Source organism: Cololabis saira, chromosome 2 (genome assembly GCF_033807715.1).
Source record: "Cololabis saira isolate AMF1-May2022 chromosome 2, fColSai1.1, whole genome shotgun sequence".
Taxonomy (NCBI): domain Eukaryota; kingdom Metazoa; phylum Chordata; class Actinopteri; order Beloniformes; family Belonidae; genus Cololabis; species Cololabis saira.
The window spans coordinates 566,926-711,104 of NC_084588.1; the positions used below are offsets into that span (position 1 = coordinate 566,926).

Consider the following 144,179-nt stretch of genomic DNA (forward strand, 5'->3'; position numbering starts at 1 on the left):
TTCAATCTTTGTCTCATCAGACCAGAGAATTTTTTTTCTCATGGTCTGAGAGTCCTCCAGGTGCCTTTTGGCAAACTCCAGTCGGGGTGCCATGTGCTTTTCAGTAAGGAGGGGCTTGCGCCTGGCCACTCTACCATACAAGCCTGATTGGTGGATTGCTGCAGAGATGGTTGTCCTTCTTGAAGTTTCTCCTCTCTCCACAGAGGAACGCTGGAGTTCTGACAGAGTGACCGTCGGGTCCTTGGTCACCTCTCTGACTAAGGCCCTTCGCCCCCGATTGCTCAGCTTAGGCGGGCGGCCAGCTCTAGGGAGATTCCTGGTGGTTCCAAACTTCTTCCATTTAAGGATGATGCAGACCACAGTGCTCACTGGGACCTTCAAAGCAGCAGAATTTTTTCTGTACCCTTCCCCAGATTTGTGCCTCGAAACAATCCTGTTTCGGAGGTCTGAAGACAATTCTTTTGACTTCATGTTTGGTTTGTGTTGCAACATGCACTGCCAACTGTGAGAGCTTATATAGACAGGTGTGTGTCTTTCCAAATCAAGTCCAATCAACTGAATTCACCACAGGTGGACTCCGATTAAGCTGTAGAAACAACTTGAGAGAGATCAGTGGAAACAGAATGAACCAGAGCTCAATTTTGAGCTTCATGGCAAACGTTCTGAATACTTATGCACAGGTGATATTTATAGTTTTTTATTTTTTATACATTTACAAAAATCATAACAAAACTTCTTTCATGTTGTCATTATGGGGTATTTTGTGTAGAATTCTGAGGAAAAAAATGAATTTGTTCCTATTATCAATAGGGCTGTAACATAAAAGAATGTGGGAAAAGTGAAGCGTTCTGAATACTTTCCGGACTGACTGTAGATCGTGACGCATCAAGGATTAAATATAAATTCATGCTGGTGATCGTGGACACGTATTCTCAGACTTGTAAGTCTCAAAACACACATATATTGGGTTAAATCTGTGTGTTAATGACACAACAGCAAACTGGAACAAGGAGAACAGTTTTTCATCCACCAATTTAAGTTATGGTCTCGATTCTTAAAAGACAAACATCCATCCATCCATTATCTTACCCGCTTTATCCCTTGCGGGGTCACGGGGGTCTGCTGGAGCCTATCCCAGCTCATTTTAGGTGAGAGGCAGGGGTTACACCCTGGACAGGTCACCAGTCCATCACAGGGCCACACATAAACACACAAACCATGCTCACAATCACACTCACGCTCACACCTACGGGCAATTTTAGAATCATCAATTAACCTAATATGCATGTTTTTGGACTGTGAGAGGAAGCCGGAGTACCCGGAGAAAACCCACGCAAGCACGGGGAGAACATGCAAACTCCACACAGAAAGGCCCCTGCCGGGCCTGGGAGTCGAACCGGGGACCTTCTTGCTGTGAGGCAACAGTGCTAACCACTAAGCCACCGTGCTGCCCTCAAACAAACAAACAAACAAAAGACAAACAATACAAAAAAAAAAAAAAGAGTATATACCCTGAACATAAACATTCACAAAACCGTTCATGGAACGCAACACAAAGCAAGGAACGATACCCATAATGCAATGCTGTCAACACAACCACTGCACGCTACTCTTTAACAGTTTTCTTTTACAGCTTAAATCGGAGGAAATGCCACAAAATAAATGATTTTTCCAGCCTCAACTTCTGCTGGGAGCCTATCGAGCTCACGGTCAAAGTTTTTTTTTAAATATCCTTGTTTGGATGAGTGTTTTTTCATGGATATTTATCCTCCTCATCATATTCAAATAGTTCTACTTGAGGGAGGAGACAGGGAGGATTGTCGTGCTCCTGCTTCCATGTTCAATTTCACATTGGTTGTGATATCCACATGAAACGTGCGTGGATTTGGGATTACATACAGTTTTGAACATCTGAATTTTTTTTTTGCGTACGCAAGATTTCCACGCAAGGATTCACGATGAAATCCATGCACCCTTTCTACATGAAGCCCGATGAATTGTAATTAATTGCAAAGTCCCTCTTTGCCATGAAAACAAACATAATCCCATAAAAGGGCATTTCAACCCTGCCACAAAAAGACCATGCCAGCTGACATAATGTCAGTGACTCGCTCCTTAACAAGGTGAGTAAGAGGTGATTGTTGCAGAGGACAAAGCTGGAGATCCTTCTATCATGGTGAGGGTATGGGGCTGCTTTTCATCCAAGGGAGTGGGCTCACTCACTATTTTACCTAAATCTTCAGCATCTTTAAATACAATCAATTGTCCACACTTTGCATGTCTTTACTTTGTCTGAACTGGACATCAGTAATGTTACAGACATGTTTCTCATTTAACTCTCCTTACTATTTATGGGCATGCCAAGTAGTGGCATGACCATATTGCAATCGTCCAGAATGGCCCAAAGGGCATTGTTGCTAGCATTTTGCTAACAAGCTAAAGTCGCAAAAGTCCCACGTCACACCAGCGGGTGTACAGCATGACCCCGCTCTGATGTGGAAAAAAAAAATCCCCAAAAAATAAAACACGCCCGTAGAAATGAGGAAAAACATGAAAATTAAGGCGATATATTAATATACAGAAAAGGTTTCCCTTTTCTTATTAGTGCCACGGCTGCGCCACGTGGCACTCCTCCTCCATTGAGCTTCGCAATGGAGGAGGAGTGCCTCGTGCGTAGCACGAGGCACTCTTAATATTGCTCAGGCTTATTTCTTTATTTATTTATTCTTCCGTATAAACTTCGTCCCGTAACTAGTCCCACAGCTTTGAGAAAACGCGAAAAGTAAAAACGTAGAAACGTGCGCCTTAATCGGGAATCGATGGGTATGACTTTTATTAGCGATTGGCGTGCACGTTTTTGCGCAACGTGCACAAACGTGCGCTTTTTGCCCCATCCGGAACGCATTGCGAGAACTTTGGGGCCTCACCACTCGCACACTGTTACTCGAAAAATTCTGAACCGATTTAGAAAGTTGTAGGCCCTGAATTTAAAAAGGTATTGTGACATGAAAAACACATTTTTCTTGTTTTTTTGTGTTTTGTTGGGTGTCTTGACATCAATTACACCCAAAAAACAACAAACTTTTAACATTCAGTGTATTGTGTGCTTTCTGGGATTTTCCGCATAACTATGAAAAACGGCTCATCTGGTTTGGTGGCGGGCCGTGACGTCAAGGCCCGCTAAATCACCGCCCCCTGCACCCAGCTCCCTGCCTCCTCTCCTCTCCAGCGCACCATAAAGGCTGATTTATGGTTCCGCGTTACACCGACGCAGAGCCTACGGCGTAGGGTTACGCGGCGACGCGCACCGTACGCTGAACCCTACGGCGTAGGCTCTGCGTCGATTTAACGCGGACCATAAATCAGGCTTAACACGGAGCTGTTTAGAGCCTCTTTTGTTCTAATCACCGGAGGAAAACTGCTAAGAAGACCCGCGGCCACTGACTGGACTTAAGACAAGGGGACACTGCTGCTTACATGGCTTTATTTTTATGATTGTTTGCTGTGGTTCTCCCTGCTGCTTTTCCGTGCATGCTTCGCCTGTCGCTCCCGGCTTAACTCTCCGACGCCGCTGTGAGCGTATGGCTGGGCTGCAGGAGGTTTGGAGGAGGAGCGGCGCAATGATTGACAGGAAAGGGAGAAAAGGAAGCATTTTTCACGGCGCAAAAAAACACTGTAATAAAAAGCCAGGAATGGAGTTCTGGAGTGAAGTTTTTCTTGTTACACTCTTTTAGACACATTTGAGGGATGTTGGCCAAGACTTTTAATAGTGTTAAAAGCATGTTAAAAATGATGTCACAATACCTTTAACTACAGTCCTGTGGATTTTCAGAGCGATGGCACAAATAGTTTTTGCACGAAGTGCAAAAACATTTCCAAATTTTCAAACTAATGGGGAGATTTTCCCATGTATTTGTATGGGGCAGCATTTCACACTGTGGGTGGGAGGAGGTTAAAAAAAAAAAAATCACCTTTTTTCCTGAGTCACCTATCTTTCTCATACTTGCACGTAGAAACGTCATTCAAACTTCAAAACGGAGGAAAACTTCTCTTCTCTCTCTAAACCCCGGACTGTTTTTTCCTAAAATGTACACTTTTCAAGATATGAGCCCTCAAGCGAGGACTGAAAATCACTTTTTTTCAAATCTAGAGTGGAGGTTCTAATTGATCAGAGTGAGCAGAACCTTGAAAAAATGACCATAATTTTTATTTGTAACTCGACCTCGCGGCCGAACCGTAAAAGCTGGACAGATAATTTTTGGTCAGAATGTAGACATACATTTTGGTATTCTTAAAATGTGACTTTGACAGGCGTGGTGTGCACAAAATTTGAACGGGGGGGCCAACAGACACGCCAATTCCTGTCTCGCTCTCCATTGACTCCAATGTTAAAAAAACTTTTCTTCAAAAAAATCTCACTTTTGTTTTTGAACTGCCGTTACTAACACATTTTAAGGAATATCTGAATAAAACTAAGATTGTCAGAATCTTCCGGGTTCTGTCTCTCTCACGATGTCTTTGTTTTTCTGCTAGGAGCTACGGTTTTCTCACAAATCTGAGTTCTTTGAGAACTTGTCATAAGGCAAAACTCCGGGTTTTTCTCAATGCGAACCTTCCTCAGGTTCGAGGTTCTTGTTTCCCTGGCAACCGGAGCACAGCTGTTGACTGATTACACATAGCATGACTGGTCACATGACCCAGTCAGTAAAGACTTAATATACTTTAACCTGGAAAAAATATACTTTAACCGGTTCATGGGATATATATACATATATATATATATATACATATATATATATATATATATATATATATATATATATATATATATTAGGGGTGTAACGGTATTTGTATTCGTCCCGTCCCGTCACGGTACGGCCGTCACGGTTCGGTGCACGCAGTCTTACGGCGAATACATCTGACTGAGTTAAAAAAAAAAAATCGTTTTTTTTCCCCTTATAAAAATCAACAGTAACGTTCCATTACAGACCTAAATGTGTGCTAGTGTGTGCATATCAATAAATATATGTGCAATTCATATATCATCATAAATTGTAGGCTATAATAACGATAAAATGTTCTAATCCTTAATTTACAACTGTCCTGAACGCATCAGGGCCGTGAGCCAACGCGGGTTGGGTGTAAAGACTGATTTATGGTTCTGCGTTAAATCGACGCAGGGCACACACTATAGGGTACGGCGCACTCTACGGCGAGTTTATGTGGCGACGCACAACCTTCGCCGTAGGCGCTGCGTTGGTGTAACGCGGTACCATAAATCAGCCTTAACAGTCACAGCAAATTTGCTGTGAAGGAGATTAGCGCTAAAGTTTAAAAGAGGACTAAATTTGTACAAAGTTTTGAATGTTACCCCGTTTTCCACGTTACCTGGATTATTTTGGGTTATGGAAGAGTCAACTGCCATTGGTGAGTCAGTGTAACCTTCTTAAATAATTTCTTTATAATGTTGTAGCTTTGACCAGCTGCCTATTTTAATGAGCTTTGTGTTGTTGTTAACGAGACCGCCGGGTCTATTCTCTGTTATAGAGCTCAGAAATGATGTTATAGACCGCTGTGTCTATCTATCTAAATAGATTGTGTAATTTTAGACCAGTTATGTTTTTTTTGTATTCAAGCTGTATCAAAGATGGAACTGAGTCAGTCTGTGACTATCTGAGTTTTCAGCGCCATGTGATTGACAGCTGTCAGGCCTGTGTGTGTGTGTGTGTGTGTGTGTGTGTTCTTCTGAACAAGTTTGTGACTTTACTCTGCTTTCTGCAGCATAGGCCTATAGGCTTGCTTGGCTCAATAAAAGTGAGAATAGTTTGATGGGTAGGATGATGTTGTTGAACGTTAAAATGACTATCATAAGGGCCCATGGAGAATGCTCCGCCCCCAGACGGCTCCGCCCATATGCAGCAGTAGAGGAGCCCGGGTTCAAGTATTTATTAAAAGTGCTCGAGCCTCGTTACAATGTCCCATCCCGCGCTCACATAAACCAGTCCGTGGTAAAATTAAAAACACTAATGCAAAAGTTAAATGTTTTATTCTATTTATTTTACATTTTAATAAGATATGCTTTTTAGTTTTGTAGCCAATTGAACAAACTTTAACTTTCAAATGCTATGATCAAAATAAAGGAAGAAAAAACTCGTCTTATACATTTGGGACTTTTTGTATTTTATTTCCCGTTGTACCGAACCCGTACTGAACCGTGACCCCTAAACCGAGGTACGTACAGAACCGTGACTTGTGTGTACCGTGACACCCCTGATATATATATATATATATATATATATATATATATATATATATATATATAAGCTGGTAATGCATGAATGAATGATTGATGCTGAAGCTGGTAATGAATGAATGGATGAATGGATGAATGCCAAAGCTGGTAATGAATGAATGAATGCTGAAGCTAGTAATGAATGAATGAATGAATGAATGCTGAAGCTGGTAATGAATGGATGAATGAATGAATGAATGCTGAAGCTCGTAATGAATGAATGAATGCTGAAGCTGTTTGGATTTGAACATTTTGAACTTTTGCAGTGTTTGAATAACTTTGAAACATTATTTCCAATGTTTTTAAATGACAAAGATATGCTAAAAAGTATTCACACAATTATGTACATTAATAATGAAGACAAGAAAAACATTTTCACACACAAAAGTTCTTTCACACATCATTTACTGCTGAATGTTGGGAGGTACTTTTTGTGGCTGTTCTTTTAGGCTTCAGAAGAACAGGAAAAGTGGAAAAATGCAGACTTATAACAATTAATATAATTTCTGCAACACCCTTTATAAAGAATTATTTGAAAGCACAGTGAAAACTGCATAGGGACATTTTCTTGACACCAAGAACTTGTATTTCCTCTACTTCTTCTTGCCTAGTGTTCTTTGCTTTTCTGCATGTTCCACTGTCTTCTCTTCCACATAAAGACCTTTCCGTCGGCGGACGCCATTCATGTATTTATGGGCCTGGTTGACGGAGTCTGCTTTCTCCCCAAAATGCAGATATTCTTCCTCCGTGGTAGGAATCCAGTATGGATCACAGCTGATCACCTGGTACAGACAACAAAGGAGGAGAATCATTGGTTGCACAACTCTGACTGCAAAACTCGCAAGGTAAACAGCAGGGGATTAAAGAAGGGTGGAGTGAGAGCGAGACTCAAACGGGAGACGCACAAACAAAGAGCGCTCCCGTCCATTATCCTGGCCAATGTGCGGTCTCTCCGCAACAAACTGGACGAGCTGCAGGCTTGTGTGAACCATCTGCACGAGTTCAGAACTGCTTCTGTTCTGGCTTTCACGGTATCATGGCTAAATAACAGCGATCACGACGGCATGCTGCACATAGACGGCTTTTCAGCACCCGTTCGTCTGGACAGAGACAGTGAACGCACCGGGAAACAACATGGCGGCGGCGTGTGTCTGTATGTAAACAACAACTGGTGCTCTACAGTCACTGTGAGAGAGAAGCTGTGCACCGCAGACATTGAGCTTCCGGCTGTTTCCCTGCGCCCCTACTACCTCCCCAGAGATCAGCAACATCAGCAAAGAGTCCCGTTTAAATGGTCTCCAAGTGGGATAAGATACCTTGGAATTATGGTAGATAACAATCTTAAGAATGTGTACAAGCTGAATTACTTACCACTAGCTAGTCGAATAATGGAGGATTTACAGAAATGGATACATTTACCTATAACTTTGATTGGCCGAATAAATTGCATTAAGATGAATGTATTACCGAGGCTGCAGTACCTCTTTCAGTCTTTACCGACTCCAGTGCCAACCAGTTTCTTTAAAAACCTTAATAAACATATTAGACAATTCATATGGAATGGTAAGACTCCAAGTTTCTCAATAGAAAAACTTACATGGGACTATAAACTGGGGGGTCTTCGACTGCCTAACTTTGAAAAACATTATTTGGCTGTGCCCAAATGCGACTCGTTTCTTTTCTTTTTGAAAGGGATAATGTCCCACCTTGGGTTTCAATTGGAATGTTTGCTCTTAAAGAAAATATACCTGCAGACTTTATCTATAAATGGACACCTAAAACTATCTCCAGAAGAACTGACAACCCTGTCCTGATTAATATCATCAAGATGTGGCATGAAGTCCGGAAAAATATTGGACTAAAAAATATATTTTCACCCAAAACACCATTGAAGCAGAATGAACTCATACCGATGTCAGTGGATAATAAGACCTTGGAAATGTGGCACCAGAAGGGGATTCGTAATTTGGAGGACTGCTATGAGGAGGGATCCCTGATGTCTTTTGAGGACCTAAGGAGGAAGTATGATCTGTCCAGCAGAAACTTTTTTTGTTATTTACAGTTAAGATCATTTCTTAAATCTGTTTAGGGATCTGAAATGTCTTTACCCATGCTCAATGATCTGGAAGGACTGCTTCATGAGGGTAATGCACCACGTCTTATCTCAAAAGTGTACTCTCTCTTGATGGAGGATGCTCCAAAACCAGGTTTACATAAATCAAGGCAGAAATGGGAGTTGGACTTGGGTGTGACGATGGGTACAGGGCTCTGGTCTGAATTGTGTCGAAAAAGTCTAACTGCCACTATTAACTCCAGATACAGGCTGACCTATTATAACTTTCTCCATCAGTCCTATCTTACGCCACTGAAATTGCATAAATATAAACCTGAGATATCTAGCCTGTGTTTTAGATGTGGGATAGAAGAGGGCTCATTCCTGCACTGCACTTGGTTATGCACAAAACTAAACACATTCTGGCATGATTTTTCTGACATCTTGACAAAACTTCTAGGAGTGCGTCTCCCATTAGATCCTCAAACATGCTTATTAGGAGATACTACAAAAATTGATGCTCAATTAAGAAAAGCTCAAAAGAAGTTTCTCGCACTGGCCTTGTGTGTTGCCAGGAAGTGTATTGCCATCACATGGAAGTCAGACTCCCATCTTTCTATAGGAAGATGGGTTTCAGAAATGAATAGCTGTGTTCCACTTGAAAAAATTACATATACACTCAGGAAAGACTATCAAACGTTTACAGAGATGTGGCAACCCTATTTGGCATATATGGACACATTGTCAGCCTCTATGATGGACGGGTCGTAGATTTATAAGCTTTTTTGCTGTCAGCGCTTACTGTTGTCTATCTTGCCTCTCTACCTCATTTATTTGTTATTTATGTTTTCTCTCTCTCTTTTATTTATTTTTTTTTTGGGGCGGGTTGGGGAGGGTTTTGAAGTTTTGTGTTTGTGTGTTCATGTATATACCTTGAAAAAATGCTGAAAATAAAATAATCTAAAAAAAAGAAAGGCTGAAGAAGAGGTATGATTTTTGCACATTTTTTTTGTTATATTGGGGTATCTCAGTTTATTGATCATATGTTGTTGTTTTTATTGTTGTTTTTTTCCTTTTATATGGGTAGGCTGAATATTAGAAATGATGGTCGTTCATATTGGCAATTGGAATAATTCCTTGGGAAAATGTTAGAGATGATATATACTTTGTTTTAAGGACTTACGAAAGGGAGTCTTATTTGAACATACTTTTCTCTATATTTAGGACGTGGTTTATTAATACAGGGCGCTGGAGCGGTGCTTCCCGACCCTGGTCCTGGTGGCCCGCTGCCCTGCGTGGTTTTGGTGTTTCCCTCCTCCGGTGCGCCTGATTCAGTAGGACGGCTTGTCATCAGGCTCAGTAGAAGCCTGGTGGCGACCCGTTCGCTTGGGTCGGGTGTGCTGGGGGGGTGGGACGTCGGGGGTGTGCGGGGCGGTGGATCGCTGGGGTTGAGAGGCACCCACAGCACGAAAAGATGAGTTTATGGGAATATGCTGACATAGCATTTAACCGGTAATGTTTGTGTTTGCTGGGTGTATGTGGATGTTATTGGGAATTTACTGGTGAAAGAAGTTTACTGTGAAATACGGCCATTTCTGGGCTGTAATCGGGAGTTTACTGACCCCACTTTTTTGCCACGGGTAGAGGAACAGCAGGGGACCTTTAGACCTTTGTTCAAAAAATGCAGCCATCGAGAGCCATCAAACGGCCATCAACACTTCTGTGAGTTACCATTCAAACTCCCCCAACCTGTTTATGCCCAATTGGCCCACGTGAATAGCAAATGGAGATAGGGCCTATCACTGGAATGTGTATACCATCATGAACAGATCACAAACTTGACCTCATTTACTTCAGTGTTCTTTTTACAAAAACAGGGAGGGGGGGGGGGTGAAGTTACCCCACCCCCGCACCCCCCTCAAGTCTGGAATGTCACACCTTTGTGTGACAATAGCCAGCATGGCACCCTGCTGAGCTGGCTACTCCAAACACAGCAGGAGGTCCCAGTACAATACGGGTGTTTCCGGACCAGGGAAATTTTTAGTTTTCGGCTGGTTTACCTTACATAAATTCCCGTGCTAGCACCTGAAATACCGGGGGTATACACAGCCGTAAACCCTGGTTTTTTTGCTGTGCGCGATAGAGGGCACTGTTTTGTTTGGTTATTTACTATAAGATATATTCCACTTTTTGAGTGTTGCTTACCTCCGGAGCAAGGTGAGCTGTGTCTGAGTTAGGACTGTTTAGTGAACAGTGAAGCTAGTAGAATTTTTCTTTTCTACGGGTAAAACTTCAATGTTAGTTTTCTATTATTTTTTTATTTTTATTTTTTATTTGTGTGTGTTTGTAGTATATGGGGTATAGATGGGGATCTCCTGGGGGACCAGCCAGGTTCTATATATGTTACTTCACTAAGCTTCTTAATGTAAGGGGAGCAAATATACTACACAAGCAAGTCGGTATTTTGAGTTTTTTGCGATCTAAAGCAATCGATTTTGCTTTCATTCAAGAGTCTCATCTTCTGGAACAACATAATAACCGGCTAGCGAATAAATATTACCGGGTTCTGGCTTCATCAACTGCAACCTCCCAGACTAAGGGTGTGGCAATTTTAGCCAAACGGAGGCTTCGGTTTGATCTCCTGGGTGAATGGTGTGACAAAGCTGGCAGAATAGCTATTGCAAAAATCAGGTTGGAAGGTAAAATGATAGCATTAATTTCAATTTATGCTCCAAACAATTTAGATAAAGATTTTTACAGGCTATTAACTGAAACCATACTTGATTTAACAGATTTTAATATCATAGTGGGTGTTGATTTTAACGCAGTATGGGATTACACACTGGACAGATCCACAGCTACTCAAAGTAGGGAACAAGCTCTAGCTTCAGCAGAGCTCCGCGCATGGGCTGGCCATCTAGGACTACCGTAGTTGATTTGTGGCGAATGGTTAAACCATCGGCCAGGGATTATTCCTTTTTTTCAGGACAACATTCCTCGTTTTCAAGAATTGATTTCATTTTTGTTTCTGTTGATCTGTTCCATAAAATTAGGAAAGCTGAATTACTCCCAATGACATTGTCGGACCATAAAGCCATACTAGTAAAAAGTTCTTTACGTCCTTTGGTACATATAGCTCCCAGATGGAGATTTAATACGTCACTATTACGTGACTCAAAATATATTGTACAATTTCGTTCTGGACTACAGGAGTTTATTGACATCAATTCAGGCTCAGTTGAGGATACTAAGACTGTATGGGATGCGATTAAAGGATACATTAGGAATAAAACCATTCTTTATTCCTCCACTTTACGAAAATTGAGGTCTGCAAAACTGGAAAAATCGGAGGCTCAGTATGCAACATTAGATGCATCTTTACAAAGCAGCTTCAGTGACAACCTAGCGATTCAGAAGGAGTTATTCAAAAAATAAATTAATTCAATTCTTAAGCGGCGTTCAGAGTTTCTCATGAAGCATACGAGACAAAATTATTATTTTAATGGTGCGAGGCCTAGCCATCTTTTGGCCTTAAGACTCAAACATACTGAACAGTTTGCAGATATTGTTAGCGTTAAATCAACAGAGGGGACCATACTTACGGAACCAAAACAGGTCAATACAACATTTCGTTCATTCTATGCAGATCTTTATTCCTCTGAGATTATACATAATGCAGACAAGTGCAATGAGTTTTTGGCTATGACTCAGCTACCAAAATTGACTGATTCTGACGCTCGCAACCTTGATGCTCCTTTCTCCCTAGAAGAGATTAAAGAGGCAATAGACCAGATGCGTAAAGAGCGATCTCCTGGATTTGACGGGATCCCACCTGAATTTTATGCTATATTTTGGAGTGAATTAGGACCAATATTATCTGATATGTTTCAATATGCCATTGAAAAGGGAGCCTTTTCCAGAGATGTTAATTTAGCTATTACCTCCTTATTATTGAAAAAGAATAAAGATCCTACAGAGTGTTCAAATTACAGACCGCTTTCACTGCTTAATTCTGACCTCAAAATATTTGCTAAGGTACTTGCACGCCGTTTACAAGGTCATATGACTAAGTTAGTTCATTGTGACCAAACAGGTTTCATTGGGACAAGATTGGCCTCTGATAATGTTAGGAGATTACTACACATTATAGACAAGGCCTCCACCACAGGCTCACCTGCCGCTGTGTTGTCACTGGATGCAATGAAGGCATTTGATCGCCTTGAATGGAATTATCTATGGTCAGTGCTGGAAAAGATGGGGTTTGGTACCACATTCATTAATTATATTAAAGTTTTATACTCTAACCCAACAGCAATGGTGTTGACGGGAAAGAGTTGTTCATCACCATTTAAGGTTTGTAGGTCTTCCCGACAAGGATGCCCTCTGAGCCCACTACTGTTTGCGCTCTCACTTGAACCGTTGGCTGAGATGGTCCGTCAATCCTCCAACATCACTCCAATCTCGATTAATGGTACTAACCACCATATTTCATTGTATGCTGATGATATTCTTTTGTTCATAAATCAGGCACCCCAGTCAATCTCTCATATTTTACATATTTTTAATCAATTGGTGACATTTCAGGTTACAAAATAAACTGGACAAAATCAGCTCTTCTACCCCTAAATGATACAGCAAGATCTGCCACTCTGCCACCCATAATCCCAGTGGTCAGTCAATTTAAATACCTAGGTATTGCTATATTTTCATCAATTCAGACTATTGTGAAGAACAATTAAGGTGATACATTGAATAACATTTATCTTGATTTAGATAGATGGTCGTCATTGCCTAACTCTTTACAAGCTAGAATATCGATTATAAAGATGAATATTCTACCTCGTGTTAATTTTATTAGCTCCATGCTCCCGTTACCAGCATCACCATAGTTCTGGACAAAACTTAATTCTGCAGTCTTCAAATTTTTATGGCACGGGAAACGCCCCCGAATCAAATTTTTATTATTACAACGAGCTAGGGCTGATGGGGGCCTATCGTTACCTAATTTTAAATTGTATTATTGGGCTTTCACCCTTTGCCCTCTTTTGAAATGGTTTGATCCGACCCTTAAGGTGTCATGGCGAGAGCTTGAAGAGAGTTTGGTTCACCCCTTTGAGTTGAGAGATCTTTTATTTTCTAACATCACTACTAGTCAATGCAAAGCACAGTTTGGGCCAATTGTTGCTCACCTTGTAATGGTATGGAGATCTGTGGAAAAGATGTGTAAGATTGATGGAAAATGGAATAGGTTTTCCCCGATATTTAATAATCTCGGTCTTCTAATAGACGGATGTCCCCTCAGTTTCCCTGGGTGGAAGACAAAAGGTGTTCATACATTGGGGGATGTGTTTGACGAAAACGGACTGTGCTCGTTTCAGAAACTTTGTGAAATTTTTAAGTTACCTGGTACTTTTCTAATTTTTTTTTCTATTTACAACTGAGATCATCTATGAAAGCCTACGGGGTCCCGTGGCAGTCTGCCCTTACAATACACCCTATACATGAGCGCATCTGCAAAGCAAGTAGATCTAAAGGTCTGGTTTCTTTGTTATATGAATTTGTTTTAAAATCCGGCTATATGCCCCTAACTGTGGATGCTTGGTGGAGGAGCGATATTCCAGACTTGGATTTAGATTTTAATTCGAATAACATCTGGTCAAATATTTTACTCACCTCTAGGAACCCCGACCATCAATTAATTCATTTCAATTATGTACATAGAACTTATCTAACTCCCCGACGGTTATGTGCGATGAAATTATTAAATACTTCATACTCTACTTTGTTTACCTCCAATGAAATTGGTACTTTTTAATCATATGATTTGGGAATGCCAAGGAGTTTTTGAGTTTTGGAGGATGGTTGCTTCTAAACTTTCATTCATTTTTACTATTAATATTACACCATCCCCAACCATATTTTTATTAAATGATATATCCCAGTTACATTTGGAACGTACACAAGAACGCATCTTTCTTGCGGGATTAACAGCAGCAAAGAAAATTGTGGCTATGAGATGGAAAACTCCTCATATTTTAACATTCCAACAATGGGCTCTCAATTTTTTAGATATTGTGTATATGGAACTCTCGACAGCCCGGCTACATGGTGCAAGAGAGAAGAATATTAATATATGGTCTCAATTCGCAGAGGTGCTCCAAAACATGTTTTAAAAATTGTACTTGACCCTATAAGGTGTTCTTCTTTGGCTTGCTGTATTGAAGTGTATTTATATGTGGTATATTTGCATAAAATATAGGTACTTTGTCTGCGTATATACTGATACAAGGCAAATGTGATAAAAAAAATAAATAAAATATGCATTACGTAATTTGGTTGGTCCGAGGGGAGGAGGGAGGGGGTGATGGTTGATTTGTATTTAGGGCCCGAGCACCTTCAGTGCGAAGGCCCTATTGTATCTGTAGGAATTTTCTTTCTTTCTTTCTTTCTTTCTTTCTTTCTTTCTTTCTTTCTTTCTTTCTTTCTTTCTTTCTTTCTTTCTTTCTTTCTTTCTTTCTTTCTTTCTTTCTTTCTTTCTTTCTTTCTTTCTTTCTCTTTCTTTCTTTCTTTCTTTCTTTCTTTCTTTCTTTCTTTCTTTCTTTCTTTCTTTCTTTCTTCTGACGAAAGGAGGGCCTTTTTGCCCCCCTAAACGTGCCCAAAAAGTCACCAAATTTTTTTTGTTTTGTTTTTTTTGAAATTCTGATTGGTTGTCCCTTTTTTCTGCTATAACTTTTGAATGGTTTGACATAGAGAGTCGTGGGTGGTGTCATCAGATTCTGTATGGAGTCCTTGACCTTCATTGGCCTGAATTAGCCCCGCCCCTTCTTCTGATTGGTTTTCCCTTTTTTCTGCTATAACTTTTGAATGGTTTGACATAGGAAGTCGTGGGTGGTGTCATTTCTGATATGCTTATGGGGGGCGGTGGCCGTGAGTGCGAGGGCCCGTTCATCGCTGCTTGCAGCTTTAATTTATTTTGTTTTTCTGTGTCATACAAAAATATTATGTATGGTAAAAGACTATTATGGCTATCGGTTTTCAACTACTAAATGCCACTGGCTCCCCCCAGGGCTGTGTCTCTCCCCCCAGGGCTGTGTGCTCTCCCCCCTGCTCTTCATCCTCTACACTGATGACTGCAGAGCCACACAGCCCAACCGCCATCTGGTCAAGTACGCTGACGACCAGGGGTGGAAAGTAACTAATTACATTTACTCACGTTACTGTAATTGAGTACTTTTTATGAGTAATTTGTAATTTTCTGAGTAGTTTTTGAAATATGTAATTTGTACATTTTGACCCAAGTATTTTACTTCGCTACATTTGAACCCCCTCACGTTACTGAGTACAAAATTTATGGTGAAAAAATTAAATGCGGGCGGAAACCCCTGTGTCCCGGAAGTGAACGTGATTTGCGCCTTGATGCGTCGAAACTGCCGGAAACAAAAGAAGAACAACAATATATATAAGAAGTGCCCCTTGCCTTCTGCGCACCCTTTTGGATCTAAGCGTTTGAAGATGGATGTTGCTGATATGGAGATCAAGGATGAGGAAGGGCCCGACGAAGATAGAAATTCTGGAGCGGAAAGCCACAAAAACCCGTGGCCAAACTTGGCAGACTTATTCGCGTTCAAACGCACAAAAGGCAACAACATTGTAATGCAGTGTAAAATGTGCCTGCCCGGCAGAACGGAACTTTGAGCATTCAAGACATCAACATCTAATACGAAAGCATGTGGTGGTAAGTGAGCGCATGTGTTTTTGTTTCTTACATCCCAAACGGTTTATTTGTTGTTTGGTTTTAAAATCCCAGATAACACAGAGCTGCCAACTTTCCCAGAAACGTAGGCGTGAGATTTGGCGGGGACGGGTGGGCTGTTTTATTAATCTGTCTATTAATTGTTTATTCATTTCATTAATACTTCGTTGAGCATTGTCGCGCATAACGGGACACGTCACAGACGTCATGCTCATCAAACCGCTGCTTCACCAGCTGACCGAGAGGTCCGCACCGAGTTAACGAGAACCGAGCCGTGGCTTCACAAGGCTCAGCCAGCCGCTGTAGCATGACTGGTAGCTGTTAGCACAGAGCTCAGAGCTTCTGTGAGCTAAGATGCTTTCACCACACGTGACAATGATCCGTCATTTGATTTTTCAGCTCGCGTTAGTTTTCATTCAGGTCCAAACAGTTGATCAGTGACTGCGTTTACATGCAGTCAGTTCTGATTCAACAGTTTAAAATATACAATATATGATATAATACAATTTTATATGATGTAAATGTTATTTTGTTGTTTATGGTTACAAAGTCCAAATCCTTCTATGTTAATAAACAAAACTTAATTATAGTTTTTTTCATTTATTTATCTCGTGCAGGTTGAGTCCAAACTGAGAAGGCAGGAAGCGTCGGTCAAGATGTGCCTTCCACTCATCTCGGCACTACAGCAAGGGGTACAGAGGCGCTTCAGAGTCATGATGGAGGACCGAGAGCTTATCTCAGCAGCAATCCTCCTACCCAAATTTAAGACGGGCTGGACTGACAAATCTGAAGTCACCGAAGCAGGTATGACTCCATTGTTCAATATCACAGCAATCAGGAATTTATTTTAGTCTTGTGTATATGTATTTGTTTTTTATCAACAAATACATATTAACAACATTTCAATACAGAATACAAGGAGTTTTATTTGCCACATGCATAGAAATTCTAAAAAAGCATAACATGAGGTGAAATTACAGTTAACCATCTGTACTGTGCAGGCGTGTTTGTTAGTGGGAGCTGGGGTATTAAAGTGCAATAGTGTCAACGTGCATACTGCAATATGTCATCTGACTTAGCTGTCCATAGTACTCTTTAAGAACAAATAGCTCAGTACTTAATTTCCCTACGCTGTCTGTCATTAAACAGGACTACTATATTTGAGGCATCACCTTGACCAGATGGCTGAGGCTGAGGTGAAGCAAGGCACGCTCAAGGAGCATTCGTCAGACGAAGACGACTACTTCTCCACGATGAATTCCCGCAGGTCAGAGGATTCTGGGGAATTGGAGGAGTACCTCGCCTGTGTTTCAGAGAACATGGACCTGCTGAACTCCTTCCCAAACATTAAGAAACTGTCTCTGAAACTCAACACAGGCCTTCCAGCCTCAGCCGCCTGTGAGAGACTTTTTAGTTCTGCCGGGTTGCTCTTCACAGCAAAGAGAGCAAGACTTACAGCAAAAAACTTCCAAAATCAGCTGCTGCTGAAATTAAACAAGAGCTTTTCCAGTCTAAAGTTGTAGATTGTGGGCAGTATTGTGGGATCTTGTGGGCATTTTATTTTGGTTTATTGTGAATAGCAGGATCCTGCGGACATTGGGCACTTTATTTTGTGTTTGAATACTTTGATTCTGGTTTTAGTGTTGTCGGTTGGACAATATGTTTGCACTTTACAATACAGGTTGTGACTGTCCTTTTTGTCCTGTTCTGCGGAGGTAAGAGGATCATGTTACTGAGCTCAGCTGAGCTTTTACAAGTGTGAATGTGTACTTTAATATGCCTCAAAGGTGATTGAAACAACTTGTGCTGGATTTGATTCGTGACTCATCCTTTTTTTGCATTAAATAACTGAAGTAACTTTTACTCAAATTACATTTTAAATGAAGTACTTTTGTACTTTTACTCGAGTAAATGTTTTGATGAGTACTTTTACTTTGAGTAGGATTTAAGCAAAGTAAAGATACTTTTACTCAATTACAATTTTTCAGTAATTTTTCCACCTCTGCTGACGACACAGTTCTCCTGTCGCTGCTGTCAGGCCCCTCACAACACCACGGACCCGTTCTGCAGCAGTTCGTGGAGTGGTGTGACAGCTCCAAACTGGAACTAAACCCCAGCAAGACCAAAGAGATGGTGGTGACCTTCTCCAGTAGACAGAGGGATCTGGCTGCTGCAGTCACCACCACCACATGTGGTCGTGGGTGGCTTGTAGCTTGCATTACGGAGCACAAGTCTTTCCCTGACCCTGCACCCCAACCTGGGACTTGCTGATTGGGCCGGAGCTTCGGGAGCTGCGTGCTGGCCTGCGGTCCCCACCCCTGGTCATCCCGTTGCTGCTTCCACCTGCCTGCTGTGCTGTTGCCGTCCCTGACCCACCAGTCTGGCCCTCGGCAGGAGGGTCCCCCCTTATGAGCCTGGTCCTGCTCAAGGTTTCTTCCCTCCTAAAGGGGAGTTTTTCCTTGCCACTGTTTGGCTTAAGGTTTTTCTCCCACTAGGGGAGTTTTTACCTGCCATTGTTTATGTAATAACTGCTCGGGGGTCATGTTCTGGGTATGGGTCTCTGGAAAGCGTCTAGAGACAACTCTGTTGTATTAGACACTATATAAATACAATTGAATTGAATTGAACCATCCACGGGAAGCCAGTGGAGACAGTCGTGGAATACAAATACCTGGGCACCATCTTTGACAACCTCCTGAAATTCTCTGCCAACACAGAGGAGATTCTCAGGAAGTGTCACCAACGGCTGTACCTCCTCAGGAAACTCAACTCCTGTGGAGTCAGCACTCACATCATGATGACTTTCTACTACGCCTTCCTGAAAAGCATCATGACCTTCTCTATGACCTGCTGGTTCCACTCCCTCAGCACCCAGAACAGGAACAGACTGCACAGCATCATTATGCTCAAAAATCATCGGCCTGCCGGTCAGAACTCTGTCTCAGGTTTATAACCAGCAGGCCCTGAGCCAGGCAGCCAAAATCATTAATGACCCCTCCCACATACTTCACCCCACATTCCAGTGGCTCCCCTCCAGGCGGCGCCTCCGCTGCATCGCCTGCAGGACTGAGAGGAGGAGAGCTACTATTGTCCCCAAAGCTACCCTGCTTTTTAATTCCAGCTGCTAAACTCCATCGCCCACATCCCCATCCACCCCCCAACCCCCCCCCCCCCACTACTCTATACTCCTGTTTGACTGTTTACTCCATTGTCGACACTTTACACTGACACTTTATACTTTATATTTTATTTATACCACTACAGTCACTCTATTGTAAATTTTTTTTACATTCTTTTATTTATATATTTTATTTGTACATAACGAGACATGCCCCATCTATTTATCTGTTCATTTTATTCTATTTTATTTCTTATTCTATTTGATTTTTTCAACGTCTTGCTGCTCAGTTGTCTTGCAATTGCCCCTCGGGGATAAATAAAGTTTTCTGAATCTGAATCTGAATCTTGGTTATTGGTGCATGCTCCTTGCTTTCAATATTTTACTTTTCATGTTATAATTGTCAAAAGGCAGCACCAAATATCTTGGTACTTGGTACTGTTATTGATAACCATTTGAGCTTCACTGGCAAACACAGATTTTATCTTTAAAAAATGTCAGCTTTCTTAGACGACTTAGCTGATACTTAGCTGGTGTTAATGGGGAGATTTTAGATGCTGTATACTCAGCTCAGTGTTTTAACCTTCCATCTGTCTAACTGGTTTGGTCACCTGACCTGCCACTGCAAGAGCAAACTAAATACAATTGTAAAAATGGGTAGTAAAATAGTGGAGAAAGTCCAGAAACCTTTGGCCAACATATACACTCACTGGCCACTTTTGCCTTCAGAGTTTCCTCAATCCTTCGTGGCGTAGATTTAACAAGGTTTTGGAAACATTTCTCAGAGAGTTTGGTCCATATTGACATGACAGCATCACGCAGTTGGTGCAGATTTGTGGGCTGCACATCCATGATGAGAATCTCCCGTTCCACCACGTCCCAGAGGTGATCTAGTGGATTGAGATCTGGTGACTGTGGAGGTCGTTTGAGTAGTGAACTCATCGTCATGTTCAAGAAACCAGTCTGAGATTATTCTTTATGACCTGTTATCCTGCTGGAAGTAGCATCAGAAGATGGTCCACTGTGGTCATAAAGGGATGGACATGGTCAGCAGCAACACTCAGGTAAGCTGTGGTGTTGACACGATGCTCAGTTGGTACTAATGGGTCCAAAGTGTTCCACGAAAATATCCCCCACACCATTACACCCCCCCACCAGCCTGAACCGTTGATACGAGGCAGGATGATCCATGCTTTCATGTTGACTCCAAATTCTGACCCCACTATCTGAATGTCACAGCAATCGTATTGATTATTGTAACGCCCTGCTTTCTGGTCTTCCCAAAAAGAGCATTTCTAGTCTCCAATTATTACAAAACTCAGCTGCACGTGTGCCGATGAAGACCAGAAGGCGGGCTCACATTACACCAGTTTTAGAATCGCTGCATTGGCTCCCTGTGTGCTTCAGGATCGATTTTAAGGTTCTCTTATTAGTTTTTAAACTAATAAGCACCTCCGGTACCTCCGACCAGCACCTCCGGTACCTCCGACCAGCACCTCCGGTACTGGCAACCGCAGCAGAAACCGTGGTGTGTGCATCCCTGGCACCCGCTCACGTCAAACTTACTTAAGATTAAACTTAAACTTAAGCTTTTCCAACGCAGCAGGCCCAGTATTTGGGCCTCTGCCGGTAAGTTTTGATACAACTTTTAACTTCTACTGTGTGTACACCGCAACTCTGAGTCTTCTCTCCGCTGTGGGCTCCTCTTGGAGCCCTCGCGAGTAAGTTTTGCTCTGCACCACCTGGCTAACCGCCGGCTAAAGCAACAACTAGCTAGCTGCTCACTCTACCATTACTCCTTTACTGGTCACCGCTGTTTTCTGTCCTCAGCCACCACCACCTCCACCTCAACAAGCTTACCTGCTGGATGTAGCATGCTGTGGCTAATCCTGTGGATATTCCTGGGGTGCTCATCACTCCACTCTACCCGGACACTCGGCGCCATGACGCCAGCTAACGTTAGCCTCCTGCTACCGCTCTCCACCCGGACCATGCCGCCGCTCCACTCCGCCTCGGCCCACCACTACCACCTGCGTCCGACATCTGGTCCACTCCGGCAAAACCATCCTCAACACAGTCGCTCGGGCCGCATGTTTTCATACAACTTCACGTCGCCAAACTCCATTCCTTCCTTCTGGTCCTCCTGCCGTCCCGCAACTTTTACATTACGTCATTAAAATCTCTATTAATGGCTTACCCTCCTGTCTCCGTTGCATTAAATGTAAGAAGTAGGCCATGTTTTGATTTGTAACATTGTTCAAAAAGAACGTACTGATTTTTGTTCTGAATCTGTGTTGAGTTGCAGCTAGAAAATAGGTATTTGACCAGTCGACTCCACCCAACTACATCCAGGAAACAAACCCATGTCAGTACAAAGGTGTTACCAATAAGCACACTTGGAAACCCAGATGCACTCATGGACATGATGCATGCTTACAGGTCCGGACTCTGTTTTATGTTGGAGGGATTTAGCCACCTTTATCCTGACCCTGTTCGGCCGAGAATTCTACCAAAGTCACTATTGCACCTTCACAACCCAGAGACAGATGGTTGTGAATTGTCAGTCCTACTAAAGCACTGTGAAGGCTCTTGTAGTCGTGACAGACAGAAGCGACATTGTAAATTGACCACTTTGGAAAGGCAAACCAGAGACAAACACTTCTGTGATCTCTGGTATAAGTAGGAAATATAACTGCCTCTAACATCCATGCTGTTGTGTCCACCCCTCTATCCATTGCAGCTATGTATTCTGTGAACAAGGTGTGCTATCCCCCAAAATACATTTTTAAGACAGAAAAAAAGATGAAGAGCAGCTCTCGCCTATACAATGGGGTACAGCAAGGAGAACACAGCAAGGGAGTCATACTACATGCAGTCTGAGCTTGCGACACAGGGAACTGACAGTGAAGACACGTGGTTTCACAATCAATCCATCTTTCCCAAAACTTGGAGCAAATTCTGGAGGGCCGTTGTGCTCAGCCACACTTTATCATGGAGACATCATTCAAACTTTCAAAGAGGCTGAACACTTTGGACTACAACATATTGAAGCCTCATTAGGATGGGGTTTACCGTTTTTGAGAATGTGTACTTGAACTTTTATGAGATTTTTGATGCTAACATATTAACATGCTACATTTGGAGGCCTATTGCTCAGCCATACCTTATAGTAGAGACATCATTCAAACTTTCAAAGAGGCTGAACACTTTGGACTACATATATTGAGGTCTTATTTTGATAGGGTTTACAATCTTTCGGTGTCCGCTTTAATTTTATGATAAGTTTGGCAATTTTATTTGCTTTTTCCACTGAGTGCACACACATACTACTTTTACTGTACTATTGTCTACCACATCGGCAGTGCCACTGACAATTGTGAAAGGGAAATTAACTCTCACTCTACATGATATATAGGGAATGCGCATGATGTCACAGATGCGACTTTACGGCAGGTTACGCCCACTGAGTGTCAGAAAGACTGAGTGTCAGAAAGACTGAGTGTCAGAAAGACTGAGTGACAGAAAGACTGAGTGTCAGAAAGACTGAGTGTCAGAAAGACTTTCTTTCTCACTAACTGGTAATTAGGTTAGATATAGTTTCATAAAACATTCTCGGTATATATTAATGTATTAATAATTCTTGCTCTGCTAGTCTCGGTAAGTTATAGGCTCACACTGGTGATTGCCTTTCTCTCTCTTTTTTTAATTTCTTTTATTATTTTCTCTATTTTTTTTCTATTATGTTTAGAATTATCTCCCTCCCCCCACCTCACTCCCTTTCCCCTTTTTTTTTCTTTTATCCCTCTATGTCCCACTCTGCTGCACTTTCTTTCTCGGTTTGGTAAATTGGTACGAACATACATTTCACACATTTAGAATAACATGGCACACACACATACAACAGCTTCTCATGCAACATTACCACTTACATATAATGTTACTTTCAATGATTGGATTATGGATAAATTAAAGTTTGTCACCTGGAATGTAAACGGAGCCGGGAACACTTTAAAGAGATTAAAACTTCTTAACCAGATACAAACTATGCAAGCAGACATTGTCCTACTGCAAGAAACTCATTTAGTTAAAGCTTCAGCAGATACATTGGCCACGGCACAAATTCCGCATGTTTTCTCCGCCTGTTAAAACTCCAGACAAAGAGGGGTAGCAATTCTCATTAATAAAAGAGTAAATTTCACTGTAAAGGACACACACATTGACTCAGAGGGTAGATATTTAATTTTAGTCTTGCAAAATTCAAAGCTTGAATTTATGTATTTCTAATGTATATGGTCCAAATGTTGATGACTCCTTGTTTTTTCACTCTTTTTTCACCTCACTTTCTGCTCACCTAGACAACACAGTCATCATCGGAGGAGACCTCAACATGGTTCTGGACCCTGGAGTGGACAGGCTCAGTAATGCAGGCGGACACAGGAGTTGGCAGTCAGCAAGTATTGTTAAGCAATACATGAATGATCTGGGTCTTTGCGATACATGGCGCTCTTTACACCCAACCCTTAGGAACTACACTTTTTTCTCAGCCGTTCATCACTCATACTCTAGGTTAGATTATTTTTTAGTCAGTAGCTCTCTGATGAGAGATATCTCAGAATCACAAATTCACCCAATCATTATTAGCGATCACGCACCTGTTTCTTTCACTCTGGGGAAGAGGGGGAGCGTATCATCCTCCAAAATTTGGAGATTTAATACATCATTGCTCAAAGACCCCGACTTTACTAATTTTTTTAAGAAAGAATGGGATATATTTTTACAAAATAACGACCAGCCGGAAATATCAGCGAGCGTTCTATGGGAAGCAGGAAAAGCAGTAATGCGAGGCAAAATAATTTCCTTTTCCTCAAATAAGAAAAAAAAAGACAACTTAAAAACAAAAGAATTAGAATGTGAAATAAAGACGCTAGAGGAGGCCTTCCAGACCTCTGCAGACGAACGTATCCTTAACAGAATAAGGAAAACTAAAATAGAATTAAATAAAATAATTGACGCAAAAACACAGTTTCTAGTACAAAGGCTTCGCCTGGAAAACTTTGCACATGCTAACAGATCGGGAAAATACTTAGCCAATCAATTAAAAATAAACAAAGAAAAAACAACCATAACATCCATTAAGGACCAGTCAGGGGAAGTTACACATGATCCCTGTTTAATAAATTCAGTCTTTAGAGACTTTTACTATAAATTATACTCGTCACAAATTGAACCATCTGATCAATCCATTAATGAGTTTCTTGGAGACATTAATCTGCCGAAGTTACATCAGGAATGAATTTAGACTCACCGCACTCAATAGGAGAACTCCATGAAGCTCTTCAACATATGCCCAATATTAAAGCTCCGGGCCCAGATGGTTTCCCAGCTGAATTTTATAAGGAATTCTGGAGCATATTAGCACCAACATTTTATAAAATGATTCTAAATGCTAGGGAGAATAAAAGCTTACCCTTAAATATGAACTCTGCTAATATTAGTATTTTATTAAAACCGGACAAAGATCCCTTGCTCCCATCGAGCTACCGCCCAATTTCATTGATAAATGTAGACCTTAAAATAATTAGCAAGGCCCTTACTGAACGTCTGAAAAGAGTCACCCCTTCTATTATACATCCGGATCAAACAGGCTTCATTAAAAGGTAGACATTCCTCTACTAATATTCGCAGATTATTAAATATTATAGACTATTCGAGTATCAATAAACAGGAGACTACTATTATATCCTTAGACGCGGAAAAAGCATTTGATAAGGTAAATTGAAAGTTTCTATTGGCAACTTTGCATAAATTTGGATTTGGCGAATCTTTCATTGACTGGATAAAAATATTATACAGCTCTCCCAAGGCACGTGTAAGGACAAATGATCAAATCTCTACAAGTTTTACCTTGCAAAGAGGTACTAGACAGGGTTGCCCTCTCTCTCCCTCATTATTTGCAATATTTATTGAACCTTTAGCAGCAGCTATTAGACAAAATCAAAATATTAAAAGGTATACAATGCAAAATATTAGAGCACAAAATAAGTCTTTATGCGGATGACGTACTCCTCTTCCTCCAGAACCCACGATCTTCACTATCACAGACAATTGCACTTATAGAGGGATTTTCATCTCTGTCTGATTATTCTATTAATTGGTCTAAATCCACTGTTTTGTGTGTTAACTGCAATTTTAGGAATATAACCAATACTCAATTACAATCAGGAAACATTAGATATTTAGGCATAAACATATCCCCTAGGCTGTCAGAGTTAATAAAATTAAATCATGTTCAGCTTATAAAGAAAATAGAAGATGATCTTTCCAGATGGAGCTCTCTCCCCATTTCGCTCATGGGTAGAATAGCCACCATTAAAATGATGGTTTTACCAAAAGTAAATTATTTTTTCTCAATGATACCATGCAAACCCCCTCTTTCCTGGTTTAAATCGTTGGACTCATATGTTTCAAAATTTCTGTGGAAAAATAAAACTCCACGTATTAGTTTAAAGACATTGCAAAAATCCAAAGAATATGGAGGTTTAGAGTTACCTAATTTTCAGTATTACTTCATAGCCAATAAATTACAGTATATTGTAAAATGGTCAAAAGATCATCCTTTAGATAGTCAATGGCTGGACTCAGAGCAAGTGTTTTGTAATCAACTAGAAATCTCAGAGTTACCATTCATTAGTCAAAGTATCAAACATCATCAATGTTTCAAAAGCATTAATATTAGCACAACTTTATCAGCTTGGTGGGAATGTCTTAAAGTAGCTAAAATTTCACTTTTTCCATGTGACCGTACACCCATATGGAACAACCCAGACATCGTGAAAAATGATAAAAAGATGGTTAATTTTGTTCAATGGAGAGATCAAGGAATACGGTATTTACAGCACGTAATTGTAGGAGGACAGTTTGTACCTTTCAATACACTTATTGTTCAATACGGAGTTAGCAGGAATACATTTTTAGAGTATCAACAACTTAAGGCCATAATAAATAAAACATATAAAATTAGCCAATTAGATTTACAACTTCCCGCTAAGATAATAGATTTATTGAATCTAAGCACTTTAAAGTTGTTATCAAAACTCTACAGATTAATATCTAAACTGGACGATTCAGTCTCTCTCCCGATCTCCAAGTGGGAGGCGGATCTCTCTCTGAATACCGACCAGTTCTCTTGGTCACAAATATGCTTAAATATGTTTACTATGACCAAAAACCCAAACTTACAACTTATACAGTACAAAGTTCTTCATAGAATACATTATAATGGACAAAGGATGTTCCAGATGGGCTTTGTCACCTCTAATATCTGTTCACAGTACACAGAGAACACCCCAGATAATTATATGCATGCTTTATGGTTCTGTACACCGGTACAGAGGTTCTGGAAGGAGATTTGTGAGGATTTATCCACATGGATCAACCACAGAATCCCAGTGTGCCCCACGGTATGTATATTAGGTCACCTGGGAGACACTCAAATAGAACCTAATTGGACACACCGGGTTCTCACTGCCTTATGTATCGCAAAGGCCGCGGGGCCCTGTCCCTGGCCGGTGGGGGCCTTGGGGGCCTATGGGGGGGGTAGCCTCATGGCGGTGGGGGGGGGCGGCTGGGGGGGCTCGGGCGGGGGGCTGTGGCTTTCGGCGTCTCCGGGTCTCCCGGGGGGGGCTGGGCCGTGGACATGGGGGTCCCACTCGGAGGGCCCGGCCCTGCCTGGGTGGGGGGTGGCTGTCTGTGCTGGGGGGCATTGCTGCCTTGGTCCTCCGTCGCTGGGCGGGGGTCGAGTGCCCCTGCGGAGGTGGGGACTCCGTGACCCTTGGGGTGTCCGCCGGGGTGGCCTCGGGGGGGGTGGGGCCGGGTCCGGGGATCGGGCCTCCCCTGACCGGGGGGTGCACGGGCGGGCGCGGCGGCGGGGTGGCACCATTCCCAGGTGTCTATGTCTTATGTTGTCAGTATGAATGGGAGGATGTTGGACCGTTTCCCCCTCCGTCTGGGGGCTCCGGCGGCGCCGGGGGCGCCCGTGGAGGTACGGTGGGGCCCTGGCCCGGCTCGGAGGGCCGGCCCCCGTCTACTGGATGGCCGGTGGGGGGACGCGGGTGTCTTATCAGGGCCGGCTTTGCTGGTCCTGCCTCCTGGCTTCGGCCTCCGCTCCCCCTCCTTCCCCCCCTACACGATTCATACGCACATAGGCGAAGGGCGGGGGGTCCGGGTCATGGGGGGCACTGTCCCGCGTGGCCCGGCACTCCCCGCCTCACGGTTTTAACAGCAAAATAGACACTGCACATTCAACACTTAATAAATACATTTGACAAGGACACGTAGTTCGGGAGGGGGGGGGGGTCGGTGTCAAATCGATACTTGGCACTCCCCCCTCCCTGTTTTTATGGCATTAATCACATGCACTCAACACCAGGGGTGGGAGGGGGTCCCACATGACCCGCGTTCCCTCGCCGGCCTGGGATAGGTGGGTCGGGATACCCGGGCCTGGCGGGGCTCGCCGTGCAGCCTGGGGTGCCTTCTGGCGGTGCTGGACCCCCCCGGGGAGGGGGAAACGGTGCGTGATTGTGTGTCTGTGTCGGTGAGAATGCGGTATGGAAGGGTCCTGCCATGGAGGATTTGAGCCTCCATTGGCAGGACAACAAAACTTGGGGGCCTATGGGGGGGGTAGCCTCATGGCGGTGGGGGGGGCGGCTGGGGGGGCTCGGGCGGGGGGCTGTGGCTTGGGCGTCTCCGGGTCTCCCGGGGGGGGCTGGGCCGTGGACATGGGGGTCCCACTCGGAGGGCCCGGCCCTGCCTGGGTGGGGGGTGGCTGTCTGTGCTGGGGGGCTCGCCGTGCAGCCTGGGGTGCCTTCTGGCGGTGCTGGACCCCCCCGGGGAGGGGGAAACGGTGCGTGATTGTGTGTCTGTGTCGGTGAGAATGCGGTATGGAAGGGTCCTGCCATGGAGGATTTGAGCCTCCATTGGCAGGACAACAAAACTTAATAATTTATCAATATTATATTATACAAAGATGGTTATTATTATGATTATTATTATTATTATGTATAGTATATCATTATTATTAGTATAGATATCGGATAGGTGAATGGATGAATGAATGGGATGCCTGGGTCTGGGGCCCTCCGTTGTCGGGCCTGCGCGGGTGTCGCCTTGTTGGGGGGTTCCCTCTCTCCGGGCCCGTCTCCGGTCCCCCCCGCTGCCTCTGTGGCGGGGCGCCCCTCTGGTCTTGGGGGGCCACTTTCGTGGGGGGCGGGTGCGCCTGCCCGCGTCGGCGGCCGGGGCGGCTCTGTCTTTCCGGGCAGGCTGGCCCCCTGCCGGGTGGGGGTCGTTGGCCTGAAGGGTGAGGGCCTCCTGGCCGCGTGTCCGGCCCGGACCGGGTGGCCGGGGATTGCCTGGGTCGCGGTCTGCCGCCGCGGGATCCCTGGCTGCTTCTTCCGGCGCCGTGGGCCCCCTCGGCCGCCGCCAGGGGGGGGAGGGGGCCTCGCAGGCGGTGGGTTGCCTCCCTCCCACTTCTCCCCCTCTGTGGGGCTGCTGGTGGCCTGGGTTCCGGGCTCTTCCGTGTCGGCCTCTGGTCTCGCGGGTGGCGGGGTGGCGGGGTTGCTCCCCCCCCTCCCCCACTATAGATACACTCCAGGTGGAACTTTGTTTGGTTTATTACACACACACACACACACACACACACACACACACACACACACACACACACACACACACACACACACACACACACACACACACACACACACACACACACACACACACACACACACACACACACACACACACACACAGTCACTTAGTCACATGCATATACACACACACACACACACACACACACACAAGATCATATACATACACACACACACACACACACATAGACATACACACTGGCTTGTTCACCTGCATGCTGGCTCTCTAGTTTTTGGGTTTAGCTGGCGGTAGCGGTAGCTTAGCTCAGACTGCGATCAGATCTCAAGATTTAGGTCGATTGCTGTTATTGTTTTGGTTGGCTCCGTGCCGGTTTCGTGCTTTGTTTGTGGTTTTTTGTTGCAGATTTCCAGTGCTTGACGTGTGTTTCCGTGTGTTCCTGCTTCCTGGATTGGCAGTGGATGTCGTCACCCCCCAATGTGTACGCATATGTATGCGTATATATATGTATATATATTAAATATAGTAATAATGCACATATATATACTTTTGGTTTCTACCGTCATGGTATCAATCATTAATATGTGTGCAGACAAGGGAGGGGAAAAAAAAAAAAAAAAAAGAAAGACTGAGTGGCAGAAAGACTGAGTGGCAGAAAGACGGAGTGGCAGAAAGACGGAGTGGCAGAAAGACGGAGTGGCAGCATAAACTTTCTGTTTGAGCAATTGGAAAACATCTAAAATGGGAAAGAGCTGTTGTGCGATCGACTGTACTCATAGTTATCGTTTTACAGACTGCCGAAAAATAAGCATAAAGGACACCTATTATGAAAAACAAGTTTTCTCTTGCTTTAACATATATAAAGTGGTCTCCCCTCAGCCTGCCAACTCAGAGAAGGAGGAAAGCAACCAAATTCTGCAGTGTCTGTACAGCCGCCCAGATGATCCATCCAGTGTGATGTGGCTTCTATGAGCCGTTCAGATTCTGCTCCCGTCGTTACGTAACGAAAATGCGATTTACATAGGTTGACCTCCGATGCCGAAGCCGGCTGGAGCTTCCGCCATTTTTTCGAAGGGGTGTATTGCGTCATTCAGGCAGCCAATCAGCACAGAGCATCATTATCATAGCCCCGCCCACTCAGAATCCCTCATAGAGACGGAGGTTAGAAACGGGGAAGATAAAGACATGGCTTAGAGACTGAATTTCTAATTTATTTAGCAAAAACAATCAAATGTAGTGCTGGGCGGTATACCAGTTCATACCGAATATCGGTGTTTATTTTTTCTTATGATATTAATTTTTCATATACCGTAATACCGGTGAGTGTACAGTAGCGTACACAACGTTGGGAACGCCGCGCGGCGCGATGTTCCGCCGCGCCGCTGGACACTGTTTGTGAGGGGACTGTTTAGCAGTAGTGATGCACCGATTGTTCGGTAACAGAAATTGTTCGGCCGAAAATGGCAACAAAACACTTTCGGTGTTCGGTGGAATAAGTGGGGAAAAAAACGAACAATTAATAACGGCGTTGTAATATAAGGAAATAGACTGGCCGCTCCCGTACCGGTTGCACCACAAACATTAATTGTTGGCCAACCATAAAGTAACCACATAAGAATTTGACCTAACATTCACCAGGAGGTGGAACCAAAACAACATAATGCTGGGAAATTAAAAAATGTTCAGTTTTTTATGTTCAATAAATATTTTCTACCTTGTAATTTTGTAAAAGATCAGTCAGACAACACTTAAAGTCCTTAAGTGTTGTCTGAATGATTCTCTCACTTCATTAGAATCATAAGTGCCGCCACCTCATTGTAAACGGCATCATTTTGTGAGGCCATGCAAACCTGTATTTATACTAGTGTGGACATTAATGTTTTTCTACAATATTTCCTCCTCAAGACAGTAAAATAGGCCATTCTAAGCCAATTTACTGCAGCAATTCCTTTCCAAATCATTAGAAAATGTGGTTAACACCCAGTTGTGCATGAAAAAAAAAATACTGTGATATACCGTGAAACCGATATAATTTTGAAAAATACCGTGATATACATTTTTGGTCATACCGCCCAGCACTAATCAAAAGCTTGATTGTAAGACATTCAAGGCCTGTTTAAAATAGGTATTAGATGCCATAATAGGTCCCCTTTAAGAGAGACAAATGGATCGCTGCAATTCACAGAAACAACTGGATTCCAGGCACCGAAACGTGGATTTGAGGTTTCTATTTTGTATCAGGTAATGTTGGATTTTTGGGTAGCTAACGTTAAACGGTCAAATCATAAAGTTCGGTGTCCTCATCACTTTAATTTCGCCAACAAATCCTGCCTTGAAGTCGGACCAAGCGTCAAGACTTTTGTAAGCCTTCGTGTATTTCCCCGGCGTAGAAATTAAGTACGGGTCACTGTCAAGTCCAACTGCCTTTAATTTAAGCCGATAATCGCTCTCACTTTTTGATGTGGCCAGGCACTCAAATAAGCAGTAACATTGGCACCACTTCAAAATTTCTTCAGAAATATTCTAGTATTTTTTCTTATTTTGTAAACTTTACAAAGTAAAATTGTGATTTCAGCATACCATCAAAACAATCAATCAGTAATAGAAAAGAGCATTATGACTAAGCACTGACCTCCCAGTGGGTGAAGACGAGTTGTGGACTGGCCAAGCCACTGGTCTTTTTGCGGATCTCATCAGCAAACCCAAAGCTCTCAGCAACAGGAAGAACTGCTTTGATGTTAAATATATCCGTCCCTTCCTTCATCTCTTCTTGGAGGACACGGCCCTCTCGTTTTCCCAGGACACTATAAACCCTGCCTGATGGATGATAAACAGCATTCACATCAATCCATTTCTTAACATTTTTTCTGTTTTGTTTGGGAAGAATTGATGTTAGTGCAAAAACTCAAAATCACCTTATAAGTAAAGTCCATAATTCTTTTTGGGCTGTGAAAAAGTTATTTTATACAATGGAGATTGTTATGTATAAACTATATCATGCCTTAAGAGACTTTTGCTTTGCTTTATGTATGATTTTATTTTCACATGGTTTACAACGAGGGAGCAGCCAAATTATACCCAGACTGAAACCCAAAATCCCCCCTTGAGTTGAAGAGACATTGTTGATGTAGCAGGAGCAAAAAAAGACAGAGCAAGTCTGAGTTAAAACCAGCTCCTCCCACCAGCAGAATGGTGAATGATTTCAAGTCTCTGGCAAATAAGATGAACAAGCTTCAAGAGCTGACGAGGACAAATATACATGTACATGTACGTACATACGTACATGTATATTTGTCCTCGTCAGCTCTTGAAGCTTGAAGCATGCATGCATGCATGCATATATATATGTATATATTTTTTATATATACATATACATTCTGTATGTATACATACATATATATATATATATATATACATATATATATATACATATATATATATATATATATATATATATACACATACATACATACATACACACACACACACACACACATATATATACACATACATATATATACACATACATACATACATACATACATACATACATACATACATACATACATACATACATGTATGTATGAATGTATGCATGCATGTACAGTGGGGCAAAAGGGTATTTAGTCAGACACCAATTGTGCAAGTTCTCCAACTTAATTCAATTCAATTCAATTTTATTTATATAGCGTCTAATACAACAGAGTTGTCTCTAGACGCTTAACAGAGACCCATACCCAGAACATGTCCCCCGAGCAGTTATTACATAAACAATGGCAGGTAAAAACTCCCCTAGTGGGAGAAAAACCTTAAGCCAAACAGTGGCAAGGAAAAACTCCCCTTTAGGAGGGAAGAAACCTTGAGCAGGACCAGGCTCATCAGGGGGGACCCTCCTGCCGAGGGCAGCTTAAAAAGATGAGAGGTCTGTAATTTCCATCATTGGTAACTTCAACTATGGGAGACAGAATGGGGGGAAAGAATCCAGGAAATCACATTGTAGGACTGTTGCTGAATTAATTGGTAAATTCCTCAGTAAAATTAGTACATTAGTAAAAGTATTTGGTCTTTTGGTATTTGGTCACCTACAAACAAGCAAGATTTTTGGCTTTCACAGACCTGTAACTTCTTCTTTAAGAGGCTCCTCTGTCCTCCACTCATTACCTGTATTAATGGCACCTGTTTTAACTGGTTATCAGTATACAAGACACCTGTTTTAACTGGTTACCAGTATAAAAGACTCCTGTCCACAACCTCAAACAGTCACACTCCACACTCCACTATGGCCAAGACCAAAGAGCTGTCAAAGGACGTGATAAACTAAATTGTAGACCTGCACCAGCTGGGAAGACTGAATCTGCAATAGGTAACAGCTTGGAGTGAAGAAATCAACTGTGGGAGCCATTATTAGAAAATGGAAGACATACAAGACACTGATAATCTCCCTCCATCTGGGGCTCCAAGATCTCACCCCGGGGGGTAAAAATGATCACAAGAACGGTGAGTAAAGATCCCAGAACCACACGGGGAGCTAGTGAAGGACCTGCAGAGAGCTGGGACCAGAGTAACCATGACTACCATCAGTAACACTACTGCCACCAGGGACTCAGATCCTGCAGGGCCGTTGCCCAGCCGAAGACAGGACATGTCCAGGTCTGAAGTTTGCTAGAGAGCATTTGGATGATGCAGAAGAGGGTTGGGAGAATGTTATACGGTCAGATGAAACCAAAATAGAACTTTTTGGTAGAAACACAACTTGTCGTGTTTGGAGGAGAAAGAAAGCTGAGTTGCATCCAAAGAACACCGTACCTACTGTGAAGCACGGGGGAAATAATGAATGGGGCCATGTATGGTGAGATTTAGAGTGAAAACCTCCTTCCATCAGCAGGGCATTGAAGATGAAACATGGCTGGGTCTTTCAGCAGGACAATGATCCAAACACATCGCCCTGGCAACGAAGGAGAGGCTTCGTAAGAAACATTTTAAGGTCCTGGAGTGGCCTAGCCAGTCTCCAGATCTCAACCCCATAGAAAATCTTTGGAGGGAGTTGAAAGTCCGTGTTGCCCAGCGACAGCCCCAAAACATCACTGCTCTAGAGGAGATCATGGAGGAACGGACCAATCACTGCTCTAGAGGAGATCTGCATGGAGGAACGGACCAATCAGTGCTCTAGAGGAGATCATGGAGGAACGGATCAATCACTGCTCTAGGAGGAGATCTGCATGGAGGAACGGACCAATCAGTGCTCTAGAGGAGATCATGGAGGAACGGACCAATCTCTGCTCTAGAGGAGATCATGGAGGAACGGACCAATCAGTGCTCTAGAGGAGATCATGGAGGAACGGATCAATCACTGCTCTAGAGGAGATCATGGAGGAACGGATCAATCACTGCTCTAGAGGAGATCTGCATGGAGGAACGGACCAATCACTGCTCTAGAGGAGATCATGGAGTAACGGACCAATCACTGCTCTAGAGGAGATCATGGAGGAACGGATCAATCACTGCTCTAGAGGAGATCTGCATGGAGGAACGGACCAATCACTGCTCTAGAGGAGATCATGGAGTAACGGACCAATCACTGCTCTAGAGGAGATCATGGAGGAACGGACCAATCACTGCTCTAGAGAAGATCATGGAGGAACGGACCAATCACTGCTCTAGAGAAGATCATGGAGGAACGGACCAATCACTGCTCTAGAGGAGATCATGGAGGAACGGACCAGAATACCAGCAACAGTGTTAAAACCTTGTGAAGACTTACAGAAGAAGTTTGACCTCTGTCGATGCCAACAGAGGGTATAGAACAAGGTATTGAGATGAACTTTTATTATTGACCAAATACTTATTTTCCACTATAATATGCAAATAAATTCTTTAAAAAAATCAGACAATGTGATTTTCTGCATTTTTCTTTTAATTTTGTCTCTCATAGTTGAGATATAACTGTGATGAAAATTACAGGCCTCTCTCATCTTTTTAAGTGGGAGAACTTGCACAACTGGTGTCTGACTAAATACTTTTTTACCCCACTGTATGTGTGTGTTTGTAGTTGAAACCATAACTTTACATACTGTGCAAAAAGACACACAACACTTTTTATCTCACTGTCCGAAGTTAAATCAGACTAAACGTCAAACGTCTCCTGTTTCATGGTCAGTCAGAATTACAAAGATTTTAAAAATGTTTTCTACTGTCCACACACACAGACAGACAGACAGACAGACAGACAGACAGACAGACAGACAGACAGACAGACAGACAGACAGACAGACAGACAGACAGACAGACAGACACACACACACACCTATCCCATCTTCCGTCAGGAAGGGCACCTGGCGTAACATCAACAAAATCGACGTGCAGATTATGATCCACTGTGTGGCGACCCCTCTGCTCAGAGGGATTAAGTCAAAATGGTTGAGATACAGTTTATACCATATTTTGCTGACCATTAGGCGCACCAGGTTATAAGGTGCATGGTAAGACATATATAAGGCCAAACAAAACAGTCTGGTAAATTTAACTTATTCAACTCATTCACAATAACCCTGAATATTGTTCAGTTGTAACAAATACAGAAAAATACACACATCTTAAATCATTTGTCTTCCGCAAATCCACAAATAAACAGTGGAGAAGGTAAGCGTCGTTTTACAGTACTGTATTGTTCTCTGATGGGTTGGTGGCCAGCGATAGCAGACGCCTGAAGTTAGTGTGAGGTCAGAACAACGTTGTATTGCAACATTTGATTATAATTGGATTATGATATAAATTTGAAAATTGGGTTTACTCTAAAAACCGTCAAACGTTGGCTTGAGGTCTAATTATAGTAAGCTACAATGGACTAGATGTTGGATGATGGTTGTTTGCCGGCGCTACATAATTAGTTATCTAACGTTGTCTGACGTTGCAAGCCGTATCCAACCAAGGAGCGACGTTGATGTCTCAGCGGAACGGTCCGACCATCAATCAAACGGAGCGGCTTCATTGCTACCAAAGTTGCATTAATACTGCACTTTTTTTGAGCGCAGTGTGCCAGTAAGCACAACAAAATTCCTACACAAGGCGCACCTAATTATAGGGTGCACTGTAGGTTTTTGAGAAAATATATAGGAATATAATAGAGATATATGTGTATTTGTATATATTTGTCTTTGTAAATGTACAATTTGACATTTGTAAAACAAAAAACTATTCGTAAAACTGAACATTCTGTTTGTGAAGCGTGATCCCGCATTTGTTGATCACCAATCAAATGCTCGTATTTTTGAGACATTTTTTCCGCAAATCCACACATATCCCCACAGATCCCCACATATCCCCACAGATCCCCACATATCCCCACAGATCCACACATATCCACACATATCCCCACATATCCCCACATATCCACACAGATCCCCACAGATCCCCACATATCCACACAGATCCCCACATATCCCCACAGATCCCCACATATCCACACAGATCCACACATATCCCCACATATCCACACATATCCCCACAGATCCCCACATATCCACACAGATCCCCACATATCCCCACAGATCCCCACATATCCACACAGATCCACACATATCCCCACATATCCACACATATCCCCACAGATCCACACATATCCCCACATATCCACACATATCCCCACAGATCCCCACAGATCCACACAGATCCACACATATCCCCACAGATCCACACATATCCCCACAGACCCACACATATCCCCACAGATCCACACAGATCCACACATATCCCCACAGATCCCCACAGACCCACACAGATCCCCACAGATCCACACATATCCCCACAGATCCACACAGATCCCCACAGATCCCCACAGATCCACACAGATCCCCACAGATCCCCACAGATCCCCACAGATCCACACAGATCCCCACAGATCCACACAGACCCACACATATCCCCACAGATCCACACATATCCCCACAGATCCACACATATCCCCACACATATCCCCACAGATCCCCACAGATCCACACATATCCCCACAGATCCACACATATCCCCACAGATCCACACAGATCCCCACAGATCCACACATATCCCCACAGATCCACACAGATCCCCACATATCCCCACAGATCCACACATATCCCCACAGATCCACACAGATCCCCACGGATCCCCACAGATCCCCACAGATCCACACATATCCCCACAGATCCACACATATCCCCACAGATCCCCACAGATCCCCACGGATCCCCACAGATCCACACAGACCCACACATATCCCCACAGATCCACACATATCCCCACAGATCCACACAGACCCACACATATCCCCACAGATCCCCACAGATCCACACAGATCCCCACAGATCCCCACAGACCCACACATATCCCCACAGATCCACACATATCCCCACAGATCCACACATATCCCCACAGATCCACACAGATCCCCACAGATCCACACATATCCCCACAGATCCACACATATCCCCACAGATCCACACAGATCCCCACAGATCCACACATATCCCCACAGATCCCCACAGATCCACACATATCCCCACAGATCCACAGATCCACACATATCCCCACAGATCCACAGATCCACACATATCCCCACAGATCCACACATATCCCCACAGATCCACAGATCCACACATATCCCCACAGATCCACACAGATCCCCACAGATCCACACATATCCCCACAGATCCACACAGACCCACACATATCCCCACAGATCCACACATATCCCCACAGATCCACACAGATCCCCACGGATCCCCACAGATCCCCACAGATCCACACATATCCCCACAGATCCACACATATCCCCACAGATCCACACATATCCACGCAGACCAGAAAAATAGTTCACAATTTGCAAAGCACTCTTGTCTTGTCTGCACTGTTGTCCATTAATCCATCTATAGCTCGCCTTAAGAAGCTGACAATGAAGGAATAAGATTGCCTATTATGGAAGTGTCAGTTGGATGGGCATGTATGTGATCCAATCTATGGATGTTGGTGTTTGTTGTTGATTTGTAGCTATAAAAAACAGTTTTAACATCCCTGAGTCTGGTGAAATGTCCCCGGTTAAAGCTGTCTGCAATTTTGATATTGAAAGAGGGAGAAAAAAGTTGATCGCAGATTAAAGCTCCGATTATAACGGTAACAAATGAATCCACACATGCTGGATCAGACTTCACAAACAGAATGTTCAGTTTTACAAATTGCTTTTGGTTTTACAAATGTAAAATAGATACATTTACAAATACACATATATTTGTTAAAAACCAACGATACAAGGTACAAATGGGACATTTTAATTTGTGGATACCAAAACACGCGTGCAAGTGTACATATATTTGTAGATCACTCTTTATGCATTTAGAGTTATTTATGAGAGAAATCTAACTCCACATTAAAAACACAACAGAAATGTTGTTGTGACAATGCCTTTGAAAAACAGAAAAAAATAATGATCTTACCCAGAACATCTGCAGTGGCCATGATCTCACAGGTATACATGGCTGCCATGAGTCTCTGGGGCTGAGCCTGGAAAGCGTGACGACAGGCCTCCTTCATGGCAGCGATCAGCTGGCCCGACGCCGGCCCGTAACAGCCTGGCCCTGTTGCTACGTCCTTGCTAGTTCCCTCTACTCTACTGTCCGCTACAGATTCTTGGGTTTTAAGGTCTTCTGGCAGGTAGTCTTGATGTTGTCGTGGGGCTGATGATTCAATGTCCCAACTCTCAAGAGAGAAGCAAACTCCCATCAGGGGCTCTTCACAAACGGGCCCTGACAAAGTTGCTAGCTGGAAACCACTGATGATGCTGCTGTCCAGGTCTCGGAGAGCAGCCCCTGGAGCTCCATCCTCATCAGCTTTGCTTCCCCAACTCAGACACTGCCATATTGAAGGTCGCTTGTAGTCCTTTATGCTGTTTAACAGAATGTTGGGACCATACCTAAAAAAAGGAACATTTATTACCTTACATTATTTGTTGAATCAAAGTGCTATTAATATTCACCCTAACAGCACTTTTTGAGGGAGTGGGTACGCATTAATGGGGTCTATGTTGGGGATAACGGCATTAAGATAATACCCTACCTCAATAATAAAATGCAGTAAAAGCTGCTCAGCAAAATAAGTTGCCAACTTTATTATAGTCTAGTCTAGACAGTATTTTAATACACTGTGTTTGCATTGGAAAGGAAAAGCAAAAGCAAAGGAAAAGGGGTTGCCGGTGGCCTGGGTTCCGGGCTCTTCCGTGTCGGCCTCTGGTCTCGCGGGGTGGCGAGGTTTTGGTCAGCTCCGTTCCGGTTTCGTGCTTTGTTTGTGTTTTTTTTGTTGCAGATTTCCAGTGCTTGACGTGTGTTTCCGTGTGTTCCTGCTTCCTGGATTGGCAGTGGATGTCGTCATCCCCCCCCCCCCCCCCCCAAAAAAAAAAAAAAAAATCACTGGGTTTGTATGTGTATATTTATGTATGTGTACGCATATGTATGCGTGTATGCGTATATATATGTATATATATTAAATATAGTAATAATGCACATATATATACCTTTGGTTTCTACCGTCATGGTATCAATCATTAATATGTGTGCAGACAAGGTAAAAAAAAAAAAAAAAAAAAAGGAAAGGAAAAGCAACATAGGGGGGAACATTTGTAATACACATTTGACTTGAAACCATCATCCCCGCTTATTTCTGAAAGAAAATGAGAAAAGTATCTCTTGGCATCTACTTACAAATGAAAAAAAAAACATTTCACATTTTGTTTCTTTACTCATAACAAATCATATAATACAGGTCAACAGGTCTCAGTATGCTTAACTTTACTCTGGTATCTATCAGTAGAATTTCACCAGTCAGACCTGCGTGGTCCAAAGGCCCAGATACGTTCCACAGTGTTTCTCCATTTCCTCCCCTGGAAAAGGCTTTCCAGCCGGGCCTTTAGTCCAGCAATGGCGTCCAGACTTCTGCAGCTCATGTCCATATTCTTCCCCTCCTTCAAGGATGCGTTCAACTGCTCCAGAGTGCGAATCACATCAGCACTACCCTCCAACAGACAAGTCACTTCTGTCCAGAAGAAAAAGTTAAAGCCATGACTTTATTACATATTTCGAGGACGGTGTTACAGTATTGTTTTGATTGGATCCCGCTCTTATGGCTGGATGATGAACGCCACCCTGTTAGTTCTGTTTACAGTAGACCTTAAGTGTGCTTGTCACACCACCCTGCCTCGGTCCATGTAAAAAGGACAAGCTAGATCCACGTGTTAAAACCTAAAAGGGGCTAATAATTTACAACTGTGACTTACACATTATGCATCATTTTGTCTCCATGAAAAGGCATCAGGATGAGTAAGGGACTGGGTTAACAACTTAACTTTGCTAACCAACAGCATGTCAGCAAAAGCTATTCTACTGTTTGTCAAAGGAAATACAAGACAGAGAGGGGAGACAGTGAAAGATGTGGAAAGAGGGTAGCGTAAGAAGGAAAGTAGGAACTTAAATTAGATGGGCAAAAAGGAGCGATTTAGCTGATATGATGCACAAAATGATAAATATACTGTGTCCAGGTAACAAGTGAAAAAACTGTAAGACTAGAAGCACTGAAAGAGGATATCAATAAATAACGTTTCCTTATTTCCTCTTCTAGTTTGGTTGAGCACTCAGGAGTCATACACTGCATGCCACTTTCTCACGTCCATCCATTAACATTGTTGGTCTGCTCAGGGGGGAACCGGGTCAAACACCTCCCGAAGGGTCAGGTGGGCCATATGACAATATTAAATTGTGAAGGATTACAACGTGAACACGATCTTTCAAACTGCAGAGATCCTGGGATCATCAAGGTAGGACACATTCTACAAATTGAATCAGAATCAGAATCATGTTTTCTCGGCCAAGTCAGGTCAAACAAGACATGGAATTTGACTTGGTTATTTTCGCTCACTGTTCATTAAATATGCAAATGACAGCTCTTATTAACATACAATATTAAAAAGTGAAAAGTGCAACAGTATGAGGTAGATATGGTTATTGAAAGGTGCATTGTTACAGCATATGATTGTGGTAATTATTATTATTATTATTATTATGGCACAGTGGTTGATTCCTCTGAGACTCTGAGTGATGAGATTCATCAGAGAAACAGCTTGGAGGAAGAAACTGTCTCTGAGTCTGGAGGTTTGAGCTACAGGGCTCTGTAGACCTGGTCCTGGTCCTGGGGGGTCTGCAGAGATGCTACCTGCCTGGCATGGACACTAGCCTAAAACAAAGACTCGCTGCTCGTGAGCCTTTACTGTGGACAACTATGTCGTTGCCATGGGAACATGGTTCTACTACTCTGACTGGCGAGGGCGTTACTCTCCCCACCAGGATTCAGAACACGGAGGAGAACGTGACGACACGGCCCAGCAGAACGGACAGCAAGACAAATGAATGCAGGCAAAGAGTCCTCTCACTACAAACATCACAAAAGGTAAAAGTGGTACTATTTAGCAATAACATTGCACGCACGCACGCACGCACGCACGCACGCACGCACGCACGCACGCACGCACGCACGCACGCACGCACGCACGCACGCACGCACGCACGCACGCACGCACGCACGCACGCACGCACGCACGCACGCACGCACGCACGCACGCAGCAGCCCGCGGGGACACGTGAACAGCTGCAGCCGTGAAAAGCTGCAGCAGCTCGGCTCGGAAGCTGTATGGGGTCCGTGGGGATGTAGGCGTCTCACGGCGAGAGCGGAGAGCGCCGGTGCACGCGTAGACGCCGTAGGGTACGCCGTAGGGTACGCCGTAGGCTACGGCGTAGCCGTGGCTTTAGAGCCTGCAGCGCACCGCACCGCAGCGCTGCTGTGCCGTGCACCGGCGCTCTCCAGGATGGAGACAGGCAGGATGCACGTTTGGGTGGGCACAGCCCCCCCCTGCCCCCCCTAAAACCGGCCTCGCTTACAGGTGAATGAGACATGGGGTAGTTTTGCTGTAAATGTGCTGTCCAAAATGTTTAATAATCGTATGCGCGTTCGTGTTTGTGGGGGCGTGGCTTTGGACGGAGCGCTCGTGGGTGGGGGCGGGGGGGGCGGGGCTTAGAGGAAGCGCCACTTTCAAATCTTGCTAGCTCTAGGAAGTTGCATAGAATAACTTTAAACATACTGTTGGTGTATTGGAACCGTTATAACCTGCATTTGCAGTAGCATTTTCAGGCCTGTAGTGGGCATAGTTCCTTTATTTATCTGTTTTGGGATTTTCCCATAGTCCGTGAAGTTACATGAAGTGAGGTAACCGGAAGTGTTTTTTCTTCTTCTGCTCCATAATAAGAGAAACGCACAGACAGCGTGCAGATGCTCATTTTATCTCCAACCGTTTGTTTTAACCCTCCAAGTAGCAATATAAGTGAGTACACTTGTCATTGTTAGAGTGCAAGTGTAAACTGTTCCCTTTGACACTTTTATTTAGTTATGTGTTAATATAACGGTCGAGATCCGTTCGCGGACGCTAAACATGTCTGTTATTAACTGACACTGTTTTTGTATCGGCCATTAATTTGTATTTTCTGTACTTTGTGTTTCAGTTTCACAATTTGTGACATTAAACCTGTCCGACCACAACTTTGCCTGTTCCTTGGAGGTCGTAGTGTCATGAAGAGTTTAGCTGGCTGTGAATCCCAGTATATGATACACTGGTACCCCTTTTCCACCAAGCTGGTTCCAGGGCTGGTTCTGGGCTAGAGCCAGACTTAGCACCAGTTCTTTGGTTTTACACAGCCTAAGCACCGGCTCCTGGCTCTCAAAACTGGTGCTACACCAGCCCTCTTTGGTTGCTGGGCCAGGTCTAGAACCGCTTTACGTCGGGGGCTGGGGGCGGGGCTGGGGACGGTGTTACTGAACAACCAAGGCAGAGTAAACACGGAAGAGCGCCGTTTTTAAACAACGGAGCGTTGAAGACGGCGGTTAAGTTAGCAGACTCTTTTACTATTACATCCATTTATTTAATAATGGATGTAAAACAGAAGCAGCAGTGGTCTACGGTACAATCCATCAACAGTAACGTCGGCGGGCTCAGTGTGGAGCGGCAGCCTCGTCCGAGCCTGCGGGGAAGCGTTCCAGCCCTGGGACGCTTCCCCGGGGGCTCAGACGTGAGGCTGCCGATCGATCGGCGGGTTCCCGTCCCGCAGGGACGCCTCCCAGCCCGCGTCCCAGCCCGCAGTTCTGGTTCCGCGTTACACCAACGCAGAGCCTACGGCGTAGGTTACGTAACATACGCCGTAGGCTCTGCGTCGATGTACGCGGCGACGCGCGCCGTATGCCGCAATTTCTTAACAGGCGTAGCTACAACTGATATATTTCATCTATTAAACCAACATTTATCTTCCTAAATGATTTATTTCATCCAGCGTAATTCTCAACAAAGCTGCAGTCTTCTCCCCCGGGAAGACGGTGCAGGTTGAGCCGGCTGAGGAGCTGCTGTGCTCCTCAGCACAGCAGGGGCTGCCGGGGCTGCCGGGGCTGCCGGCTCTCGAGTCATTTCTTAACAGGCGTTATTTGGATAAACTAAGCCCAGGTTGGGGATCTTAAAGGTTAAAGGTTTTAAGCCTGAAAAAAATATTAAAACTTAATAAAGTGCCATATTAACAGCGCTACAGCTGAAATTAAAACAGCTTTTGGCTCTCAGCTTCCTGATCAGGGTAGGGATGGAAACGAGGGGGAGTGGTGGTGACGTATACAGTAACGTGATGACGTGGCTCTCTGGCCAGCTGCTGGCCAGCACCAGCTTGTGTAAAAGCAAACGGTTCTTACTTAGAACCAACCGCGAACCGGCTCTAGCACCAGCACTAGCACCAGCCCTGGAATCAGCTTGGTGTAAAAGGGGTATGGGTGGAACAGGACAGTTGGTATTTCAAGTCATTCATTTCCTCCATCAGTAAAACCAAGGAAACACAATGATCCAAGCGGTGTTGATTTATTGTCCTAACAATTATATGCCATTTTCACTCCCACAATCCCAACCAAAACTAGTTAAACAAATTAAATCCAGGGATGGAAACCAGTTCTGAGAATTCCACTGAAAATTATACATTTATTCAGATGTGGAGTTTATTCACTGTGGAGGTTTTTTTTCAGAATGTTATTTCAATGTTTTCAATGAATATGTAATCCCAGTAAAAAATACAATATGTTAACCTTTCCATACTTTACAATTCTGCTTATACTACAGAAATAACATTGTCATAACACACAACATAACACACTAAGGCCACAGTTACATGATGTTTTTTAATTCGGAATTAATTATTCCGAATTAAACTATTTTCCTTTGAGTTTACATGGAAATAGTAATTCTGAATTGAGGTTTACATGGAAAACGCGTTTGATGGTCTTTCTCCAATTCCTCTCCAGGTCTGGGGGTTGGGAAGGTTCTGATTGGATAGGGGGGCGGACCGGAAGTTAAACTACCGGAAGAAAAACTAGTTCTGGTGACAGACTGAACTGAACGTGTCTCTTGTTAATAGAGATTTTTATATTACATACATAGGCCCAAGACTATTTATTATTTTTCAATTCTTTTGTCTCTATTTTTTTTTACCTGCAGAGGCTCTGTGCTGATTGGCTGCCTGAATGACGCGATACACCGCTACGAAAATATGGCGGAAGCTCCGGCCGGTGGAGTTAGTTGTTAGTGGTTTCACGCATCGGAGGCCAACCGATGTAAATCACATTTTGGTTCTGTATAGACAGGACCAGAATCTTATTGGCTTGTAGATTCACATCACATTGGACGGATCATCCGAGCGGCTGTACAGACACTGCAGAATTTGGTTTCTTTCCTCCTTCTCTGAGTTGGCAGGCTGAGGGGAGACCACTTTATATATGTTAAAGCAAGAAAGAACCTGTTTTTCATAATAGGTCCCCTTTAAGTTTAATTCAGAATGGCCATTTTCATTTGGAATTAGGTGTTTACATGGTAATTTGTACTAATTTTAAATCGAATTTAATCTCAATTAAAGAGGAATTAAACTCCCCATGTAAACGCACTGTAAGACTTGCTTAATGGTCCTGGTCTTACCCGGTGGTAGCGGTGTTGCCCGGACACAGATGGTTGCCAGTCTGTTGGGAGTTGTGAGGGTAACCAGACCACTGGGGTGGATGTGCAGAGTGTCAGATGAATGAGAGACCTCTTCCTTCACCTAGCAAGACAACAGAAATGTTTTTGGAAACCAGTTATTTACAGTGTGGGATAACTCAATGTTTATGTGAAAGAATGTGTCAAACATGAAAACTTCTCCAATGCTCCACTACTCCTTTAAACTGTTTAGTTTGGGTTAGCTCTGTTACTGTTCAAATCCTCACATAGAAAATATGTTTGTAATACAACACACATTTGATAATTCATTTCCATTAATGAAAGCAAACCCCACAAGTTACTGAAATAACTTGAAACTTAAATATATATGTATATATATAATCTTGCTGTCAGTCTGACTATTAAAGGGGTAAAAATGTGGCACTCTGTTTAGTGCTGTGCACTCTGGTATGCGTCAGCACTAAACACAAATTAGAGGAAACAAGGGAAGGAATTGCCTGAGGAGGCCAGAACGAAAATTATAGACCAAACAAAAATAAAAATAAAAAATCTAGGGTCCATGGGACTGTAGTCAACGGCTCTGGGTGTGGCTGCAAGAGGAACATTGATCACAAAGCTTCTGGAGAAATGCCCTTTGGACAGATGAGACATTTTTTGAGCTTTTTGGGAAGTTACATCAGCTCTATGTTCAAAGATGCAGAAATAAAAACAAAACACTGGACCATTCTGGACCTAACTTCTGTTGAACATTTGTGATCAAAGACCAAAATCAAGCAGTCAGACCTTGGACATCTGGGGCAGTTTGTTCATAAGCAGCAGATCAGAATAACTGTCCACAGGTGCAGAAGTTGCACAAATATAAAGTTGTAGGTCTCATCATTTTTGTCTATGCCAGTTTTACGAGGCCAGTTTTTATTAATGAATGTGTTGTTGTGCAACAAATGCGTTTTTTGTCCCGGTCGTGGAACACTGGACCAGCTCTATACCCTCCGCAGGGTGCTCGAGGGTTCATGGGAATTTGCCCAACCAGTCTACATGTGTTTTGTGGATCTGGAGAAGGCATTTGACCGTGTCCCTCGTGCCATTCTGTGGGGGGTCAGTGAGTATGGAGTCCGGGGCCCTCTACTAAGGGCTGTCCGGTCTCTGTATGATCGGAGCAGGAGTCTGGTCCGCATTGCCGGCAGTAGATCAGACTTGTTCCCAGTGCATGTTGGACTCCGGCAGGGCTGCCCTTTGTCACCGGTCCTATTCATAATTTTTATGGACAGGATTTCTAGGCGCAGCCAGGGGCCGGAGGGGATCCGGTTTGGGAACCTCAGGATTTCATCTCTGCTTTTTGCAGATGACTTTGTCCTGTTATCTTCATCGGACCGGGACCTTCAGCATGTGCTGGGGCGGTTTGAGGCCGAGTGCGACGCGGCAGGGATGAGAATCAGCACCTCCAAAACCGAGGCCATGGTTCTCCACCGGGAAAGGGTGGCGTGCCTTCTCCGGGTGGGTGGAGAAGTCCTGCCTCAGGTGGAGGAGTTCAAGTATCTCGGGGTCTTGTTCACGAGTGAGGGACCGATGGAGCGGGAGATTGACAGACGGATCGGCGCAGAGTCCGCAGTTATGTGGTTGGTGTACCGGACCGTCGTGGTGAAGAAGGAGCTGAGTCGAAAGGAGAAGCTCTCGATTTACCGGTCAATCTACGCACATACCCTCCCCTATGGTCATGAACTTTGGGTAGTAACCGAAAGGACGAGATCGCGGATACAAGCGGCCGAGATGAGTTTCCTCCGCAGGGTGGCTGGACGCTCCCTTAGAGATGAGTTTCCTCTACAGGGTGGCTAGACGCTCCCTTAGAGATGAGTTTCATCCGCAAGGTGGCTGGACGCTCCCTTAGAGATAGGTTGAGGAGTTCGGTCACCCGGGAGGAGCTCGGAGTCGAGCCGCTGCTCCTTCACATTGAGAGGAGTCAGCTGAGGTGGCTTGGGCATCTGTACCGGATCCTCCTGGACGCCTCCCTAGGGGAGGTGTTCCAGGCATGTCCCTCCTCCGTAGGGAGGTGTTCCAGGCATGTCCCTCCTCCCTAGGGAGGTGTTCCAGGCATGTCCCTCCGGGAGGAGACCCCGGGGAAGACCCAGGACACGCTGGAGAGACTTTGTCTCTCGGCTGGCCTGGGAACGCCTCGGACTCCCCTCGGAAGAGCTGGAGGAAGAGCTGGAGGAAGAGCTGGAGGAAGAGCTGGAGGAAGAGCTGGAGGAAGAGCCGGAGGAAGAGCCGGAGGAAGAGCCGGAGGAAGAGCCGGAGGAAGAGCTGGAGGAAGAGCTGGAGGAAGTGTCTGGGGTGAAGGAAGTCTGGGCATCTCTGCTGAGGCTGCTGCCCCCGCGACCCGGGAACGGATAAGCGCGGACGATGGATGGATGGATGGATGGATGGATGGATGGATGGATGGATGGATGGATGGATGGATGGATGGATGGATGAATGGATGGATGGATGGATGGATGGATGGATGGATGGATGGATGGATGGATGGATGGATGAGCAACAAAAGATGCGTCTTTAGTTATTAAAGAGTTATTAATAATAGTCTGACAATTTTTAATTTGAATTTAGAATTTAATTTAATTTACAGATCAAACAATCTCAAAATAGCTGTCATTTTATGCTTTTCAGCCTGTGACCAGGGGTGGCACTATAGAGCAGAATAGCAGGAATTAGTCCAAGAACAGGTCTAGATACTACTGAAGAATAGAGGAGGAGAATTTTTTTTTTTTATTGTGCACTTCGAGAAAAAAGTCGTAATGTCAAGAAAAAAGTCGAAATGTCGAGATTAATGTTGAAATACAATTTCGAGAAAAAAAGTGGAAATGTTGAGAATAATGTTGAAATACATTTTCAAGAATAAAGTCGAAATTTCGTTTATAAAGTCGATATTTCGTGAATAAAGTTGAAATACATTTCGACTTTTTTCTCGAAATTGTACTTCAACATTATTCTCGACATTTTTTTTTTTTTTTTTTAAAGATTTTTTTGGGCTCTAGTGGCCCTTTATTCAAGCTGCAGATATGAAAGGGGTAGAGAGAGAGAATGGGGATGACATGCAGCAAAGGTGCGCAGGCCGGGATTCGAACCTGCGACCGCTGCAGGAGGACTGTAGCCTCAGTATATGAGCCGCTGCTTAACCCACTACGCCACCGAGCGGCCCTATTCTCGACATTTTGACTTTTTTCTCGAAGTGTATAATGAAAAAAAAATCTTCCTCCTGTAAAATATTATTTTTATTTTTCTCCTGCGTGGCCCTAATACTCTTCCATACAATACCAATGATACAAATATATGCAAAAAACCCACAAGCAACTTCTCTCAGAAAAATAAATCAGAATTTATTCACACATGTATTAAGACGGTCATCTGACATGTGCTTTTGGCTTTTTATTTTTACTTTTACTGTGCAATTTTTCATGAGAGAATATTCAGTACATTATTACTTTTTTAAGTTGCAAGTCATTTAAGTGACCATTGTGGATTTGTTTTTTTCTTTAATGGAAAGGTACCAACAAATCTGTAGACAGATTTTGAGACACAGAGACAGTTTCTTCCCCCAAGCTGTTGCTCTGATGAACTCTCATCACTCAGAGTCTCAGAGGAATCAATCACTGTGGAACAATAACAATACAGTAATTATAATAACACAATCATATGCTGTAACAATGCCCCTTCCAATAATCATATCTACCTCATTCTGCTGCATCTTTCACTTTTTAAAAATAGTATATATGTTATTAAGAGCTATCTTTACCATGTCTACCTCATACTGCTGCACCTTCCACTTTTTTTTAATTGTATACTGTATATGTTAATAAGTGCTTGTTTATTTACTGTTTGCTACTTTTTAAATCTGGGTACAGTGAGCGAAATAACCGGAGTCGAATTCCTTGTCGGGCAATGTTCAAACTTGGCCAATAAAGCTGATTTTGATTCTGATGTGTATTTGAAAAAGACAATTTAGCCTTTCCAGCACTTAAATTTACTGGTTAAGAGCACCTGAAAGCAAGTCTATATTTGAATATTAAAACAAGAAAAATTCCAGGCATTTCATAAAATGTACCATGAAATACAATTTAAGGGGTTAGTTCACCTGATGAATGATGGCAACTTTCTGTTGCTTGCCAAGGTCCTCGTTGACCATATCCATTTTTGGAGGACGAACCACAGTTTCTCTGAATGGAATAATGGGCTTAGACACACTGATCTCTATTTTGGCAAACCTGTAAACACAAATCAAAACAAATAAAACAGTAAGTATTGTCATAATTGCCCAAGTGTATAATGATGCGAAAAGAAATCTCCTATAGTACAGTATGTTTAATAACCTCTGTAGCAGAAACATTCTAACTTGACATTGCAATCATTTTACCAAACTGACCCTTTGATTAAAGCCAGAGTTTCCAGAAGTCATAGTAAAACAAAACATGCCATTTTGCAATCGAAAATATTAGTGTGGTTAATCTTATACAATGAGGGCCAAAGGCTTGGAATATTTGAGTCAAAAACTTAGACTGCACGCAGTAAACGGTGGTCAAGAGCAGAGACCATTTATTTAATAAATAGAAATAATTAAAAGAACAGATGGAAACGGTACACACAAGTCACAAAATAAAAAAGCTTTGATCCATTGGGACATAAAATGTTTAAAAACCTTTAGAGACACTGATCTGAGCCTAAGCAGCGTCACCGAGGGGGGGAGGCGAGTGGAGGCAAGTGGAGGCGAGTGGAGGGAAGTGGAGGCGAGTCGAGGTGAGTGGAGGTGAGTGGAGGAGAGTGGAGGCGAGTGGGGGCGAGTGGGGGTGAGTGGGGGCGAGTGGGGGTGAGTGGGGGCGAGTGGGGGTGAGTGGAGGCGAGTGGGGGCGAGTGGAGGTGAGTGGAGGCAAGTGGCGGCGAGTCGAGGTGAGTGGAGGCAAGTGGCGGCGAGTGGAGGTGAGTGGAGGCGAGTGGAGGCGAGTGGAGGCGAGTGGAGGCGAGTGGAGGTGAGTGGGTACTAGTTGCTCTGAGTAGGTACTAGTGGAAAAGCGCCAATAGTAAACAAGCGAAGGAGGACAACAACATGCTAATAAATGGAGCTAACGATGAGGACGCTCTGTAAACATGCTAATAAATAATAAGCTAATGATGAGGACTCTGTAAACATGCTAATAAATAATAAGCTAATGAGGACTCGGTAAACATGCTAATAAATAATAAGCTAATGAAGACTCTGTAAACATGCTAATAAATAATAAGCTAATGAGGACTCTGTAAACATGCTAATAAATAATAAGCTAATGATGAGGACTCTGTAAACATGCTAATAAATAATAAGCTAATGAAGACTCTGTAAACATGCTAATAAATAATAAGCTAATGAGGACTCTGTAAACATGCTAATAAATAATAAGCTAATGAGGACTCTGTAAACATGCTAATAAATAATAAGCTAATGAGGACTCTGTAAACATGCTAATAAATAATAAGCTAATGAGGACTCTGTAAACATGCTAAGCCTGATCATGTTGCACGTGCAATAAGATCCACACAAAGTCTCCTCTTCTTCTGTTACTGTGTTGTTGTGATGGGACTGTTGGTCCCGGGGCAGTCAATAGCTCGGTTCTGCCTGCTATACATGCTGAGATAACTAGAACTAGCACTGCATTATCTGCCACTAAAAGTTCCATCTCAAGAGCTTCAATTCGGCTCGGCTAAGGTGTATACATGGCTTTTAAAAATTCAAAATTGGTCTGATATAGGAAACAATTCAGCTTTCTGTTAGTGCATAAACGTACTGACTAATGCAGCCCAGAGGCCGCTCTTTTTTTGGTCAACATAAAATGCTAAGTCGAACAATGGGAGATTAACTAGGATAGCAGCAATAAATGCAGCTTCAAATACCTGAATCTACTCGATTCATGTGGATGAGATATTTTGATTCGAAAAGGTGAAAAAACCTAATAGTTTGCAAGTTTGCAGGTATGCAGCTTACTCCTTAACACCTCCTTCTTGCCACTAATCTTGAATTTAAGTTGTATTCTTAGTGACCTAAAATAATTCTGTCTCCCTCCCCGAAGGTTATTTTTTTTCTTGATGAGGAGTTATTTAAAGGGGACCTATTATGAAAAACAGGTTTTCTCTTTCTGTAACATATATAAAGTGGTCTCTCCTCAGCCTGCCAACTCAGAGAAGGAGGAAAGCAACCAGATTCTGCAGTGTCTGTACAGCCGCCCGGATGATCCGTCCAGTGTGATGTGGATCTACGAGCCAATAAGATTCTGCTACCGTCGTTAGGTAACGACAGGAGCGATGCGTGAAACCACGCCCACAAATAACTCCGCCGGCCGGAGCTTCCGCCATTTTTCCGTAGCGGTGTATCGCGTCATTCAGGCAGCCAATCAGCACAGAGCCTCATTATCATAGCCCCGCCCACTCAGAATCCTGCATAGATAATGAGGTTAGAGAATGGGAAGATAAAGACATGGCTCAGAGGCTGAATTTCTAATTTATTTAGAAAAAAACAATCAAAAGCTTGTTTTTAAGACATTCAAGGCCTGTTTAAAATAGGTATTAGATGCCATAATAGGTCCCCTTTAAAGTCACCGTTGATCTAGGGTTTATTATTGGGGAAGCACTTCACTGTTCTGGTGCGGATATTGTCCACACAGAAGTTGATTTAATCAGTCTCATCGCATTGATGCGACATCCATGTGGCTCACAGAGAACGAGAAGAGAGAAGAAAAACTAACTTAGCCGCTAAAACTTTGAAAAGCTCACAATTGTTATGTTTCCTGTTTCCATCTGTTCTTTTAATTATTTCCAGGTCCTCCAAGCTATTTATTAAATAAAGGGTCTCTGCTCTTGAACAGCGTTTACTGCGTGCTGCCACCTTGAAACTAGAAAACCAGCCCAGCGTGGAATATAAGCGTCATGGAGACAGACGGGCGAGGGAACGAGCAGAAAGAAAGACCAGAATTAATTTAAAGAGGAATGAGTGTTTAAATGATCTGGAATTATTCTATTCAGATTTAAAATCGGACTAAACCAGCCACTTACTTTGGACTTAAGTTTAATTCGGAATGGCCATTTTCATTCGGAATTAGGTGTTTACATGGTATTTTTAATCATTTTAAATCGGATTTAATTTGAATTCTGAATTAAAGTGGAATTAAACTTCCCACATAAACTACAATGACACTGGTGAACTGTCTTGGTAGATAAACAGGACGGAAAAAAGTTCAATATCCAGGTTGCAGAAATGATTCAATTCAATTCAATTTTATTTATATAGCGTCTAATACAACAAAAGTTGTCTCTAGACGCTTTCCAGAGACCCAGAACATAAACTCCCGAGCAATTATTACATAAACAATGGCAGGTAAAAACTCCCCTAGTGGGAGAAAAACCTTAAGCCAAACAGTGGCAAGAAAAACTCCCCTTTAGGAGGAAGAAATCATAAAGGGGGACCCTCCTGCCGAGGGCCAGACTGGGGGTAAGGGACGGCAACAGCACAGCAGGCAGGTGGAAGCAGCAACGGGATGACCGGGGATGGGGACCACAGGCCAGCACGCAGCTCCCGAAGCTCCGGCCCAATCAGCAAGCCCCAGGTTAGGTTAAGGGTCGGGGAAAGGTTGAGAAGGGGCAGGGCCAGGGAGAGGAGTCTTGAGGGACAAACCTCTCCCCCGCCTGCCCGGGCCGTTACCCTGCCCCCCTCACTCCCACACTGCTGTTTTGCATTCAGAATGATGTTTTACAGTAGCATGTCCTGGATTACACCATCTGTTGTTGACAAGCATTGCAATCCCACTGCCCTTGCTTTTTGCTTGACAGAGAAACACTGAAGTCTTGGATATACTTCTGCAGCCACGTTACAAATTAGGTATATGGATATCTGAAGAACACCTGATGCAACCAATCAAAGTCTTCATTAGTTGCATCAAGTCATTTTGAGACTGCAGTGGTCATTAAAAGTGGCATTTTTTGTTGAATTCAGAGAAAAGACTTATAACATTAGTTTTGTTGAGCTATTTAAATTGTTATTATTTGATTTGTTTATTGCAAACAGCTTCTAGTTTGTATATTTTGCCAATAAACCTAATTTGCAGTGGGGGTGGGAGAATTTTGATTGCAAGTGTAAATACATTCTGTAGTCACATTGTTTGAAAAAGCAAAACATTATCTTTGCTGGACTATATACAATGCTATTCAAAGGTGAGAATTGTGCGCTAAGTCAATGATAATATATATATATATATATATATATATATATATATATATATATTAGGGCTGTCCAAGTTAGTGCGTTAACGATGCGTTAACTTGACGTTCTCTTAACGCCTACAATTGTTTTAACGCACACGATTAAAAAAAAAGAAAAAAAAAAGTTGCATATCATTTCAGGCGCTTGACGGCACCCGTAGTTCGAGGAAAAGTCTGGTGAACTGAAAGATGGAGAATGAAAAGCGACTTTTGAACAGCAAGTTCACTTTCAAAAAGATGCCAGATGGTTCGCTGGACAAGACTGAAGTTATTTACATGTACCATCGATTTGAAATGAATTACCACCGAAGTACGTTGAGTCTCAAATACCAGAGAGCGCAGCGCTGCTCCGCCCCCCCCCCCCTCGTCAAAATCAGACAACGCTGGATAGCAGCTTGCAAAAAAGGACGAATCAAATCAAACTGCATTTGTTAAGCGCTTTTCTTACAAAATAAGAAATGCAACGCAAAGCGCTTTACATAAAACATAAAACTCAACAATGCTCCCCCGCGGCCGCCGCCACACACACACACACACACACACACACACACACACACACACACACACACACACACACACACACACACACACACACACACACACACACACACACACACACACACACACACACACACACACACACACACACACACACACACACACACACACACACACACACACACACACAGCGATTCGCACTGAGGATTCAGGTGAGGAAACGGCTGAGTTACTCCCGTTCCGTTACATGTGCACTTTATTTGTTTGTAATTCAGTTTTTGTATCCCCCTGTTTTTAACCCACTTAGGAGAAGGGGATATTTTTTGAGCCTTTTATTTTCCTCCATATGAGAGACATAATTACAGGGAAAATTTAACTGACCAATGCACTTCTTGTACAATGTTTGTGATGCATATAGTTCATTGTTTTACACTGAGCTGCTTAAAACAGGAATCTTAAGTTAGTCTTTCCAAGTGTAAAGTTGGGGACTACATTGTGTTTGTATTTATGAAGGAATGTTACATTCAGGTCAAAAGATTTTTTTGTGGAAATTGAATAAACATTGGCATAAAGCAGCATATTTGCCCTTTCTCAGGTTGTTAACAGTATTAAAAACATTAAAAAAAATACCTTGAGGTCATTTAGAACAGCACAAAATGTGTGAATAAATATGAAATAAATATGCGATTGTGTTAATTACAGAAATCATGGATTAATTAAGATTAAAAATTGTAATCGTTGGCCAGCACTAATATATATATATATATATATATATATATATATATATATATATGTATGTGTATGTGTATATGTATATAATTACCGGTCTCTGAGGTCGTCTAGGCAGCGCTGCAGGTGAACCTCTCCAGCAGTGATCAGAACGTGTTCTCCCGTTTCCTGGATCAGAACTTCTGCGCAGGGATCAGCCTGGTTCAACAAGCGCATGCCATGCACCAGCTTCGGCATTTCACCTACATTTCAAACATATTTATGGATATTCATCCACTGTATAACATGTGTAACAAGTGACTCAAAATCCCAGAAACCTTTGGATTTTAAAACCTATTTATGAAATAGCAAAGAAAGCTCTTAGCCAGAAAAAGAGCAGGAGCTTCTGCTTCCTGACGGGACACAAGCAGAGATATGATGCAGGTTCAGGCCAGCAGCACAGCAGGGGTGCTAGTCAAAACTAACCTGGATGTTTTGGTTCAACAGCAACACGTACAATTGGTGAGACTTCAAAGTTGAGTGGGATGAAAGGAGGACAAGCCAAAGACATGGACAGAGTAGCCGACTTCAAGACACAGTCCTCTAACCCTCCAATACCTGAATAACAGCACAAATGGGAGATAAACAGGAAACTGTAAGCAGAATTTGGACTGGATTTGGAGTATTGGAGGGGGCAAAAAAACGTGAAATAGAAAGCAAATAGAAGAAGTAAGTAAGTAAGTAAGTAAGTAAGTAAGTAAAATGTATTTATATAGCACCTTTCACAGAAAATGGAATGTCACAAGGTGCTTCACAAAAAATAAAGGCTCTGGTCACATGACCTGGTCACATGACATCAGCCTCCATGAGCAGGCTATGGTCACATGACCTGGTCACATGATCGCAGCCTCCATGAGCAGGCTCTGGTCACATGACCTGGTCACATGACCGCAGCCTCCATGAGCAGGCTCTGGTCACATGACCTGGTCACATGACCTCAGCCTCCATGAGCAGGCTATGGTCACATGACCTGGTCACATGATCGCAGCCTCCATGAGCAGGCTCTGGTCACATGACCTGGTCACATGACCTGGTCACATGACCTTAGCCTACAAAGTTGGGATTTCAGGATTGAGACGAGGATCTTTGATTATGTGCTCAGATATGCGAAAGCCATTTAAATGAAGTAACGCAAACTTTAGCGGATAGAATTTCAATCAGAATAGGACACTTAACAGTCTGGAAAAAAAAATAATACCCATTTCTCAAAAACGAATACCTTTAAAACCACATTTAACGTTTTTAATGGCCTTCAATTTGACAATTTTGATTTACTGTACTGGAAAATCAATTTCCCTTTGGAGATTAATAAAGTATTTTGAACTGAAGTTTTTATTTGCATTACAGAGTGTTTTAGTCACTTTAATTAAATTCCAGGGGAAGATCTGTTTTTATATCTTTCTCAAAAAAAATCTCCAACTGTGGTTGTATTATGACTAGACAGAAAGCACTTTCAGTGGTCAACAAAAATAGAAAGCAGCGCATAAAGGAATCCCGAGTTCCACTTCTGTTCACTGCCAGTAACCTAGCACTGTCTAGCTAAACATTTCCCATCTAAATGTTTCTCTGAGGAGTGGTCCACCCTAACTCATATGATAGGGAAACAAAAACCCACAAAAACTATATTCTAAAAAGGGGGGGGGGGGCATTTACCCAGAACATTCCCTGCAGGGACTTCTTCCAGTTCTTCTAGCTCTTTACCCATCAGCAGATAAAGCCCTTCAATGGAACAATAGGACAGATGAGGAACATCAGACACGCAATCTGATCCACCGCTGATCCAGTTGGATCCACCGCTCTCCATCAGCTAGCAGAGAAGAAAGAAATAATCAGCACTAAAAGCAAAAAGAAAGACACATACACACACACACACATATGTATGTATGTATCTATGTATGTATGTATAGATATGTGTGTGTGTGTATATTATATATATACATACATATACTGTATATATATATATACACACACACACACACACACACACACACACACACACACACACACACACACACACACACACACACACACACACACACACACACACACACACACACACACACACACACACACACACACACACACACACACACACACACACACACACACACACACACACACACACACACACACACACCAAAAATTTGGACACCTTCTCATTTAAAGAGTTGTCTTTTTTGTTGTGACCTACGAAAATTGTACATTCAAACTGAACGCATCAAAACTATGAATTGACACATGTGAAATTATATACTTAACAAAAAAGTGTTATTAACTTTAATATCTTAGACACCTTACACTTAACAAGGACACTTAGGGTCTTTGGAGGGGGGGTTCCCTGCTTTTACTGCTTCAGTCACACCCACACACTCAACACCGGGGGGGGGAGTGGGGTTTACTCCCGCTTCACAGCAAAAGGTGGCTACTTTGAAGAAACTAGAATATGAGGCGTATTTTCAGTTGTTTTTTTGTTAAGTACATATTTCCACATGTGGTAATTCATAGTTTTGATGCCTTCAGTGTGAATTTACAATGTCAATAGAAAAGAAAGGAAACTGAGAAGGTGAGTCCAAACTTTTGGTCTGTAGTGATTATATATATGTATGTATATATATATATATATATATAATTTTGAATAATATTGCCATTTTGAGTGCAATAATACCGAGTGCAAGCCTTGTGCAGGATTATACTTTGGCCCAAGCACAAACATCCTTTGACCTTTCTTGACGACCCCACTGTAGACTCGGGCGAATGCTATAAAGACCTCCTTTGCCTGCTCTTGCTTCTCTAGTGTAGAGTCCTTTTGGGTTACATTCTCAATCTCACCTGACAAAAAAATAAATAAGACAAGTTACCATTTTATGGTCATTTAGAATTTTTATGTTAGCCAAAAATGATGAGATAATAATTACAATTTCAAATCTGAATATTCAAGTAGTAACTTGGTGTGATATTTTCAAAATTTCTCATTGAAAAAGGTACTTGACAATTTAATGTGTGGATCAAAATATCACATAATATATCATAATATTCACTCAGTGAATTTACATAATCACTTGCTTGCTCGTGGTTGCAACGTTTTTTCAGATCTCGTCAGAATAATGTAAAACGGTAACGTTTTAAAAATGTGAAAAAGTAACATTTTGGTTGTTGGACGATGCTGTGAAAAAAATCAATATTTTGATGCTTCCTCGTTGTTGGGAATTATTTTCAGATCTCGCCAGAATAATAATTTGAAATTGGGAATATGTATTCCATAGTTTGACCCCCCGGTACCGTATTGCATATTTACCCCTGGTTGTAACACACTTTATTTACCCCTGGTTAGGTTTTGAACTATTATTTTCCGATCTCCGATCAAAGTCAATCGATCGGTGCATCTCTAGTACTCAGTCAAGGAGTTTTCCTCCAGAAGGCCTCTCTCAGCTGCTGTGGAGTTGTAAGCTCTGGACGCTACGTTGCAGAAGGCGTCTCGACACTGCTGCGCCAGCTCAGGTGTAAGTTTGGAGAGAAACTTTTCTTGAGTTTCGGTGTATCTTTTACCCTCAGCTCTCACTGGACCGTACTTGGACGTTCTTTGGGGCTGAGGCCTGGCAACTGGACAGAGAAGGTAGTGGTGTTGGCCTTTGCAAACCGGATTTCCACACAGATAGATTGTTTTCTTGCAGTCTTCGCCGGGGTGGAGTTGGCGGCATCTTTTGCAGGCACCAAGTTGTTGTGCTGCATACCTTCTCTCCGATGGCTTCAGGTTGGTCCTGAACTTCCTGCAGAAGTACAGTCTCTTTCTGTGCTTTGGGTCACCACAAAGTATGCAGCCTTCTGTTTCACTGCTGGACTTGGTCGTCTTTGTTCTGGCGTACTTTTGAAACTTCAGACGGGTGTCTTCCCTGCCGCCTTTAAAATGGCGGTGGTGAAGCCCCTTCTGAAGAAGAGTAATTTAGATCACAGCATTTTTAATAACTACAGACCTGTATCCAACTTACCCTTTTTAAGTAAGATTTTAGAAAAGCTGGTTTTCAACCAAGTAAATTATTTTTTAATAAGAAACAATATCTCAGAGAAATTTCAGTCTGGCTTTAGGATGAACCACAGCACCGAGACAGCCCTTTTAAAGATTTTAAATCACATCAGGTGCAATTTAGATAACCGCAAACTGACAGTCTTGGTTCTACTGGATCTTAGTGCCGCCTTCGATACAGTAGACCATCACATTTTATTAAACAGACTGAAGCACCTGGTGGGCCTCTCTGGTACTGTTTTTAACTGGTTCCGCTCCTATCTCACAGATCGATCTTTCTTTGTAAGTTTGGATACATGTTCCTCCAGAATGCATGAAATTAAGTGTGGGGTCCCCCAAGGGTCAATTTTAGGTCCGCTTCTTTTTAACCTTTACATGCTTCCCTTGGGGGACGTCAGCAGGAGACACGGCATCAGCTTCCACAGCTACGCTGACGACACACAGCTGTACATCGCTGTGTCTCCTGATGACACAGGGCCACTTGATGCCCTTTTTAACTGTATTTTAGATATTAAGTCATGGATGGCAGATAATTTCCTACAGCTCAACCAGGACAAAACAGAGGTTTTAGTTATTGGTCCTGAAGGCCGGAGAGAGAAACTTTTACCAAAACTACAAGATTTTAAACCTTCGCAACGTGTAAAGAACCTGGGTGTTATTTTTGACTCTGAGCTCACTTTTATTCCACACATAAAGAATATTACGAAAATAGGTTTTTACCATCTTAAGAACATAGCCAGAGTCCGCCCGTTTCTCTCTCAGGCCAGCACGGAGGTGCTGATGCATGCTTTTATCTCTAGTCGTTTAGATTATTGTAATGCCCTGCTCTCTGGTCTTCCTAAAAAGAGTATTAAGAACTTACAGCTATTACAGAACTCAGCCGCTCGCGTGCTGACGAGGACCAGAGGGCGGGAGCACATTACACCTGTTTTAAAATCGCTGCATTGGCTCCCCGTCCGTTTCAGGATTGATTTTAAGGTTCTTTTACTGGTTTTTAAGTGTCTTAACGGTCTTGGGCCATCTTATTTATCTGATCTGCTTTTACTGTATCAACCCTCACAGACCCTGAGGTCCTCTGGTACCGGCCTTTTAACCATTCCCCGAACCGCGACCAAAACCCACGGTGAGGCTGCATTCAGCCATTATGGCCCCTCTTTATGGAACAGCCTGCCAGAGAACCTCAGGGCCGCAGAGAATGTTGATATTTTTAAAAGGAGGCTCAAGACACACCTTTTTAGTTTGGCTTTTATCTGATCTCATTTACCTAGTGTTTTTAGCTATGTATTGTGTGTACTTCTTTAGCTCTTTTATCATCTCTAAAACTTTAATCCATTTTAGTGACTTTTTACTTTATGTTATTTATTATTCATCTTAAGTTTTATATATATTTCTCTAAAATTTTACACTTTTAGGCATTTTTTACTTTCTTTTAATCTTTTAGTTTTTAGCTCCAGTGTTTCCTCAGGGGGGTCGTTCACACTGGGAGGTGTGCCTGCTCCGCCCATGGGGGTGTCGTCATGGGGATCCCTCAGGCCTGGGTAGCTGGGGGGGGGCTCCACCTTCTGTGTGGGGTCTGCCCCGGTCTGTCCGGGTTGGGGGGGTCTCTGTGGGGATGCTTCTGGTGGTCGTGGTCGGTGATGCCTCTCGGTGTGGACGGCCACCCATAGGTAGTGTTTTCCTCACCTGGATCGTTAGTGCTAAGCCATGTCACCAGTCCACTTATTGTGTGTGTGTGTGTGTGGGTGTTGGCGTGTGAGTGTGTGCACAGGTATATGAGTGTGAGTGAGTGTGTGTGTACGCGTGGGGGGTGGGGTCGTATGGAATGTTTTAAATTGTGTTTTTTATTGTTATTTTATTCTGCATGTAAAGCACCATGTGTTGCATTTTATATTGTATGATTTGGCGCTATACAAATAAATAAAGTTTAATTTTAAGTTTAAGTTCATCCTCTCTCTACTGGGTTCGACAAAATCTTTTAGCTGATCTAGCTGCTCATAGATGGCTTCTTGTGACTTCAGGTATGTGAATAGCTTGTCGAAGCGGTTTTGGGTAAGAAACCGGTAAGAAACGTTTTTTAGTAAGTCTACTTAATAAACATGTTACAACCAGGAGTAAATATGCAATACGGTACAGGGGGGGTCAAACTATGGAATACATATTCCCATTTAGCAAAACAATGCTTCTCTGTACAAGGTTTTAAAGGATGTCTGAAACACCACTTACTTTTTGTTTTGTGAATGGAACTGCTCTGGCATAAGTAATGGATGTGCTGAAAAATGTTACCGTCTTGTGTAATCTCCTTGAAATTATTATTTTTTTGTTCATCTGGTTTGTTATTTAGTCGTTTATTTTTTTGTTTGTTTCTTAATTATTAAATTGTACTCGTTTTTCATTTATCCGATCATTTTTCTTTTGTGTAAATTATTTGTAATTTTCCTTTCATTTCTATCATCTATAGATTTCTAACTGATAATTTGTTTATTTTGATTTTATAAGTATGATATTAAATTTTATGTTAACTATAGGTGGAGGCGCCTGATAAGCTCTTTGAGTTTTCGCCTCTTCCTGCACTTTAAATTTTTAAAGTTGGTACTTTTATTTGTGTAATGTTTAACTGTGCAAATAAATAAATCTAAATCTAAAAATCTAAGAAGAAGAGATGGTCGGAGTTAGGCTACTCAATGTGATATGCCAGATGTGGTTTGTTAACACATTCAAAATCTAAAGTCTAGATAAATTAATACTGTTTCTACAGTAATTGCAATCATCCATGGAAAATTAATCATCAATCATATATATCAATCATATATATCATGGCCACGTATCCCAGCACCAAAATGTTGCAATTTCAAATTATTATTCTGGCAAGATCTGAAAATAATTCCCAACAACGAGGAAGCATCAAAATATTGATTTTTTTCACAGCACCGTCCAACAACCAAAATGTTACTTTTTCACATTTTTAAAACGTTACCGTTTTACATTATTCTGACGAGATCTGAAAAAAACGTTGCAACCACGAGCAAGCAAGTGATTATGTAAATTCACTGAGTGAATATTATGAAAGTAAAATATATATATTTCTATGCAGAAACTAACTCGAAATATTGATTTCTTTCACTCAAAAATTAAAAATGTCCACCATGTTTGTTGCTGTCACGGCCAGAATCTTAAAAGTCACGTGACTTGGATGCAAAATGAATAGGCAGAAAAATGTAACAGTTATACATTTCAAAATGTAACAGTTATACATTTCAAGGGCTAATATTGTAGCCCCTCTACGTTTTTGCACTTCGGACCAACGTAGGCAGGGTACGTTTTTATGTGAGACTGGGTTGCAAATGGGCGTACGCGTACCCCTGGGGGTACGTGAAGGCACTACAGGGGGTACGTGAGATTTTAAAATATACATATATTTAAAGTAGCATCCATGCAAAAATCCTTTAAAAATAAATATTTCATAAATAATTGAGGAAAATATAAGTCTAAATTCATAAAATTAATTTTATCTTCAGGAGTAGGCTATTCAACTTATTATCCTAAAACCCCAGAGTATCCCCCACACCAGGATGGTTCCACCTAACCTGTCAATCACCTGGCTTCACCTGTCAATCACTTGGATCAACGATGGAGTCGTGGTTGAAGCATAGCAGCAATATTTTTATGTTTAATAAATCAGTTACTGATGGCACAGTGCTCTGTTTTAGGTCTTTTTTTACAACCAAAAGAGCTTTGCGCTGGTTAGGGGGTACTTGGCTGAAAAAATATTTCACAGGGGGTACATCACTGAAAAAAGGTTGAGGACCACTGTCCTAAATCATATGTCCCACAGTAAAATCCTTGAAATCTTGTTCTTTGAATATAACTAATCTGTGACATAGGCCACGTCCATTTCTGCCTATAATTTGTTTTGCCATGTTGCTTAAAATATAAAATGTTTTCGCAAACTTGTTTGAGGGGTTTTTCCTGATCAATATCAAATGTCGGCTCATGAAACTAGAGGCCAAGCGGTAAAAACGATATTGGGCACATTTTTTAATTTTTGCTTCATAAAAAAGTTACACATTTTTAAACATTATACAAAAACTAGCAAAATCAATAATGGCTAATATCTTAACAATGACAGAAGATAATAACCTGAATTTTAATGACCCAGTCCCGACCTCAGCGCTGAACACCTGTGCCAATTTTGTAAAAAGTCCAACTCTAGGGGGCGCCATAAATGTGAGTAGTGTATATCTCAAAAACTGCTGGAGGGATTTACACCAAACCCAATATGCATCTTTTCCTAAAGATCATAAGACAAATTATGGAATATGGTTGTGATTGAGCGCCCCCCTATGGGGTTCTCTGTGCATGTTGGACTCCGGCAGGGCTGCCCTTTGTCACCGGTCCTGTTCATAGTTTTTATGGACAGGATTTCTAGGCGCAGCCAGGGGCCGGAGGGGATCCGGTTTGGAAACCACAGGATTTCGTCTCTGCTTTTTGCAGATGATGTTGTCCTGTTGGCTTCATCGGACCAGGACCTTCAGCATGTGCTGGAGCGGTTTGAGGCCGAGTGCGACGCGGCAGGGATGAGAATCAGCACCTCCAAAACCGAGGCCATGGTTCTCCATCGGGAAAGGGTGGCGTGCCTTCTCCGGGTGGGTGGAGAAGTCCTGCCTTCTCCGGGTGGGTGGAGAAGTCCTGCCTCAGGTGGAGGAGTTCAAGTAACTCGGGGTCTTGTTCACGAGTGAGGGAACGATGGAGAGGGAGATTGACTAACGGATCGGTGCAGCGTCCGCAGTTATGCGGTCGATCGAAACCTTAGAGCATCTTTTTTTCTCTTGTAGCTTAACCAGGACCTTTTGGGAAGCGTTCCAATACTGGATAACTTATAATGATCAAACCATTCCCATTCTTACATTTGAAAGTATTAAAGTTGGTTTAAAAGTGGAGGACAAAAAAATAGATTTTGGGATTAATAATTTAATTATATTGGCTAAATTTTTTATTCATAAATGTCGCTTTTTGAAAATTAATCCAATCTTTATTGCATATTTAAATGAAATAATTCAGTACAAAAAATATTTTAAATCTTGCACGATTCAAAAAGCCCAGCATCTTCAGAAGTATCTTTGTTCCCTAATTCCTGACTGATCACTTGTGTTTTTTCCTTCTTTTGGTTTATTTGTTTATTCCTTTTCTTTTCGCTGTGTATCTTCTTTGTTTTGTTTACTCATTGGTCGCTCAGTGCTCTTTGATGAAAATGTTTTGGAATGTAAAATGTGCCTTGTTTTTTTTGGAAATTCAATGAGAAAATAAAAAAAAGGATCAGCTGAAAAAAAATAATTTTAATTTCAGCTGTAGCGCTGTTAATATGCCACTTTATTAAGTTTTAATATTTTTTACAGGCGTAAAAGTAACCGTTAAGATCCCCAACCTGGGCTCAGTTTATCCAAATAACGCCTGTTAAGAAATTTGCTACGATGTTTCAGGGGGATATCTAGAGCCGCCGACTCGGGAGCTGATTTATGGTTCCGCGTTAAATCGACGCAGAGCCTACGGCGTAGGGTACGGCGTAGGGTACGGCGTAGGGTACGGCGTAGGGTACGGCGTAGGGTACGGCGTAGGGTACGGCGTAGGGTACGGCGTAGGGTACGGCGTAGGGTACGGCGTAGGGTACGGCGTAGGGTACGGCGTAGGGTACGGCATAGGGTACGGCATAGGGTACGGCATAGGGTACGGCATAGGGTACGGCATAGGGTACGGCATAGGGTACGGCATAGGGTACGGCATAGGGTACGGCATAGGGTACGGCATAGGGTACGGCATAGGGTACGGCGTAGATTACAGCATACGGCGCGTGTCGCCGCGTAACCTACGCCGTAGGCTCTGCGTTGGTGTAACGCGGAACCATAAATCAGCCTTTATTCTGGCGAGATCTGAAAAACGAGCGAGTGATTATGTACATTCACTGAGTGAATATTATGAAAGTAAAATATATATTTCTCGCTAGAAATGTAATCAAAACGCATTTTTATGCAGAAACTAACTCAAAATATTGATTTTATTCAGTAAAAAATAAGAAATGTCCGCCATGTTTTTTCATTTGATTCAGTCCGCAAATGATGACGTAAAGCATTCTGGGAAATTTCTCTAGACCTCGGTCGGCGAGTCAGCATCTGAAAACCCTCGCTCTGTAGGGCTAGATTGATGCTCCCTACCCCTCGATATGTCCATTCCCCCTAGATGAAAAGAGGAATTGGGACACCACTACCCTCACAGGAACGCACAAAATTTAGGGGTAGTGATGAAAAGTAGGACTAGGGGGGGGATTGGGACTGGGCCAAAGTGGTCTCCCCTCAGCCTGCCAACTCAGAGAAGGAGGAAAGCAACCAAATTCTGCAGTGTCTGTACAGCCGGAAGAGCCGTCCAGTGTGATGTGGATCTACGAGCCGTTCAGTTTCTGCTCCCGTCGTTACATAACGACGGGAGCCATGCGTGAAACCACAACAAACTCCGCCGGCCGGAGCTTCCGCCATTTTTTGGTAGCGGTGTATCACGCCACTCGTCAGGCAGCCAATCAGCACAGAGCCTCTTTATCATAGCCCCGCCCACTCAGAATCCTGCATAGATAATGAGGTTAGAAACGGGGAAGATAAAGACATGGCTTAGAGGCTGAATTTATTAAGCAAAAACAATCAAAAGCTTGTTTTTAAGACATTCAAGGCCTGTTTAAAATAGGTATTAGATGCCATAATAGGTCCCCTTTAATGAAAGCTAAAGGCGTATTCTAATTGTTCCTACCAGAAATCTATTATGGTGGCATATGAGGCAAAACCATAAAAACTCTGATATTGTCCAAATACTTCTGGACCATAGGTCTGGTTTGGTTTGGTTTCAATGAGTGCACCCAAATCCTGCTGGTTGCTGTCAGGGCTTTCAGTCAACAAGTTAACAATTCTTTACATAGCTAAGAAGAAAAAAATGTATACAAAAAAAAAAAAAAAGTGTTAATGAGAGATGAATCTTACCTGGACTGAATTCTTCAGATCGACATTCTGATGCAACAGTATGTGAGTGGGTAACCTCTTCATTGTTCTCTGCAGCCGTCTTCTCGCCAACAACCCTCTCAGCATGCCGTTGCCTTGCCAGTTCTCTACGCTTAGCAATCTCCTCCTGGTTTAAAGGCCTAAACTCATACAAGTTAAAATAAATTGCAAGAATTCCATCAGACATGAGTGGTGGGGCTGGAAAGTTAGTGATGGGTGGAGGTCTGCTACATAACACTCGGTACATGCACATGTTTACAAACTGATTTATTTGTTACACACACAGCCCCGGATGTAGACAACAGGTCCTGGAAGCAGATCTAGTGATTCATAAAAGAAATGAACGAGTTTCACGGCAATCATGTGTTATTTAGACGCTGCATCGTCTGTGTCCGCTGTGCCCCCATGCGCTACCATTATATGGAGAAGCGGCTCGCACAAAACTCCTAATATCTTCCGAAGGACTCCAAATGACACCAAACTTGCCTGGGTGAGTATACGACCATAAAAAATGCCAGAAATAAGGTCCAGGTTGTAAAAAATGGAACTTTCCCTTTAAAGTCTTCCTCTTCTTCCTCTGCCCAACTAAGGTGTATATATGGCTTTTAAAACATCTATTAGTTGGACTAAGGCAATAATTCAACTTGTTCTGAGTGCATGTAAACATTCTGACTGACCAAAAACACAAGTGCCAACAGGGATTTAGGCTAACGTTCTGGTTGGGGTAACCGGTTGTTGTTGAACTTGTGTTGGAGGTCAACATTAGTGCCTTATGCATCTCTGCCAGACAGCTGCAGCTCTTGTGTGAATTGAGGGTTTACATCCATCACTACAGCATAACATCACAACCGCCATATTCTCATTTACAGTACATACACCACACTACACAAAGCTCCAAATGCATAATCAAACACACCACATCCATCACTGTCATCTGTGATTTTAGTCCTCTCTGAAAGAATCAGTCTAAGGTCCCAACAAAGTTTATTAGATCAGACTGTCATGACGGCTGGGGAAGGACATATTCAGTCTGACATATGCACAAGGAATTTACATCTATAACAACTGCATATAAAAAAAGGGTTCTTTTTGCCAATCTTGGTACTAACATGCAATATATATGCAGGCAGGTGTCATCTCAAAAATGATATATTCGAAAGACGTCTTTAAGTGTTTACCACCTAGATGTCTGAAGTAATTTAATACCTGAACCCATATAGTACTGTATCTGAGTGAAGAAGAAAACTGTGCAGCATAATGCCATTGGACAATTAAATTAAATGAAATCCGATTTAAAATGAGTAAAAATGACCATGTAAACACCTAATTCCGAATGAAAATGGCCATTCCGAATTAAACTTAATTCCGGAGTAAGTGGCTGATTTATTCCGTTTAAAGTAGTCTGGTTTAAATCCGAATAGAAAAATTCCCAGATCATGTATACACTCATTCCTCTTTAAATTAATTCCGGTCTTTCTTTCTGCTCGTTCCCTCGCCCATCTGCTTGGCACGGCTCCACCCGCCTCGGCCCGTAGTGGAAAAGCACAAGACGGGGGCGTGGCGAGTAGAAGCGCGCTGAGTAGGTACTAGTGGAAAAGGGCCATAAATTTCACTGAGTCCGACACCGAGATGTTGTGGATGAGGTGGAGGCCAGGAAAAACCACATTATTTGGTGGTCACAGTAGTGGCATCACTAACAAAAATAAAGCGAGTGAGTGGCAGCACGTCATTGCTGCGCTAAACGCCGTGAGTGCCACGGACAGATCTGTGGCAGAAATAAAAAAAGAAGTGGTGCGATCTGAAGGTGGAGGCCAAGAGGAGAGTGGCCCGGTGTCGTACCAAAAAGTGATTGCGTGCCAGAATCTGATTTCTGGCCGCAGGAGCGCGCACAGCAGCCCATTGAGCGATAGCGCTGAAACGTCAGATTTTCAGATTATGAAGCTCAAGATGAGATCAAATCATATTTAAGCAGAAACAACTTTTCATTAACTGTATTTGGCCTTCAATCAATTTTTGGCAGGTAAAAAGACCCATTTTCAGGGGAGAAATCAGATTCTGGCAGGCAATCACTTTTTGGCACGACAACTGCACCGCGGCAGCAGCAGCAGCACCAGAGCGTCCCAAGTAGGGCTGCAACGATTTGTCGACAAAAATCAATAATCAAAATTGTCCACAATGAATTCCATTGTCGACAATTGTGTGTGAGTACTGCAGCACGCTGCTGGGATTCTATGTCTTCACCGGGGAGGACTGTACCAGCGCCTTCAAAGGCAAGGGAAAGGTAAATCCCCTTAAGAAGCTACAGCAGAATCCAAAACTCCAGAGTGCCTTCACACAGCTTGGTGAAGACTGGCTCGTCACAGATGAGCTGCAAAATGAGATGGAAAAATTCACCTGCATTATGTATGGCCAACCACAAATAACATCGGTTGATGCAGCACGAGCGAAGATGCTGAGGAAGATGGTTAGTAGCGAGAAGGTCCTGGACTCTAGGTCGAAAGTAGACCTCGAACGCCTGCCTCCTCCCAAAGCCTGTCTCATCCCCCATCTGCAATGGGCTAACTACAGGGTGGCATGCTATAAGAGAGCAGCCGAGGCAATAATCGGAAAGCCCAAAAGCATATGACCCGGGCATGGGCTGGGAGAAAACAGAGGAAGAGGTACTGGAACCCATATGGACAATGGACCCATCCTCCCTCCTACTCTTGTCGAGTTACTGGCTCAAAGAGCTGAGGTGGAAGAGCAGGCGGCTCTTGACATGGGAGCCGATGCTGTCAACAACAACACATCTGGTGATGAAGAGGACAACGAGTATAAGAATGATGAAGACTTAGAAATGGAAGAAATAGAGATAGAAGATCTCCTCAGTGATGGCGAATTTGACGATTAGTCACAAGTTAACTGCATCCTACACACATTTTTTGCCTTTTTATTTACGATTTTTGTTTTAAACAATCAGTGTGTAGTCAAATGTAATAAACAATTATTTTATTGTGTTCATTTTAACAGAGTTGCCTGGGTAAATATATTCATTTGTCTTTATAATGTGGTGTAACTTTTGTCCTAAACAACTTACAGAGGCGGTTGCTAGGGTGGTTTGCTAGGGTGGTTGCTAGGTTCTGAAAGGTGGTTGCTACGTGATGGCCTATCAGAGTTGGCTTGGAAAATGTATTCATTTGTCTCTGTAAGTTGTTTAGGACAAAAGTTGCACCACATACTATGTCGGTGTTTCAAGTTTTCTGGTCGGGGTTCGCAGTACAAGGATAAAAAATAAAGCCTTTGGGAGATGATTTCAGGTTGGCACCTGACAAATTCTGAAAGAAGACACTTTGATGATAACAAAAAGTAGATGACATAAATAATAGGGGTTACCCTTGAAACCCATTTTCCTTCTAGACCAAGGAGGTTTTAAGTTCTTTTAGGTGTGGTTGCTAGGGTGGTTGCTAGGGTAGTTAGGGTCTTAAATGTGGTTGCTAGGTGGTTGCTAGGTTGCTTTGGTCGTTGCTCGGTGGTTGCAGCAAAAATAAATGTGTTATTAGTCTCTGTGGCTTGTATGTATGATAGGATATGCTACTTTGCCAATCTCAAATTTCAATTTTCTGGTCTGGAGTTAGATGCAATTAAGTGTGAAAACGAAGCCTTTCAGACATTAGTTGATCTTGGCACTGACCAAATTCTGAAACTAGACATTTAAAGGATTAAAAAAAATCAGGTGGCATAAAAAAATCCGGGGGGTGCGCGTGGACCCCACTTTCCATCTAGACTACTAAGCCAAAGAGAAGAGACGGAGACTTGGGGGATTTCCATGAAAGTAGGATACGACGTCTTGCTAAAAGAGATGTGAAAGCCAATACTTCTGACTGTGTGGGGCTGATATGTGAGGAGTCAACAGAGAGTCCGAGTATTGCTAAGAGAGGGGCCATAACAACTTTTTTCCCCAGAACTTTAGACATGATCACAGAATAGTCACTCCAAAATTTCTGTAACCTAGGACAGGAGAAAAAAATGTGACTTAAATTGCAGGGAGAGCCCTGGCATCTGTCGCATAGGTCTGCAACATTCGGATATATTTCAGATAATCAGGATTTTGATAGGTGGGCTCTATGCAGCACCTTGAATTGAATAAGTTCAAGTCTAGCGCAAGGCGTGCTAGATCGTATGCTACGGATAGCTTTATCCCACAGCTCCCCTGTGAAGTCTAGGCCCAACTCCCGTCCCCAACCCTCCCGAGCTTTATCTACAGAATGACCATGAAATGTCATACACAGTGCATATATCCTAGATATCAGAGACTTTTGACTAAGTTTCATAGTTAGAAGATCATCCCACGGTTGGTTCGCAGGAAGGGAAGGGAAGCATGGAAACAGAGCAGAGGCACAGTGTCGAAGCTGGACGTAGCGAAACAAATGGGAGGCAGGCAAATTGAACTTTGACCTCAGATCTGAAAATGTGGAAAAGATACCATCCTTATACAGATCCGGGAAGTGCTTAATGCCCCGGCTGTACCAAATCATAAAAGTGGTGTCTATTAGTGATGGAGGGAACAGATGATTCTTAGTAACAGGTGTATAGGTGGATGGAGAAGCAAATTTAAAATGGCGCCTAAACTGTGACCAAATCTTAAGGGAGGAAAGCACCACAGGGCTATTTGTGAACTTAGAGGGATTCAATGGTAAAGAGGAGGAGAGTAGGGCCGTTACAGAGGATGAAGAGAGTGACTGAGCCTCCAATCTGCACCATAATAACTCAGGAGACTGAAGCCAATAAATTAGTTTGTGAATATGCGCTGACCAATAGTAAAGCAAAAGGTTTGGTAGTGCTAGACCCCCATTAAATTTAAATTTTTGGAGAAGCGAATACCTCACTCTGGGTGTCTTACCGGCCCATAAAAAGTTGGAAACAATTTGGTCAAGTGATTTAAAAAAAGATTTTGGTAGAAATAAAGGAGTGCATTGGAACAAAAAAATAAATTTAGGCAATACAGTAGGGGTGTCACGGTACACAAAAGTCACGGTTCGGTACGTACCTCGGTTTAGGGGTCACGGTTCGGTACGGGTTCGGTACAACGGGAAAAAAAATACAAAAAGTCCCAAATGTATAAGACAAGTTTTTTCTTCCTTTATTTTGATCATAGCATTTGAAAGTTAAAGTTTGTTCAATTGGCTACAAAACTAAAAAGCATCTCTTATTAAAGTGTAAAATAAATAGAATAAAACTTTTAACTTGTGCATTAGTGTTTTTAATTTTACCACAGACTGGTTTATGTGAGCGCGGGATGGGACATTGTAACGAGGCTCAAGCACTTTTAATAAAAACTTGAACCCGGGCTCCTCTACTGCTGCATATGGGCAGAGCCGTCTGGGGGCGGAGTATTCTCCATGGGCCTTATGATAGTCATTTTAACGTTCAACAACACCTCATCCTACCCATCAAACAACATTTATTCTCACTTTTATTGAGCCACACACACACACACACACACACAAGGGATGAACGATATACCGTTATCGTATCTATATCGAGATATGAACATTCAAGACATTAATAACGGAAAAGCAACGATATAAACGATATATTTCCGCTCGCCCTGCTTGTACAGCTCAAGCAGTCTCCATAAACATTACTTTTAAGATTGCTCTTGAACGCACCACTACGGCCAGCCAACCACAAAGCTTATTTCATGCTTGCTGTTGATCGACAGCTGAAGCCAACCAATGACAAACATAGGAGGGAGGGAGGGAGGGAGGGAGGGAGACGTGAGACGCACACAGCCACACACACAGGAGAGCGGAGAAGAGCGGAGAAATCCAAACGGAAGAAAGGAGACATGAGTGCGGAGGATAATGCGGCCGGTGGCAGTGCAGAATCTAGTTTTTGCCAAAACATAAATCATCCTCCATTATTTGGAGGTATTTTGGATTTAGAAAGGATGATGTCGACCAGAGTGAGGTGTTGTGCAAGTCGTGCTTGGTGAAAATTGCGACGTGTATTTCGCAGCCATCTGTTTTTAGTTTTGAAATTACAAAATAAAAATAGAGAAATAAACCAAAATAATCCGTTCCCCATCTTTTGTTTTGATAATAAAAAATTAATTGATGTGTTTGAAAATCGAAATTGGGAATTAAAACAGCGAGTGGAAAACTCTTTTCTCTATTTCCTATTCGTTGGAGGATACTGAAAAACAAGGATTGGACAAATGGGGGGATTGCACATGTGCAGTAATAAATTAAGAAAGTTGTTTTTGGTTCTTTTGTTGATCAGATTGAAAGTTAACATTTTTAGATATTTAATTGTTGAAACAGAAAATAAATCAAATATGAAACCTGGGAGTGAAACATGAGTTTAATCTGTAATCTGTCTTCACTCCGTCATGAAACTGCAGTGATGTTGTGACAGTCCGTTCAGCTGCAGCGTCCAATCAATAACATGTACTGAACTCTAACTCTAACTGCATTGGTTATTTATCGTTAAAGCGGAGCTACAGTAAAATATTTTGATTATTATTTATTATTGAGTGACTTTATGTTAATGTTGATGACTGGCAGTGAGTTCTAATCAATAAAACTGCACTCTTTGATTTCTGATGTTTTTATTTTTCTGAAAAATGCTTGGATTTCACCGAACCGAAGTCATATCGTATTGATATCGAGATATCTGGCATGAATATCGAGATATGAAATTTTGTCCATATCGTTCAGCCCTAACACACACACACACACACACACACACACACACACACACACACACACACACACACACACACACACACACACACACACACACACACACACACACACACACACACACACACACACACACACACACACACACACACACACGGCACTGAAAACTCAGATAGTCACGGACTTGCTCAGTTCCATCTTTGATACAGCTTAAATACAAAAAAAAACCATAACTGGTCTAAAATTACACAATCTATTTAGATAGATAGACACAGCGGTCTATTAACATCATTTCTGAGCTCTATAATAGAGAATAGACTCGGCGGTCTCGTTGAAAACAACACGAAGCTCATTCAAATACGCAGCTGGTCAAGAATACCACAACATTATAAAGAAATTATTTAAGAAGGTTACACTGACTCACCAACGGTAGTTGACTCTTCCATAACCCAAAATAATCCAGGTAACGTGGAAAACGGGGTAACATTCAGAACTTTGTACAAATTTAGTCCTCTTTTAAACTTTAGCGCTAATCTCCTTCACGGCAAATTTGCTGTGACTGTTAAGGCTGATTTATGGTACCGCGTTACACCAACGCAGTGCCTACGGCGAAGGTTGCGCGTCGCCGCATAACCTCGCCGTAGACTGCGCCGTACCCTATGGCGTATGCTCTGCGTCGATTTAACGTAGAACCATAAATCAGGCTTTACACCCAATCCGCGTTGGCTCACGGCCCCGATGCGTTCAGGACAGTTGCAAATTAAGAATTAGAACATTTTATCGTTATTATAGCCTACAATTTATGATGATCTATGAATTGCACATATATTTATTGATATGCACAGACTAGCACACATTTAGGTCTGTAATGGAACGTGACTGTTGATATTTATAAGGGGGAAAAAAAACGATGATTGATTATTTATTTTATTTTTTTTAACTCAGTCAGACGTATTCGCCGTATGACTGCGTGCACCGAACCGTGACGCCCGTACCGTGACGGGACGAATACAAATACCGTTACACCCCTACAATACAGTCATTTTCACCGTGTTAATTCTTCCTATCAGCGACAATGGTAGGGAGTTCCACCTCTGTAAGTCCGCCTTCACTCGAGTTACCAGTGAGGAAAAATTAGCGGTGAAAAGAGAGGGCAGGGTGCGGGTCACATTAATCCCTAAGTATCTAAAGCCCGACGGGCTGAGTTTAAAGGGGATATCAGATTGTTTGAGTAGTAAAGCAGAAGTGTTTATGGGGAAGCATTCACACTTGTGAAGATTAACCTTATAGCCGGAGAAGGATCCATAATTCTTCAACAGAGATAATATTGGTGCAATGCGGGTTAAAGGGTCAGATACATATAAAAGGAGGTCGTCTGCATAAAGTGACACTTGAGTTCCACATTGGACCTAGAGATGCCGCGAAATAGAGGAAGAGTTCTTAAAGCAATTGAAAGTGGTTCGACGGATAGAGCGAAAAGCAAAGGGGAGAGAGGGCAGCCCTGTCTCGTGCCACGTGATAATGTAAAATAAGTGGAGTAGTTGTCATTGGTGTGAATGCTGGCCTGAGGGGAAGTGTAAAGAAGTCTAATCCAAGATATAAACCTGTGTCCAAATCCAAATTTATGAAGTGTTGCAAAAAGATAGTTAAATTCGACACGATCAAACGCTTTCTCAGCATCAATCGCGATAACAACTTCAGGGAGTGGAGAAGAATCTTTAGAGAAAATCACATTTAGAAGTGTACGAACATTATAAAAGAGCTGGCGTCCCTTGATGAAACCATTCTGCTCCTCAGATATGATGCTAGGAAGGATTTGACTATAAAGCTAAATACAAAACCAAAAACAAAATTAGCTCCTGCAGAGTTAAAACCTTAAAAAAAAAAAAAAAAAATATGAGGCATATAAGAACAACAATCAACACCAACAATTAAATTAAGGAGATCTTTGGCCTGTAGAAGAATGATATATACATATATGCACTCGCACACCCACACAGACACTCACACACATACACACAAATTAAACAAGAGACAGGGGTGTGTGCATATTTCTAATCAAGGCATCATACCAGAGAAATGATTAGGCCTTCAATTTTAAACAGTGCTGTACCCATTGATAGTTAGAAAAAAAAAAAAATTACGACTTAGGTCCCATTTTATGAATTGACTCACTCACCAAGGGCCAGAAACCCGCATGGACAGCAAGCTGGATAAATCGTCCCAGAAAACTAGCTGGTAGTCACTTTTTTTATTTTCTTGATGAATGCCAAGGCTTCATCTGGCGACGTGAAGTCCCGTTGCTGGCCGTTATGGGTTACACGCAGCCGGGCGGGATACAGCAATCCAAACCGGATCCCTTCAATCTCCCGCAGCTGACGGCGCACATCATAAAAGGCAGCGCGCGCCCGCGCTGTCTTGGCGGTGTGGTCCGGGAAGACGGAGATGGTCATATTCCGAACCTTTATCCGCTGCCACTCTCTCGCCTTTCTGAGGATGTCAGCACAGTCCGTGTAATAATGAAGCTTGGCCACTATAGCGCGGGCCGGTCACTCGGCTTGGGCTTTGCCATGAGAGTGCGGTGAGCTCTGTCAATCAGCGGCTCCGCGTCAAGGGCGAAGGCTTCTGATAACAGCTTGGACACACCGGCTGCAGATGAAGAATCAGGATCCTCCTCCGGGACACCAATAATCCGTATGTTCTGACGACGAGATCTTGACTCCAAATCCTCGCATCTGTCTTCCAGCCTCACACATTCTTTCGACAAGTGATCAACTTTTTTCTGGAGAGCAACGATGTCGTCTGAACAGTTGGAGAGAGAGTGCTCCATCCCCGTAACTGTAGCTGTGAGTCCCGCAACGTCCGCTTTCATGGAGGAAATACTGCCAGAAAGATCCGCTTTAAGGGAAAGCAGCTCGGACTTAATTGACGTTAAATTGCCACTCAATGCTGCTTGTAGGTCTGTCTTAAATATAGCCGCAACATCATTGCGAAGAGCGGAGAGCAGTTCGGTCTTGAGCTGGCTGAACTCCGTGGCGGGAGCCGGCGCGGCGCAGGTGTCCGGGGGAGGAGAATCACCGCGGGGCGAGGAGACACCGTGAGCAGCAGGCCGCGGGTTAGCTGGAGGGTTGTTCCCCGCTTTAATGGACTTTGGAGGCATTTCCGTGGTAAGTAGTCAATGTAACCGCGTTGAAAATAAGTTAGTTATGTTGGGGTCGCCCATATGCCCATGTGAACTCTGAACTTATAAAATGTATGAACACTTTGTGAATGTGTATATTCAACTTTGAAACGGCTCAGCTGAAAATCTGCTGTAATGTGCCTCCAAAAATGGCCGCCTGGCATGAACTACAACCCCCAGCATGCCTTGCGTGGGGGGGGGTGGCGCCTACAAGCGGCGCGCATCCAATCGCAATGAGGCACCGATGACGTCACCGCAGCGCGCGTAGGATCAAAACGCAGCGCTGCACGTTCATCTGTCTCTTTTTTTCCTTCATTCAACTGGTGGGTCACCACCAGTTGAATGACCAAAGACCCGGCAGGAACCCCTGATCGGCACCCGGAGACCCGAGGAAGCGTGAGGTTTTGAGACCTGGGTGTATGAGTTTAACTGGGAGTGTTACAGAGCTAAATCTGTGTTCAGAGCTGAGATTACATCAGCATCATTATCAGGACTGTTGTCATTAATTTGTAGTCACTACTTTCTGCTAGTCATTCATGTTTTAAAGCGCCGTTTCGCCAGTTGATCACGGTTTAAACACCGGGATCACGATCCGTTCTAATTGCACGTGGCGTGGTTACAGTTCCGCCATCTTTAAAATACCACAGGAGCCCGGCTCCTTTAAACTGCAATATTTTAAACCGTACATGTTCGTGATATCATTTTTATTATTGCTTTGATTTCTTTTTTTTCATTCCATGCATTTAACTTTCATTTCATTTTTATTGATTGTTGTTTTCCTAGTTAATTAATTGTTTTATAATACTTAAGTTCTGCCATCAGGTTTATTTGGGGTGTTGCGTTTATCATCTTTTGACACCTGTATGTAAATAAATCCTGATGTTGTTATTTCATGCAAGATTTGGTCACAAATTGATGTGTTTAAGCAGAGCCTAGTGTTCGGATATCACGCTTTCAACTGTTATCTTGTAAGTGGTAGTAGGATTTGCTGTTATGCAGGATAATTCAAATCATATGAGACTGATTTTCTGCTGTTTAGTTATCACAATTCCTCCGGAGTAAGGCCCGGCGGTGGTGCCCCGACGAGAATTATTATCATTTTGATAATACGATTTGATAAATAGTCAACTTTATTAATTATTAATAATTATTAATAATATTCATTAATAGCCTTGGATAACTAATCAGCTTAGCTACCTGAGTTGCACAACAGTTAAAACCAAAGCCGTGGGAGTGATGCAAAAAGTGCCAATAAATTAAGAATTAAATTAACTCTGCAGGAGCTCCGCTAAACGCGTCTCACCCCATGTATCGCTAAGCCGGAAGCCTAATTTGTTTTATTCTAAACTTTGTTTATTTTATGTTATTTATTGGTATTATTTGCCACTCATAGCCACTCATAGCTACTCTCGTTGCTATAACCTCAATCACATAATTGATGCAGCGCGAAAGGTGAGATAGCTTGTGTGATGATGACAATGATGGATTTGCATCTAACTTTCAGTCAGGGACCTATGAACTGTGATGAAGCATTTTGACAGCACGTGGCCCCTGCAGGGACAACGACGCCTTGCAGATTGCCCCAGCCTCATACCCCCGATTGACGCATTGTCATGCAAGTTCCAGTTTCCTGAAACCCCTGCAGGAGACGACACCTTGGAAGTTGCCTCAAACAGACTTGGAACACTAGAGCACCCCATGGGGTGACTTGGAACTTAGTGACAGTCATGCCAAATGCCCGATGGGGACATTTGGCCACAGATCACATCCAACTGTAAATTACTTTTCGTCTGTGACCTATTGTCTCACACAAGTTCTGGCGTCTTGAATCCCTGCCGAGATGGCACCGTGGGAGTGGCTTTGACTTCAAGCCCCTGCAGAGACTAGGACCATATATGGACTTCCTGACTACTCAGGGGTAGTCCCAAACCTGAAAGTTCACACCTGACTGTCTCTCACTTGGCTTGTTTATTCCTGTCTTTGTTGATTGAACTTTTGTATAAAAACCCTGTGGCCAAATCAATCTGGGTCAGCACACCGACCAAGACACTGCGTCTGCGTAGGTCTGCTCACCGCCCGCTGAAAAAAATCTCTCATCCCACAGCGGATTCCTGAACTGGACTTTGTATTATTCCTCAACAACTGTCAATTATCCATCAAACTCCACAATGATCATGTTAACATTAAATAAGATAGATTTGTCTGGACTTTTCTCTTGCAGGACGAGAGAAGACACTAAATCAATGCATCTTATTGTGCGCCGTGCGGGCATGAATTCTCAGAGTTTTGCGGGAGGGGCGGGAGTGTAACACACGTTGCAGGCGGTAATGGTCAGAAATGCAGCGGGAGCAGGATGAAGAAAACAGTCCCGCTATAGCAGGGCTCTAGTGCCATCTTTTTTGTGTTTATTATCATTTGCCACATAATTAATGCAACCTCATACTAAATTTTTTTTAAAATTACTAATTATCCGATTAGTCGACTAATCGTTTCAATAGTCAGTGACTAGTCGACTATTAAAATAGTCGTTAGTTGCAGCCCTAGTCCCAAGCGCATGGTGCAGCTGGAAGTAGCCGTGTCCTGACTGACGCTGTGCTTCAAACACAGAGGGACACGATCAGCGCTATTATATTACAAGTCTGATATGTGATGACATTAAAAGTATGACATGAATCTGGTTTCATTTCATCACCTCACCGCCTGCGTCGCCAGTTCCCCAGATCTTCAAAATGTTCATGTGCTAGGATCAAAGTTTGCGTAAAGATACGCACAGTTTCCTGTTAAGTTTTTTTTTTTTTAAATCCCAACCTTTGCGGAAAAGGTGGCGTGTGCATCTTTCAAGCCCTGTTTTGTGCGCACGCAAGCTTTATAAATGAGGCCCCTGAGTCTTTAGCTTGCTCTTTAAAGTAGGTCCAGACCTGCAGATCAGACAGTTTGGTAGGTCGTTCCACCATCAGGGAACAATGGAGGAGAAGAGTCTCATACTGATTTCACACCACGTTGTGGTGGAAGAACCAGCTCTGGATGAAGGAGTGAAGGTAGAGGGAATGTAGCTCTGGATGAATGAGTGAAGGTAGAGGGAGTGTAGCTCTGGATGAAGGTGTGAAGGTAGAGGGAGTGTAGCTCTGGATGAAGGAGTGAAGGTAGAGGGAGGGTAGCTCTGGATGAAGGAGTGAAGGTAGAGGGAGAGTAGCTCTGGATGAAGGAGTGAAGGTAGAGGGAGAGTAGCTCTGAATAAAGGAGTGAAGGTAGAGGGAATGCAGCTCTGGATGGAGTGAAGGTAGAGGGAGAGTAGCCCTGGATGAAGGAGTGAAGGTAGAGGGAGAGTAGGTCTGGATGAAGGACTGAAGGTAGAGGGAGAGTAGCTCTGGATGAAGGAGTGAAGGTAGAGGGAGTGTAGCTCTGGATGAAGGAGTGAAGGTAGAGGGAGAGTAGCTCTAGATGAAGGCGTGAAGGTAGAGGGAGTGTAGCTCTGGATGAAGGAGTAAAGGTAGAGGGAGTGTATCTCTGGATGAAGGAGTGAAGGTAGAGGGAGTGTATCTCTGGATGAAGGTGTGAAGGTAGAGGGAGTGTAGCTCTGGATGAAGGAGTGAAGGTAGAGGGAGTGTAGCTCTGGATGAAGGAGTGAAGGTAGAGGGAGTGTAGCTCTGGATGAAGGAGTGAAGGTAGAGGGAGAGTAGCTCTGGATGAAGGAGTGAAGGTAGAGGGAGTGTAGCTGGATTAAGGAGTGAAGGTAGAGGGAGTGTAGCTGGATTAAGGAGTGAAGGTAGAGGGAGAGTAGCTCTGGATGAAGGAGTGAAGTTAGAGGGAGTGTATCTCTGGATGAAGGTGTGAAGGTAGAGGGAGTGTAGCTCTGGATGAAGGAGTGAAGGTAGAGGGAGTGTAGCTCTGGATGAAGGAGTGAAGGTAGAGGGAGTGTAGCTCTGGATGAAGGAGTGAAGGTAGAGGGAGAGTAGCTCTAGATGAAGGCGTGAAGGTAGAGGGAGTGTAGCTCTGGATGAAGGAGTAAAGGTAGAGGGAGAGTAGCTCTGGATGAAGGAGTGAAGGTAGAGGGAGAGTAGCTCTGCATGAAGGAGTGAAGGTAGAGGGAGAGTAGCTCTGGATGAAAGAGTGAAGGTAGAGGGAGAGTAGCTCTGGATAAAGGAGTGAAGGTAGAGGGAGAGTAGCTCTGGATGAAGGAGTGAAGTTAGAGGGAGTGTATCTCTGGATGAAGGTGTGAAGGTAGAGGGAGTGTAGCTCTGGATGAAGGAGTGAAGGTAGAGGGAGTGTAGCTCTGGATGAAGGAGTGAAGGTAGAGGGAGTGTAGCTCTGGATGAAGGAGTGAAGGTAGAGGGAGAGTAGCTCTGGATGAAGGAGTGAAGGTAGAGGGAGTGTAGCTGGATTAAGGAGTGAAGGTAGAGGGAGTGTAGCTGGATTAAGGAGTGAAGGTAGAGGGAGTGTAGCTCTGGATGAAGGAGTGAAGGTAGAGGGGGAGTAGCTCTGGATGAAGGAGTGAAGGTAGAGGGAGAGTAGCTCTGGATGAAGGAGTGAAGGTAGAGGGAGTGTAGCTGGATTAAGGAGTGAAGGTAGAGGGAGTGTAGCTGGATTAAGGAGTGAAGGTAGAGGGAGTGTAGCTCTGGATGAAGGAGTGAAGGTAGAGGAAGAGTAGCTCTGGATGAAGGAGTGAAGGTAGAGGGAGTGTACCTCTGGATGAAGGAGTGAAGTTAGAGGGAGTGTATCTCTGGATGAAGGTGTGAAGGTAGAGGGAGTGTAGCTCTGGATGAAGGAGTGAAGGTAGAGGGAGAGTAGCTCTGGATGAAGAAGTGAAAGTAGAGGGAGAGTAACTCTGAATGAAGGAGTGAAGGTAGAGGGAGAGTAGCTCTGGATGAAGGAGTGAAGGTAGAGGGAGAGTAGCTCTGGATGAAGGAGTGAAGGTAGAGGGAGAGTATCTCTGGATAAAGGAGTGAAGGTAGAGGGAGAGTTTTGAACTTGATGCTGCAACAGGAAGCCAGTGCAGAGAGATTAGCGGTGGAGTGACATGAGCTCTCTTGGGCTGGTTGGAGACCAGACGTGCTGCTGCATTCTGGGTAATCTGTTCAATTCAATTCAATTTTATTTATATAGCGTCTAATACAACAGATGTTGTCTCTAGACGCTTTCCAGAAATCCATAACAAACATAAACATCAGCAGAGGTTTAACTGAGCAGAAAGGCCGACCAACAAGGAATTCAAGTAGTCAATGCATGACATGACCAGAGCCTGAACCAAGAGCTGTGTCGTTTGTGTGTCAGGTGGGATGTGATTTTCCTGAGGTTGTTAAGAGCGAATCGGCAGGACCGGGAAACCGAGGCAACATGGTCCTTAAAGGTCAGCTGGCTGTCTAACATGACATCAAGATTCCTAGCAGAAAATGTGGGCACAAGTGTGGTGGAATCCAGCCGCACGCTTATCTGAGGATGTAAGGAATGACTGGCTGGACATACAATAAGCTCAGTCTTGGACAGATTTAGCTGAAGGTGACAGTCCTTCATCCAAGCATGCGATCTGGACAGTCGTCCTTGCCATGATACTCTGAAGGATCTTCCTGCGAGGTACGACATGAACCACAGGAAGACATATCCTGAAATGCCAAGCTTTGAGTGTGGAGAGGAGGATGTGGTGGTTGACTGTGTCAAAGACAGCAGACAGGTCAAGCAGTATGAGGACTGAGGATAGACCAGCAGATCTGGCAGCCCGTAGTGACTCAGCAGTATGAGGACTGAGGATAGACCAGCAGATCTGGCAGCCCTTACTGACTCAGCAGTATGAGGACTGAGGATAGAGCAGCAGATCTGGCAGCCCTTACTGACTCAGCAGTATGAGGACTGAGGATAGACCAGCAGATCTGGCAGCCCTTACTGACTCAGCAGTATGAGGACTGAGGATAGACCAGCAGATCTGGCAGCCCGTAGTGACTCAGCAGTATGAGGACTGACAGGGCTCCAGACTAACTTTTTTCACTAGGAGCACGGTAGCCCCTAACTGAAAATTTTTAGGGGCACAATCAGAAATTATAGGAGCGCACATCGTTTATCGACACGCTAACCAAATTTTTACATTTCTACTACATTTCAGTGTATTAGTAAGTAAGTAAGTAAGTAAGTAAACTTTATTTATACAGCGTATACAATAGTAATACGTATTTCATAATAGATTCATGAATTACCACAATGTGCTGTTTCAAATGCAGTGTTACATTTTATTGTGCATTTTTAAAGATGCCGCAACATAAAGTAAACTGACAACACCATTGCTGTCATTATATATATAAAAAAACATACACTCACATGATAAAAAAGTGCTTGGTAACAAAGTGCTTAGTAACCTTTCAGCCATGAATTTAACTGTTAAACACAGTACTTAACAAATGTACAAATATTGGGGGTACTTTCCAATAACATTTCCCTACTTGTGTCTTTACTAAAACCCTGAACTTACACCAGTTGACCAAATTCACTGCCTTCACTCAAATAACTAAGGATCTTACCAAGAAATATTCTTATTTCTAACCTAAAAATGCCATTACACCTGACAACACACATCACTTAAAAGGTTAGGTGTTTTTCCCACGTGTTAAAATTTAACTTTCATTTGTGTCAAGCGAATTTTAAGTTCTAGTTACGTTTTAAGTTAGAGTTTTGGCAGTGTTCAAAATAAAATTATGAGACCTGCTGCATTGGAGCACATTTTCTTTTAGTTAAAACTGTAGCGGGGACAGATGTTTAGAGGAACCTATGTATGTACCGGGTGAAGGCTGATTTATGGTTCCGCGTTACAACAACGCAGAGCCTACGCCGTAGGCTACGGCGTAGGCTCTGCGTTGATTTAAGGCAGAACCATAATTCAGGCTTTAGGGGAACATATCGGAGAACAACCAGAAGAATATAGAGTGGATAAAAATAAAAGTTAAGCACCTACCTGACCTACATGTGTCTCCCGTCTGGGCCATTGCAGACTCATTGCCTGAGCATGATGTTACTAAAACCAAACATACCCACATCTCTTTCTTCTAAAAAAAGCTGTGCGCGGCGGTAGCGCGTTGTGTCGCATTAAATGTAGTCCGGGCGTAATACCTGCTTTGAGCTGGTGAAATTAAACGAAAAAAATAAATAAATATATAGATCCCCCGACTCATTCCCTTTCACACTCATTGGCCTGCAAATATGCGGGTTCATTGACGCACCCCTTCCACGTTTAACGTGTAAAAAAAAAAAAACCCTGGCAAATTTACTGGTCGCACGTGTGCGAGTGGACATGAAATTCAGTCGCACATACTCAAATTTTGGTCGCAAAATGCGAGCATTTGGTCGCAGTCTGGAGCCCTGACTGAGGACAGACCAGCAGATCTGGCAGCCCTTACTGACTCAGCAGTATGAGGACTAAGGATAGACCAGCAGATCTGGCAGCCCTTACTGACTCAGCAGTATGAGGACTGAGGATAGACCAGCAGATCTGGCAGCCCTTACTGACTCAGCAGTATGAGGACTGAGGATAGACCAGCAGATCTGGCAGCCCGTAGTGACTCAGCAGTATGAGGACAGACCAGCAGACCTGGCAGCCCGTAGTGACTCAGCAGTATGAGGACTGAGGACAGACCAGCAGATCTGGCAGCCCTTACTGACTCAGCAGTATGAGGACTGAGGATAGACCAGCAGATCTGGCAGCCCGTAGTGACTCAGCAGTATGAGGACAGACCAGCAGACCTGGCAGCCCGTAGTGACTCAGCAGTATGAGGACAGACCAGCAGATCTGGCAGCCCGTAGTGACTCAGCAGTATGAGGACTGAGGACAGACCAGCAGATCTGGCAGCCCGTAGTGACTCAGCAGTATGAGGACTGAGGACAGACCAGCGGATCTGGCCGTAGTGACTTAATAACTGACAGAAGAGCAGTTTCAGTTGAGTGGCCTGAAGCCAGACTGATGTGGATCATACAGACAGTCGTGAAGGAACTGTGAGACCTGACTGAAGACGGCACGTTCTAGAAGTTTAGACATGAGCGGCAGCAGTTAGACCGGCCAGTAGTTTTCTACTAGGGTTGAGTGTGGGTTTATTCAGCAGTGGGGTGACCCAAGCTTGTTTGAAGACAGAGGGAAAGATGCCAGAAGTAAGAGAGGAGTTGATATGTGGGTTATTTCCGGTTTGACTATCGGTAAAATGCTCTTCAGGATGTCGGTAGGAACAGGATCGAGAGGACAGGTTGTTGGTTTTGAGTTTAGAGAGCGGAAGGAGCAGATAGAGGCGCCAGACAACCCAGCAGGTGGTGTAGAGTGAGAGTTAAACGCCATGAACAGTTGTCAGGAGTTGGGAGAATTTTGCATTTTGTTCTGGTAAAAGGAAACCTTGCCAGCCTTTAAGCTGGATGTGAAAGATGACAGTTTTTGTTGGTACTCAGACAAGTCAGTGTGCTCTCTGGATTTGCTCCACTTTCTTTCTGCAGAGTTCTCAGAGTTCAGCTCTGTGGTCCCTCAGAACCTCTGTGAGCCATGGAACGGGAGGTTTCTGTCCAGCTGGTTTGGACACCAGAGGACAGAGTTCATCCAGAGAGGAGGTGAGTGATGAACAGAGTGTTTCTGTAGCCTCATTAACAGATAGTGTGGAAAAGTCTGAGAGGGAAGGGAGGTTAGAGCAGACCCCATCAAACAGCAGTGTAGGGCTGAGAGATCGTAGGTTTCTGCAGTAGGAAACCATCTTTGGAGTCAGCTGATTGACATGAGGAAGAGAGATGGAAAATGTAACCAGGAAATGATCTGAGAGTTGCAGTGGTGTGACACACAGGTCAGCTGTAGTGCAGTTTCTGGTCAGCACCAGGTCAAGGATGTGACCAGCTTTGTGTGTTGGAGGAGTCTGGACCCGTGTATGATTGAAAGAGTGGATGAGAGCCAGAAACTCATTTGTCTGTGTTTTGCCGATGTGAATGTTCATGTCTCCCAGTACAATTAGTGGAGAACCATCATCAGGAACGTCAGAGAGAATCATGTCCATTTCAGAGATGAACTCATCTATGTTGCCTCCTGGAGGGCGGTATATGACCAGAATGTAAGCAGTGAAGGGCTTAGAGATCTTTACTGTGTGATATTCAAGTGATGAGCAGTTAACAATGGGACAGATGGAGGTGAAAATCCACATTTTGGACATTAGAAAGCCTGTACAACCTCCTCGTCCAGCGGAGCCAAGTGTTTGAGTGAATTCTGCATCTACCGAAAGAGCAGCTGGTGTAGTCGTTTCTTCTGGGCGGATCCAGGTCTCTGTCAGGGCTAGGACCTGAATGACTGAGGGATGTGACAATGAACTGATGAACTGTTTTGTTACCTGCAGAGTGACAGTTCCAGAGACCAAAGGTAACAGAGGATGTGGCAGACAGGGAACCACGGAACAATACAGGTTTTGAAAGAGGGTGTGTGGCCCACGCCAATGACCTCAACCGACTGATTGCTCTCTAATGAAATCTGTGTTTCTTCTGCCAAGTCTTAGTGACTTCTTTCTTATATAGTTCCCGGGATTCCACTCTCAAATCACCGCCTCTTTCTGCTTCCCCCGGGCCAACAAACTCAACTGTTACTCAACTGTAAGAGCCATGAAAAGGCAAAAAGATGAATAAAAAAGTTTGATGCAAAGATTATTATTATTACCATATAAAACTATTTTGTTTCCTTTAGATTCAGGTGACGCATATAAGATGCTAATACGCAAGTAGAAACTCAGCCTGTAGATCAACTCACATTAGTTTCCTTTACCTCAGAATCCACTTTAATTTATATTTTGCTAACTTAAATCCTCATGTTTAAACTAAACTGGCCACTATACAGTCTACTTGGTTTAGATTTATATCAATATAGCATGGGAAATGCAAGTATACATCTGTACATGTTTACCTCTGTTTATTTTGGGGTAAAGACTTGATGTCAACAGCAAACATCTTGGAAATGAAGATGATGACAGGAGCATTTTCCCCACTGGAACACTCAAGGAATGCTAGGGGAAAAGGAGAAAATCTATGTCAAAATGAGAAATAATACAATAATGCATCAATGGTTTCATATGATCTAGGTCCTGGTCCAGGTTTCTACCCCCTTATGATCCAGGTCCTGGTCCAGGTTTCTTCCCCCTTATGATCCAGGTCCTGGTCCATGTTTCTACCACCCCTTAAGATCCAGGTCCTGGTCCAGGTTTCTACCCCCTTATGATCCAGGTCCTGGTCCAGGTTTCTTCCCCCTTATGATCCAGGTCCTGGTCCATGTTTCTACCACCCCTTATGATCCAGGTCCTGGTCCAGGTTTCTACCCCCCTTATGATCCAGGTCCTGGTCCAGGTTTCTTCCCCCTTATGATCCAGGTCCTGGTCCATGTTTCTACCACCCCTTATGATCCAGGTCCTGGTCCAGGTTTCTACCCCCCTTATGATCCAGGTCCTGGTCCAGGTTTTCTACCCCCTTATGATCCAAGTCCTGGTTTCTTCCCTCCTAAAGGAGAGTTTTTCTTGCCACTCTTTGGCTTAAAGTTTTTCTCCCACTAGGGGAGTTTTTACCTGCCATTGTTTATGTAATAATTTCTCGGGGATCATGTTCTGGTCTCTGTAATGATCCTAGAGACAACTTCTGTTGTAATAGACGCTATATAAATAAAATTGAATTAAGTAAATTTTTGTTTCCATTTCAAAAAAAGAATACTTGTCTTTCACATTGATGCAATTACCAAACTTGGGACAGGAACTTGTACAGTATCACCATTTTATGTAACAATTTTTAAAATGTCACAAAGGAACTTTTGCAATTTTCAGTACTTCTGCAATACTTTCCCATATTTATTTTGATCTAACACTTATTTTCTCCTCCATTCTTGGGTCTCCTCTGTCACGATGCTCAAGACTCAAGAAAGTAATAGTGGAAGAGAACAGACAGCCTTACCTATGCAATTTTACCATTTCATAGATTCATGCCATATGCCTCAATGCACAACAACCAATCAAAGCTTGCATAGGTATTCACGTGGGATGGCTCCTCACCTTACAAGGCTACAGGACTGACATCTATGACAAACGTTTACATGCAGTCAAAATTCGGGTTAAGGTCAATATTCCGGTTACTGAAACATTGGGAATAATGTGTTTCCATGCGTGAGCAAACAGGGTTATCCATGTTTCCATTAATCATTGTAATCACTGTTTTATTAATCATTTGGGATATCTGGATCAAACCAGCGACGCACGGAGAACGTCATGACGCAATTCCACTCAGAGCGAAATTACCGGAGTCAAATTCCTTGTTGGACAATGTTCGAACCTGGCAAATAAAGCTGATTCTGATTCTGATTTCCGCTTCTTCTTCCTGTATCCAAATCCAAATCCAAAACAACAATAAGCAGCACGGGGGATAATGAACAGCCCAGTAGAAGTCGCCTTCTTTTGAGCTTTGGGGCTGGTACTGACCCACCAGGACTGAACACTGTTCCTCGTTGCCTGCTTCATTAATGGAAGGCGAGAATTTCCGTATGTTGCTTCCTGGACTCAAAAGACCAGGATTCCTTGTGAAAAGAACATGCGCAGAAACCAAACTTCTGTTCCTTTTGATGGGGATATCCCTTTAGGCGTATACACGACCAATTATTAGAGTTAGAAGAGGAGTAACCCAGGGGTCATATTCAGGTTTTTAAAAACCAGAATATGAGCAAATTCCGGTTATTCAAAGGGGTTATTGGTGTTTACATGGCCGTGCACAACCGAGTTATTGCTAATATTCCGGTTAGAAAAGGGTTATTGACTGCATGTAAACGTAGTCATTGATTTTCAGGGTACATTGGATAGGACTGTTACCTCAGCTAAAGGTTTCCAGTTCAAATCCCAACTGAGGCAATTACGTGTAAGTGTTCACAGATTTTCTATGTATTTACATGAGGTTCCTCCAGGTTATACGGTTTCTTCCTACAGTCAAAGGATATGTATACTCAGCTGATTGGGGCTTCTTTATAATTCATAGAGGTGAGTGTGTGTATGCCATGTCATTTGTCTAGTGTGGCCCTGCAACATATGGGCCACACATCTGTCCAGGTGTCTACTGTTGACAATTAGGATGGCTCCAGCCTCAATAGTTAACTTGGGCTCCAAAGAATGATTAGTACCCAGTAAAGGCCTTGGAACAACTTACCTATGAGCAACAATAACTGACATGTCTTTGGGGTCTTCAGGTGGGAACCTGCTTTGTCCAGTTTCTTGTTAACTTAGGCCCTTGACACCTCCAAAAGGTAGCTATTTAAACTTTTCACATTGAACCTCTCGATAAATTGGAAATGGCTGTGTGTGTGTGTGTGTGTGTGTGTGTGTGTGTGTGTGTGTGTGTGTGTGTGTGTGTGTGTGTGTGTGTGTGTGTGTGTGTGTGTGTGTGTGTGTGTGTGTGTGTGTGTGTGTGTGTACCTGTTTTCAGCTCTTGCGTCCGTTTAGGCAGTGAGTCAAATCGACAGGCTCCAACACTCATCAGCTTTTCCACCCTTTCTGCTGTCATGTCTAAAGGACTGGGAAGCTTCTCACATACCATAGCTGCAGTCTGCTTTAAAGAAAACTAAACTAAATTAAGAAGGGATTTTGTGTGTGTGTGTGTCTGTGGGGGGGGGGGGGGGGGTAGTCCCACACCCTTAGCACATCTACACTCAAAATGTGGAATTGAACTTGAAGTGAAGATTATGTGCACTTAACTCCTCTGCTTAGTTTAGTTTAATTTGTTTTTGTCATTATATATCAATACCAGGTTTCTGTTTGTTTCTGTCATTATATTGTATATATACAGTGGGGCAAAAACGTAATTAGTCAGACACCAATTGTGCAAGTTCTCCCACTTCAAAAGATGAGAGAGGCCTGTAATTGTTATAGGTAACTTCAACTATGAGAGACAGAATGGGGGGAAAGAATCCAGGAAATCACATTGTAGGATTTTTTACCGAATCAATTGGTAAATTCCTCGGTAAAATAATTATTTGGTCCCCTACAAACAAGCAAGATTTCTGGCTTTCACAGATCTGTAACTTCTTTTTTCGTTACCTGTATTAATGGCACCTGTTTTAACTGGTTATCAGTATAAAAGACACCTGTTTTAACTGGCTATCAGTATAAAAGACACCTGTTTTAACTGGTTATGAGTATAAAAGACACCTGTCCAAAACCTCAAACAGTCACACTCCACACTCCACTATGGCCAAGACCAAAGAGCTGTCAAAGGACGTGAGAAACTAAATTGTAGCCCTGCACCAGCTGGGAAGACTGAATCTGCAATAGGTAACAGCTTGGAGTGAAGAAATCAACTGTGGGAGCAATTATTAGAAAATGGAAGACACTGATAATCTCCCTCCATCTGGGGCTCCAAGATCTCACCCCGTGGGGTAAAAATGATACAAGAACGGTGAGTAAAGATCCCAGAACCACACGGGAAACTTGTGAAGGACCTGCAGAGAGCTGGGACCAGAGTAACCATGACTACCATCAGTAACAGTACTGCCACCAGGGACTCAGATCCTGGAGGGCCAGACGTTCCCCCTGCTGAAGACAGGACATGTCCAGGTCTGAAGTTTGCTAGAGAGCATTTGGATGATGCAGAAGAGGACTGGGAGAATGTTATATGGTCACATTAAACCAAAATAGAACTTTTTGGTAGAAACACAACTTGTCGTGTTTGTTGGAGAAAGAAAGCTGAGTTGTATCCAAAGTACCTACTGTGAAGCACAAGGGAAATAATGAATGGGGCGATGTATGGTGAGATTTAGAGTGAAAACCTCCTTCCATCAGCAGGGCATTGAAGATGAAACGTGTCTTTCAGCAGAAGGAATGGCTTCGTAGGAAACGTGGCCTAGCCAGTCTCCAGATCTCAACCCCATAGAAAAGAAAGAGTGAGTTGAAAGTCCGTATTGCCCAGCGACAGCCCCGAAACATCACTGCTCTAGAGGAGATCATGGAGGAACGGACCAATCACTGCTCTAGAGGAGATCATGGAGGAACGGACCAATCACTGCTCTAGAGGAGATCATGGAGGAACGGACCAATCACTGCTCTAGAGGAGATCATGGAGGAACGGACCAATCACTGCTCTAGAGGAGATCTGCATGGAGGAACGGACCAATCACTGCTCTAGAGGAGATTCTGTAATGGCTTACAGCTCAAGAAAACTCAAATATCCTATCTCAACAAATTAGAATGTTCTGGGAATCTGTAAACCATAATCAGCAAAATTAAAATAATAAAAGGCTTGCAATATTTCAGTTGATTTGTAATGAATCCAGAATGTATGACATTTTTGTTTTTTTTAATTGCATTACAGAAAATAAAGAAATGTATCACAATATTCTAATTTTCTGAGACAGTCCTGTACATTCTTTAAAAATCAGACAATGTGATTTTCTAGATTTTTTTTTCTAGATTTTTTTTCTCTCATCTTTTTAAGTGGGAGAACTTGCACAACTGGTGTCTGACTAAATACTTTTTTTTCACCACTGTATGTAAACATTCAATTTGTTCATTTTGTTTCGGAGAGAAATTAGACTACAATAGAAAAAAGACAAATGAAAGGATACAGAGCACCGCCTGTGATACAGGTAACCACTGGCTGCAGATGGCAGACAACAAGACTTTTGGATCTGAGTGACGCAAGTCCCTGGCCATCACCTTTATCCCCAGAGAAGTCAACACCTTTGCCACCTTCTCCTTGTCTCTGTGCACAAATATACATTACAGAAAGGCCATGCAATATCAACAGATATTCAATCAAAAGGAATCTGTAGCTCTCAATGAGACAGGTTTACTTATCTTTCATAAGACAAGGACATTTCTTCAAGGGGTAGACCTGGTATTGATATCATCCTACAGCTTTAACACGTATCTCAGCACATTGGCCACGGTTACATGATGTTTTTTCATTCGGAATTAATTATTCCAATTTAAATAATTCCGAATTAAACTATTTTCCTTCGAGTTTACATGGAAATAGTAATTCTGAATTGAGGTTTACATGGAAAACAAGTTTGATCGAATGTATCCAATTCCTCTACAGGTCTGGGGGTTGGGAAGGTTCTGATTGGATAGGGGGCGGACCGGAAGTTAAACTACCGGAAGAAAAACAAACTTAGCCGCTTAGCTGCTACAACTTTGAAAAGCTCACAATTTTTATGTTTCCTGTCATCTGTTCTTTTAATTATTTCCATGTCCTCCAAGCTATTTATTAATAAATCGTCTCTGCTCTTGACCAGCGTTTACTGTGTGCTGCCATCTGAAACTAGAAAACCAGCCCAGTGCGGAATATAAGCGCCATGGAGACAGACGGGCGAGGGAACGAGCAGAAAGAAAGACCGAAATTAATTTAAAGAGGAATGAGTGTTTACATGATCACAGAATTATTCTATTCAGATTTAAAATTGGAATAAACCAGCCACTTACTTCGGAATTAAGTTTAATTCGGAAGTCAAGCCATTTTCACTAGGAATTAGTTGTTTACATGGTAATTTTTACTCATTTTAAATCGGATTTAATATTAATTCTGAATTAAAGAGGAATTAAACTTCCCATGTAACCGTGGCCATTGAGTGGCAACTTGGGATCGAGTCTCATTTTCTTCCCCTTTATGCAATAGGCACCTTAGCAATTTCCACCTAAATCACAGTTTATTGCCCAGAGGAGATAGTAATGCATTAAATGCACCTTCTTAAGAAAAAAAATAAAACACCCTTTTTTATTCCTTCGTTTATTTAACAGATGGACCATATATCATGTTGTGACTGAGTTGTGGTCAGTTGTCTTGGCTACCACTTGTTGTTTTCCACTCTAATCCAATGCTGGTGTTGCACAAGTGAGTATGCCCTTCATCCAACCCCCCCTTCAGATTCCCCCCTTCACACCAGGTTGTCTTGGTCTTTTTTTTTTTTTTTTTTTTTTTTTTTTTTTTTAAATGCAACTTCCTGGGTTCTGAACATCTACAATTTCGCCTTTATAGCAGCTCAACTTTGCACGTGATTGGATTAGCTCAATGCTCATAGTCCTAGTCGGACATTCTGTAACTTTTCCAGTAGTATCCCATTCACTGATACGGCTTTAAAAAACAAATAAGAACTGTTGTTGCATTCAAATCTTTGCTCAAGGTCCATTTCTACTCACTCATTTACCCTTTTTAAAGTTTTGGCATTTTGTGGTGATATATATTTGGTTGTAATTTCTTTCTGTTTGTCTTGGTGTTCATTGTTTACATAATTCCTGTTTATTTGTTTTAGGAAAGCCTGTAAACCTTTTGGTCAGAATAAGTTGTTTCAAACACGCAACGTAAATTCAAATGACGTTGACCTTCCACCCATATTTTTAGGTTATGCTCCTCATCTCCAGTGGTGTTCATGCTCTTGAGATGCATCTCTAGGATTACAACAGTAAAATGCTGCTGCTTTAACCCACCTTTTGATGATAACTGCATCATATAAGTTCCAGATGTTATCCAGAACAAGCTGCACAAACAGTGGCTTCTTGCCTTTGGCCTGAAGGAAACAGGTAGACGAAGAATAATGAAGTTAGAACAAGAACAGACACTATCTTACCAGAAATTAAAGCACTCAATTTTGTTTTAATTGTATATAAACTATCACTATATATGAACTAGTGCTGTCAGGTGATTAAAAAAAAAAATCTAATTATTTACAGGATTTATAATTAATGAATCGCATTTTAATCTCATATCTGCTAAAGGTCCCCAAATAAAGAATTAGAATTCTAGGACATTGCAAAATTGCAGTGCATGACTAATCAATTGAATACACTAAGGGCCCGATTTACTAAGATCCTAAATAAAGAGTACTAAATTGCGTGTGCACTGAAAAAGTTTGCGCGTGCTGTTGTTGCGTGGTTTGCGGGTGATCAACTAAGATTGCGTGCGCAATTGATAACAGGTGCAAACTGCAGTATTTAAATGAGGTGTTGCGTGTCTTAAGGTTTGCGAGCGCAAACTCTGCGCCATGGAGAGTCTGGATGGAATGCACAGTCACAAGTCACAAGCGCAAAATGAAATTTGACGAGTTGGAGTTAGAGATATTAGTGGAAGAGGCAAATAAACACATTAATGAACTACAGCAAATAAATTTAAACATTACCAAAAGAAACGCAATATCGGAGAAAACCTGCGATAGAATAAATGCAGTTGGTAACACAAAAAACGGAAAAACGTCTGGTTTTTCATATTTCAATTTTAGGCACAGATCAAAAATACGAAATAGAAAAACGGGCCACAGGACCGAATTTGATTTTAATATTGAATTGGTCGGGTTTGCGTGACCCGGCGGGTCCGTGTATCTTTTGGTCATTGGATTTTTCCATCATGAGTGGGAATCAAAAAACAAAAAACGATTGGTTTATTTGATTTTCCTTTTAAAACAAAAAACAAATATTGAATTTCACTGCATTTTTTCTTTTTCTGTGTTAATATGATTTAACAAAGATTCAAAATACGCTTTTATTTTCGTTTTGTATTTCATATAAGAAAAATGAAATTACTAGTCAACAGGAACGAAAAAACGAACCAAAAACAACCGTTTATTCATATTCAGTGCAGTGTTTGGCGGGTGTGCTTGTGAGAACTGGGGTCCCTGGAGGTCCAGGAGGCAAAGGGCCAAGTACCCCCCGTACCGGGACGTGGTCCCGGTCTTGGCCGGGTGCAGTGCAGCGTTTGGCAGGCTGGGTGTGAGTGTCTGGGGTCTCTGGGTGCCTGGGTCGGGTCCCGGGTCTCATGGGTCCCTGGGTCCTGGCCACTTTCGCCCGATTTTCAGACACTTTGGCCGGCTTTTAAGACAGAAACGCCGGTTTTTCTGTGATGCTTCCAGTTGTCATAGCAACAGTAAACACCAGGTCAAAGCAGCAACGGGACTCGGGTCTCGGCAGCCCCGTGCGGGGAGACCTCGGGAGCGGCCGGAACCTCGCCCCGCCTCGATGCACCGTTTTCTGGGCGGGCGGGTGGGTCCGCTCAGGCTGGGGGTGACCGGCATTTCGGGCCCCGGTTCAGCCGTCTGCGGGTCCGCGCGAGCTGGGGGTGACCATCATATCAGGGCCCCGGTTCAGCTGTATGCGGCGTGGTAGGGTTTGAGAAACATCGTTTTTTCCAGAGGACCGCCACCACCGCCAGAGCGGCAGCCGATGTCGGAGGTCGGCCTGCCCGGTGGCGGCGGGGCTCCGTGGGGGGACACCTGGGGCGGACGGGTCGACTCGGTCTCGCTACCGAGAGGGAGGCGCTGCCAGCCCCCCGGTGGTCGGGCGGAGCAGCGCCGCAGAGGCGGGCCCGAAGGACGGAGGAACCGCCCGACCGCGAGCCGGCCGTGAAGCCGGGAGCGGCGGGGGCCCTCCGATGTCAGGCCGCGGTTGCCAATCGGTCTGGAGGTGGTTCGGTGGGTGCGGGGTCGCAGCGGGACGCCCGGGGCCGAGGGGGAGCCCGGGGAGCGGACACAGGCGGCTGGAGGAAGCCTGGAAGCATCACAGAAAAACCGGCGTTTCTGTCTTAAAAGCCGGCCAAAGTGTCTGAAAATCGGGCGAAAGTGGCCAGGACCCAGGGACCCATGAGACCCTGCACCCCACCCAGGCACCCAGGAGTCCCGGGACCCGACCCAGGCACCCAGAGACCCCAGTTCTCACAACCACACCGGCCAAACACTGCACTGAACCCGGCCAGGACCGGGGACAGCTCCCGGTACGGGGACTTGTGCTCTCCAGGACCTCCAGGGACCCCAGGACACTCACAGACAGCCCGCCAAACACTGCAGCTCGCCGGGGACACCTCGCTCTACGGGGACATTGGCTCTCCAGGACCTCCAGGGACCCCAGTTCTCACAAGCACACCCGCCAAACACTGCACTGAATATGAATAAACGGTTGTTTTTGGTTCGTTTTTTCGTTCCTGTTGACTAGTGATTTCATTTTTCTTATATGAAATAGAAAACGAAAATAAAAGCGTATTTTGAATCTTTATTAAATCATATTAACACAGAAAAAGAAAAAATGCAGTGTAATTCAATATTTGTTTTTTGTTTTAAAAGGAAAATCAAATAAACCAATCGTTTTTTGTTTTTTGATTCCCACTCATGATGGAAAAATCCAATGACCAAAAGATACACGGACCCCCGGCGGTGCTCGGCATGATCTGAGGAGAAAAAGACAATCAGACACAGAGCTGGAGAGCGCTTTGATTCAATCTATTTATGAGTTAAGTTTTTATTCAGATGTCCACAGTATATTGCAAATATTATATAGCAAACACTGACAGTAAATGTGTGACAGACGGAACCATCATATGGCCGAAAGAAGAGAAGAGAAGTGTTCAGAACAGCGCACAGAGCGCACACTAAAGGCTGATTTATGGTTCCGCGTCACACCAACGCAGAACCGACGGCGTAGGCTACGCGGCGATGCACACCCCACCGCGACCCTACGCCGTCGATTTAACGCAGAAGCATAATTCAGGCGAAGCTGCAGTCTCTGCGCTGATCCTGACACAGCGGGTCGGAGCGGATTTGGTCATGATGTTTAACCTGTGTTTTGTGATTAATAAGCACGGGCTTTAATTAAATGTAATTTACGAAGGATGATTTCACGTTCAATAAGATAAATAATCAATAAAATACAAAGTTTTGGCACAAAGGCTTGGCCTGCTTGTGGGCGAGTGGAGGGGGGCACAATAAGAGAAGGTGGCAAGATATAAGGCGCAGAACTAAAGAAAAAGTGGCCTTTATAAGTGGCATATTTTTTCTCTTATTGGTACGACAATACTGGACCAAATTAACCTATCCCTAAGTTTAGGATATGTACCACAGGTTTTCAAAGTCGCAGTAATCAAACCTTTACTTAAAAAACCTTCTCTTGACCCAGACACCTTAGCTAATTATAGACCAATTTCCAACCTTCCATTTGTATCTAAAATTCTGGAAAAGGCAGTTTCAAGCCAGTTATGTGACTATTTGTATAGAAATGATCTGTTTGAAGTCTTTCAGTCAGGGTTCAGAATGCATCATAGCACAGAGACAGCACTGGTTCGAGTCACGAATGACCTCCTTATGGCCTCAGATAAGGGATTAGTGTCCATACTGGTTCTACTGGACCTCAGTGCTGCTTTTGACACTATAGATCATGGCATTTTACTGCACAGGTTAGAGCATGTTGTTGGGATTAAAGGGACAGCTCTATGTTGGTTTAAATCATATCTATCTGACAGGTTCCAGTTTGTTCATGTACATGAGGTTTCTTCAGAACAGTCAAGGGTCTGTTATGGTGTTCCGCAGGGTTCAGTGCTAGGGCCAATCTTGTTCAGTTTATACATGCAGCCATTGGGAAGTATAATCCAGAATCACGGCATACACTTTCATTGTTATGCTGATGATGCGCAGCTCTACTTGTCTATGAAGCCGGATGAAACAGAACCGTTAGTTAAACTTCAGGCATGTCTTAGGGACATCAAGGACTGGATGTCCAGAAATTTCTTGCTTCTAAATTCAGATAAAACAGAGGTTATCATTCTTGGTCCAGAGCATCTTAGGAAGGGATTAGATGGTGTTGCGATGGCTTCCAGTGCAACTGTGAGAAACCTTGGTGTTATTTTCGATCAGGATTTGTCGTTTAAACCATATGTCAATCAGGTTTGTAAAATTGCCTTTTTCCATCTCCGTAATATTGCAAAGATTAGGAAAATCCTCTCGCAGAGTGATGCAGAAAAACTAGTTCATGCGTTTGTATCTTCTAGACTAGATTACTGTAATGTGTTGTTAGCAGGATGTCCAAGTAATTTGCTGAATAGGCTCCAGCTGATCCAGAATGCAGCAGCACGAGTGCTGACAGGAAGCAGCAGGAGAGACCACGTCTCTCCAGTGTTAGCGTCGCTCCATTGGTTACCCGTAAAATTCAGAATCCAATTTAAAATTTTATTACTTGCGTATAAAGCCCAAAACGGCTTAGCTCTGCATTATTTGCAAGACCTGATAGTGCCTTATGTTCCTGTCAGAGCTCTCCGTTCTCAGAGTGCAGGTTTACTCGTAGTTCCTAGAGTATCTAAATGTAGATTTGGAGGGCGGGCGTTCTGCTATCAGGCACCACTACTATGGAACCAACTTCCAATCTGGGTTAAGGGGGCTGACACCACCTCCACCTTTAAAACTAAACTTAAAACATTTCTGTTTAGTAAAGCCTATAGTTAGTGTTTAGTAAACCTCTAGCTGGTGTTGGTAAATCTCTAGGTAGTGTAAACTTTAGTGTGTCAGAGTCGCTCCTGTAGTTTCTTGTGCTGGCCCCCCCTTCTCCTCCCTTTTCTCTCTTTTGTCCATGTTGCAGCATCCTTTGCCGGACACCGGAACCTGCAGGTGGTCGTGGGTGGCTTGTAGCTTGCATTACGGAGCACAAGTCTTTCCCCGACCCTGCACCCCAACCTGGGACTTGCTGATTGGGCCGGAGCTTCGGGAGCTGCGTGCTGGCCTGTGGTCCCCACCCCTGGTCATCCCGTTGCTGGCCCCCCCTTCTCCTCCCTTTTCTCTCTTTTGTCCTGCAGGTGGTCGTGGGTGGCTGTAGCTTGCATTACGGAGCACAAGTCTTTTCCTGACCCTGCACCCCAACCTGGGACTTGCTGATTGGGCCGGAGCTTCGGGAGCTGCGTGCTGGCCTGCGGTCCCCACCCCCGGTCATCCCGTTGCTGCTTCCACCTGCCTGCTGTGCTGTTGCCGTCCCTGACCCACCAGTCTGGCCCTCGGCAGGAGGGTCCTCCCTGATGAGCCTGGTCCTGCTCAAGGTTTCTTCCCTCCTAAAGGGGAGTTTTTCCTTGCCACTGTTTGGCTTAAGGTTTTTCTCCCACTAGGGGAGTTTTTACCTGCCATTGTTTATGTAATAACTGCTCGGGGGTCATGTTCTGGGTATGGGTCTCTGTAAAGCGTCTAGAGACAACTCTGTTGTATTAGACGCTATATAAATAAAATTGAATTGAACTTTAATAAAACTTGTGCAACCATTTTTAAAATAGCATGCAGCAGAATAAAGACTCTCTCTCTGCGTATTCTTTGATTTTGGATGTCGCCTCCTTGCCACAATAACGGCAGCAGCAGATTAGCACCTTCCTTTCGAACGTATTAAATACAGACGCAATCACAATATGCGCAATTACTTTCAGGCTTGGTAAATCTCATTGCGCGTGGTAAATGGAGCAATTTGCATCTTCCCCTCCCAGTATTTAGGATTTCTGCCGGGTACGCCCCATATTGATTATTCATCAGGGCAAAAGTACTAAATGGATTGTGTGTGCAATTTTGCGCATTTCAGAGACGCAGTCGTCTTTGCACGCTGTTAGTAGATCAGCTGGCACATTGGTTTGCGGGTGCTGTCAAGTTTGCACACGTTTTAACACGTTTTAACCTTTAGTAAATCGGGCCCTAAGAAGAGAAGATTTGAAATCCAAATTTTTTTGGTGAAGTGTTTCATAAATGAAATTCAAAAGAAAAAGCTCAAGCACGTCAGCAAACCAATTAGGCCAGGTGCATTATTCAAAAATGCAATACAAATACAGTTAAATAAATAAAATTCAGAAATAAAATATGGCTGAGTCTCAAATAGGAACTTAAGCAGACTCTCAAAATTAAAACTAAAGCTGACCCAATACAGCAATTCAAGTACTAGTAGCTGTAACGTTTACAGTGGAACTTGTCCGGACATGTTTAGCGTTTAAATGATAATTCAGGCTGGAGCAGCTCCGCTGATAGGAAACATTTTCTTTATATACATAAACTTGCCGTTCAAAGGCCCAGCAAAGATTTGCTGAGTCGCTCCCCTGAGACGTCCAGGTCTGTCACTGCTTTGTTATTTTGACTAGCAGCAGGAGGGAAGTAGTGGCCTACGGGTCCCTCAATGGGACAAATTTAAAATGCTCGCGCATTTTGCCACTCATAATTAATTGCATTAATTTTCATAACGCGTTAATTAGCAGTGTAATTAATTAATCTAATTAACGCGCTAAACTGACAGCCCTAATATGAACCAATGAAATGTCTTCAACCACAGAAATAAGGTCACTCCTTTTGTGTTTTTGTAATATTTGGAAACATGAATAAAATGTTATAATCATGTAAATGGATCTTTGGTTTTAATGATCCATAAGACTACCAACACCTTGACTCTTCACCTCTGAATCTGACTCTTCGGCTTTGATCCTCACTCACACTATGCTGTACTTTCAGATTAACCTTTATAAATTTAGCACAAAAAGTAAGAAATGTGTGTTTTGTAGATTATCCCTTTGCTTCTTGGCAATAAATCGTATACCGGTGGAAAGCCTGTTTAGTTTCCTATTTTAATGGCGCCACATTTGTAAGGAACATGTGTGTATTTGTGGGATGACCACTATGTGGGTTGTCCATGGGAAACTTTGCAAAATCTTCACTGCAAATGCCAGTCTTTTTTAGTGGTTGGTGATATGGATGCTTGAAGTGTGAAGAAACAACAAATGTTGGTAATTTAAAATGTATCCCTTTACATCCAGGAGCCCGGGGAATGTGTGGAAGAAACAAACACAGTCTGGCAACTCCTCCATTCTTCAACCAGCATCAACCTACATTTCGTAGGGCCGGTTCCATGCCTGTTTCGTGTCTCTTTTGTTTTTTTGCAGATTTCCACTGCTCGATGTGTATAATATATATATATATATATATATTTTTTTTTTTATATTAAAAATGCACATATATATGCCTCAGGTTCTTACCAGCATGGTAATAACCATTAACATGTGTGCAGACAAAAAAAAAAAAATTCCTGTCATTTTGCCTTTTCAAAGTTGTAGTGGCTAAGCGGCTAAGTTTGTTTTTCTTCCGGTAGACATAATTTCCGGTAGATGTAACTTCCAGTCCGCCCCCCTATCCAATCAGAACCTTCCCAACCCCCAGACCTGTAGAGGAATTGGATAAAGCCCATCAAAGGTGTTTTCCATGTAAACCTCAATTCGGAATTACTATTTCCATGTTAACTCGAAGGAAAATAGTTTAATTCGGAATTATTTCATTATTATTATTTCATCATGTAACCGTGGCCAATGCATGCCCGACAAAGGACTTCTTCCAGAAGAATAACGTCACTCTTTTGGACAATCCTACAAGTTCCCCTGATCTAAATCCAATTGAGAACATTTGGGGATGGATGCCAAGGGAAGTTAATAAAGATGGACATTAGTTCCAGACAGTGGATGCCCTTCATGAAGCCATCTTCACCACTTGGCACAACCTTCCCACTAGCCTTCTAGACACACTTGCATCAAGCATGCCCCAAATGAATTTTTGAAGTGATCAACAAGAATGGTGGAGATACTGATTACTCAGTGAGATTTTTTTTAAATCCTTTAATTTCTGCTTGGAGGTCATTTTAGGGTTTTTTGTGCTATTGTCTTAAACTTTTGATCACCTGATGAATAGCCCATTTCAGTTAATTTTTGGTCTCTTGCTCCCATTTCTTCTTTTTGTATTTTGAAGCTCTACTTAGAACATTCTTAAGATCTAGCAGTGCAAAATGCAAATTGTTGAAATTTCTTATATGGTCTTTGGATTTGATTTGGGGTGTACCGGTATATGTTACGGTTAATGTAGAAAAATGGCTATTTTGCAAAATATCCGGCTAATGTGCAAAATAACCGGCAGGGCGGTGAATGTGTAAATTAGCCGGTTAATGTACAAAATAACCGTCAGGGCAGCTAATGTAGAAAAACGGCTATTTTGCAAGGTACATACATTTTTAAGCTTATGGTGCGCGGACATCACATTTTTAATCATCTGTCCAGTCTCGATGCTCTGGTCAGCTCGAGCATGCCGTGGCAATTATAGCAATTATTCTGAGTCCAAATCCCATGCAGTATCTCAAATCTCAATTGAGTATTCCAAAACTACAGATCACGTCATTGGCACCCCAGAATAGAGGCCACCGAGGTGGCAAAGCACAGTGGAGTGCACTCACCTCTACCAGCCTTATATATTATTATATTATAATATATATTATATTATAATATATAATACAATATATATAATATATATTATATTATATTATTATATATATTATATATTATTATATATTATAGGTGTGGGAAATGTACTCGCAAATATCCAGCGTGACAGTCTTTGTGAGGAAAGATCTATTCCCACCTTCTCTTTGCACCTCCAAAACAGACAAACAGTTGTTGCGTCTCTCTCATGAAGGTGAAGCTCATAAACCCGAATCGCGCAAACCCGAAGCACGCACATGATGAGATGAGGTCTCTCCTCCTCCTACACTTGCACAATTTGATGAAACCAAAACAAACTAAGCAAAAATGTAATTCATTTGGTAGATATAGTCCAGTTACTACACTACAGAATAGCCTACAGTTCAGTTGAATGGATGAAATTCGCGCTTCAAACCAGTCACTTACAGTCTCCAATCAGTGCAGTTGGTGCGTAGCAGCCAATGGAAGAAGCCCATATGCTGCACATGCTTGTTGTTGACAAGGCTGTTTATGGCTGTTGAAGAAGCCTAACGTTACACTCTTTATGGCTGTTGAAGAAGCCTAACGTTACACTCCCCGAAAAAGTGTCAGGTCTGACAAATCCACAGCATTAACCAACTGCTGTTTTTCTACATTAGCCGCCCTGACGGTTATTTTGCACATTAGCCGGCTATTTTGCAAAATAGCCGTTTTTTTACATTAACCGTAACACACAATATACACAGATAGACAGATGGATATGGAAAAAAAGGAGGGTTCCATTACCTGAGCTCCTTTCATTATCCTTTTTGCTTTTGCACTGAGGTGGAAATCTCCCCACAAGGTTTTCAATAACACCTCTGCCTTCACACCCATTCTCTGACTGTAGATGTTAGCAAACTGCTTGATGCTAAAAAACACAAAATTACATTTTATTAGCAATAGAACTTATAGAATGTAAATACATCTGTTTTTAAATATAACTTTCCAAATGTTACAGTTTCAAAGACAATTACAATCCTGGACAGTGGTTGTGGGGAGTTTGAAGTTAATTGGACAAAGTATGCCAGAAATACAATATTTCTAAAATATAGTGAGGAACTTCTGAGTAGACCCTATGTTGCTGTGTATGAAACGTTTGCCTTGGTTGCCTTGGACAAATGGATGATTTTCTTTTTTTTTTTTCATATGCATGTGGCAAAACCCACCACCTCCTGCCATGGTCATTCATAGTGAATGACACCAGAACTGTTGGACGTCCAACCATAACTTTATATGACACATGAAGACAGATTTGATCTGATTTGCCCCTCCTTGAACCACCACCTTACTGTGGTGGAAGGTTTGTGTTGCCCGAGTGATCCTAGGAGCTATGTTGTCTGGGGCATTACGCCCCTGGTAGGGTCTCCCATGGCAAACAGGTCCTAGGTGATGGGCTAGACCAGGGATGTCCAAAGTCGGTCTTCGAGGGCCGCAGTCCTGCATGTTTTAGATGTGTCCCTTTTTTTAATCAAACCGTGATACTAGGAGCTTGGTCATCAACAAAACTATCCAGACTTTGATGACAAGGTGGTGACGACCACCATGATCGGGGTTTTGTTCATGAGTGAGGGAATGATGGAGCGTGAGATTGACAGACGGATCGGTGCAGCATCCGCAGTTATGCGGTCGATGTACCGGACCGTCGTGGTGAAGAAGGAGCTGAGTCGAAAGGCGAAGCTCTCGATTTACCGGTCAATCTACGCCCCTACCCTCACCTATGGTCATGAATTTTGGGTAGTGACCGAAAGGACAAGATCACGGATACAAGCGACCGAGATCAGTTTCCTCCGCAGGGTGGCTGGACGCTCCCTTACAGATGAGTTTCCTCCCCAGGGTGGCTGGACGCTCCCTTAGAGATAGGGTGAGGAGTTTGGTCACCCGGGAGGAGCTCGGAGTCGAGCCGCTGCTCCTTCACATTGAGAGGAGTCAGATGAGGTGGCTTGGGCATCTATACCGGATGCCTCCTGGACGCCTCCCTAGGGAGGTGTTCCAGGCATGTCCCACTGGGAGGAGACCCCGGGGAAGACCCAGGACACGCTGGAGAGACTATGTCTCTCGGCTGGCCTGGGAACGCCTCGGACTCCCCCCGGAAGAGCTGGAGGAAGTGTCTGGGGTGAAGGAAGTCTGGGCATCCCTGCTGAGGCTGCTGCCCCCGCGACCCGGGAACGGATAAAGCGGAAGAAGATGAGTGAGTGAGTCACGATATATATCTCAATATTTTGACTTAGCCTTGAATTAACACTTTCATGCATACAATCACACCAGTATGATGATTCTATATGTCTACATTAAAACATTCTTGTTCATTGCATTAATATATGCTAATTTTAAACTTTCATGCAAAAAGGGGGAATAAGTAAATTTTACCAAAACTGTATTTATTAAACAGTTACTAAGAAGTGAGTGGCACAAACATAAATTTCAAAACAGAAAGCGCACGTTGCATCTCTGACTCCCTGTCTGAAGAACATCTGCTAAGAACATCTTCTGGTCCCAGTTTTACCAAGATGAGCTGCTCTGAGCAGGAGGCCCTTTAGAGCACCTTTATATTAAAAAGGTATAGTCCTTGATGTTGGAGAGCTAGCAACATTTGAAAGTGGCACCTCCTCTAAGCCCCGCCCCCTCCTCCCGCTCCCGTCAGCGCTCCGTCCAAAGTCACGCCCCCACAAACTTTGGGGAACGCGCATTTGCAGGAGTCGAGTTTTCCAGGACATTTTGGACAGCACATTTTCAACAAAACTACCCCATGTCTCATTCACCTGTAAGCAAGACCGGTTTTAGGGGGGGCAGGGGTGAGCTGTGCCCACCCAAACGTGCGTCCTGCCCATCCAATCAAAGTTATGGGGATCCTTTATTTTTTTATAATTTTATTTTTTTATAAAAATATAAAAAAATATCACAGAATATCTGTACCGTTTCTGATTGGGTGGGCACTGCGCATCATTATTAGACACAACAATGAACACATACTGCAAAAGTTGTGTCTCGGCGGAGGGACCCGACGTCCCAGCAAAATGAGACAACAGAGAAGTTCAGAACAGCAGACAGAGCACACACTGAAGGCTGATTTATGGTTCCGCATTACACCAACGCAGAATGGTGCACGTCGCCGCGTACCCTACGCCATAGGCTACGCCGTACCCTACGGCATAGCCGTGGCAACAGAGCCTGCACGGCAGCGCAGCGCACCGCCAACCGCACCGCCAACCGCACCGCCAACCGCACCAACTCGCCGGGAGACGCCTCCATCCAGTCAGACCCCAGTAGCGGACAACCTGCACCGCAGAATCACACTTTGGCTTTCTTTTTTTAGCCTTTTTAGCAGGGCGAGCCGTTACATTCGACGTGACCGCCCGACCGCGAGCCGGCAGTGAAGCCGGGAGCGGCGGGGGCTCCGATGTCAGGCCGCGGTTGCCAGCCGAGGACGACCCGTGGGAAGTGGACACAGGGGCTGGAAGCAGACTTGAAGCAGAGTGACGTGACGAGTGCGCGCATGGAACAGAGGGGGGCGTGGGCGGGACTTAAAATGAAGGCATCTGATTGGTTCTTTCCCCCCTGCCAATCCTCTGGTCCTCTGACCGATCCGTGCCATTCAGTGTTTTTACAGGATTAAAGCTGTCAGAGAGGTCGGATTTTTTTCTTTCCTTTTTCTGAACACATTATTCACTGGCTACTCTCAGGATGGAAGGACCATTTCACCCAGTATAACAATAAATGTTTTTGAATACGATCACAGACTATACCTTTAAGAATAATTGTAGGTGTAGGGACTCCAATGTTTCATCCTCTCCTCCTTTACTTTGTATCACTTTCACTTACTTTTAGAAATATGACGTCATATAATCTTGTTTGACTTTGTTACGATGATAGTCAGTGTTTCCCCTAAAAAAAATTTCAAGCCCGGTGGTACCCACCGAAAAAACCCTAAACAGACGAGACGAATCGCCTTTTTTTTTCTCAGGAAAAGAACGCAACCCCCTAGTGCTCTGGGGGGGTACTGCACCACAGCGAAATGGAGTGACGGAGAAGTCCGAAGGGTTCACGACGCCGTCACAGCAACGGCGTAGGCTCTGCAGAACCTTAAATCAGGATTTACACGTTCTGAAAGATGTGTAACTGCGATGCGATCAGCACCAGAAGGGGGACAGGCACAGAAACATCAGTCATGAATGCCAGAGAGCCACATACAGGAAAATGGCAAATTAAAAGAAAATGTCAATGTTCACTTGAATACAATGTGTATATAAACTGAAAATATTTAAAATAAATAAATGTGCTTTAAATTCCCTTTTGTGTTTTCATTTAGGCTCTATTATAAGAATTACATTCATAGGAATGTCCACAGCATTTTAACATCAACAAAAGGTAGGCCTATCATATTCTGAGCACATAATTGTAGTTTGTAAGTGCTTGACAGTTAAGTTATTTAAGATTTCTTGGAAACCTGTCTCAAAAAATGTAAGGGATACTGGACCTCGGTTGGGCTGGTGGGACAGCAGCGGAAAATGTCCCTTATTTTTAAATCCAAAACTTGACACGTATGGTTCGCCATGCTGTAGAGACTACTGGGAAACAACGTGAATGTTCTAGCATCTGCATGTACTGACGTGCTATCCTGGAGGAGTTGAGCTGCCTATCAAACCTCTGGAGAATCCATCACTTCAGACTATTAGTAGTGACCCTAGCTAAATGCAAAACCAGCAAAAAGCAGCAAGAAAGAAATGGGACAGAAAAAATTGTCAATGGTCTCCACCTGTAAAACTATAGAGGGAATGCGCATGACGTCACAGATGAGACTTCACAGCGGGTTACACCCACTGAGTGGCAGCGTAGACTTTCAGTTTGTGCAACTGGAAAACATCTAAAATGGGGAAGAGCTGTTGTGCGATCGACTGTACTCATAGATTTAGCAAGAAATCAGAGTTATTGTTTTACAGACTGCTGTAAACGTGGATTTGAGGTTCCCATTTTGTATCAGGTAATGTTGGATTTTTGGGTAGCTAACGTTATACAATTTCTACAACAAATCCTGCCTTGAAGTCGGACCAAGCGTCAAGACTTTTGTATGCCTTCAAGCTTTGCTTTGTGTATTTCCCCGGCGTAGAAATTAAGTACATATAAATATCAGGAAACTGGATTAGTGGCCAAATATTAATGTCATGGACCACTGGTTCTTGGTAACTGTACCAAATATTAATGTCCATGGACCACTGGTTCTTGGTAACTGTACCAAATATTAATGTCCATGGACCACTGGTTCTTGGTAACTGTACCAAATATTAATGTCCATGGACCACTGGTTCTTGGTAACTGTACCAAATATTAATGTCCATGGACCACTGGTTCTTGGGGTAACTGTACCAAATATTATTGTCCATTGACCACTGGTTCTTGGTAACTGTACCAAATATTAATGTCCATGGACCACTGGTTCTTGGTAACTGTACCAAATATTAATGTCCATGGACCACTGGTTCTTGGTAACTGTACCAAATATTAATGTCCATTGACCACTGGTTCTTGGTAACTGTACCAAATATTAATGTCCATGGACCACTGGTTCTTGGGGTAACTGTACCAAATATTAATGTCCATGGACCACTGGTTCTTGGGGTAACTGTACCAAATATTAATGTCCATGGACCAATGGTTCTTGGGGTAACTGTAGCAATTATTAATGTCCATGGACCACTGGTTCTTGGTAACTGTACCAAATATTAATGTCCATGGACCACTGGTTCTTGGGGTAACTGTACGGGTCACTGTCAAGTCCAACTGCCTTTAATTTAAGCCGATAATCGGCTGTTATCCCGTCTTCTCCACAGTTTGCCTACTAGTTGCAGCTGTTTTTGCCAGTTAGATGTTTTGCCACTCAGTGTGAGTAAGGAAGCGTGGTCCAGTGTGGAAATGACGTTAATGCAGACCCTCTACTGCTGCTTTGAAGTTGTCTCATTGTTGCCCCTCTAGTTAACAGCAAAGCAGCTGAAACTGATTAACAATCCCCTCTCCTACATCACTGTCCAGGTCAATATCCTAGATGGTAAACGGACCGGAAGCTATACTGCGGTCAAAAAGTGCTCCTTTCATTTTTTTCAGCAGTTATATACACTCTACTGTTGTACATTCACCAGATGTCACAAATTAATAGAGGAGGTTATATATTTTATGACATAAAAGAAGTTTAAAACAGAATTTTGATTAATTAACCAAATTAAACAAATTAAATTAAAATGACAGGGCTCATACCCTCTGCAATAAAAATGATAAATCTAGCAAGCTCACTCTGTTCAATAAATTAATAAATGCAACAACAACAATAATCATAATAATACCTGAAACCCAATCCATCTATGGTACTTGCAAAAACCACATTTCCTTGGTCGGGACAAAAGTAGAGGTTTGAGTCGTCAACTTCATCCAGTCCAGAGCTCCAGTCATAAACCTGATCTTCACTCAAGGTCTCACACTTTTTATCTTCCTCTTTTACTTTTTCCGCTCGCTCCTCCAGCACTTTGGATGTGAACAATGTCCCAGTCACGGCATTCACCTACATGGAAAGAATAATATTGTTCTAAAAAACACTGACAAAGTCCCTCTTCATTTTTACAAAAAAAAGCATACTTTATATTCAAAAAGCACTAAAATGCACAAGTGTGTGTACAACCTGTAACAGCCTGAACCGTGTATCGGTTGTGGGCCCCTCACCTGTTGTAAGAGCTTCTTCAGGTGAGTGTAAGCTTCTTCAGGGGTGAGTTTTAGCTCCAAGATTAACCTATCTATCTTATTGATGACCAGAACAGGTCTTATCTTCTCCAGCCATGCTTGACGAAGTACAACCTGGGTCTAGAAAGAAATACAGGCAAATTAGACTATAACATCAAAGTTTATATAATGGTCAGGAAAGTCAGACCATCATAATCACTGATGGTTTCCTAGAGTTGCTCCATTGAGAACATTCAGTGCGTTTACATGGGACGTTTAACTCCTCTTTAATTCAGAATTAAAATTAAATCCGATTTAAAATGAGTAAAAATGACCATGTAAACACCCAATTCCCAATGAAAATGGCCACGTAATTTCCGGTAGACGTAAATTCCGGTCCGCCCCCCTATCCAATCAGAACCTTCCCAAACCCCAGACCTGTAGAGGAATTGGATAAAGCCGATCAAACGTGTTTTCCATGTAAACCTCAATTCGGAATTACTATTTCCATGTAAACTCGAATGAAAATTGTTTAATTCGGAATAATTAATTACGAATTAAAAAACATCATGTAAGCGTGGCTAATGATATTTACCTGAGGACAAACTCCCTCCACGGCATCTACGAGTACAATTGCTCCGTCACACAATCTGACAGCAGTGGAAACCTCCGAGGAGAAGTCAACATGACCAGGAGAGTCAATCAGATTGAGTAAGTACTCCTGATCTCCTAAGAAGACAAGAGGCCCAAATTCACCATTAAGAGACCTTCTCAAAAAGTTATTACAGGTGCTCTATAAACATTTCAATAACAACTGGATAAAACACTAAAGCAATTTATGGCGCTTTTATACTAGTACCTACTCAGCCCGACTCGACTCGCCTTCGCGCTTCTCCACTAGGGGTCTAACGTGCAGAGTAGATACCTTTCTGTAACTATTCTGCCGAGGTTCTAAGCTTCTGAGTCGGCTGTATCTGACATCATCACACTACAGGCCACCGATTGGTCGGGGGGTTGGAGTCAGATGTCTGAGTCAGGAGGAGGAAATCAGAGAAAGAGACTCTGACAGATTCTTGTTCATTTTATTCAACCATCAATGGCAGCAAAAGTCTGTTTGGTGATCCAACTCTGAGGTGCAGATGTTCATAAACCTGGTGCTGAGAAGAGAATTAAAAAGGGATCGATAAGGAACGACCAGATCTACCAGGAGCTCTGTCTCTTCATAGCTGCTCACGGATCCAGCTGACTTTTCAGCAGCGCTGAGACAAACTAACAAACAAAAAAAAGCGTTGCCACTTGAAGTTTCTTTCACTCTCATTTTTTAACTTGATATGGAACACAAGTCACAGACCCAGCAGCACATCTATCATCTCCTCCAGGTTCTATATCTTTAGTGTTGTTGTCTTCTCCGTTTAGATACACCAGCAGCTTCACTCCAACCTCCTACTTCTCATCACAAACAAGGGCAAGGCGAGTGGAGGCGAGTGGAGGCGAGTCGCGCTGAGTAGCTACTAGTATAAAAGCTGAGTAGCTACTAGTATAAAAGCTGAGTAGGTACTAGTATAAAAGCTGAGTAGCTACTAGTATAAAAGCTGAGTAGCTACTAGTATAAAAGCTGAGTAGGTACTAGTATAAAAGCTGAGTAGGTACTAGTATAAAAGCTGAGTAGCTACTAGTATAAAAGCTGAGTAGCTACTAGTATAAAAGCTGAGTAGGTACTAGTATAAAAGCTGAGTAGGTACTAGTATAAAAGCTGAGTAGGTACTAGTATAAAAGCTGAGTAGCTACTAGTATAAAAGCTGAGTAGGTACTAGTATAAAAGCTGAGTAGCTACTAGTATAAAAGCTGAGTAGCTACTAGTATAAAAGCTGAGTAGGTACTAGTATAAAAGCTGAGTAGGTACTAGTATAAAAGCTGAGTAGGTACTAGTATAAAAGCTGAGTAGATACTAGTATAAAAGCTGAGTAGATACTAGTATAAAAGCTGAGTAGATACTAGTATAAAAGCTGAGTAGATACTAGTATAAAAGCTGAGTAGGTACTAGTATAAAAGCTGAGTAGCTACTAGTATAAAAGCTGAGTAGGTACTAGTATAAAAGCTGAGTAGCTACTAGTATAAAAGCTGAGTAGGTACTAGTATAAAAGCTGAGTAGCTACTAGTATAAAAGCTGAGTAGCTACTAGTATAAAAGCTGAGTAGGTACTAGTATAAAAGCTGAGTAGCTACTAGTATAAAAGCTGAGTAGGTACTAGTATAAAAGCTGAGTAGCTACTAGTATAAAAGCTGAGTAGCTACTAGTATAAAAGCTGAGTAGCTACTAGTATAAAAGCTGAGTAGGTACTAGTATAAAAGCTGAGTAGCTACTAGTATAAAAGCTGAGTAGCTACTAGTATAAAAGCTGAGTAGGTACTAGTATAAAAGCTGAGTAGCTACTAGTATAAAAGCTGAGTAGCTACTAGTATAAAAGCTGAGTAGGTACTAGTATAAAAGCTGAGTAGATACTAGTATAAAAGCTGAGTAGGTACTAGTATAAAAGCTGAGTAGCTACTAGTATAAAAGCTGAGTAGCTACTAGTATAAAAGCTGAGTAGCTACTAGTATAAAAGCTGAGTAGGTACTAGTATAAAAGCTGAGTAGGTACTAGTATAAAAGCTGAGTAGCTACTAGTATAAAAGCTGAGTAGCTACTAGTATAAAAGCTGAGTAGGTACTAGTATAAAAGCTGAGTAGGTACTAGTATAAAAGCTGAGTAGGTACTAGTATAAAAGCTGAGTAGGTACTAGTATAAAAGCTGAGTAGGTACTAGTATAAAAGCTGAGTAGGTACTAGTATAAAAGCTGAGTAGATACTAGTATAAAAGCTGAGTAGATACTAGTATAAAAGCTGAGTAGGTACTAGTATAAAAGCTGAGTAGATACTAGTATAAAAGCCGAGTAGGTACTAGTATAAAAGCTGAGTAGATACTAGTATAAAAGCTGAGTAGGTACTAGTATAAAAGCTGAGTAGGTACTAGTATAAAAGCGCCATTAGATTTCATCTAAATAACTATCGGCATCTAAAAGGTTGTTGAGATGTGGCTTCACCGTGACGGTAGTGCAGAGTGATGGCACTGGACTTCATGGTGATTCCTCGGATCTGTTCATCCTCTCTGCTGTCCAGATACCTCAACTGGCAGATCCAGGTTACATCAACATAAACAGAACAGAAGACCACTTCTCCCAAGTATCATACGGAATAATCCAGGTGTGACTGTGTCGTCACATGACCTTACCTTACCAGCCAGTCGGGTTGAAATGATACCATTGCTTGCAACTAAGCAGTCAGCCAGAGTCGTTTTGCCTGAAAAGATGCAAGGAGTTCCATGTTATTGGACACTTTTCACTTTCACTTCAAAACTAAATAATTATTATTTTTATTCAAAGTAAAAAAAAAAAAACAAAAAAAAAAACAGAGTACAAATAAAGTTTATTTTCTGTCCCAATAAACACGTCCCTCACACATTTAATGGCCTTGATGGTTCATTTCTTGATGTTTGAAGTGGGTGCAGTGCTATTTGGGTGAATGCTGAGTCTGCATTCAATCCACTGTGATCCTTTTTCTTTATTCATCTTGTTGGGCCACCGTCATGTGATTATGAATGTATGAACTTATGTGATTGTGTGAAATTCGACTTTAAAGCTGGCTGAATCCTCAGTCTGAGACCAGCTTCATTCAGAGTTTCCTCTAATGGTCACTGACCTGAGGTCAGTGATTCTACAGCGGACCTCTCTTCTCTTCTTGCCCCCCAGCCCGCCTGTCTTCTTCAGGGGGTGGGGGGCGTGACACCTGTTGCCGATCTCTCTGCCTCTCTAACCCCTTCTCCCGCTCCGAGTCTTTTTGTTTTTTGCAAGGAGGACCTCAACGAGCGGTCAGCGTGAACGCGCCGCAGATCTTCCCACCTGGGTCCATGACGCCCACGCGCCTCGGCCATCAGACGGGAAGAACCGCACGTTCCGACAGTGAACCGTCCCGTACCCCTCGAGGCGGCGTGATCGGCTCCGCGATCGGCTCCGCGATCGGCTCCGCGATCGGCTCCGCGATCGGCTCCGCGATCAGGGGAGAAAAGCCCGGCTCAAAGCGCTGCACCGCTGTCCTTTTCGTTTCAGAGTCACAAGGAGAGGAGGACTGGGAGGCCGCTCGGACTGGGAGGCCGCTCGGACTGGAACCCCCCCGGCAGGAGCGGGGATCAGCACCTGATGGACCCGAACTGAACCGTGAAGCTCTCAACGCCCTCAGGACACTACCGATCACTCCAGAACCAGAACCAGAACCAGGGAGACGTGAGGCCTGTGTTTGGGCAGTCAGTTAGTTTAAAGCGGTTAACGTGACTTGTGTTTACTGTTATTTTGTTTGCATATTAGTGTGTAAAGCCCCGACGGTCTCCTACAGACCGACGGCTTCTTCCGCCGCCCGGCGGCCGTTACGTGTGTATTTTTGAAGTGACCGGCCTTTGTTTCCCTTCCTTTTCACTTTTTTTTCCACACACACTTGCACAAGTTTTGTGTTACTGTTAGTTTAGTTAATGTTACTTTATGTGTAGTTTAGGCGTGTCGTCTTGTCATCTTCTTGACACTTACCGGTATGTAAATAAATTCTGATTAATTTGAATGAGAGAAGTTGTTTGTGTTCATTTTGCATATATTTGTTACAAATGCTGGTTTGCCAGGGCCTGTGTTCGATCTGCTTCATTCAACTATTATACTAAAGAATAATCTACCGTCAGACTGATTTTTGCTGTCTAGTTATCATTTTCCTCCGGGTCGGAGCGGATTTGGTCATAATGTTTAAACTGTGTTTTGTGATTAATGAGCACGGTTTTTAATTATTTTGCGTTGGATCGATGTAGCAAATAAAATCGTTGGGACCATCCAGCTCCTCAACCATCAGTTACCTGTTTCACATGAGCAGTTCAGGTAAAAACGGCAGTTAAATCAGCAAAAATGTCAGTTAGCTGGATGAAATATATTAATTCCTGATAAAATGAGTTTGTTAGAGCACAGCTCTGCTCATGTATACATGTGAATGATTGTACGTTTGTGTGTACATGAAAGTACAATCTGCATTGAGGGTTCTCGCTTTGGGAATCCCGGTCTGTGATTGGATGCTGCCTCGGCAGCGCTGCTGCTCATTTGCATAAAGTTCAGATTTTTCTACACAACGCCTCTGCTGCCTCCACGGCGCTCGCTGCCTCTCAACGCGCGTGTTCATAGGAAATGAACGGCAGCCTATGACGCCCGTGACGCTTTCAGTGTGAACGCAGGGTAAGGGGCAATATGAGCCTGTGTTTTTTTTCTTTTCTTTAAGCATATTCAATTACCAAGAACAATTTACCTACAATTGATTGATTTTGCTAACTTTAATACACTAGAGGCAGTGTGGCCCGTCCGTTTGTATATTTTCCTGTATGTGGCCCTCAGTGAAAAAAGTTTGGACACCCCTGGGTTAAAGGTTACGTTAAAACTACAAGTGATTTAATTCAGCCTTTTTCTTCCTGGTCCTCATTTCAAATAGTTTAAAAAAAATAATAATCAAGGGTCCTGGATAACGCAGTGGGTTAAGTGGCCGCCATTTACAGAGTCTGCACAAGTTTGAGTCCTGGCCAGTTGATCTTTACTGCATGTCCTCCCCCTCTGCCCGTTTCTTGTCTATCTACTCTCCCACTAAAATGCCACAATTTCTTTTTTTTTTTTTAATGATTCAATAATTATCAATATCAACCGATAGGAAACACTTCTGTCATGATACATTTTTCAGCCATATCGTCCATTCCTATGTTGTACATTTGCCGACCATAGTCGTAAGTACAGAGGAGCCACGCTTCGTTCCAGGAAGTTAAAACCTGCTCCCAGCTGGAGCAGCAGCTGGTGAGGAAGACCCGGCCACTCCCAGCTGGAGCAGCAGCTGGTGAGGAAGACCCGGCCACTCCCAGCTGGAGCAGCAGCTGGTGAAGAAGACCCGGCCACTCCCAGCTGGAGCAGCAGCTGGTGAGGAAGACCCGGCCACTCCCAGCTGGAGCAGCAGCTGGTGAGGAAGACCCGGCCACTCCCAGCTGGAGCAGCAGCTGGTGAGGAAGACCCGGCCACTCCCAGCTGGAGCAGCAGCTGGTGAAGAAGACCCGGCCACTCCCAGCTGGAGGAGCAGCTGGTGAGGAAGACCCGGCCACTCCCAGCTGGAGCAGCAGCTGGTGAGGAAGACCCGGCCACTCCCAGCTGGAGCAGCAGCTGGTGAGGAAGACCCGGCCACTCCCAGCTGGAGCAGCAGCTGGTGAAGAAGACCCGGCCACTCCCAGCTGGAACAGCAGCTGGTGAGGAAGACCCGGCCACTCCCAGCTGGAGCAGCAGCTGGTGAGGAAGACCCGGCCACTCCCAGCTGGAGCAGCAGCTGGTGAGGAAGACCCGGCCACTCCCAGCTGGAACAGCAGCTGGTGAGGAAGACCCGGCCACTCCCAGCTGGAGCAGCAGCTGGTGAAGAAGACCCGGCCACTCCCAGCTGGAGGAGCAGCTGGTGAGGAAGACCCGGCCACTCCCAGCTGGAGCAGCAGCTGGTGAGGAAGACCCGGCCACTCCCAGCTGGAGGAGCAGCTGGTGAGGAAGACCCGGCCACTCCCAGCTGGAGGAGCAGCTGGTGAGGAAGACCCGGCCACTCCCAGCTGGAGCAGCAGCTGGTGAGGAAGACCCGGCCACTCCCAGCTGGAGCAGCAGCTGGTGAGGAAGACCCGGCCACTCCCAGCTGGAACAGCAGCTGGTGAGGAAGACCCGGCCACTCCCAGCTGGAACAGCAGCTGGTGAGGAAGACCCGGCCACTCCCAGCTGGAGGAGCAGCTGGTGAGGAAGACCCGGCCACTCCCAGCTGGAGGAGCAGCTGGTGAGGAAGACCCGGCCACTCCCAGCTGGAGGAGCAGCTGGTGAGGAAGACCCGGCCACTCCCAGCTGGAGCAGCAGCTGGTGAAGAAGACCCGGCCACTCCCAGCTGGAGGAGCAGCTGGTGAGGAAGACCCGGCCACTCCCAGCTGGAGGAGCAGCTGGTGAGGAAGACCCGGCCACTCCCAGCTGGAGCAGCAGCTGGTGAGGAAGACCCGGCCACTCCCAGCTGGAGGAGCAGCTGGTGAGGAAGACCCGGCCACTCCCAGCTGGAACAGCAGCTGGTGAGGAAGACCCGGCCACTCCCAGCTGGAGGAGCAGCTGGTGAAGAAGACCCAGCCACTCCCAGCTGGAGGAGCAGCTGGTGAGGAAGACCCGGCCACTCCCAGCTGGAGGAGCAGCTGGTGAGGAAGACCCGGCCACTCCCAGCTGGAGGAGCAGCTGGTGAGGAAGACCCGGCCACTCCCAGCTGGAGGAGCAGCTGGTGAAGAAGACCCAGCCACTCCCAGCTGGAGGAGCAGCTGGTGAAGAAGACCCGGCCACTCCCAGCTGGAACAGCAGCTGGTGAGGAAGACCCGGCCACTCCCAGCTGGAGCAGCAGCTGGTGAAGAAGACCCGGCCACTCCCAGCTGGAGGAGCAGCTGGTGAGGAAGACCCGGCCACTCCCAGCTGGAGCAGCAGCTGGTGAAGAAGACCCGGCCACTCCCAGCTGGAGGAGCAGCTGGTGAGGAAGACCCGGCCACTCCCAGCTGGAGCAGCAGCTGGTGAGGAAGACCCAGCCACTCCCAGCTGGAACAGCAGCTGGTGAGGAAGACCCGGCCACTCCCAGCTGGAACAGCAGCTGGTGAAGAAGACCCGGCCACTCCCAGCTGGAGGAGCAGCTGGTGAGGAAGACCCGGCCACTCCCAGCTGGAGGAGCAGCTGGTGAAGAAGACCCGGCCACTCCCAGCTGGAACAGCAGCTGGTGAGGAAGACCCGGCCACTCCCAGATGGAGCAGCAGCAGCTGGTGAGGAAGACCCGGCCTCCGCACCCCTCGCAGAAACCGCCACCCCCCAAGGGGGTGAGAGGAAAAAGGGAGTGCCGTCTCCGTCGAGCCCCCCGCTTGCGCGGTGGGCGCGGCTGCCGGTGGGCTCAGGTCTCCGCGCTGACCGCGTATCACTGCGCCTGCAAAGGCCGGCGGAGGCGGACACACGCTCCCATCCACTTGGGGGATCTTGGCGGCGGACACGTGGGGTGACGGAGCTCCGGCTCGTCCCCTCGCCGCGCCCCGCAATCACCCGAGCACTGAGCCGCGGGCTGGAGGGAGAGAGACGGCCGGCCTCCGGGCCGCCACCGCCCCTCTCCTCTCCACCCGCACTCTCCTTTTTTTTTTTCGCCTACGACCTCAGATCAGACGAGACAACCCGCTGAATTTAAGCATATTCATAAGCGGAGGAAAAGAAACTGTAAACGGGTGGGGTCCGCGCAGTCTGCCCGGGGGATTCAACTCGGGGGATTTAACCCGAGGCTCCGCCTCCCCCCACAGATACAAAGAGTCTGAATGATTGACAAGATGGTTCACTCCGTTCATTTTTTCCCGCTAAGGAACAAACGCGCCCAGGTGCTAAGACCGCTGCACAGAGTGAGCCCTCTTGTCATCCAGTGTGTTTGGAGGCCGGAGACGAATACGGGTGCATATTAGGGCTGGGCGATATATCGAGATTTTAATATCTATCGATATATTTTCAAACACGATATGGTACGAGACAATATCGTTTATATCGATTTAAAAAAAAAAAAAAAAGTTTTTTTTTTTTTTTTAATGATTTTGATATACCGGTAGCTTATTTTGTGACAAATTGACTTGAATGTTTTATTTGAGATTTGCACAAATGTTTTGTTATTTGCACAACTGTCAACCTCAGTGGAAAAGTCTGCCTGTTACTGTCTACATTGTATTAATTGCACAGTGTATTTTAATTTAATTGTTATGCAGGAAAGGGATATTAGTTTTATTTTATTCAAGAAGCATTTTTATTGTATATATGCAGGCAGTTTATTTTTATTTCATTTGTTTTATACATTTTGATATTGTGCAGACCTCTGTTAATAAAGGAACCTGTGTGACATTTGGCACGCGGCTTTGTATTAAAACTGACTGTTTTTTTAAGGGTTTGCCTCAGAAAAAAATGAAGCTAACAGAGATGCTATGCTATAATGCTTCGGGGAAACCCCAATTAAGGCACAGAAAAAATATCGAGATATATATCGAGTATCGCCATTTAGCTCGAAAATATCGAGATATGACTTTTGGTCCATATCGCCCAGCCCTAGTGCATATGGCCATTTATCGAGGCCGGAAAAATTATTGAGTCCATTTTCATTTATCGTGCGATTAATTGATTATCGTCCCAGGCCTATTTACACACACACACACACACACACACACACACACACACACACACACACACACACACACACACACACACACACACACACACACACACACACACACACACACACACACACACACACACACACACACACACACACACACACACACACACTGTGCCTTTCATGCACGCTCACACACTGTCAACCTGTTAAAAGGTGATTAATTATTATTATTATTATCATCATCATCATCATCATCATTTATTCATCATGAATGCAATGAACATGTCCCATTATCTGGATAAATTTCCCCCAGAGCATGTTGAGCAGGTGCAAAAGGGAGAGAGAGAGAGCAAGAAGAAATTTAAACCAGCGCTTTCCCCTCCATCATATTGGGTAATGTCAGGTCTCATGCTAATAAAATGGATTAGCTTGAAGCACTGACAAAGGAGAAATCTGGAGTTTCAGAAACTCGTTATAATGCATTTGATGGAAACGTGTCTGCAGAAGCATATCCCCGACTTCATCATCTATTCCTGACCTACGAGAAACGTTTGACCTCTGACATTGCCAACAAAAGGTATATAACAAAGTATTGAGATTTACTTTTGTTATTAACCAAATACTTATTTTCCACCATAATTTACACTTTTTTTTTTTAAGCATACATTGATTTTATGGATTTTTTTTTTCTCATTTTGTCTCTCATAGTTGAAATGTACCTATGATGAAAATGACAGGGCTCTCTCGACTTTTGAAGTGGAAGAACTTGCACAATTGGTGACTGACTAAATACTGTTTGCCACACACACGCACACGCACACGCACACACACACACACACACACACACACACAGACACACGAGATAATGCAGTACTTTCGCCCACATTCATGAACACTAAATACTACATTTGTGGACTGACTGGAAGTGTTTACATTTTTAAAATCCAATGAAACTCTGCAACAGTTTTGTATTGACTGTTCAATAATCAAATTTCATAATTTTAGGAGACATGTTCATGAAAACGGTAACAAAACCTCCAAACAGGGATTTGTTGCAGGGTTTAGGCATCACCACTAAGATTTGCTATCTTTTTCAAAACTTGTATTAGGACAGATCATATTAGCATTGCTTTACTATTACATTTAAAATTTGTTTACTTATCCCATTGATCATCTGCATTCAAAACAATTGAAAAGTTGGACAAATACAACAAGCTCAGGCATGACATTTTGTTTTTGTCCATTAAAGAGCTGAGAACTGTCATATCCAGGTCATATTTCTGTGTGTGTGCTATTGTAACCTACCGTGATCAACGTGGGCCAGAATACACAGGTTTCTGATGTTGGCTGCGTTTTTCTGTAGTGAAATGATCTTATCCAGGTTGCTGGATCCCATCGCGAATGCCTAAAACAAATATCAACGTTACACGGATCATCCTGTAAGATTGACCTTACACTGCAAAACGAGTTGATTTGTCCTACTGTTCAGTGAGATGGCAGTGCCGTTATTGCACCATCATACACCTTTCAATTTCTAAATTGTGACTGTTAAGATCAAACGATCGGGAGTAGAATTCAGAGGACTACTGGTATTGACCATATATTTTGGACGGGATACCTGTTAAACATTGCGGCTATTTTATAGCTTAACTATCTCAGAAAGAGAAGAATCAGATATTTGAATAACACAACACTATGATAATGCACAAGGGCGATATGTAAAGTTATCGGGAAAAACGTGATGTATACATATTTCAAAAACATGTGGACACTACTCACGATGTTTCCCCGGAAATTGAAGATAACAACTTCTTCTTCTACTACTGTTGCTCCTGCCGCGGCTTCTTCTTCGGCTGTTGAAATAACCACGACGTGGCGCTTTACCGCCTTACCGCCAAGCGCCAACAGTCTGACCATAGACCATGGATCTATAATATTAACTGGATACAGTGCCCAAAATGGCCGCCCATTCATTTTTTTTTTTTTTTTTTTTTTTTTTTTTTATTAACAGAACAAACAATCAAACAATACAAAAACAAGTCTTATCAATGAAATATCAAACAGAACATCAGCCAGGGGGTAGGCTGCTAAATAAATACAGAAAATAAGGTGCACAAATCACAAGTTTTCATAGCTTTCTTGTTATTCGAGTCACAAATACTTTGCATGTACTGTTCAGTTTCCTTTTGGAATGCAATAAAGGATGGTTTTGAGTGAGTACATTTACTTTTGTGTATGTGATACTTCCCTAATATTATTATCAAGTTTATGACACACAGTTCTTTCTGTTTCTTACTTTTGACATCGTGGACACCAAAAAGTACATTGTTCCAATCTAAAGAAAAATCAGAGTCAATCTTCAAGGTGATGTAACGGGTTACTTCTCTCCAAAAGATGGCAGTAGAGTTACACAACCAAAATAAGTGTATTACAGTTTCAGGTTCAGATTCACACAGGGAACAATCAACACACAAATCTTTCTTAAATTTTAACAAATAATGTTTGGCTGGGTAATATCTATGAATTAGTTTGTAAGACACTTCTCTAACTTTATTCGTAATTAGATATTTGTATGGAAGGTTCCATATATGGATCCAGTTCAGTCCAGGAAGAATATTAGACCAGTACGGAACAACATATGGAGTAGAGGTGATGTCAGTCTGAAAAAGAGATCTTATTAAATAATTCCTTTTTTTAGTTTTAACAGAAAAACACACTCGCCCCACTGGTGTTAATATAGGATCTAAGGGAGGACAGACTGGTTTACCAGCGCCTCTTAATAGATTTAGAATACCAGACGGAACAGCATCCATAACAACTGCAAAGTCTTTTGGGGTCACAGGAATACCATAAACTGTAAGGAATTCAGTGTAATTTAGCAGATTACCATTTTCATTGAGCAGTTGGGTAACTAAAATAATGTTGTTGTTGAACCATGAGTTAAGAAATAGAGATTTATTTTTATATTTAATGTGTTGATTGTTCCAAATAAAGCATCTATGTGGAGAGAAATTGTGTTTATAGATTAAGGACCATGCTAACAACATTTGTTTATGAAAGTTTGACAAAGCTAAGGGAAGTTTTTCTATTTTATAGTCACATAATAACACATATTCAAGACCTCCAATGGTAGAAAAAATAAATTTGGGTATAAAATTCCAAGTGGACGTAGGACTATTTAGGAACTGCTTTATCCAGTTAACTTTAAAGGTGTTGTTGAGAGTGGTAAAGTCAAGAAAATTTAGACCACCAGAATCATAAGTGTTCATAATAACTGACTTTTTTACATAATGCGTCTTGTTTTTCCAAATAAAATTAAATAATAACTTGTCAATGGCATTACAGATTTTTTTGTCGACAGACAAGGGAATAGCTGCATAAGTAAGACGAGATAATCCTTCTGCCTTTGTTAGTAGTATTCGACCTTTTAGAGATAAATCTCTTTGAAGCCATTGGTTTAGCTTTTTCCTTGTCTTATCAATAATCACATTAAAATTCTCAGAGCATCTATCTGTCTGATTTTTTACAATGGTAATCCCTAGGTAGGTGATATTGTTTTTAACAGGTATATTGTAAATCACTGAAACATCGCAGTTTTTAAGAGGGAATAACTCACATTTCTTTAGGTTTAAGGCAAGACCAGAAGCTGCAGAAAATGCATCTATTGTGTGGATAGCAATGGGAACCTGTGAAGCATTTTTTAAGAATAATGTGGTATCGTCTGCCAACTGACTGATTATAATTTCTCTGCCTGCAATAGAGATACCTTTTAATAAGCTATTTTTAATGTGAATAGAGAGTAGTTGAGTGCAAAGGATAAATAGATAAGGGGAGGCGGGACAGCCCTGTCGAATTCCCCGCTGTAAATCAAATCTCGGGGAGGTCCCGTTTTTTAGTCTGATGGAGCTGTTACCTTTGAAGTACAAAGTTTTAACAGCTTTATAAAAAAAATCCCCGAATCCAAAATGTTCAATTGTATGAAATAAAAACTTATGTTCAATAGTGTCAAATGCCTTGTAGAAATCAAGGAATAAGATAAAGCTGTCATCAGCACACAGAGAAGAGTAATCAATTAAATCTAAAACAAGTCTAATATTATTAGAAATATGTCTTTTTCTCATAAATCCTGATTGGGTCTCATCAATAATTGGGTCTAAAACATTTTTAAGTCGTTTGGCAAGTACTGAAGCAAATACCTTGTAATCAGTGTTAAGTAACGAAATGGGTCGCCAATTATCAATAAGAAGATGGTCTTTTTTAGGTTTTGGAATCAATGTAATCAGACCTTGTGTAAGTGTGGGAGGTAAAGCTTCTTGTTCCACACTTTCTATAAATACCTTAAGTAGAAAGGGTGCTAAGTCTTCAATAAATGTTTGATAAAATTCCGCAGACAAACCATCAACCCCAGGAGATTTGTTAGTTTTGAGGCGTTCGATGACATAAGTGATTTCCTGTAAAGTAAAAATTCCGTCACAGAACTCTTTGTCATCTTTAGAAATTTTAGTGATGTTATTCAGAGAATTGAAAAAAGAAGCTGACTGATGACAGTAATTTGTTTTATACAGCTCACTGTAAAAGCTGGAACAAAAGTTTGCTATTCTATTAGAGTCATCAGTTATATCACCATTAATATTGAGTTGTTTGATTAAATTGAGCTTTCCGTGATATCTTTCTAGGTTAAAGAAATAAGATGAATTCTGTTCTCCTTCTTCGATCCATCTCTTTCTTGATCTTACAAAGGCACCTTTAGCCTTAAGTAAATAGATATCATTTAGTTTAGTTTGTTCTGAGATCAAGTCAGATCGATCCCTATCTGACATATCAGCAGGGCTCTTCTGTGATAATAACATTATTTTGGAGACTACTCTCTCTTCCTCTAATCTTTGATTTTTGGTGTGAGTACTACCATAGTTCCTTAAATATTGAGCAGCTTTAAATTTCAAAAGTTCCCAGTTGCTACCATAAACACCTTCAGCACTTGCCTTATTCCAAAATTCTGCTATTATCCTCTTTATGCCTACTTTAACAGTCTCGTGTTTTAAAAGAGAACTGTTTAGCTTCCAGTAAGCATTTCTATATATCTTTGTAGAGGCAGAGTGCAATGGTATAAAAATGGAGACTGCATTATGATCAGTTAGTGGTGTTGTGAAAATGTTAACTGATATCTTGTCAATGTTCAGATTATTAGAAACTAACCAAAAATCAAGACGCGATTTCCTGGTGGCACTCCTGTTACTCCATGTAAAGGTACTGGTGTTGTGATGATGAAGTCTCCACACATCAATTAAATTAAATTTTTGCATGAAGACTTTCAGGTTTTCATTAACTGCAGTAGAGTTACGTTGAGGCCAGCAGTCCAGGTTGTGATCAAGAATCATGTTAAAGTCTTCCCTCTACAACAATACCTGAGATAGGAAAATTATTAGAAGCAGTTAAAATATGGTTTTCTAATGTATCCAGCAGTATGTCATTATCATTATGTGAATTATAGCCATAAATATTAACAGTTAACAATATGAATTTTTCAATGTCTACCACTTGGAGAATAAAATGTCCTGAGGGATCACAAGTTGTTAATAACACAGATCCTGAAAAGTTGTGCTTTAAGTTGGTGACACCGGCCGAATGTTCAGAACCATGAGCATGCCACAACCAGGGCTGGACTGGGACAAAAAATCGGCCCGGGCATTTTGAGCCTAGACCGGCCCACCAGGTATTGATGGAAAGAAAATGAAGCCTATGAATGAAAACAAACGTTCTTGTGACACCGCTTGTACACTGTCTTGTTGGTGTGTATGTTCTTGTCTAATAAACCTAAACCTACACCATCCCCCCCAGTCCCGTTATAGATGTACTTAGTACTGTTTCTGAGTAGACCAGCAAACTTGTATGGCAAGCCGTTTTAACATTTAATAGCTAGACTGGATATGTGTTGCAGATATCTGTAATTCAATTCTTCCTAGTCAAAAAGAACATTTCAGATATCTACAATGATATATTAACCCATTTTAAACAGGGGGAACGCATTCTGACAGCGTGAAATACTGCTGTCAGAATGCGTTCCCCCTCTGTTTATCATGAAGGGATGCTCACACATCTTTCAAATTCATACTGCTGACTTATTTCACCACCACAGATAAGTCCTGTGATTTTCAGGCTGATATCATCATATTTGACCATTTTAAACAGGGGGAATGCAGCGCTGCCTCTGTTTTTACTAACTAATGACCATGAATTGCCTAAACAGTGGGTTCTTCCAATATATGTATATATACAGAAAGTCTTTGCTGCGATGGCATCACTGTAGGTAAAAATTTCTCCAAAAAGATTGATGTATTATTTCACCCACCCACTATTAATCACAGCATTATTAAAATTTAGTGACAATCAGGAATCCAAACACCACTGTCCCTGTCAAAAAAGCAACTTAAATTTGGAGTTGCTAATTTAGTTTTATAGAATATATAAGATATTGAATATGAACTCATAATTCTTCAAATAGTATAAATAATAATATCAATAATAAGCCACGCGCTCTAATGTTGTGACTACTCCAGCCAGAGCTACCTGGGAGACTTGTGAAGCCCTGTGCGGAATGGCCGGGGGGGGCCCTCGCGCGTGAGCGTAGCGAGCGCGCGCGGAATTTTTTTGGTTTTTCGGGTCGGATCGGGGGTCTATATGCGCAAATTTAACTCTCCAATTAGCACAATACTGGATACCTTCCCCTGCCTCATCATCATTTGGCCTGCCTCGACGCGGGGCCCCACGGCTGCTTGAGACCCGGTTGGATCGGTGATTTTTGTAACAAATTTATCAAACGAGCCTTTCAGAGAGACATTAAACTCTTCCATTTTCTTTAGTTTTTTTTCTTTTTTCATCCCCTGATGGAAATTTCCTGATCCTGTCTCGTTCTCTCGACATTGTGTGACAGTTTGTTCCACACTCCACCCGTCTGGATCAGAGCAGCTTGTGTCTGCGCTTGGTCTGACGCAGTTGTATTGAACAACAGACACGCGCATCATTGCACATATATTTATTGATATGCACAGACTAGTACACATTTAGGTCTGTAATGGAACGTGACTGTTAATATTTATAAGGGAAAAAACGAAAAAAAAAATTGAATAAAAAAAAACCGGCCCTGTGGGGCGCGAGGCCCCGTGCGGTCGCACGGTTCGCACACCCCTTGCGGCTGCCCTGACTTCAGCCCATAACCAGTCTAACTCATCATAACCAATCGGCCAGTGGTACCAGTTGTTGTCAGGTAAAAAACAAAATCAAATGGGTCGATGGGCCTGCCCGGGCCAAAAAAAAAAATCGGCCGGCCCAAAATCGGGCCGGCCGATGGTGATTTTGGGCCGGCCCGGGCCAAAAAAAAAAAAAAAAAAATTTTTTTTTTTTTTTTTTTTTTTGGCCCGGGCCGGCCCAAAATCACCATCGGCCCACCGGGCAAATGCCCGGTATGCCCGATGGCCAGTCCACCCCTGGCCACAACTCATTACCCCATTGGGATCTCCAAAACTTTCGGTCATCAGGGACTGAATGTGACTCTTGGATAAAACAAAAATCAGTTTTGTTCTTTCTTGCAAATAAAAAAAGTGCCTTTCGCTTAATATTATTTCTTAACCCCCTGGCATTAAAAGTAACAATGGATAAAGACATAAAACTAACAATGAATGAGAAAAAAAGGAATAACCTTAAAGAGTAAAATCCTCCCTAACAGGAGCTGACCCATCTTAGGTTCTATATACAGTGAAACATATCAAATGTAAACATAGTGGCACCTATAGCCTACTTTTGATGTCGATTGAACTCAACAAGCCATATAAAGTGTAATCCCGCAGGACAATATGTAAAGTGTGGCTTGGTGTTATAAAAATAAGATAAAAAAACGAGGTAAAAAAAGAGTCCTGAGTAAGATAAAAAAACGAGGTAAAAAGGAGTCCTGAGTAAGATAAAAAAAACGAGGTAAAAAAGAGTCCTGAGTAAGATTGTCTTTGCTTATCAAACCTTCAGCATAACAGGAGGCATTTTAGAACACTTAGGATGCATAAACATAAATTGAGAACACCATGTTTCATACTATCACAGTTATCAGTATAACTCTTAGTCATAACATGTGATGTGCTTATCACCTCAGGTACTGGGAAACAGTTCAGTTCCTTCAGCAAACGCTCTCCCTCCGATGTAGTATGCCGTTTTTCCTTGTTCACGGGCTTTGGCCACCAGAGGCCACAGCTGCCTCCGTCTCTCTCTGGCGGCAGGTGACAGATCCTCAGCAAAGCGCAGGTTCTTGTTCTGCAGAAGTGTAGATTTTTTTGCAGCTTTCCAGATCTTGTCGCGGTGGAAGCGAGTGGCAAACTGCATGATTATCCCTCGAGGTCTGGTGACATCTTTCCTTGGATGTCCGAGACGATGCACGGTGTCAATTACGTCTAGGAGTTTAGCTCTGAACTCCGGAAGGATTGCTTGGCAGATGTGGATCACCTCGGTGCGGACGTCTTGCTCCTTATCTTCGGGTACTCCATACAGGCGCAGGTTCCAGCGTCGTGAGTAGTTCTCCAGATCAGTGACTCGTTGGTCCATCAGAGACACTTTTTTCTCCGTCTCTTTGGCTTGAGCATCAACTTGTATCACCTTTCCTTTTAACTCCCGAATCTCAGCGCAGGCAAAATCAACTGTTTTTTTCAACCCCTCAATCTTCAGTGTGTTGTCAGAAATCAGTTTCTCCATGTTTTTTTCCAGACTATCCAGCCTGGTGTTTAGGACGTCGGATATTTTTTGCACTAACCCCCCTTCATCCATGTCCAGGGAACGTTGTGTCTTCTGTTTCTTTGATGCAGGGGGTTTGGATGGGGTACAAACTGGTGTCGCGGGAAGAGGATCAAACTCAGAATCCACAAGGGAAATCACAGGTTTGTCGGTCATGGAGTAGTCATGCAGGTTGTGCATGAGAGGGTTCACTTTAGTCGACGGCGCCTCCATGTGGTGTCGTTGTAGTGCGCCAATTAACTGAAGCACTTAGCTTAGCAACTTCCAATTATCGACGTAAGTCGTTGTACCGTAGCAGTTTTTCGTTAATTAAGGTCGCTACCAGTTCACCACGGTGTACTCACCACTGCTCTTAAGTTACCACGAGTGGCTTTCGGATAATGAGATATGTTTCACTATTTTCTCCAATTGTTGGTGTGCAGCTCCCGAACGCGGTAGTGCTCACGCCGCCATCTTGGAAGCCCCCATGGCCGCCCATTCATTTCAATGCATTTTGCTCAGCCAGCGTGTCACTACCATGGATGTATTATAAAACTGGATGGGACATCAAAAATGGCCGCCCATTCATTTCAATGCATTCTGCTCAGCCAGCGCATAAGCCGAAAAAATCTCTGACTCCCGGGTTTACTTCCGCATACAGCGGCCCATAGAGCATGCGCTGTTGAGTCAACTCCCATGATGCTCTGGGGCCTCCCATCATGCCCAGGGGCAATGACGCGAGTATTAATATAATATGTATTAATATAATATCTTAATTAATGTATATTATTACATGTATAGTATTACATATATTATTAATGTATTAATATAATATAATTACATAATATATATTAATATAAACATCCGTGGAATGCACTGACACGGCTGTGACGTCAGCCGTGACGTCACGCCCAGAAAGAGACTTTTCTTTGACTTTTCTGGCCGTTATAAAACATTTTTGACAGATATAAAGTCCATGACTTAAAAATATAGAATACAAAGATTAGTAATAGCCGGTGATTACAGCTGGAGGTGTCCTGTGAACAGTTTTAGAGGCTTCTCTTTTACTATTGCGGTCTATGGGAAAAAAGCTTTCTGGGCCGCATGGGATTTTTGGTTGCAGTACCGCGGCTGGCCACTAGAAAAAATCGGTGCGCCTTCTGAGTGGGAGACCCGGGGGCTGGTCACTACCAGGCCCCCTTTAATTTTTGAACAATATTCCTCAGATTTTAACAGGCTAGCCTTACATTTCCTGTAAACTTTATTTATCATTTTCCTAAGAGTTTAATTTAACACTATTTCAGCTAAGCAATGGTCGGTGCAAGGACCAATTGATGCTGCCGTGATGAACTCTTCAAGAAAGTCTGCAGCAAGTCAGTAATCAATTCTAGATTTACAGGTGCCATTAGATTTTTGCCAATAATATAGTCTTTTACCTGGGTTTTGAATTCTTCAAGTGCCTTGCAAGTTCTTTTATCTGATAAATTCATTTATAATGGGGTATTAATGGAAATTATCCAAGTTAGTGGGCCATCTGCCTTACCACTCGTCAGGAGTCATAATCCAGTCAGCTCCGAATAAAACAAAGTCAGTGGGATGGAGCATTTTCAGTTCTCATATCCCAATTGTGACCTCTTCCAACATTTGTCTGTGTTGGGCAACTGACTTGTAGTCATATACATTGCTTACAATGAGATAAATATATTCACCTTTTATTTATTCAAATATATTTTTATCCCAGATTTTTTCCCAATTATACCACCCAGTGCTCCTACCTAAATCATTCCTGGGCATTGCTCCCTCTACCAAGGACCCAAAGCTCCCCTGGGTGCTTTGAATTGGACAGAGAGAGTTGAGCTGTTGTTGAGAGGCAGAGAATACTTGCTCAGTTTGGTGATGAAAGATGGCACACCCCTCCACCAAACAAAGAGGTTTTTTAAATAGTGAATGGTTTACATGAAAAGTTCACGACATCATAAGTTAAAGGAGCCGTCTGTAAGAAATGGCCAAAACTGGTATTGCAGTCACTTTCGAAATATTGTTGATCGCCGTGTACCCTCCCCCTCCTCCCCCCGACCAGAGGTTGCCAGGTAGGCTGCAGAATGCAGCAGGAATGTAGGCTGCCATGGCTGCGATAATTAGAGCCGAGCTGGCAACCCGGATGCCGAAACAATACTGACTTCGTGATTGGGAGATAAGTGGAGGGTGGAGCTTCAGGCCAAAACAAAAAATGACAACATAAACATCAGTTGAGGGCTGCAACTCCTCTTTTTAAACTGGAATATCCTGGCTTGAGTGCTGTTGTCAGTGACATAAGTATTTGAAATGAACATGATTTTTAAATGTCTGTTGACATATCGGGGTCATTTTATGATTCGTTTTATTATTGCTCTTACATACAGCTCCTATAATATGATGCTCTGTTCTCTTGTTGTGCATCGAGTTCATAAGATGCTCTGGGGCCTTTATAAAGCTTGCTTGCGTACAAAACAGGGCTTGAAAGATGCGCAAGCCACCTTCTACGCAAAGGTTGGGATTTAAAAAGAAAAAAACTAACCGAATAATGTGCGTATCCCTACGCCAACCCTGACCCTCCCGTAGGAACAGTCTTAATATGGGGAACTGGCGACGCAGGCGGTGCGGTGGTGAAATGGAGCCAGATTCATGTTATACTCTTAATAATGTCATCACATATCAGACTTATAGATCCATGTACACCCAAGCCGGTGTTCTGCCGAGGTGTCCTAACTCGGCAGAAAATACTACCGTACCATCCCCGTTTCTTTTATCGCAGTTTCTTTTTTCTCAAAGGCTTTTTCATGCAAATAGACGATTTAACAGCAGGAAGTCAGAATGTGCTTCCACATAGATCTATGTGTACGACGCGTCGGCGGAAGAAAAAAACCCGTCAAATCACGCTTCCACATACAGTAGATATTGTCAGGTAGGATGATTTGACAGATGAAAACAACCTGTCAGATCACGCTTCCACATAGATAAATGTTGATGTCTATGTGGAAGCGTGATCTGACGGGGTATTTTCATCTGTCAGATCATCCTACCTGCATTTACAGGTAGGAGCTGCAGCGGCAGCGTCGGCTCCTCTCACTGCTGCAGAACGGAGCGATTCAGGAGATCCTTCGTCCCTCAGCAATAAGACTGTTTAACTCCTCCTGAACTCAGTCTCACACACTCACCTCTGCCACGACTGGACTATATTTTAGTTTGCACTTTATATGCTATTTTTAAGCCTTATATTTCATGTTTATTTTAATATTAATGTGCTTTTATTGTCTGAGTGGAAGTTTGGTTGTTTTTTATGTTTTGATGAGCTGCTGGACAGTTGAATTTCCCTTCGGGGATGAATAAAGTTCTATCTATCTATCTATCTATCTATCTATCTATCTATCTATCTATCTATCTATCTATCTATCTATCTATCTATCTATCTATCTATCTATCTATCTATCTATCTATCTGGAAGGTTATTTTCATCTGTCAAATCATCCTACCTGCCAATATCTACTGTAGCCTATGTGGAAGCGTGATTTGACGGGTTTTTTTCTTCCGCCAAAGCGTCGTACACATGGATCTATGTGGAAGCACATTCTGACTTCCTGCTGTTAAATCGTCTTTTTGCATGAAAAAGACTTTGAAAAAAAAAAACTTGAAGGGTTTTATGCCGTCCACTAGGGGGCAGTATGAGCCTTACTGTCCTGTAGAGCAACCCAGTCTCATATAAAAACGTACCCTGGCTACGTTGGTCCAAAGTGCAAAAACGTAGAGGGGTTACAATATTAGCCCTTGAAATGTATAAATGTTACATTTTTCTGCCTATTCGTTTTGCGTCCAAGTCACGTGACTTTTAAGATTCTGGCCGTGATACCAACAAACAAGGTGGACATTTTTCATTTTTGAGTGAAAAAAATCTATATTTTGAGTTAGTTTCTGCATAGAAATGCGTTTTGATTACATTTCTAGCAATATATAAATGTAGATAATCTCTTGCTTGCTCGTGGTTGCAACGTTTTTTTCAGATCTCGTCAGAATAATGTAAAACTGGAAAGTTTTAATAACGTTAAATGGTTACATTTGAGGTTGCTGGACACACTGTGAAAAAAATCAATATTTTGAGTTAGTTTCTGCATAGAAATGCATTTTGATTACATTTCTAGCAATACATATTTCACTTTCATAATATTCACTCAGTAAATGTATATAATCTCTTGCTTGCTCGTGGTTGCAAGGTTTTTTCAGATCTCGTCAGAATAATGTAAAACTGGAACGATTTAATAACGTGAAATGGTTACATTTTTGGTTGCTGGACACACTGTGAAAAAATCAATATTTTGAGTTAGTTTCTGCATAGAAATGCGTTTTGATTACATTTCTAGCAATACATATTTCACTTTCATAATATTCACTCAGTAAATGTATATAATCTCTTGCTTTCTCGTGGTTGCAAGGTTTTTTCAGATCTCGTCAGAATAATGTAAAACTGGAACGTTTTAATAACGTGAAATGGTTACATTTTTGGTTGCTGGACACACTGTGAAAAAAATCAATATTTTGAGTTAGTTTCTGCATAGAAATGCGTTTTGATTACATTTCTAGCAATACATATTTCACTTTCATAATATTCACTCAGTAAATGTATATAATCTCTTGCTTTCCCGTGGTTGCAAGGTTTTTTCAGAAATCGTCAGAATAATGTAAAACTGGAACGTTTTAATAGCGTGTAATGGTTACATTTATGGTTGCTGGACACGCTGGGAATAAAATCAATATTGTGAGTTAGTTTCTGCATAGAAATGCGTTTTGATTATATTTCTAGCAATACATATTTCACTTTCATAATATTCACTCAATAAATGTACATAATCTCTTGCTTGCTCGTGGTTGCAAGGTTTTTTTAGATCTCGTAAGAATAATGTAAAACTGGAACTTTTTACAGTTTTTCTCAATTGGTTTGGTACATTTCTCACATCAGAATTGAAATTCTCAAAAGTTCTTGTTCAGTTTTCACATCATCATGCCATTTGTGCAGATGAAAAAGGCAGTTTCTCATTGCATTGAACAAATTGCAAATGCTTTTGTCCATCCATGCAAATGATTTTGTACAATTCTCAGTTTTTTCGTACATTATCAATTGCTTTTGTCATGCTAATCAAAATGCTTTGTTATAGGAATCTATCAAATAGTCTCTTTCCCCAAAACATTTAGCCTATAGTTCATCATATAAGTCTTCACATGCAAAATGATTTACCAAGCCATCATAACATGTCAAGCATATATACATTTCGATAAGACATTTGTCTGTAAATATGATCTAAATTGGTAAATTCCTCCCAGGTGAATCTAGACTTTCTCTAATGAAAAGAGTTGATCAACCAATGATCGACAGTTTTCTGAATGAGCTCAAGGGAGCATCTCATGAACAATCTACTGGGGAGTATATAGGTAACCAGAGCACAATAGAAAGTTACAATGTCTGACAATGGAAGGACAACAGCCAAGAAGAAGGAGAGGAAGAGGGGTGAGGCTGCGTGGTGGAGGAGTAGGAAGAGGAAGAGGCAGAAGAGGCGGACACATGCGTGTTCCTGATGAAATCAGAGCAACACTTGTAGACCATGTTTTGAATCATGGGCTGACTATGGCTGAAGCGGGGAGAAGGGTGCAGCCAAATGTTGGCAGAACAACTGTGTCCTCAATTATTCAAACTTTCCGCAGAGAGAACAGGTGTGTAATCTAACAGTATGTGCTGAATTACATGGAGTTTACTGTATTTACATGTAAATGTGAATCTTGTCTTTTCCAATCAATCTTACACGTATACATTATATGAGGTCAAATGTACAACACTTGTCATCACACCTAAACCACATTTTATATCAACATGTCCCTTCAAAGTGCCTTCAATTTCCAACATGACTAATGAATTTGACTGTCTTATCTGTACACAATGACACAATGATTAAACATTCTGATGGCACTGACAAGTATATTGACACAAAAACTTGCTTTTGAGGGATGGACTAAGGATTTTGAGCAAGAGACTGGCTTTTGCAGGTGATCCACAGTGTTTTGCTATTTGTCCAAACTGTTTTGAGAAATGCACTTGATCTTCTGCAAATTGCAAGAATGATTGGAAAAATGTACCAAAGTGATTGAGAAAAACTGTAATAACGTGAAATCGTTACATTTTTGCATGGGCGCAATTTCCACTGGGGACAGGGGGGACATGTCCCCCCCACTTTTCAAGATCATGTATTTGTCCCCCCCCACTTTTTATAGTTTAAAAACTAACGGTAGGCGGCTCAGCCTGTAATTGCGAATCATCAAGACAGTCTGTGCGAAGGTACTGATGGCCCGGCAGCCTCGCTCCCCCTCCCCTCAGTGCGGGCTCAAGCCTGATTTATGGTTCCGCGTTACACCAACGCAGAGCATACGGCGTAGGGTACGCGGTGATGCGCACCGCACAGTGCGCGTCGCCGCGTACCCTACGCCGTAACCCTTCGGCGTAGGTTCTGCGTCGATTTAACGCAGTACCATAAATCAGCCTTCACAGACAGACAGCCAGGACGCGGCAGCAGCAGAAATGAAGAGGAGCCCGCAGCTCAGTTTAAAATACATTTCTGCAGCGGGACAAAAAAGCAGCAGCACTGCTGTGTTGCAGGTAGGCTGTGCAGAGATGAGTAGCCAAATATTACTCAACTTAATATGTTGTAAATGGTTAGGTGATTTTGGTTTGTTTATAAGGAAAGGAAGGAATGAACATGATCTATTTTCATATTTCATAGGAGAAATATGTGGAGACAGGTGCAAGTGAAGAAGTGCAGGCAGGCAGGCAGGAACCCAACCATGTTAGCCCAAAAGTGATTGTAGAACAGCAACAAAACCATAAGATCAAGAGAAGTGGTGCTGTGAATTTCCTTGGCTCCATTATAAACAAGGAGTCAATGGAATCATATGTTTTTTCTGTGGCCAAGCTTTTGAAAATGAAAAATCAAGCTTGGTCAAGAACTCTGTTCTTCAGAGGCCTGTAAGTAAGCCTGTAAAGCTTTTATACTGTCTTAAGGTAAGAGCTGATTTGTTATGTGGCATGTTAATGTTGTGTCAAAAATAAAGGATGCCCACAGAGAAAGAGGTCACAAGATTCAAGACTCTTTTTTATCATTGTATAGCACTAAACGAAAATAATAATAATTAAAGCTGCAAGCAGCGATGAACGGGCCCTCGCACTCACGGCCACCGCCCCCCATAAGCATATCAAAAATGACACCACCCACGACTTCCTATGTCAAACCATTCAAAAGTTATAGCAGAAAAAAGGGACAACCAATCAGAAGAAGGGGCGGGGCTAATTCAGGCCAATGAAGGTCAAGGACTCCATACAGAATGTGATGACACCACCCACGACTCTCTATGTCAAACCATTCAAAAGTTATAGCAGAAAATCGGGACAACCAATCAGAAGAAGGGGCGGGGCTAATTTTCACCAATTATGGTCAAGGACTCAATACCGAGTCCCATGACACCACCCACAACTTCCTATGTCAAACCATTCAAAAGTAAAAGCAGAAAAAAGGGACACCCAATCAGAAGAAGGGGCGGGGCTAATTCAGGCCAATGAAGGTCAAGGACTCCATACAGAATGTGATGACACCACCCACGACTCTCTATGTCAAACCATTCAAAAGTTATAGCAGAAAATCGGGACAACCAATCAGAAGAAGGGGCGGGGCTAATTTTCGCCAATTATGGTCAAGGACTCAATACCGAGTCCCATGATACCACTCACGACTCTTTATGTCAAACCTTTCAAAAGTTATGGCAGAGAAAAGTATTCTAGTGGGCGCTGTTGAGCCGTTAGGCCACGCCCATTAATGCAAACCATGAAAAATCAAATTTATCGCCAGGCCTGGCTTGCCCATAGGAAAAACAATACCAACCGCCGCTGAGTTTGTGTGCAGTTTCCCATTGAAACAATATCTCACACTACTGAGGTTAGATGAAAAACATTAATTAGATGAAGTTGGTAATTAAAGGAGCATGAGGCAGGATTGAGGCAGGATTTATGAAAAAAATGTGTATACGTTTTAAGTTTTCTAGTAATAATGTCAGATGAAGCGTTCCAAACCAAAAAGAATGAGCCTTCTAGTGTATCTCTCCGTTGCCTTGAACAGGCTGTGTGCTGCAAAATGTGCTGCAATTGTGCCCGGAATTTCCCGCGCTGTCCTGCGGATGTGACGTCACATGACGCAGCATGCGCGTTCTCCCCCTCTCCCGTGCCGGCTTCGCTGTTGGCTGCAGTACCCCCAACGTCCGTCGTGGCGAAGGGTGGCGCTAGAGAGTCTCATTTCTTAAAAGGAGCCTCAAGCTCCTTTAAAGATTACAATATTTAGATATCACTCATCACACCAGTAAACAGGAGAAACCACAATGGTCAATTCTCGCCAAATTGAGTAAATTCCAATTGTCCCTGAACGCACCAGTGGATGAAAGATGCAGTGGATGAAGAAATAATCATCAGTTTCCGAATTCCGACGGTGTATATTTTTATTTGCACCTTTTGCTATAAAAAAAAACAAAAAACAGTCGATGAAAAATGGATAGGAATAGTAAGCCAAGAGGACTTATAATATTACAAAGTTCACTCTCAAATAAATAAATAAATATATATAAATAAATACAACAACACACCCCTCTCCCCTTCAAATAAATTCAAATGAACAATCAAACTTGTTTCTTTATACAATTAATTAATTTATACATTTATCAATATTCCATACCATGTCTTTGTAAAAGAGCATAATACAAAGTCTTTCAGCATAAAAGTACGTATTTTTAATGTGTGACAGCGTCCTGTTTCATAACTAAATCTCTGCCAGCCTCTCCAAGATGGCCGTCGGTACCTTATCCAAGATGGCGGCCGCGCTGAACGTCAGCTCCAATGCCCCGCCCCCCCGCGGGAGATGCGCGCGCATAACATTTCCAACGTTTCCAACAACATCAAATCATGTATTGCTGAATTACAGCCAATTGATGTTTGATGGCGAGGCTTAAAAATGACCTCAAACTTCGGTGGATCACTACGGTCACGCCCTCTGGCAGAAACTTAAAAGCTTCGCAATTTAGCGTCGGCCATGTGTCTAGATTGTACAAACCAAGTTGTGAGCCAATCTGATAAAATCTCTAGGAGGAGTTCGTTAAAGTACGAGGCCTGGAAATGACCATAATTCATGAAAAATGACATTTTCTGTTCAAAATGACGGACTTCCTGTGTAACTTAGAGCATGGGTCCAAGAGACTTTTTTGTAGAGCTTTGTCTGATATAATAGACACATAAAGGACATTGCTGTAAGTCAAACCATATTATGGGGCTCTTCAAAAACATAAAATAGGTGGCGCTATAGAGCCTAATCCTTTTTGACCCATGCCTGTCGCCCATAAAATACGTAATTTTACGCGACTCTGGAAGCGTGTGCAAAATTTGGTGAGTTTTGGAGCATTTTAAGGCCTCCAAAAAGGCAATTTATTTACGGCGAGAATAATAATAATAATTAAAGCTGCAAGCAGCGATTAACGGGCCCTCGCACTCACGGCCACCGCCCCCATAAGCATATCAGAAAAGACACCACCCACGACTCCCTATGTCGAACCATTCAAAAGTTATAGCAGAAAAAAGGGACAACCAATCAGAAGGGGCGGGGCTAATTCAGGCCAATGAAGGTCAAGGACTCAATACAGAGTCCGATGACACCACCCACGACTCTTTATGTCAAACCATTCAAAAGTTATAGCAGAAAATCGGGAAAACCAATCAGAAGAAGGGGCGGGGCTAATTTTCCCCAATTATGGTCAAGGACTCAATACCAAGTCCCATGACACCACCCACGACTCTTTATGTCAAACCATTCAAAAGTTATGGCAGAGAAAAGTTTTCTAGGGGGTGCTGTTGAGCCGTTAGGCCACGCCCATTAATGCAAACCATGAAATATCACATTTATCGCCAAGCCTGGCTTGGTGCAAAATTTGGTGACTTTTGGAGAACTATCAAATATGGACCAATCAGATGAAGGGGGGCACGCTTTTTGGCGTCTAGCGTCGCCACGGTAACGCTTTTGAAAGAGAAAAGTAATGCGCATCGTCGCAGGATTGAGACGCACATTTTGATGTATAACACACCTGGGTGCACGTTACGGTTCGGGCCGTATTAACTGCCGAAGGAATGGCATAAATTGCGCCAAAATTACACAATTAATTCAAAATGGCCGACTTCCTGTTCGGTTTCGGCCATGGCGCCAAGAGACTTTTCTTTAAGTTGCGACATGATACAGGTGTGTAGCGATTTTCGTGCATGTACGTCAAACCGTATTGTGGGGCTTGAGGCACAAAGTTTTCCGGGGGGCGCTGTTGAGCCATTTTGCCACGCCCATTAATACAAACCATGAAATATCAAATTTATCGCCAGGCCTGCCCTGCATGCAAAATATGGTGACTTTTGGGGAAATATCAAATATGGACCAATCAGATGAAGGGGGGCGCGCTTTTTGGCGTCTAGTGTCGCCACGGTAACACCTTTGAAAGAGAAAAGTAATGCGCGTAGTCGCAGGATAGAGACGCACATTTTGATGTATAACACTCCTGGGTGCACGTTACGGTTCGGGCCGTATTAATTCTCGAAGGAATGGCTCATATTGCTCCAAAATTACGCGATTAATTCAGAATGTTCAAAATGGCCGACTTCCTGTTCGGTTTCGGCCATGGCGCCAAGAGAATTTTCTTTAAGTTGCGACAAGATACAGGTGTGTACCGATTTTCGTTCATGTACGTCACACCGTATTATGGGGCTTGAGGCGCAAAGTTTTTTCGGTCTGAACCAATCAGATGAAGGGTGGGCACGCTTTTTGGCGTCTAGCGTCGCCACGGTAACGCTTTTGAAAGAGAAAAGTAATGCGTGGTGTCGGAGGATGGAGACGCACATTTTGATGTATAACACACCTGGATGCACGTTACGGTTCGGGCTGAATTAACTGCCGAAGGAATGGCATAAATTTCGCCAAAATGACATGATTAATTCAAAATGGCCGACTTCCTGTTCGGTTTCGGGCATGACCCCAAGAGACTTTTCTTTAAGTTGTGACATGATACAGGTGTGTACCGATTTTCGTGCATGTACGTCAAACCGTATCGTGGGGCTTGAGGCACAAAGTTTTCAAGGGGGCGCTGTTGAGCCATTTTGCCACGCCCATTAATGTAAACCATTAAATATCAAATTTTTCGCCAGGCCTGACTTGCATGCAAAATTTGGTGACTTTTTGGGCACGTTTAGGGGGGCAAAAAGGCCCTCCTTTCGTCAGAAGAAAAAAGAAAAAAAATTCCTACAGATACAATAGGGCCTTCGCACTGAAGGTGCTCGGGCCCTAATAATAATTAAAGCTGCAAGCAGCGATGAACGGGCCCTCGCACTCACGGCCACCACCCCCCATAAGCATATCAGAAATGACACTTACGACTTCCTATGTCAAACCATTCAAAAGTTATAGCAGTAAAAAGGGACGACCAATCAGAAGAAGGGGCGGGGCTAATTAAGGCCAAAGAAGCTCAAGGACTCATTACAGAGCCCCATGACACCACCCACGACTCTATGTCAAAACATTCAAAAGTTATAGCAGGAAATAGGGACAACCAATCAGAAAAAGGGACTGGGCTAATTTTCACCAATTATGGTCAAGGACTCAATGCCGAGTCCCATGACACCACCCACAACTCTTTATGTCAAACCTTTCAAAAGTTATGGCAGAGAAAGGTTTTCTAGGGGGCGCTGTTGAGCCGTTAGGCCACGCCCATTAATGTAAACCATAAAAATCAAATTTATCACCAGGCCTGGCTTGGTGCAAAATTTGATGACTTTTTGGGCCGTTTAGGGGGCCAAAAGGACCTCCTTTCGTCAGAAGAATAAAAAGAAAGAAAGAAAGAAAGAAAGAAAGAAAGAAAGAAAGAAAGAAAGAAAGAAAGAAAGAAAGAAAGAAAGAAAGAAAGAAAGAAAGAAAGAAAGAAAGAAAGAAAGAAAGAAAGAAACATACAGAGACAATCATGGCGGTACAGATGAGAGGATAGTAGTTAAAATCAGATCACTCAAATGAACGACGATCATACAGTACAGCTGTATCTCATGGTCCAGAATGTATGATATTATATTAATCTATTATACCATATTATATTACATGTTGTTATATCATATTAGCATACCCAGTAATATAGCATATTGTATTATTATATTGTATGTTGCTTCATTTCATATATTTTTGACTGTATTATATTGTAAAATTATGAATCATAGCGATTGCATTATTATATAACTTCATTTATAACACTAATATACAATTCCTCACACACACACACACACTCCTTCCAAATTTTTCTTCTTTTTGCTCCATTATGACAATTGTATGCTGTCATCCATTATGTTTTTTGTTTTTAAGTTTGTTATGTCTGTTATTCAAATATATTAATACATTCATTAATATGCTATACTGTATTTTGTTTTGTGTATATTGTGTGTGTGTGTTTGTGTATGTATATATATATATATATATATGTGTGTGTGTGTGTGTGTGTGTATACCTGAATAGCATAACCAGTAGTGTGACTACCTGCAGAACGTATTTTAGCATGAAAGCCTGCATATTTAACGTACATCAAGCATCCTGTATCGTAGCTACATGTCTGCCGTTTGTAACAAAGCAAACTGCGTGAAAATCGGTTGAAAATTAAGCAAGTTATAGTTATTTTACTTATGCAGACACCTCCTTCCACAATAGAAGTGAACGCACTGGAGTCAAAGCGATACCGATCCAAGGAATTTCTCGACTAACTTATGCTGCTATCTCACTACATTTAGATAATAAAATTAGTAAAACTTTTAACCAGATGCTTTTTAATTTCCTATGGAAAAATCGTATACATTACATTAGAAAAAGTATAGTCATGAATACTTATGAATCTGGAGGGCTTAATTTCCTGGATTTTAAAACTTTAAACAATACATTTAAAATTAATTGGGCGAAAAATTTTATGAAGAATCCCACCTCAATCTGGAATTTTATTCCCCACCATATTTTCTCTCGTTTTGGAGGCCTTCATTTCATACTGTCTTGTAATTATAATGTAGAAAAAATTCCAGTTAAGTTATCTGTATTTCATAAACAGGTCCTCCTTGCATGGACTCTTATCTATAAGCATAACTTTTCACCCCACCGTTATATGATTTGGAACAATAGAGATATCCTAGTTAGAAATAAATCCCTTTTTTTTAAACCTGGTTTCAGAACTGGATCTGGCTGGTGAGTCCGCTGCTAAATGAGGAAGGAGTTGTGCTGTCTTACGGAGACTTTTCATCACGACATAGTCTTCAAGTAACTCCTGAAGAATTCTCAGTTGTCGCCAATGCTTTTCCATCAGCACCTTAATGCTTTTTAAAAACAGTTGTACTTCCTCGTCTAGAAATGTGTCTGTCCCATTCTCAACTGACTCTCCAATAGGTAAAATATGTTTTTCACTGACCCAAAAGAATAATAATAAAAGGGTACGTGCCTTATTTCAAAAAGATATTGTTGCTACCCCTAATATTACTGTTTATTGGAATCGTTTCACAGATCATATTGATTGGAAAAAAACTTGGATGCTTCCTAACAAGTTTTTAATCACAAATAAGGTTAAGGAGGTCTCTTACAAAATCATACAGAAATATTATCCTGCTAGCCATTACATGCAGAAATTTAAAAAGGACATTAATACAAATTGTTCCTTCTGTAATTTACATCCAGAAACAGTTGTCCATTTATTTTGGCTTTGCTCTCATTCGAAAAAACTATGGGCAGATATTAGCAAATTTATTATTGACTCCTTTGGTATAGATTTTAATTTATATTGGGAAAATGTTGTTTTTGGTTTCCATTGTTTCTCTAAAAAAGAAGGAAAATGTTACTTTTTGATAAATCTGTTTTTATTTCTTGCCAAATTCCATATTCATAAGAGTACATTTTCAAAGAAAACCCCTTGTTTTTTTGTTTTCCAGAAAGAAATGGAACTTTACTTGAAATTAATCCTTAAATCAACAAATGAAAAGGCTTTTAAAACCGTAGACTTGTGTTATATGTTTAATCTTCTTGAATAACAAACATCACCCCTGGCACATGTTCTGTTTTTTATTTGTATACTGTTCGTGTATACTGTTTTGTGATAATTCTTTTAAATAAAGTAAAAAAAAAAAAAAAAACCGATCCAAGATGGCGGCCACGCCCGATGTTCTCAGGCAGTCAATGCGGCGCCTTGACCAAGATGGCGGCCGCGCTGAACACCAGCCCCTCCCTCCGCGGGAGCTGCGCGCGCATTCCAAACTCCACCCACCCCCACCCCCGCCCCCGGGGGAGCTGCGCACGCATTCCAAACACCTTCGCCCGGCGGGAGCTCAGCCCCTCCCCTCTCCACTCTGCTGGAGCTGCTGGAGCTGAGAGACTGAGAGATCAACATGTCAGGCAGCCTGATCACACATAAATATTATTTAAAAATCACTCATGTATCTTTGACTTATGGAATTAACATGATATTTTTTCTCATTATAGTAAACAACATATCTATGAAGTCGGATGTCAATTTTGACATTTTGTGACAAAGACATAGCTTTTTATGTTATTAGTTCATTTTTTAAATTTTTAGAGTGACGGAGTTCTTCAAAAATAATATGTTCCAGTGTATGATTTTTTAGTCCTGTTGTAAGCTATCTGAAACTGCCATTTAATGTTCCTTACACAAAATCTCTGATTTTTAATTAATATTTTAACAGAAATACAGAGTGACATAAAAATGCCAATTCCTTTCAAATTACGACCACGATACGTGACACAGTCAACAAGGGACCTACTGACAATCATATGTGTCGATTACATTAAGATTGGATGAACGAAACAGCAATTATAGCACATAATTTGATGAAAAATGTATACCTGACCAAAAGGTGGCGCTATGGAGTTCATCCAAGATTGTCATATCCACTTGTTCAGAATGGAAGCCTGATTACATGAATTGATTTTGGGTTGATTCTGACCAATTATGTTTAAGTTACAACAACTTTTATCTTCATGGCGAGACCCCGAAATTTGACAACCTCCAACGGCAACGCCCTTTGACACAAACTTACAGTTTTCTCTGTCACTCATCGTCAATGCCTTACCTATTATCTCACCAACTTTGAGATCAAGAAACTGATCTCGTTTGGAGCACAGATGCAAACTAGAAGACATGACAATTCCTGGTGCCAACAGGTGGCGCTACAACCGATCCTGAATATTCCACGATAGATGTCTTCAGGCTCAGCCTACAATCATGCACATACGTTTTCAACAACATCAAATCATGTATTGCTGAATTACAGCCAATTGATGTTTGATGGCGAAGCTTAAAAATGACCTCAAACTTCGCCGGATCACTACGGTCACGCCCTCTGGCAGAAACTTAAAAGCTTCGCAATTTAGTGTCGGCCATGTGTCTAGATTGTACAAACCAAGTTGTGAGCCAATCTGATAAAATCTCTAGGAGGAGTTCGTTAAAGTACGAGGCCTAGAAATGATCAGAATTCATGAAAAATGACATTTTCTGTTCAAAATGCCGGACTTCCTGTGTAACTTAGACCATGGGTCCAAAAGACTTTTTTGTAGCCCTTTGTCTAATATAATACTCACATAAAGGTCATTGCTGTAAGTCAAACCATATTGTGGGGCTCGTCAAAAAACATAAAATAGGTGGCGCTATAGAGCCCATTCTTGTGGACCCATGCCTGTCGCCCATAAAATACGTAATTTTACGCGACTCTGGAAGCGTGTGCAAAATTTGGTGAGTTTTCGAGCATTTTAAGGCCTCCAAAAAGGCAATTTATTTACGGCGAGAATAATAATAATAATAATAATAATAAACATCACAGATACAATAGGGTCCTCGCACTTTCAGTGCTCGGGCCTTAATAAACATCACAGATACAATAGGGTCCTCGCACTTTCAGTGCTCGGGCCCTAAATACATATATCAGGAAAAGTTAAACTGTCTGAAAAAGTAAATCCATATTAAAATTGTTTGATTGTTTGCATTCACACACACATAGTCTTACAAAGCCACTCTGCACATCCACGCTACAGCTACACGCACAAATTTACCATTCCTACTTGTGTCCCCCCCACCTCTGAAACTAAAGTTTCGCCCTTGCATTTTTGGTTGCTGGACAGTGCTGTGAAAAAAAAATCAATATCATGAGTTAGTTTCTGCATAGAAATGTGTTTTGATTACATTTCTAGAAATACATATTTCACTTTCATAATATTCACTCAATAAATCTACATAATCTCTTGCTTGCTCTGGTTGCAAGGTTTTTTTCAGATCTCGTCAGAATAATGTAAATCTGGAACGTTTGAATAACGTGAAATCGTTACGTTTTTGGTTGCTGGACACGCTGGGAAAAAAATCAATATCTTGAGTTAGTTTCTGCATAGAAATGCGTTTTGATTACATTTCTAGCAATACATATTTCAATTTCATAATGTTCACTCAATAAATGTACATAATCTCTTGCTTGCTCTGGTTGCAAGGTTTTTCAGATCTCGTCAGAATACCCTGGCTACGGTGGTCCAAAGTGCAAAAACGTAGAGGGGTTACAATATTAGCCCTTGAAATGTATAACTGTTACATTTTTCTAGCCCTTGAAATGTATAACTGTTACATTTTTCTGCCTATTCGTTTTGCGTCCAAGTCACGTGACTTTTAAGATTCTGGCCGTGATACCAACAAACACGGTGGACATTTTTCATTTTTGAGTGAAAAAAATCTATATTTTGAGTTAGTTTCTGCATAGAAATGCGTTTTGATTACATTTCTAGCAATATATAAATGTAGATAATCTCTTGCTTGCTCGTGGTTGCAACGTTTTTTTCAGACCTCGTCAGAATAATGTAAAACTGTAACGTTTTAATAACGTTAAATGGTTACATTTTTGGTTGCTGGACACGCTGTGAAAAAATCTATATTTTGAGTTAGTTTCTGCATAGAAATGCATTTTGATTATATTTCTAGCAATACATATTTCACTTTCATAATATTCACTCAATAAATGTACATAATCTCTTGCTTGCTCGTGGTTGCAAGGTTTTTTCAGATCTCGTCAGAATAATGTAAAACTGGAACTTTTTAATAACGTGAAATCGTTACATTTTTGGTTGCTGGACAGTGCTGTGAAAAAAAAAATCAATATCATGAGTTAGTTTCTGCATAGAAATGTGTTTTGATTACATTTCTAGAAATACATATTTCACTTTCATAATATTCACTCAATAAATCTACATAATCTCTTGCTTGCTCTGGTTGCAAGGTTTTTTTCAGATCTCATCAGAATAATGTAAAACTGGAACTTTTTAATAACGTGAAATCGTTACATTTTTGGTTGCTGGACAGTGCTGTGAAAAAAAAATAAATATCATGAGTTAGTTTCTGCATAGAAATGTGTTTTGATTACATTTCTAGAAATACATATTTCACTTTCATAATATTCACTCAATAAATCTACATAATCTCTTGCTTGCTCTGGTTGCAAGGTTTTTTTCAGATCTCATCAGAATAATGTAAATCTGGAACGTTTTAATAACGTGAAATGGTTACATTTTTGGTTGCTGGACACACTGTGAAAAAAAATCAATATTTTGAGTTAGTTTCTGCATAGAAATGTGTTTTGATTACATTTCTAGAAATACATATTTCACTTTCATAATATTCACTCAATAAATCTACATAATCTCTTGCTTGCTCTGGTTGCAAGGTTTTTTTCAGATCTCATCAGAATAATGTAAATCTGGAACGTTTTAATAACGTGAAATGGTTACATTTTTGGTTGCTGGACACACTGTGAAAAAAAATCAATATTTTGAGTTAGTTTCTGCATAGAAATGCGTTTTGATTACATTTCTAGCAATACATATTTCACTTTCATAATATTCACTCAGTAAATGTATATAATCTCTTGCTTGCTCGTGGTTGCAAAGTTTTTTCAGATCTCGTCAGAATAATGTAAAACTGGAACGTTTCAATAACGTGAAATGGTTACATTTTTGGTTGCTGGACACCCTGTGAAAAAAATCAATATTTTGAGTTAGTTTCTGCATAGAAATGCGTTTTGATTACATTTATAGCAATACATATTTCACTTTCACAATATTCACTCAGTAAATGTATATAATCTCTTGCTTGCTCGTGGTTGCAAGGTTTTTTCAGATCTCGTCAGAATAATGTAAAACTGGAACGTTTTAATAACGTGAAATGGTTACATTTTTGGTTGGTGGACACACTGTGAAAAAATCAATATTTTGAGTTAGTTTCTGCATAGAAATGCGTTTTGATTACATTTCTAGCAATACATATTTCACTTTCATAATATTCACTCAATAAATCTACATAATCTCTTGCTTGCTCTGGTTGCAAGGTTTTTTTCAGATCTCGTCAGAATAATGTAAATCTGGAACGTTTGAATAACGTGAAATGGTTACATTTTTGGTTGCTGGACACGCTGTGAAAAAAAATCAATATTTTGAGTTAGTTTCTGCATAGAAATGCGTTTTGATTACATTTCTAGCAATACATATTTCACTTTCATAATATTCACTCAGTAAATGTATATAATCTCTTGATTGCTCGTGGTTGCAAGGTTTTTTCAGATCTCGTCAGGATAATGTAAAACTGGAACGTTTTAATAACGTGAAATGGTTACATTTGTGGTTGCTGGACACACTGTGAAAAAAAATCAATATTTTGAGTTAGTTTCTGCATAGAAATGCGTTTTGATTACATTTATAGCAATACATATTTCACTTTCACAATATTCACTCAGTAAATGTATATAATCTCTTGCTTGCTCGTGGTTGCAAGGTTTTTTCAGATCTCGTCAGAATAATGTAAAACTGGAACGTTTTAATAACGTGA

At 42.6% G+C, this 144,179-nt stretch overlaps 1 protein-coding gene across 3 annotated transcripts; it reads right to left on the reverse strand.

Annotated features, from left to right (window-relative positions):
* Positions 1 to 6,312: 6,312 nt before the first annotated feature.
* efl1 (elongation factor like GTPase 1) lies at positions 6,313 to 118,272 on the reverse strand. Of its 3 annotated transcripts, XM_061735601.1 has the most exons (23): positions 118,188 to 118,272; positions 117,714 to 117,813; positions 110,404 to 110,471; positions 110,216 to 110,300; positions 107,731 to 107,864; positions 107,139 to 107,276; positions 106,766 to 106,980; positions 101,178 to 101,301; positions 91,844 to 91,923; positions 89,983 to 90,119; positions 87,839 to 87,961; positions 85,306 to 85,405; positions 65,532 to 65,689; positions 57,160 to 57,323; positions 56,148 to 56,301; positions 54,921 to 55,052; positions 54,550 to 54,697; positions 49,084 to 49,213; positions 44,940 to 45,060; positions 39,730 to 39,934; positions 38,344 to 38,819; positions 31,512 to 31,696; positions 6,313 to 7,074 (listed from the first exon to the last, which is right to left on the reverse strand). In XM_061735601.1, exons 2-23 carry the CDS (start codon positions 117,802 to 117,804, stop codon positions 6,886 to 6,888), a joined length of 3,357 nt encoding a protein of 1,118 aa, XP_061591585.1. In that variant the 5' UTR covers positions 117,805 to 117,813; positions 118,188 to 118,272; the 3' UTR covers positions 6,313 to 6,885. The 3 variants fall into 3 exon arrangements, with proteins under 3 accessions (XP_061591585.1, XP_061591594.1, XP_061591603.1); XM_061735610.1 differs by lacking the exon at positions 118,188 to 118,272 and having other exon boundaries at positions 110,409 to 110,471; XM_061735619.1 differs by lacking the exon at positions 31,512 to 31,696 and having other exon boundaries at positions 6,913 to 7,074.
* Between the last annotated feature and the right edge of the window lie 25,907 nt (positions 118,273 to 144,179).

What these genes read in the sequence shown, in the direction of transcription:
- efl1 (XM_061735601.1), bottom strand. Translation starts at nt 117,804, where the DNA reads ATGGGATCCAGCAACCTGGATAAGATCATTTCACTACAGAAAAACGCA. An exon ending in GATGCAGTTATCATCAAAAG is followed by an intron (nt 90,120 to 91,843) that starts GTGGGTTAAAGC and finishes ATTTGTGCACAG; the next exon opens with AGACAAGGAGAAGGTGGCAA. An exon ending in TGGGCCTTTGGACCACGCAG is followed by an intron (nt 38,820 to 39,729) that starts GTCTGACTGGTG and finishes TCCTTTTTTTAG; the next exon opens with GTATGGTCCCAACATTCTGT.